General features: G+C 46.5%; 1 protein-coding gene across 2 annotated transcripts; it reads left to right on the forward strand.

Annotated features, from left to right (window-relative positions):
- The first annotated feature begins 12935 nt into the window (after positions 1 to 12935).
- On the forward strand, positions 12936 to 83450 carry LOC144118962 (uncharacterized). Of its 2 annotated transcripts, XM_077651719.1 has the most exons (6): positions 12936 to 13074; positions 48286 to 48386; positions 54531 to 54593; positions 72830 to 72904; positions 74119 to 74172; positions 83291 to 83450. In XM_077651719.1, the coding sequence occupies exons 1-6, from the start codon at positions 12951 to 12953 to the stop codon at positions 83372 to 83374; spliced, it is 501 nt and encodes a 166-aa protein (XP_077507845.1). In that variant the 5' UTR covers positions 12936 to 12950; the 3' UTR covers positions 83375 to 83450. The 2 variants fall into 2 exon arrangements, with proteins under 2 accessions (XP_077507845.1, XP_077507846.1); XM_077651720.1 differs by lacking the exon at positions 72830 to 72904.
- Positions 83451 to 144179: the final 60729 nt, after the last annotated feature.

A 144179-nucleotide genomic window follows, 5' to 3' on the forward strand; every position in this document is an offset into this window, starting at 1 on the left:
TGATTGACTTTAAGGACAAACGTGTCACATTCTCGTCCAAGCATCCCTTGGCCGGCTTTAGCTCCCGAGATCATTGCAGCAACGATTAGAGCATTGTCGAGAATGACGTCGCGGTGCCACCGCGGTGCAGTGTCCTGGTTCTCGTGCGGAACGACCTATATCACGACTACGAGGGCCTGGCGGACGGCCATATTCCACTGCTGCTTGAGCGGAGCCTTGTCGTTGCCCGGGGTCTCATCCGACTGCGTGACAGCCGTACCCACGTCCTCCTGCACCTCGTCAAAGGCACTGCTATTGCCTTCTCCCGCGACGTTGCTGAGGTCACAGGTTTGGGCACCGTGGAAGGATCTACTCCGGACAATTCTGGCCCACACCACATTCTACATTCAGTAAAAATAAATCCGGCCCTGCCTTCCGTTCAGAAGGATCTTCTGTCGGTCCTCATGGCAGACCTTGCGGACTGTTTCGTTGCATGCTCGAAGGTCGGCCGCACTCCACTCGCCAAGCACCGTATCTTCACTGATGAGACGACGCAACGAATCTGCCAGCGCCCCTATCATGTTTCCCCGATAAAGCGAGAAGCCATTCAGAATCAGGTTGCCGAAATGCTTGCGGACGATGCCATTCAGTCGTCTACCAGCCCATGGGAACCGCCTGTGGTTCTTGCAAAAAAAGACAACACTGCTGGTTATGTGTTTACCATAGAAAACTTAATAACGTGACCAAAAAGGACGTTTACCCACTGCCCAAGATAGACGACGCGCTCGACCGATTCCGGGACGCCCGATACTTCTCGTCATTAGATCTTAAAACCGGGTACAGTAAAATCGAAGTGGACGAAAGAGACTGGAAGGAGATGGCTTTCGTGACGCCCGACGGCCTCTATGAGTTTAAGATGCTCCCGTTTGGTCTTTGCTCAGCACCGGCAACGTTCCAACGCATGGCGGACCCCGTTTTCTCCGCCTTGAAGTGGCAGTCCTGCCTGGTGTACGTGGATGATGATATATTTTTGACCACGTTTGATCAAGAGTTTGAGCGGTTGTGCATTGTGCTACAAGCAATCAAATCTGCTAACTCACCATCAAAGCCTAGAAATGCAATTTTGGCCTTGAGGAACTTCGCTTTCTTGGTCACGTTGTCACCGCACAAGGTGTTCGCCCGGACCAAGACAAGACCGTTGCCGTCTGAGGTTTCCACGCACAACTGACAAAAAGGCTGTTCGCCGGTTTTTGGGTCTGTGCTCCTGTTATCGGCGTTTTGTTGAAAATTTCCCGCGAATGGCCGAACCGTTCAACTTGACGACTCGCGACGACACGCCCTTCGTGTGGGGAAGCGACTATGAGGCTGCATTTGTCGAGCTTTGCATCCGTCTACAACGTACTCCGATACTCGCCCATTTCGATAAACACGCTGCCACGGACATCCTCACTGATGCCAGCAATGTTGGCCCTAATGCAGTACTGATCCAGTGGCAAGACGGTGCCGAACGGGTCATCAGGTATGCCAGCCGAACACTTGCGCGCTCCGAGACCAATTATTCCACGACAGGGAAAGAGCGCCTTGCACTGATTTGGGCCATCAGCAAGGTCGACCGTATCTCTACAGCCGACCCTTCCGTGTGGTAAGCGGCCATCACTCCTTACGCTGGCTGGCGAGCCTCAAAAACCCCTCAGGAGACTTGGAAAGATGGAGCTTACGCCTTAAATTTACCACTTAACAGTCGTTTACAAAGTCTGGCCGTAAGCTTCAGGTTTCGGACTGTTTGTCGCCTGCGCCTATCGCAATCGGCCCCGAAGAACCGGCGATGATTTTCCTTTCCTGGTCGTTGTTAGTACTACCCAAATGGCGCAACTTCAGCGGGCGGACTCGGAGTTTGCGCCGCTCATCGATTACCTCGAAGGCGCCGACGCTCGCATTCCACGTTTTTTCCGTCGTGGGCTCCACACCTTCAGTTTACAATCTGGTGTTCTCTACAAGCGCAACTCTGCAAGCAACAAAGAAGCGTTCCTGCTTGTCATACCATTGCAGTTGCGGCCAGAGACTTTGTGTGCCTGTCATGATGATCCACCCTCTTCCGGCCATCTCGGAGTAAGTCGTAGACTCGCGCGGATTAAACAAAAATATTATTGGCAGAGGCTTTTCCCATCGGTGGCGGGCATACGGGAAAGCATGCCATGACTGCCAACGGCGGAAGTCTCGTCCGTTAAAACCAGCCGATTTCTTCACCCCGTCGATCCAACGAAGACACCTTTTCACCAAGTGAGCATGGACCTCCTTGGCCTTTTTCCGAAGTCTTCTTCTGGAAAGCTTTGGATCGTCGCTGCCACCGACTACCTGACACAGTACGCTGAGACCACGTCCCTTCTCAAAGGCACTGCTGCTGATGTGGCGCCGTTTGTCAACCACATTTTCCTGCGTAATGGATGCCCTGCCATTGTTGTTACCGACAGAGGAACTGCTTTCACTGCCCACTTAACCCAGTCTATGATAACTCTGACGCACACCAGTCATCGACGTGCTACGGCCTATCAACCACAGACAACGGGTTGGTAGAGCGACTCAACCGCACACTAGCCGACAGGCTTTCTATGTATGCTGACGTAGAGCATCGAACTTGCGACATCATTCTTCTATGCGTAACGTTTGCGTACAACACTGCCCTGCAGGAGACAAGCCGACCGACCCCCTTTCAGCTTCTCTTCGGTCGGCAAGTGACCACTCCATTGGATGCTATGTTGGCTGTTGACCCCTACTGCAACTCTGACGCTCACCACAACGCAGACACCTTCGTTCAGCGTGCTCAGGAAGCGCAGCAATTGGCACGCCTGCGAATTAACCGTCAACAGGAGACTTAATCCGCAAGGTACAACCTCTGACGCCGCTTCGTCAGTTACGCGCCTGGCGACTTGGTGTGGGTTTGGACACCTGTTCGTCGCCACGGCCTTTCTGAAAAGTTGCTGCGCAGGTACTTAGGCCCTTACGAAATAGTGCGCAACATCTGTGACGTGACTTATGCCGTTGCTCTCGCCCTAACAGCTTGCTCATCGCGCCGGTCGCACAGTACTGAAGTCGTGCACATTGTTCGCATGAAGCCTTACCACCACAGACTACCTGACTGAACAGCGGTTCACTGCAGCTGTGTTTTCGCTGATATTTTCCTCCTAGCCGCATCGTGGCGAGGCCGCAGAAGGGGCAATGATACGTGCCACTTTAGAACGCCTGCAATCGTAGAGAAAGAAGATGGTTCTCGCTCGTGCGCTCGGACCACTTAGGGACAGCCGCCGTCCCACTTTTCTTCTCCGGAGGTTCTCCTTCGAATTGTTCGTAACAATATGCTTACTTGAAACTCCTAATCTCGTAGTAAATCGTAACCTTACTATAGCAGCTTACCACAGGGTTTTGTTGTGTATACTTTAATTTATTCTGCCCTAGTCAGATTGAGGGTGTTGCATTATGGCGTGCAACACCTTTAGCATAGTCGGTATGCCCTTGTATTATTTCTTCTTTATTGCCACACAACATTGAGCACTAAAATGTGTGTCCATACTAAGTGTAAACCTCAATGTTATGATATTTAGCACTTCTGCATTAGTGCGACTCTCAGCTAAGGCGTCGTTCCCGCTCTGTGCATAAAAATACGTGTTATCGCTTTTTCTTTTGGCTCGAGGCATTATTGTCATATACGGCGTTGATGAGATACTTTCTTGAAAGTGCGTCAGGGTAAAGTCATATAGTTTGCAGGAATTGTACAAAGGATGTCATGGACAAGTTAGCTTAGTTGCAAAACTTTGTAGAGTTTAGTAGCATCGACTGTTTCCTCCATTATCTTTCAGTGTTTTCTCCCAACTCAAGCTCTTTTGCCAGAGATGGCTCTAGAGCTTCCCCACTGATTCCTCTGTTCACTAAACAACGCTAGCTGGAAGTCAGCCACTGTGCGCCTTCTTGCGAACATTGTTCGCTGCTGCAGCGAAGATGGTCATTCCGGTGGCAGCTCGTCTTCAGCTGCTTCTAAACCACTTCGGATGGGTGTTTCTTCAAAACTCTGTGGCCCGTTCTCCATTGCGCTGAAGGCCTAAAAATAATGCCCGGAAGGCCTTGCGTGACAATAGGGCGGCAGTTAATGCTGTTGCTCTCATCATGTTGTTAAAGTGCTGCATAACTAAAAAGTTTCATTTTCTGGATGTGTGAACAAATTTGGTGAAAACATCGAAGGATTTTGTTGCATTCCAGTCTTGTTATCTAAACGCGTTGTAGGGTACACCACTCAATATATACCTAGTTGATGTATTTTGACAAAGCATAAAACATGAAAAGCGCCTAAAAAACAAGCGATCCACATTTTGTTAGCTGCCTGCGCAACAGAGGGTTAGCGGCATAAATATTGCAAAGAGGTCTGATCGCCACTAGCTGCCCTGCTAGACATGCGTAAAATCGTGGATTAGTACGGATCCTAGAAAAAACTGGATCCATTCGAAGCCTGGCGAGTGGATAGCACCAGAACCAGACCTCTGCCCGGTCCTTAGTTCTTGCAACAGTGAACCTTGTGCATGGTGCGTATCCCATTCTGCGAGTAGAAAAGAGCGCCAAGACAAGTGCTTCCCGACTCTTACGCCGGCAAATTGAGACAGGCTATACGCGTGTACGTAAGAAGCGAATTTGTAGTGTGCCTCTTTTTAGCTAGCTTAGCAGTGACATAGATTGCCGCTGCTTAAAAAATGAATGGGATGGGAATTCTACCTACACTGCACCCGGCTGCGCACAAACATGCTACTTAGAAAAGGCTTCCACCAAGCATAGTGACGCCACAATCGTATCTGATTGTGTACTCCGCTCTTTATTACTGTGCACCCAGCTTGGATGATGTAGTTACTTTAGTGAACTTAGGTGGTACCAGTTACATAGGCTCACATCTCTGTAAAATGCCTACGATGCACTTGCATATAAGGAGACGATACCTTCTCACAACCTTTATATAGCGCGTGGGAAGAGGTGGAACACCAAAGCGACCTTTGAATTATTGTGAATGCAGCCGTAAAACGTAGGGAGCAGTTCTAGACGTGAATCACTTTCAACAGAATACAAAGATGAAGCACTTACCTGTACATTGTAGCCAGTTTGCGTCTGTTGCGAAAACACTTTAGAACACGGCTGGAAAGCAGCGGTACCCATTGCCTTCCAAACTCAGCATTACACAACGGTCTTAGTATTACAACGCTAGGCAGCCCTCCCACCGGTAAATTAGCATCCGACGTGTCTTTTTCAAGCACAGCTTTTTTGGTTGTCATCAAAATTTGAACGAAGGTAGCCGTTATTAAAATTAGTGCGAACCTTAGACTTCTGTGAGCGAAAAGACCCGGATGGATTTTGGAAGTGGTATTTCACGTTTGTCTACATTCAAGTTATTAATCCGAGGATAGATAAAAGCGCAGAATGCCAGCAAAGTTCAGGTATAGTATCTTAAAAATACGGGAATGGTCTTTATTCACTTGAAATATAATCAGTATTGCAGGCATTGTGCAGAATGACTGGAGAAGAGTGAATAAATGTGCTGTGAGATACTTAAAGAGACACACCGTCCTTACCAGGCACAAACGACCTCGTGTCATAAAATGAAATGATCCCTATAAGAAAAGGTTCTAGGCAGGAATAGACAATATCTGCAGCGGGTTTCACCTATTGCTTAAAGAAATTTGCTAGAATCGTGAACTTGCACGGGGTTGAAAACAAATGTGTCAGACAGAACCGTGGTAAACTGCGATTTGCTGTTATGGTCCTGCTGAACAGTTCGAGAGAAGAATTTCAAAGCATGATCCAGGATCATGCATAAAAGGTAGAGCGGTGAGCCTAAATATTGCGCAATAGATAGGGAAGCACTGAAGCTGAAGTTCAAGTACAAGCTGAAAGTTTAATAATAAATCCAAACAAAGTTACAAGCGTATACCGAGAGAGGTCCGATGGCTCAAAACCGCAGGTGGCACCCCCCATGACAATAAATTTCAATAAGCAACAAAACAGGAACAACAGATTAATTATCTAAGCAAAGAATGAATACATAGTGAAATATGAGTAACCGAAATATTTAAATAAAAACAACATATAACTGAATAATGTACAATAAAACACTCATAGATGCCGAGATACATAGGATCAATAACAAAACAGAAGAAAAATTACGCATTAAAAAAGAAAACCATTATTTGACCTTGAATAGCGAAAGCGTAGTAGTTTGTTTTATGTCGAAGTTCAAACAACTCCAAAATGATGTGAATGAAAAATGAAGGCATTGTTTCCCGTAGTTAGTTCCGGCCTTAGGAAGAAAAGTTATTACGCAGCGCAATACGTGTGACGATGTTGCTTATGATCGTACCGGGAGAAAATATGCTTAGCGGGAACTGATGACGAAGAATCTTAAAGAATAGGATACCAGTGTTGTAAAATAAAAGGCCGAGATAGGTAGAACGTTTAAATCTATGAACAAAATGCATGAGGGTGACATTTCAGGGGTATAGGTTATTATGCGCGTGGCTTGCTTTTGCAATTTTATTAGAGGCCAGAGATGAATATTATAGGCGTTACACCAAGCTGAGATATCGTAATTTAAGTGGCTGTGGATGAATGCGTAGTAAAAAGATAATAAAGATTTTATTGGAAAATAGCTTCTGGCTTTAAATACTGCGCGTAATGCATACGAAATTTTCTTGCACGTTTTATCTACGCGATGATGGAATTTTAAGAGCGGGTCAATGATAACACCTAGAAATGAAACTCGATCTTGCGACGAAATAGCAGGAGAAATGAGGTATAGCAGTGGTGTAATGGGCAATGCCTCCTGAGGGGGATGGAAGATCGGAAAACAGGCCTTAGTGACGTTCACGGATAGGTGGTTAATGTTGCAGCAGCGCTCAAGAGATCTAAGGTCATATTGCAGGGAGTGGTATGGAAGTATTCCCACTTAGGGAAGTTGTGCGCGTTAAATATGAACACGAGCGTTAACTAGCAAGAAGAATAAAGCGGGGTGAAGTGCATTCCGCGTCCATTCTTGGTTCACAAAAAAGAAGTCTACCAATATTCCTTGAGTGAAAACAGTATTGCAGCTCTATCTTACTGCTGCGAACTTTTCGAGCAGAAATGTGGAGCTATGGAAGGCAAAATGATAAATGCAGCTTTAGAAAACAGGGAACGAAAAGAGTGCATCCGGAAACGGACTCCAGTTAGTGGCATCCTAGTCGAAATCAAGAAATGAGCGTGGGCAGGAAATCTAATGTGGAGGCAGTATAAAATGTTCGTTATTGGAAACGGAGTGTATTCCGAATGAAGGCAAGCATAGCAAGGAGCGACAGAAATTAAGGTGGGCTGTGAGATTATGAGTTTTTCGGAGATAACTGCGTCGCTCCTGGTGCAGGAGAGAATTAATCGGAGAGATATGGGAAAGGCTTATGTACTTCAGTAGAAGTAATTAGGCTGATGGCATTCAGAATGTTGGCCTATTTGGCCCAAATTGCAGTCTCTGTAATATTCGAAATACAAATGTTTGAGTTCTATCTTTGCGGGCAGGAAAAATGTTGATGACGTGACAAAATTACAGTTTGAAATATTTCGATCTCCTTAAAGTTCGAAGACGCCTTGTCGCCATTCATTCCGATTGAGAAGCTTCAGAACATTTCGCAACACTCGTGACTGCAAGACAACAAAACCAACACATTAATCAGCATTTATTTAAGTTTTGAGGTCCGAGACGTGCACTATTGAAGAATCAAGAAACACATAAACACTGAGAAGGCGCTTTGTGTATCGCTACTTTCTCTCTTGTTTATTGTCGTCCTTGCTTTGTTCTGGTTTGAGTTATTGAAACGAAGTAAATTGCTGTTATTTACACCATTGTGTAACGCATTTTTTGTGAATTATTGTATATAATCCTATAAATTATAGAGAAACGCGATTTTCCAACTAGTACGAATTTTACAAGAAACTCTCGCCAGGTCAACTGCATGCCTCACATTTCTCGCCATTATGATGACAGAAAAATCTTTCTTTGACAGTCAGCTCGGACATTTTATAACTTTCCCACATTTTGCTGGAACTTTCCACGTTACTGTATTACAGTCTTCTAAACGTGAATATGAAATTTCCTCAGCCCGCAGGCGTTTTGTTTCACCACAATTGAATTTTTAATTTTCTTGTTTCATTGCATTAATTGGGGCGATTTCTACGTCAACCCTACGCGTTTGACGTCACGGGCTACAAGCGTATCGATATTCGCTCTGCGTTTGCTGAAACAACACAATTCGAGCGTGTTTATATCTTGCTTTGTCCGAGCTTGTTTACTCTTTATTATTTAAGGCAAACATAATAAAGCCGTCACTTACTGTACCCAGATACGCTAAACTATCCATGTACATCACGTTTATTACGATGTCTTAGAAGTAATAATTCGGTCTATCTTGATTCCATACATAGCCGAACGTTGTTTCGGTTCTCTACTTTTTGCTTCTTTTACGTTTTCTGTGGTAATTTTAAACACTATTCGTAGGAGATAAGAAAATGTGGTTCAAGGCATATAAACAAATTTTCAAACTCAATTTTTTCTAAACACTCACAAGTTGCAGTTTAAGTAAATCCGGAAACCCAGAGGAGCCCCCTTTGCCTTCAGGTCACGTTGACACAGCGTACGCAATGCACGTTACCTTAAGCTTTTTAGCAATCCTGGCTACGAAGAGGCTGGCTTTGAGGGAAGAAATAAGAAAATCGCCGCCACCACGAATGTATTAATGCCAACGACACGGGAAATTTCCCGCGGCTTTCTTCCTTCCCAATCTCATCCTTTTCATGCCAACGGCCTTGGCAGCATTTTCATCGCAGAGCAGTCACAGCCATGAACGACTAATTAAGACAATACACTGTGTGGCATATATACCGGATATAAAAACCTCAGGAAATATAGCAAGAGAGAAGCGCAAACTTTCCATTCTGGAATTGAGCGATTATTGCAGAGTTCAGAGGACTGAGAATATAAGGTGCGTACAAGAGAATCCGCTATAATTATTCAACGCATACTACGCTGCGCAACAGAAAAAGAAAATCTGTAGTGTTCAAAATGTGTTGAAGCAAAAAATGAAACCAGAATAGAAGGAAAGCTCACATATTTCATTATAGTTTGTCTAATCTGTACAGCTTTTGTAGCTTCTCCGATGGTCCTAATTGCGGCTATGCGTACACAGTTTCGCAAGCAGTGAGGAGTAGAGTGTAGCCAAATATTGGCATGGAGGAAGAAGTAGCCGTTCCAATATTTGCTTGAACAGTATAGGCTTCATAACTGCGAAAAATAACCAGCGTATCATTCGCCATTTCAGAGCAAGCTCCTTGTGTACCCCCGTCAACAACATTAAACCAGAGGACGCCATAACTCGGCCTCCAGTAGCATATGTGCAGGCTGCAAAATATCCACCTGAGAGCCTAATAGATTATACTGCATCAAGTAATGAAGCTTAGTAGGGCAGAACGACGCCCTCAAAACAGAGATATGTTTTGGTTCTGAGGTCGAATATATATAGCAAAGTCGGATATCTAGAACCGCTTCCAGTGTCCTACCGTCTCCCCTAAAATACTGCATAAAATCAGAAACACGTGAATGTCGTGCGCTTACTACACTTATAGAAAAATGCGGGCCTATAAGGCTATGACACAACAGCGGTTCCTATTAAACACGCAGACACTGACTCTATTAGTTCTTTCACAACCGCAAGTTTTAAGTGCAAGACAACTGAACATACACATAAAGACCAGCTTCAAACGTGTGGTGAACTCTATTTACGCAACCTGATGTTTGTACTATAAGAATAAGCAGATTTTGCTCTCCGGCAATATTTATATGCAGTAAAAAAAAGTGTCTGCGTGGCCTAGCGGCAGCGATTATGACTCGGGTTCGGTTTCCCACTCTACAAATTTTCCTTTCAGCGCAGGTCATTTACAATATATACCATTATATATTAATCACGTTTTCGTCGTTTGGCCAGTTTCTAATCTGACGATTTGTAGTGTTTTAATAATTTTTTCAAATCCGCCGCTCCAAGTCTGCCGTAACCACCTTTCCGACAGATCCGGATTCTTCGGTTACAACGATGTCCGCAACGGCTACAAAGGCTTCTCTCCAGAACGGGACCCTTATGCCCTCGCCTAACACTTTTGACGCTCTTGTCATCTCCGATCGCGCTTACATTGCAACGGTACTGGCGTCCAGTTAGGCCTAGCATTGAGCGCTGTTCTGGATCTGATCTTCAAGGCGAACCCATTTCTTCGAAAAACCCTCTTTCAGCACTCGCAATGCAGTAAAGAGAGACCTTCCGAACAATTCTTTAACTGTTACCGCGACCTGCCGCAAGTGAGCGATGGTTGATCTGTCGTTAAGAGGACGCCTATCACTTCATTAAAAGCCGTCATGTTTCACCCCATGTTATTCTGAGAGCAAATTAACCTCTGTTCTTGAAACGAACCCAAACATTTCGCACATGTGCGTCAGACAAGTTCATATCTGACAGAGGCATTTCTTCTTCTCTCTGTGCTAGCAGATCTTGTTCCTATCCGAGACGGTGTATTAACTTCGGCAATTGGCCTCAGTACTGAACCGCCACTTCGAATTCTCTTTACAGCCTCCAGCAAACCAGTTTAGGTGCTTCGCCGGTGGATAGTTCCTTGGATATCGTTCGCAATGTGGGTAACATAGTGTAATTATTCTTGACTATCCAAGTTTTGCGGGCCAGGAGTACAACGCCAACCTTCACTGAAGTTGATAACACCTGCAATATAATGAATATGACGCAATCGCCAGCTTTCTTCAAAATTTCTGGGCATACCCAGACGACGAGGCGTAGTGTATCAGAAAGAGCTGAGACGGGCTAATCGGTATGCTATTTAGCTAATAATGAATTGCTTACTTTTTAGCTTCATCTCGGTGACCTTAACTATTTACAGGCGTGTAGCCCACCGTAATATCCACAACATTTTTAGAATTTTTTGAACGCCGTAAAACGGAGCTGTTGCCGCACAAACTGCCTACATGGCAACAAAACACGTGCTCTTTCGAAGAGCTGGCAGGCAGAGCAACCCTACCCGTGCCGCTGATATAGCCCAGACTTTTGCGCCACTGTGCGAAGGATATCTGCGTTTGAAGTCTATAAAATGACCCGGTTTAGATTCACGGTGGGCTACACGCCTCTCTAAAGTTAAGGCAGCTAAGAACAATACTTCAAAATTTATCTATAAAATGTTAGTTTGCCATAATACAATATACAGGTTTTCTGACGTGGTACATCGCTCACTACGCTATGGCGAAAAAAGCGTTCTTCTACTTCTGCAGGCCTATTTTTTTAATTGCACAACGTTTTATGAAAAAACTATGATTTAACCGTACCGCCGGCTGAATCGCAATGCGCCGGTCTCTCTGCGAAGTACACGGGTCGGCGCTGTATTGACTCCTGTGGTCAAGGCGCCATAGAAATCCGGTTGCGATATCCCTAGAGTGGCATGTTCTTTGATTATGAAAGCGCAAATAAAGACAAGAACAAAAAAAACTGTACGGGACAAACGCGCTTTTGTCTCATCTAGTTCTCTTGTCCTTGTCTTTCAAAGCACTTTCAAAATATAGTATGCTATAACAATTAGCCCAGCAGAGCATTTTATTAAAAAGGTGTGCCTTCGGTCCCGCTCCAATCAAGCAGTGAGAGTTGAACCACTTGTAGGGAGTCTGCTCTGGACATCGTGCAACGCAGAGCCGACACACACGCATCCAGAGCTACCACCCTAGTTGTTCACAACACTTACGGGCGTGTAGAAACGAGCATAAGCAACGAGCGCTGTTAAATTTCGTTCAGAAAACCCACCTGTACCATATAGGTTAAGTTATCTCTCACCGAAAAACAGCGCGCTTACACGGGACACGAGAAAGGAGACACGCACACACACAGCGCTGTGTGTGTGCGTGTCTCCTTTATCGTGTCCTGTGTAAGCGCGCTGTTTTTCGGTGAGATCATATACCAACTGGCCCGGCAACTGTCCTTAATAATAAGTAATCTCACATGGCAAATTTGGGCAATAAAGACGAGCCCCCATTACAAGATTCAGGAAGCTGCATGGCGACTGCAGCACGGTAAACGACAAGCGGCTTGATGAACCAGCAGTGCGCTTCGCTCGTAGCTGAGTCGCGAAGATGTGAAAGCAGCACATCGCAACAAAATGCACTAGACAGAGCAGAAGCGTGAAAGGTGGCAACCTCTGGAACAGATATTTATACCGCAATGAAACACGCAAGTCTCGAAAGTTCAAGGCGCAGCTAGTCTTGGGTAATTGCTTGAAACATATCACGGAGCATTAATACATTGGCGGCAATAAAACGGGGAATGCATTTCTTATTGTCACCATCTCTTTGGCAAGCTGATGGAAAATCTTGCTCCAACAAACTATACTTAATTATACGCCAATAGTTAACTCCATTTTGCAGTCTTCGTGACATGTTCCGAAAGAATCATTGCACTTTTCTTCTTGTTATGATTCTGTATTTTCCTGGCGTACGCTTCAATCTGGCCGTGTGATTTATGGTAGATCATGTCATCAACAGTGTGCCGCGTGGCGGGAATTACAAGGACGCTGACCTACAGTGAGTGAACAATGAATCCCATCTTGGGCACGTTATATATCATACACGGCCTCCAACGCCGAGAATAGATGGCCGAGGAGCACGCTTCCTGGGCTACCAAGGGCTAGCCCGTGAAAGAAGAAAACAAATGTAGTAATGACCCGCCCGCGCCGTCTGGCCTGACACTCGTCGGGACAGGGCTATGTATCTCCACGGGCGCTGACAGGTGTGGACATAGGAGGTAACCTTGAATAAAAACTGTGTGTCGCTATACTTCAGTTCTGCATCCAGTACAAGCAGGCTAGCATTGCAGCCGCATGCGATGGCACACGAGCTAGCACGGACGCGCTCTGCTCTACAGTTTTGGATGGCACTGATGGTTTGCTTTCCATGTTCGATAGCAGCTGAAAATGATCAAAAAATGCGATGGTGTGGTGGGCCGCTAAGTGAGTATTATTGTATTCGCGTATTTATATTTTTTGGGTCGACAATACTGCTGAGGTCTTCCAGCAGGGATTAAGGCGCATGTTGTGGCTTTCTCTTGAGTTTTGCTCTTTGCGGCCGCGTAGCCTAGCCAAATGCACCAAAACATGTTTCGCAGCGCTTCTCGCTGTATGAGTCCTATAAATTTACAGGTAATTCTCACGTCACTTCTGATACTCCAATCGATGCGGCGCCACTGACCCTGGGTCTCTTTGCACAGCACTCCTCCGCACCGCTCGCTTAAAATAATTTCTCTTAGTGCACACAACACGAATCGGACACAGATGCAGTTGAAATATATCAACACTTTAAACACGTAGATACAAACACTGCAACGACGAGCCACTTCAATTCTGCACATACAGTCTGCTTTTAGTATTGCAACTGGTAAGGGCTTGATGGCTACAAAATAACAGTACTGCCGTGCTGCACGCGACACTTATATGTGTGCGGAGCGCTGGCTTTGTAATGATTCTACTGTTGCTTTATTGTTAGTGCCCATTGCGAAGAACGCGAATGGGAAACATGCCAGGACTTCCACTAGATGTCGTTTACAATATGGTGCAGTAAAGCCAGATTCTCAGGTTTTCAGCGTGCTCTCACTCCCTGCGAAAAGCGATGGCTAACAGACACTTGTCATCTCGGAACTAAAGTGGCAGCCAACAGTAAGAGCCAGAGCAGGCGCGTATGGTTTGTTTATTTGTTTATTATACTTTGAGAGCTGCCAAAGTTAGTTACAGTTGCCTATTCTGGCAAAGAAGTAAGAATATTGACAAAGCCTTCATCCAATCAACACAAGTACCGGCACACCCCCGCAAGCTCGGGACGTCGGTGTAAGAATGTGGCAGCGGAGGAGTCATACAGAGCACGGATCTTACCCAGATAATAATGAGCAACAGCTCACGAGAAACACGAGGGCTGAGTGCTCTCCATACGAAGTGCAACAGTACGATGCGAAACAATAGTGCCGGCAACAGGCGCAGGAAGCCTACCCCGTAGCCACTGCGCAGCGAAGTCTCAGAAACAAGGATGCCTACTACAAATGTGTACGACAAGAGCGCATCCGCATACCCACTAGGGAACAATAGGGCCGAGTGACGCTGATACAAAGTGAAGCCGCAAAATGCGAACGTGCAGCGCCTGCAACAGATGCTGAAAGGGGAATGTCACTGATGCGCATGGACAGCTAATAAACGAAGCCGCCTACAAGAATCATGAATGCCGCCCGAGAAGGGCAAGTGCGTGACCCGCCGCGGAACACTAGGCACACGCGCCGCCGATACGAAGTGATGCAGGACACTGCATATCAAGAATGCCTGCAACATTTTCAAAAAGTCGACCGTCGCCGATGAGCTGGGAAGGCTGTGGAAGAAGGCCGCCTATAAGAGAATTGTGAGTCCATCCGAAAACCACCAGAGACCACTTGGCACGTGCACCACTGTTACGAAGTTGAGGAGGACGAGCAGCAGTGCCTGCAGCAGATCTAGGAAGTCATCCGTCGCTGTTCCTAAAGAGAGGCTGAGAATCAAGAGTACGTCTGTGAACGCGCCGAGGCACTCTAGTGCCGAGCACCGCCGATACAAACTGAAGCCGCACAATACCTAGCAGCAGTGCCTGAAACCGATACAGGTGGTCGATCGCCGCCGAGGCTCAGCGAACGCTCAGAAGCAAGGCCGCCTACAAATGATGGGGATGCCACACGACGAGAGCACGTCCGCGAACCCGACGAAGTACACCAGCGCTCAGCGCCGCCGATACGATGTGGAATATAATAATGCGAAGCACCTGTGCCTGCAACATATGCAGGAAGTTGCATGTCACCGATGCGCTGGGAAAGCTGGGAAACAAGGCCGCCAACAACAGATGGGGAACTTGTGACACACGACAACAGCCCGCCCGCAAACCCGCCCAGGTGCACCAGCGCTCAGTGCCACCGATACGATGTGCAATACGAGAGTACAAAGTAGCTGCGATAGCAACATGGGCAGGAAGTTGCATGTCACCGATGCGTTTATAAAAGCTGAGAAAAAAGGTGGCCTACAACATATGGGGAATGCCACACGACAACAGCGCGTCCGCGTACCCGCCGAGGTACACCAGAGCTCAGCGCTGCCGACACGATGTGAAATATAAGAATGCATAGCACCCGTGCCTGCAACATATGCAGGAAGTTGCATGGCGTCTATGCACTGGGAAATTATAGAAACAAGGCCGCTTACAACAGATGGGAAATGCCACACGACAAGAGCGCGTCCCCGAACCCGCCGACGTACACCAGCACTAAGCGCCGCCGATACGATGTGAAATACCAGAGTACAAAGCAGCTGTGATTGCACCATGCGCAGGAAGTTGCATGTCACCGATGCGTTTATAAAAGCTGAGAAAAAAGGTGGCCTACAACATATGGGGAATGCCACACGACAACAGCGCGTCCGCGTACCCGCCGAGGTACACCAGAGCTCAGCGCTGCCGACACGATGTGAAATATAGGAATGCATAGCACCCGTGCCTGCAACATATGCAGGAAGTTGCATGTCGCCTATGCGCTGGGAAAGCATAGAAACAAGGCCGCTTACAACAGATGGGAAATGCCACACGACAAGAGCGCGTCCCCGAACCCGCCGACGTACACCAGCACTCAGCGCCGATACGATGTGATGTGAAATACCAGAGTACAAAGCAGCTGTGATTGCACCATGCGCAGGAAGTTGCATGTCGCCGATTCGTTTTTGAAAGCTGAGAAACAAGGCCGCCTACAACTGATCGGGAATGCCACACAACAGCGCGTCTGCGACCCCGCCGAGGTACACCCGCGCTCAGCGCCGCCGACACGATGTGATATATAAGAATGCGAAGCACCCGTGCCTGAAACACATGCAGGAAGTTGCATGTCGCCTATGCGCTGGGAAATCCGGGAAACAAGGCCGCCTACAACAGACAGGGAACTTGTGACAGACAACAACCCGCCCGCAAACCCGCCTAGGTGCACGAACGCTCAGTGCCGCCGATCCGATGTGAAATATAAGAATTCGAAGCACCTGTGCCTGCAACATATGCAGGAAGGTAGATGTCGCCGATGCGCTGGGAAAACTTAGAAACAAGGCCGCACACAACAGATGGTGAATGCCACACGACAAGAGCGCGTCCCTGAACCCGCCGAGGTGCACCATCGCTAATCGCAGCAGATACGATTTGAAATTTAAGAATGCGAAGCACCTGTTTCTGCAACATATGCAGGAAGTTAGAAGTCGCCGATGCGCTGGGAAAGCTGGGAAACAAGGCCGCCTACAACAGACAGGGAACTTGTGACACACGACAGCAGCGCGCCCGCAAACCCGCCGAGGTACACCAGCGCTCAGCGCCGCCGATACGATGTGAAATACCAGAGTACGAAGCAGCTGTGATTGCAACATGTGCAGAAAGTTGCATGACACAGATTCGTTTTTGAAAGCTGAGAAACAAGGCCGAATACAACAGATGGGGAATGCCACACGACAACAGCACGCCCCCGAACCCGCCGAGGTAAGCCAGCGCTGAGCTGCGCCGATGCGATGTGAAATATAAGAATACGAAGCACCTGTACCTGCAACATATTCAGGAAGGTAGTTGTCGCCGATGCGTTGGGAAAGCTTAGAAACAAGGCCGCTTACAACAGATGGGGAATGCCACACGACAATAGCGCGTCCCCGAACCCGCCGAGGTGCACCGTCGCTCAGTGCCGCAGATACAATGTCAAATAAAAGAATTTGAAGCACCTGTTCCTGCAACATATACAGAAAGTTAGAAGTCGCGGATGCGCTGGGAAAGCCGGGAAACAGGGCCGCCTACAACAATGGTTAATGCTGCACGAGAAGAGCGCGTCCTCGAACCGCCTAGGTGCACCATCGCTCAGCGCCACGGATACGATTTGAAATATAAGAATGCGAAACACCTGTGCCAGCAACATATGCGGGAAGTTGGATGTCGCCGTTTCACTGAGAAAGCAGGGAAACAAGGCCGCCTTCAACAGATTGGGAATGGCGCACGACAAGAGCGCGTCCGCGAACCCGCCGAGGTGCACCATCGCTCAGCACCACAGATAAGATTTGCATAAAAATGCGAATCACCTGTTCCTGCAACATATCCATGAAGTTTGATGTCACTGATGCGCTGGGAAAGCTGGGAAACAAGGCCGCCTACAACAGATGGGGAATGCTGCACGGCAAGAGCGCGCCCGCAAACCCGCCTAGGTGCACGAACGCTCAGTGCCGCCGATCCGATGTGAAATATAAGAATGCGAAGCACCTGTGCCTGCAACATATGCAGGAAGGTAGATGTCGCCGATGCGCTGGGAAAACTTAGAAACAAGGCCGCTTACAACAGATGGTGAATGCCACACGACAAGAGCGCGTCCCCGAACCCGCCGAGGTGCACAATCGCTAACCGCAGCAGATACGATTTGAAATATAAGAATGCGAAACACCTGTGCCAGCAACATATGCGGGAAGTTAGATGTCGCCGATGTGGTGGGAAAGCTGGGAAACAAGGCCGCCTACAACAGTTGGGGAATGCTGCACGACAAACCCGCTTCCGCGAACTCGCCGAGGTGCACCATCGATCAGCGCCACAGATACGATTTGATATATAAGAATGCGAAGCACCTGTTCCTGCAACATATCCATGAAGTTTGATGTCACTGATGCGCTGGGAAAGCTGGGAAACAAGGCCGCCTACAACAGATGGGGAATGCTGCACGGCAAGAGCGCGTCCGCGAATCCGCCGAGGTGCACCATCGCTCAGCGCCGCAGACACGAATTGAAATATAAGAATGCGAAGCACCTGTGCCAGCAACATATGCAGGAAGTTGGATGTCGCCGTTTCGCTGAGAAAGCAGGGAAACAAGGCCGCCTGCAACAGATGCTGAATGCCGCACGACAAGAGCGCGTCCGCGAACCCGCCGATGTGCACCATCACTTCGTGCCACAGATACGATTTTAAATATAAGAATGCGAAGCAACTATTCCTGCAACATATGGAGGAAGTTAGATGTCGCCAATGCGCTGTTAAAGCACGGAAACAACGCCGCCTACAACAGATGGGGAATGCTGCACGGCAAGCACGCGTCCGCGAATCCGCCGAGGTGCACCATCGCTCAGTGCCGCAGACACGAATTTTAAATATAAGAATACGAAGCACCTGTGCCAGCAACATATGCAGGAAGTTAGATGTCGCCGATGCGCTGGGAAAGCTGGGTAACAAGACCTCCTGCAACAAGAGCGTGTCCGCGAACCCGCCGAGGTGCACCATCGCTCAGCGCTGCAGATACGATTTGAAATATAAGAATGCGAAGCACCTGTTCCTCCAACATAAGCAGGAAGTTAAATGTCGCCGATGCGCTCGGAAAGCTGGGAAACAAGGCCGCCTACAACAGATAGGGAATGCTGCACAACAAGAGCGCGTCCGCGAATCCGCCGAGGTGCACCATCGCTCAGCGCCGCAGATACGATGTGAAATGTAAGAGCGCCAAGCACCTGTGCCTGCAACATATGCAGGAAGTTAGATGTCGCCGGTGCACTGGGAAAGCTGGAAAACAAGGTTGCCTACAACCGATGGGGAATACACCCAGCAACAGCGCGTCCGTGAACACGCCTAGGAGCACTGGGGCCGAGCGTTGATTATACATTGTGCTGCAGGAAAGCGATGGAACGGTACCTGAAACGGATAACGGAAATCGACCTTTCCCCGAAGAGCGGCGAGCGCTGAGGAACGAGGCCGCCTACAATAAATATGGGAGGAGCGCTCGACAACTGTGCCTTCTCAAAAATGTTCGGGAAGCTTTGTGTGCTTGTTATCCGGTAGAAACATTAGTTGTTGCAACTCTACGAAGAATGAAAATGAAACGGTGTGGGCCTTTCGACCTCACCGAGCTCAGCCCTGTTCTCTGCCACGTGAAGGCAAAGAAGACATGAACGATTTTTTACTCGAAAAATTGGTTTGGTTTATGGAGGTTTAACGTCTTAAAGCGACTCAGGCTATGAGAGACGCCGTAGTGAAGGGCTCCGGAAATTTCGACCACTTGGGGTTCCTCAACGTGCACTGACATCGCACAGTACAGCGGCCTCTAGAATTTCGCCGCCATCGAAATTCAACCGCCGCGGCAGGGATCTAACCCTGCGTCTTTCGGGCCAGCAGCCGAGCACCATAACCACTCAGCCACCGCGGCGACTCTTTACAGAAAAGGTTGAAACTCCGTTCATAACTTGGAAGCTCAATGGAATGCATTGGCTCCGGCAGATGCGTTGGTGGAAACAAGAGCAAGCAGACGGTACAGGCGGTCAGATGCCAGCTTCCTGAGGCGATCAATTTCGTTCTTCTTAATAACCCGTCAAGTCACTTGATTCGATCCTGGCATATCATCGCTCTTGTAAACACAGTCCGCGAGAAGTAATGATGCTGGCTACGCCTAAGCGGCCTAGCGGCGCTTCAACACGTCAGTGTATGGAGAGATGAGTTTGAGCTGCGGGGCGGCAGAGTTGTGGAGCAAAGGGAGAGCATGAGCGGTGGTGCGGGCTGGACTTGAAATTCGGTTTGAACTAAAAGAAAAATGACGCCTAACATTGTTGAGCAAAATTCAAATGAAACGGCCGATTAGCTTGTTTATATTTTGCCTTCTTGCTAGGAATGCCTCTGTATGAAAGTTTCAGCATAATGCTCTGTGGAACGATTTTTTTTGCAAATCTGTCATTTTTTGTAATGTTATTGCAACAATTTTTAGCGTAACCATTTTTACCAAGTGTTATATCTCTAGAAGAACAGTATAAAGTTTTTGAATTGCTTATCAATTGCTCAAAAATGTTAAAAACCTGATGATGCATCTTTGGCTAGAACCGGCAAATAAAAAAACGGCACAATTTTTATGGACAATTTCTTGACACAAGACACTTAATTATAAATCATATGTACTTTTTGTAAAAGTTCTGAGCGCATAAGGTAGTGAATAAATGTTTATAAATTTTGTACAGTGACCACGTATTGGACTGCTTTACGAAATTCAAAGAGCTGTAACATGACAGCAAATCTTATTACCGTGCTGTGTTAACAGAGATTAATATTGACAGAGAAATGAATGGCACTAAATTTTGTGTTAAAAATTTGGAGAGGATTCAGTACAAACTTTGATTATTTCTGCAATGAATGGCCTAGCTACATGACAAATATTTTACACCTCTATACCTCACTAATGGATGGTGCAACGTAGAATCTCCTTTTTCAAAGATTTTTCACTGATTGTGCAGGATCTGTGAAAAACAGTGTAATATGTTGTAATATATGTGTGCCAGGTTTGTACAGTCATTTCGAAATTTAAACTAATTCGTGTTGCTTCTTGTGTGTCTGCAAGTCATTTGAAATGTAAGGCGGCTGTCTCTGACGTGAAAGTGTTGGCAGCCATTTCAACTACAAGTAATGGAATGGCAATATTCTCTAATAAACATTTGTGTATGGTTGAATGGGTCAGCAACAAAGGTGATGAGATTTAGGTTTGGTTTTACGTGTATAGCTCCAAAAGCGACTCATGGTGTGAGGGATGCCGAAGAGGGAAGCTCCGAAAAATTTCGTCCACCGGGGCTTCTTTCACGAGCACTGACATCGAAAAGTACAGAGGCCTCCAGTATGTCGCCTCCATTGATAATGCACCCGCCGTCGGCGGGATCGAACGCGCGACTTTCGTGTACTGTGAGAGTGCACTTTAAAAAACTTCAGCGGATAATTTATCCAGAACACTCCGCTACAGCGCCGCTCATTACCTGCATTGCTTTGGGGCGCTCAACCTATCGAACGCAACCAAATGTGCCAGAATCACAACTTCTGTCCCATTCAAACGAGTACACATTTTTCATTATGGAACTGTTTCCCTCTAACATCAAGTTTCAGTGGTTAGGGCGCTCGACTACTGATCCTGAGTTCCCGGGTTCGAACCCGACCGCGGCGGCTGCGTTTTTATGGAGGAAAAACGCTAAGGCGCCCGTGTGCTGTGCGATGTCAGTGCACGTTAAAGATCCCCAGGTGGTCGAAATTATTCTGGAGCCCTCCACTACGGCACCTCTTCTTCCTTTCTTCTTCCACTCCCTCCTTTATCCCTTCCCTTACGGCGCGGTTCAGGTGTCCAACGATATATGAGACAGATACTGCGCCATTTCCTTTCCCCCAGAACCAATTATTATTATTATTATTTCCAGAAGATGAAACGTAAGGAAAGGAAGAGGCAGCGAGCCTCACGACAAATTTTTGGGCGGAAGAAAGGATCACTGCTGTTTTGCTGACCATTATCGATTCAAACTATCGCCATATTCCTATCGTCGTGCTCGATAATATATATATATATATATATATATATATATATATATATTGGTCAAAAATGACCCAATGACCGAAGCTCATTAACTAATCTGATGAGGTGTAAAACTATACTCGGGAAATTTCAGAGGGTACTTACGGCTGCTTACGTGGTTTTAATGCGAAATCATTAGTTGTCATCGTGAGTATCCGACCTAGACACTAGTTGCGCACTGAGAAATGAAATAAGGATACATTTCTGGACGGTGATTACACAAATGATGAATTCCGTAAGGTCTGAGTGAAAAAACCGGATATTCGGTTAGCATGCCTCTAGCCTCGCTAAGAGACGAAGGCTACATGGAACGAGACACACCGGCAACTTTGTACGACTAACGGTTGCCTCACAATTTGTATACGAAAATTGGTTTTTAGGAAAGAAACTGTTGCTGCAGCTGTCTCACTTCTCAGTGGGCACCTCAACTAAACCCTAAGAGAAGACGTGCAAAGTTTGAGAAGACCTACAATTAGAGTTGCGTATGTCATCGTTTCGAATCCATGTCGCAAGGCTGACTTCATTTCCTCATTGAACACTGTAGCTGATAAGTTGGAGGTTCCTCATCTAACAGGAACTGATTTGTCTTTGAACGTGGGCGGCGCGAAATTGCCCGGAATAATGGTGAGTTTCTCGAGACAGGCGATAAGAGATGCTTGCTTGAAGGAAAAGGGCAAGCTAAAGGTAGCGATATAGCTCTTTTCATTCAGGAAAACATGACTCTTTTTTATTTATTTATTTATTAATACTGCAATCCCAGGAAGAGATTTTCGCAGGGTGAGCATACAGAAAATAGGTAAGTACAAATATTAAGAAAAAAGTACAAAGGCCACAAATTAATCATAAGCAACAAAACACAACAGCAAAAATGAAAGGCTCAATGACGTAACACAACAAAAAAGTACACTAAGGTTTGGGGCATATAAATACACTACTATCAAGTCATCATTGAACATGGTCAACAGGGAAATAATTAAATGAAGAAAGAGCACCAAAACGACCACAATATTAAATTCAGTTCAAAAATGGGAACCGGGAATGCATGACAGAGGACATTATTGTGCACTGAGGCTGCCGATGAATGATGTTACAGATAGCTGTAAGACTTCGTCGTTAGTAAGTTGATTCCACTCCGTTACTGTTCGCGGAAAAAAAGAATATTTAAAGCAGTTATTACGCTGGGTGAAAGGGGTGATTGTAAGATTGTGACGTTGTCTTGTAGAATAACCTGAAGAGAAAGATATTAGTCCATCAATGTTAATTTTAAAATGACCTTTGACCAATTGGTATAAGAACTTTAGTCGAGAAACGCGATTCCTTTCGGTTATAGATATTAAAGCAGCCCTTAAGAGGTCACTTACTGATGTGCGTCCATAGCTATTGTAAACAAAACGTACTGCTTTTTTTTGTATTTTTTCAATTTTATTTACGTTTGTTTTGGTGAATGGATCCCAAATTATTGCCGCATAATTTAATATTGGAAGGACAATCGATTTATACGCTAGAAGCCGAACTCGGGGTGTGGAAAGTCTCAATGAACGCCTAAGAAAAAAAAGTTTACGGTTTGCATTATTTATAGTTTTATCAATGTGTTTAGTCCAGTCAAGGTTGTTAGTAAACCTTAGCCCTAGATATTTGTAGTGTGAGACTTTGGAAAGAATATTGTTGTCAAATGAATATTGGAACATCAGTGGACTTTTCTTGTGAGTGATTCTCATATACACGGTTTTTTGAAAATTGATAGGCATCTGCCATGCATCACACCAGGCACTAATTTTCTGAAAAGCGTCATTAAGTTTTAACTGATCTGACATATTTTTAATTGCCGAGTATAGCACACAGTCATCCGCGTATAGTTTAATATTAACTGGAATGTCTTTCACGATGTCGTTAATGTAAATGATAAACAAGAGTGGCCCAAGCACTGAGCCCTGAGGGACGCCAGAGTCAACGAAAAGATTTTGAGAGGAATGTTCCCCAAAAGAGACATATTGCTGAGGGTTATTCAAATATGCCGAAATCCAATTAATGATTTTGTTATTTCTGAGTCTGCTATTAATTTTGAAAAGCAGCTTTTTGTGAGAGACCTTATCAAATGCTTTGGCGAAATCCATAAAAATGGCATCTGTTTGGCTACCATTGTTAATAGCTTTCGCAAAATCGTGTATATTCTGAACTAATTGGGTACAAGTAGAATAACCTTTCCGGAATCCGTGTTGGAAATTTGTAATAAAATTGTGTTGTTCAAGAAAATGGGAAATTTGGGTGTGTATTATGTGTTCCAAAATTTTGCAAGCTGTCGAAGTTAATGAAATCGGTCGGTAATTATTAATGTACTGTTTGTTTCCATTTTTATGAAGTGGTTGGACTCTGGCCGTCCTCCAGTTGCTCGGAACCTGTCCTTCGTTTAGAGACCTAGAAAAAATTATAAACAAATACTTGGACACCCATTCTGCATACCTAGTTAGGAATGCATTGGGTATTTTATCAGGCCCAAGGGATTCTTTTACGTTAAGATTCAAAAGCATTTTAGTTATACCCTGTTCACTGATGATAAGGTCAGGCATCGGAGGTAGGCATGTTTCGAACACAGGTTGTATGCCATTATCATTAGTAAAAACGTGTTTGAAGTATTCGTTAAAGGCGGTTGATATTACTTTTCCGTCATGTGTTAATGTGCCATTGATTTCAAATGCATGGGAATCCCTAGATACTGGTGAGATTGTACGCGAAAATTTTTCAGGTGAGCTAGTTATAAAATTAGGCAACAAATCGCCAAAATAATTTTCTTTATCAAGTGCTACTTGTCCTCGTAGTTGACTTGACAGAGCGGAAATTTTATCCAGCAGGCCTTCAGGATGGACAACTGCTTGCCTTTTCTTTTTCAACTTTTTTAATTTTCTGCGCATTTGCATTGAAGTGCGGGAAATCGAGGGATTGCCACGTTTTGTCTTTTTAACAATGATTGGCACAAAACGGCTAATACACATCATAACCAGATCCTTGAAAGAAATCCACAGATCGTCTATATTTACAGTAGACCTCGAAAAGCTATCAAAATGAGAGGATAAGGTATCGATTAATGGTGTGTCATCAGCGCGTGAGAAGTTGGGAAAACATGACTGCTTTGGATGCCTGTCAATAGCGGCATCAGATAAGGTAAGGAACACGGCCTGGTGATCGGAGATTCCTGGGATTATTTCGCATTTTGTTTTAGTACTAATAGATCCGCTTACGAAGAAAAGGTCCAGTATAGATTTAGCGCTGTCATGTACCCTGGTGTGCTCGTCAACAAGTTGGGATAAATCAAATGCTAATGCTATGTCCAACATGGCATCACCTGTTTTGTCGTTATGGTTTTTGAGGGACATCGTGCGCCAGTCAATATTAGGCAGATTAAAGTCGCCAGCTAGAATTATCCGATCGCCAGGTTTTAAGTATGTGTTCATGTAAGTTTTCAAATCATTTAAAACCGATATGGAAGAAGAAGGGGGCCTGTACAACACACCTATAATGTACCTGATTGTACCACAATATGTTTTACTGAAAATGCACTCTACAGTAGGCACGTCAGGCATCCTTAAAACTCGTAATGATTTCTTGTATATCATACAGACGCCGCCACCTCTTCCAGTACGGTCTTTCCGGAGTACATTGTAACCAGTAGGCACGAATTCACTGTCGAAAAATGCATCATGTAACCATGTTTCGGTTAGCACAGCAATGTCTGAATTGTTAGTAAAAAGGAGCCCTTCAAGCTTGGTTACTTTATTGATTACACTTCTGCAGTGAATGTTTAAGATTTTCAAGGATGTAGGATCATGCTTTTTCTGTCAGTTATTTTTCTTATTGACCAATCTGACACGCTCTACTTTCTGGGCATCCCAAACAAACATAACAGTATCAATGCTAACTTTATCAAAGACCAGCTTTACCTTAGCGCCATTTGCTTTTTCTTCCGCTGCGCTGTCCCACAAAAGTTTACGCAAGTCATGCACGCGCTTTGAGAAGTCTTCCGAGATAGAGTACGACGATCCTTTTAGTTTGTAGGCTGCCTGTAAAATGGATGCCTTTTCCCGATAGTCAAGAAATTTTATAATAACCGGTCTAGGTTTGTCACTGGATTTACGCCCAAGCCTATGAAGTCTTTCTATACCTGTAGGTGTTATACCTATCTTCTTTATGATTATGTCGTCTTTCACTTTGTTTTCAAGTTCTTCAAGCGTCTCGTTTTCCGACTCTTCTAAACCGTAAATTATAAGATTATTGCGACGGCTTCTGTTTTCTAAGTCGTCCATTTTATTCATCAGAAAGGACAACTGGCTGTCAAAATCTGCTATTATTTTTTTTTATTTCGCTTACTTGTTTTGTCAGCGTGCCTAGCTTGGACAACTGCTGTTCAATGTTATCTATTCTGTTGTTTAGTGTAACCATTTGCTCTTTTATTTCATTCTGACCGTCGATTATTCCTTCAATAGTTCCTTGCACTCTCTTTTGGCCGTCTAGCAGTTCCGACAGCAATTGCTTCTCAGTTGGTCCCGGGTTTGTCTCAATATCGCCCGAAAGAAGTAGGTTAGTAGGCAATAAAGCAATGTGCGCCAGAATACATTTGAAACACTTTGGGCAGGGCAGCAGCAACAGAAACCGGTTGTCACTACGATAACAGTACATGGAAACGTTTTTACTAACCTGTAGAGCAAGACAAAAATGGTTGCTGAGCATGTTGCCGATACTGCTGCTGGCCTGGCCACTGAAGAAAGTCGATGTTGCTCGCTCTTTTAAAGGGGCTTGCTGAGCCATGTGATGTGACGTCACAGTTGTCGAAATGAAGCGATGCGCTGTCAGTTGCGGAACAGAAAGCAATGTAATTGCCGGGAACCTGGCACGAGCCAGATTTTCCGATGCCGGCTCACTGAACACATCCACGTCGATTGCCCTTGATGGGCAGGCGCTGGGCCACCGTTCTTTCCCGCGATGCGAAGCCTTGTTGACCAGGTCAAACGACGTGGCCACTGGGTCGCAGCCACGCGGTGGAACTGGTCCGCACAGAAGGGCCGCCAAAACCTGTCATATGATGCCTCCTTATCAGCCAGAAGAGCCTCTTTGACTTCAAGGTGATTCTTGTAGGTAAGGATGAGGTAAAGGATACATAGCACTAACGTTGTAGCACCAGCATCACCTCCGAGCCAGGAACAGCTGTGGTAGGCAAAGCACAGGATAGACAAGGCCAAGTACAGGACACTTTTCCGCCACAGGTCCACCCATCGAATTCCCCTCCATAGGCGGAGGCAATAACCTCTCTCTTCCCTTATGCAAACCTCCAGGAAAAGGTCCACAGCAAATGCTGTTTCAAATAGGGTAATGAACACAGCTGAAACCAGTACGTACGGTCCCAAGGAATCGCCATGAAACGTGATATCTGCTCCTATACCCCAGTAAACTATGGCAGAAAAGATACCCCACACTCGGGTCACAGGTGTAACGAAATCTAGTGTGCGATATAAACCTTGACTGCAAAAGAAGTAGCCAAAGTAAATAATTTTTGCTTTGCATGGCACGTAAACGGCAAGATTCTTGTGCGAAAAGAGGAAAAGGCACGTGCTGACGACATTAAGAGTGTTAATGATCTAGATTGGCCATATGTAGTTCAGCAGTTTATTTTCTTTTTCATTTCTTTTTCTTTTTGCATGTTGCTAAAAAAAGTTGTGGATAAGCACTGCTATCTCTCGACTGAATTGGACGTCATTGCGTCCCGTTTCCCACCTGCTTCTTTGAAATGAATCCACTTGAATGTGCGGTCTTTGAAGAACAAATCTCTTTGCCTGGTAGAAATCTTTTCCGATTTCTCAGTTTCCTTAATGCTATTCTCCTCACAGAAACTGGGAGCACATGTGCAAATTATGTGTTTAAACTGGCCTACTGTAAGACGTACTACCGCAATCGCACAAAACCACGCGGAGGTGTCTTTGCCATCCTACTTCATGAAACTTTTTATTGACAACTACTGGACCGTTTCTCTGTTATTACGTCCAGTTTGGAAATCCTTTCCCTGTGTTTTAACAACCCCATATTTTCTGTACGCTTATAGACCTCCGAATGGAAGCATTGCAGAGTTTTTGGAGCTTTTTATTAATTTCTTGCTTTTGTTTAAAAAAAACCACTCTTGTCGCGGGGGGTGATTTTTGTATCGATGTAAGCGCTAGAAATAAAACAACAGGTTTGTGGTTTTGGGGGTTTAACGTCGCAAAGCGACTCAGCCTAAGAGGGAAGCCGTAGTGAAGGGCTCCGGAAATTTCGAACACCCAGGGTTCTTTAACGTTCATTGACATCGCACAGTGCACGGGCCTCTAGAATTTCGCATTCATCGAAATTCAACAAAGGCGCGGGATAGAACGCGCGCCTTTCGGATCAGCAGCCGCGCGCCATAACCACTGAGCCACCGCGGCGGCTTTAATAAAACAACTAGATATTTTCATGATGTTATTGCCTCAATGTAGTGCAGTATCAGAATATACCAAACCAACCAGAATTACAACGAATTTTGAGTCCGTACTAGTCCTTTTTATTATTAATTCTTTATCATTAAATACTGAAGCTTGCATGATATCCACTTGTAACAGTGACACCTCCCAGTGTTCATCTTCGTCCACAAGTCAGATGTTGTAAAATATGATCACGAATTAGTTTACCAAAGGCTTACCTGCGCTAGTCTTAATGCGTTTCGCGAAACGATAACAAAAGTTGAGCGGAGGATAGATATAAACAATAGAGAAGATGCGAATGAGGCATATAACTTGTTTATCGTTCTCGTTAGGCCCCTGTATTTTGCGCATTTCCCCGAGAAAGAACACACGGAATACCCGGAAACCCTCTATTACACTTTAACTGTAATATGAAATCAAAACAAGAGATAAACTGTACCGAAAATATCTTGTTACTCGTTTGTCAGCAGACCTTCTTATCTTTAAACAATATCGCAATAAGCTAAATAAAAACGAATATCAGTGAGAAACGAGTATCACCATGGGATTTTGGATGTCAACTCGGGTCATTCTGATCTCATATGGACTCGTCTATCTCCCTGCTGGGAAAAAAACGATTCACAGGACTCGCTAAACAAACGGCAACTTAATGGAAAGCACCTCTCAAGCAAACAGCTTGCTGATGCATTAATAAATTCTTTACCAATATCGCTGCAGCTAGTCGCTAATCCGATGCCCTAGACCTTTGTTCATGCTAGAAACAAAAACTCAGTCTTTTGGGAACATGTAAATGCGGAAGAGGTATAGTCTATTATTACCAGTTTAGAAAACACTGCTACTTATGACATTGAAGGCTTCAAGAACCGTCCTACGAAATATGTGGCTGATATTATTGCGCCTGTTCTGGCAGACATTTTCCATACCTGCAGAGACGGCTGTCTTCCTAACAAATATGCAGGTAGCTATAGTGTGCTATATAAAAAGAGAGACAAGAATGAACGTGAAAATTATAGATCTTTTTCAATACTAGCTATCTTATCGAAAGCCTTTGACACAGTGTTTCAATCCCGCATGTTCAGAGTTTTTGTTAAACATAATTTAATTACAGAATGAAAGTTTGGTTTCACTAAAAACAGATCTAAAGATTATCTTTTCCTTCATCACAACGGATATATCTTACCGCAGCTTCAACAAAAATGCATTGCATTGGGTTTGATTGTTGACTTTTCGAATATATTATTTATCACACAGGACTCAAGAAGTTCAGATAAATGATGCGCGTTCAGACATAAAAACTTTGCACTGTCGTAAGCCTCAAGGAAGTATATTAGAAGCTCTGCTTTTTAATCTATAAGTGCGATATTATAAATATTATCCTGATTTAGATTTATTATATACGCAGATGAAACAACAATACTTTTCACTGGCACTGACCACTCTCGTGTGGTAACAGTATGTAATAGTACTAATAGACAACTGGAAATATGTTCTCTATCGAACGCCATGCGTATAAATGAGAATAAAAATAAAACTGTAATATTCAGGGCCAGAAACAAAGTGCTGCCTCCACACGACATCATGTAAAATTCCTGTAGCATACAGATAGTGGATCACATTAGATGTCTAGGTGTTGTCTTTTCATTCAGTGCGGCTTGGGAAGAGCACATCATTTGTTTGGCAAGAAAACTAGCCCAAGTAACAGGCGTGATAGGTAGATTAAGATATCTTCTTCCAAAACATATCAAGCTTCTTCTGTACAACACACTTTTTTATTCAAAACTTAATTATTGTCAACACACACGGGGAACTGCACCTTTCTCTAACTACAGCGCATTCATTTAATCTAAAATAAGTATATTCGACACATCTACAATAAATCATATGGATCTACTTGCGCAATCCTCTTCTGCAAGTCCCACATAATTAAAGTTTTAGCCTATATAATAGTCGACTAACCATTAAATTTAAATCTTAGATAACGAACAACACATCGAATGTAAGAAATCTAGCACCGTTACAACAGAAAATAAGGCATAAGTCAACTCAATCTGCGACACTATGGGTCGTGCCTGCCTCACGCCTCAGTTTTAGTAAAAAGTTATGCTATATGCTGCTTTCGATTTTAAATTATTATCAACTCAGTAATACAGATACACACCCTGCTCTTACTATTACATCCAACTGATATATGCCTCAGTGTACGATATGTATCCAACAAATTCAGTTTTTGTTAGGTTTCCTTCCTCCACTTTGTGTGTGCTCAATCCATGTGTTAATTCCGCTGCTGACCAAACGGCTGGGTTAGCGGGGCAGTCAAGTTGCCTTTGGGAAGCTTTTTTCCGCAGCCCGTTCATGTATTTATTTATAAAAGAAATAAGTATTTTATTAGATTTGAGCGTAGACTACCAATTGGCTAGTACATGTAAGCTATATCAACGAGAAATCGCATGAAACCACCTAGAACGCTGGACTTCAAACGGTTGCAAGGTATATATAGACTAAAGAACTTATAGTAGTAGTGGTATCAGGCTTCATTTAGGCACAACAATTAGGCGTCTAAATGTTGTGACCAAATTAAGCACCATACTAGTATTACTGTTATATGTCGTTTATTCTTTGTTTAGGCACCGCACTTAGCCGTTTAAGACGTCGATGGCCTGCAGCACGAGTAGGCACTTTTATTCACCTTCAGCCCCAATTCAGAAAAGCTAGGTCCAGACAGAAGAGACGGGGTGGAAAAGAAATCCAATCGCAGAACAAACGGGCAGGAGAATAAACAATGGAAAAGGTTTGTCTAAGGGGTAGGAAAGTTGGGACATGAAGGATCACGACAGACCTTGTATAGATAAAGCCGAGCAAGTGTGACAAATGTGTTGAGTTGTATCTGTCGAAGGATATAAGCCTCCTGCACACAGAGACCGATGATGATCGGGTACAGTTTACGGCAAAGCCGAATACCGTAGCATTGGCCATTAATGGTGGCGCGAAGGTACAGTCTTGATATGCCCTTCGAAGGTCTTCGCCAGAGGATCATCGGTGCCCGAATAAGAGCTTGACGGACGAGTAGGTCAGCCAGCTCATTGCAGTCAATGCCCGAATGCCCAGGGATCCATCGGGGGAAGACCAATCAAGGCTGCGGTGATGTAAGTGCGCCTCGAGTTCCGTAAAGAGATGTGCTGGGAGGGCTTGATATTGATGGCGCCAAAGGCTGCCTGGGAGTTAGTGTAGATAGTATAGTTAGGTACAAGTGTGAGTGAATGAAAATGTTGAGTGGCGTGAAATGAAGAGCACCTCGAGCGAAAGAATATCAGGGGGTGTACAAACGGGGCGCTAGTGTGTGTAGTACAGTTATGAAGAGAACAAAAGAGCACTTGGCTTCTGGAGCCACGATGTGCCAGGTAAGAGGAATTCATTTACGCAATTCAGTGAGTATTGAAGAGGGTACTGCGGTGAGAGGCAGCACCATGTTCGCGGCCAGCATGCAGGATTGGTGGCATATTGGAGAGAACAGGAAGCATACGGAGGTTAGATGCCTCGAGATGGGAGGGAAAAGGAAGAGGGGCCGAATGGCTTGGGGGAATAGCAGACTGTTTGAGAACCCAGCGCCCGTGAGTTGTGCTTCATAGCGAAACATTTGCAGATCGCGGTGAAGAGAATGGAGAGCGCCAAGGGGATGGAAGAGGCGCATGGCATTAAGTTTATCGGTAGTGATGGTCACGGGGAGGTAGAGAGCAGCCTTATATAAGCCGTGGAAAGTGGTGGCGAGTGAGTCTAGCTGGGTCTGAGTGAAGAAAACATAAGGTACGAAGTAATACTTTTGTTAAGAAGCAGCGCATGAGCCAGTCGGGATGCGTCCGCTTCCCGCAGGCCGGAAGACAGCCTGACGATGGGCGAAGTAGGTGAGTGACAGAGTGACAGCTAGAAGCAGCTTAATGGAGAGATTGCATGTTCTTGACGGAATGCAGAGGCATGTCAAGAACGCCGTACTGCGACACTTTTGTAGCTGCGAAATCGCCAAAACTCAGGAAGATAAGTGAGATGTGAGGTCGTTGATAAGCAGAATGGCTTAGAGCTGCTAGATTGGACTTGTTTGGAGCGGGAGAAAGGCCCGTCTGGTCCAGGAAAAAGGAGATGCCATTCTGGCCTTGCTAAAGGTGTCTTCCACATGACCAGGAGAGGAGCGCGAGCACTGCAGTGTGATGTCATCGGCATAAAAAGTGATGAAGGTCAGGAATGGATGGAAATTCAACAGCGAGGGGATCCATGACAATATTAAAAAAGGGTAGTTGAAAGAACGCTACCATGAGGGGCACATCGAGTGAGATGATGAGACGTAAAAGTGAGGTCTGATACCCGGAAACGTGCCTTGCGGTTGGAAAGCAAAACTTGAAAGTGGTTATACATACTGGAGCCATAGTTCAAGTGAGAGAGGTAGGAAAAGAGGTCATGATGAGAGACAGAGTTGAATGCCTTGCGGACATCCACTGCGACAAGGGCATGAATTTAAGAGCAGCCACAAGCAAAGAAATTGTGTGAAGGATGAGAAAGACTTCTTTGGTAGGCACATGGGGACGAAAGCTGTCGATGGTGTGAGGAAAAGAGTTAGAAGCCTCAAAATGCCGGCCAAGCCTAGTGATTGCGATACGCTTCATTGTCGTGGCGACACAGGAAGCAATAAAAATTGGTGGAGACTGGTAAATGCAGGCTGCATGCCGGATTTCGGAATGAGGGAGATGAGTAAGGAATCCTGGCAAGAGAGTAGAAAACCCTCCTCCAAGCGGTGTCATAGAGAAAAGCAACAACAAAGAATGTAGATGCAAGGAACCCCGGGGAAGACGACCCCGGAGCCTCTCTCGGAAGGAATGCAAACTACAAGGGGAGCACCAGCTGCGCAGAAAGAAGCAGAGAAAGGAGGAGGCGAGAGGAGGAGACTGCCGCAGCTCCCGAAGGACGACTTAAAAGTAGTTCTCCGACCGAGGGGACTCACAGTCAATGATTTGCAAACACACCAAGTGGCAAAGGCAGCAGCGGAGGCTACCGGGCACGAATGCAAGACAGGAGATTTCATCGTAAGACTACGAAATGGTTCTAACATAATAATCATCAGCACTGGCGACGAGATAGTAGCCAGGAAGATCAGAAATATCACGCAGCTAAAATTTGGCGATAAAACCTACGCAGTCAACGCCCACGTGGCGGCACCGGAGGACACGGTGAAGGGAGTCATCCACGGGGTGGACCCAGGAACTACACCGGATGAGCTCAAGGACAACCTCAGACTACGCAGGCAGGGGGTGATGATCCTGGCGGCCAGGATGCTTGGAAGCTCGAGCACGGCCGTCATCACCTTCGAATGCACTTGTCTACTAATTCAAGTGATCTACCATGGAGGAGAGATGTGGTGCTACGCATACAAACCAACGAGACAAGTCTGCTACAACTGCGGTCAGCAAGGACATCGGATGGACGTCTGTCCAAGCCCACAAACCAAGATCTGTAGGCAGTGCGGATGCCAGAACCCGGCGGAGGCACACCAGTGTACACCCAAGTGCATGCTTTGCGGCGAAGAGCACACAGCCGACTCGAAGGACTGCAAGCAGCGCCTTAAGCCAGCGAGCGAGCTACGCTGGGGAACTCAGCAGCAGCAAGGTCGGCGCAGCAGAAGCCGCAGCAGAGGAGGGAAACCGCGATGGTTCGGGGACGAAAGCAGAGACCCGGACGGAAGCAAGTCGCGGAGTCGCAGCCGCGGCAGACCCTGGAATCAAAACCAGGGGAGCGGACAAGACGAGTCCTTTCCACCACTGGACAACGGAAGCAAGCAGCAGCAGCAGCAACAACGAAGACAACCCAAGCAGCAACAACAACAGCAGCAGCAGAAGAAGAAGAACGGCGGCAACTCGCAGGTGATCTGGTGGGACGGCCCTCCCAAAGAGATGAGGCAACTAAGAATACAGCTAAGAGAGATAATTAGGGAGAAACAAGAAATCAGGGCAGGTTTTGTACCAATAACGACACCAACACAGATTGAGGAAGACTTACAACAGGATATAAGGCCGGACAGCCCAATAATGAAACTCATACAAGAGATGCGCAACGAGATACGCAACGAAATGCAGGGGATGCGTAGTGAAATGCGCAGCGAAATGCAGCAGACACAGCAGAAGGTAGCTATGCAACAGCAGAGCTTCAGGAACTACGTTAAGAGTCAAACCACGCAGAGAACAACCAACGATGCGAGGGATAGGCTCTTTAACGCGCGCAGGTTCAGCACTGAAACCTCCAGCACGAGTAGCGCTAACCAAACATGGCTGAGCGAAATGAACAATTAGAGCTATGGCAATGGAACTGCAGAGGCTACGCACGCAAGCAAGGCCTCTTGCAGCAGTGCATATATTCCAGGGGAACCACACCAGATATTATTTTACTACAGGAAACAAACAACACGACACCAAAACTCAGAGGGTACACATGTCAAGAGGGCAGCCGCATTGCCACCTTAATTAGTAACAAGGTGGTGGCCATAGAACACAAACAGATAGAGGACACAAACATAGATCACATAATCACAGAGATAATTCCCAAGAAGAAAGCGAAAGCCAAAAGCACCCTAATAGTTAACCTATATAGTCCGCCGAGGCAAACAAATGGCGACTTCCTCAGGCTCTTTACGGAGGCGAAGAGACTAGCAGGGCAGAACACCCTTCTCATAGCAGGCGATTTCAACGCCAAAAGCCTAAGATGGGGCTACCCCAAAGATGACAAGAAGGGGCGTGGCATCTGCTTAGCGGCAGAGAGCACAGGGTGCGACCTCCTAACCGACGAGAGCCAGCCAACCAGACAAGGCAACAGCGTGAGCCCAGATACGAGCCCGGACCTCACCTTCGTAAGAGGCAACAAGCAAGTAGAGTGGGAAAACCTTCTCGAGAACCTGGGTAGCGACCACTACATAGTCAGAACTTGCATGGTGGCCGAGGGGGTCAAAAGGAAGATTGTCACGGCACGAATCACGGATTGGGACGCTTTCAGGGTGCAATGCACGCAGCTGGAGGGCGAAATCGAATCCGTAGAGGAGTGGAGTCAAAAACTTCGAGAAGTCCAGGAGGGATACACGAAAGCTGTGGATAGAACAGAGAAAACACCGGAAGTAGATAAAAGGCTCATCGGGCTATGGGAGGCAAGACGAGGGCTTACCAAGCGCTGGAAAAAGCAGAAGCTAAACCGAAAGCTTAAAAGGAAAATCGCTGAGATAACTGAAAAAGCAGAGCAATATGCAATACAACTGGCAAGGCAGGGCTGGCAGCAGCTCAGTCATTCGCTGAATTGCACGCTAGGCACGGCTAGGACGTGGCAGATTCTCCGAGCCCTCATGGACCCAACCCAAAGCAAAACCGAAGGCAGCAAGTCGCTACAGAGACTGGTACATCAATATGATGGAACCGAGGAACAGCTGCTGGAGGAAGTTAGGATAAAATGCTACGGGAAGGATCAGATAGAAAGCTACAAGGAAGAGTATAAAGGCAAAGAGAATCTAAACATGGACAGGCCTATCACCAAGGAAGAGGTAATCGAGGTGGTAAGAGCGGCCACAAAGAACACGGCAACGGGAGCAGACAAAATCAGCAACTCACTAATCAGGAATCTCAGCGACAACGCCATAGACCAGCTAGTGGTGTACCTCAATAAGCTTTGGCAATCCGGCACGGTTCCGGCAGAGTAAAAGTACGCCATGGTGGTTATGATACCAAAGCCAGGCAAAAAGCTATCGATCGAAAACCTCAGACCCATTTCCTTAACATCATGTCTAGGTAAGCTCTACGAGAGGATAATCACCAAAAGGATTCAAACACATCTGGAAGGAGGAAGATTATACCCGGATAGCATGTACGGTTTTAGCGCGAACCTGTCCACCCAAGACATCCTAATACAGCTTAAGGAGGAGGTTCTAGTCACGATGCCAAAAGCAGGGGAAAACGTGGTCATGGCCCTCGATATAAAGGGGGCCTTCGACAACTTCAGCCACAACGCCATCATGGAGGGAATCAATAACACCAACTGCGGAAGAAGAGTCCATAATTATGTAAGGGCCTTCTTAAGCGATAGAACTGCGACAGTCGGGCTTGGAGACCTTAGAAGCGACCCTTTCGGCACACCATGCAAGGGCACTCCCCAGGGATCGGTCATCTCACCGATATTATTCAACGTTGCGATGATCGGGCTTGCGCGGCAAATCGAGAGGATACCAGGGATAAAACACGCGATGTATGCCGACGATGTCACGGTATGGGTCACCCAGGGCTCTCTGGGGGAGAAGGAGGACAGACTACAGGAAGCAACCGCGTGCGTGGAGAAGTACACCAGATAAAGAGGCCTCAGATGCTCAACCGAGAAATCGGAGCTGCTGAGAGTCGGAAGACATCCCACTAAAGCGGAGCTGGAAGTCTACCTGGAAGGGCAGAGGATACCAGAGAAAGACATGATAAGGGTGCTAGGTATGTGGCTGCAAAGAAGCACGAAATGCAGCCACACCATCAGTCTAATAAGTAAAGCAGCAGAGCAGGTAGGAAGAATGATCCGCAGAGTCTCGCATAGGCGCTACGGCATGAAAGAGGAAGACACGCTCAGACTCGTGAGCAGCCTGATAGTCAGCCGAGTCACCTATTCACTGCCCTACCAGATACCAATCAAAGCCAACATGGAACAGATAGATGTAATATTAAGGAAGGCATATAAGAACGCCCTGCATCTACCTAGGAACACACCGAACGAGAAACTACTCCAGCTAGGGATTAGTAACACCTTCCAAGAGCTGAGGGAGGCCCAAATCAGGGCACAGTATACGAGACTCCGAGGCACGCCAACAGGCCGGTAACTGCTGAAAATAATAGGGGTGGAAACACAAGAGCGCCTTGACAGGTACAGGGACGTCCCGGATGGAATTAGAAAAGCCATTCGGGTAGCACCCCTGCCCAGGAACATGGATCCGAACCTGCACGAAGGAAGACGGAAAGCAAGAGCGGAGTATATCGAGCGAGGCTTAGCCAATCTGGAAAACACGGTCTTCACGGACGCGGCGCTGTACCTGGTGGATAGGAAGCGCACGGCCGCGGCTGTAGTAGTCGACCACCAGGGAGAACTGATCACCTGTGCAACGGCAGAGGCTGCGGACGCAACAGAAGCCGAGGAGGCTGCCATAGCTCTAGCGGTCGCTTGAAGCTCCCAGGGAAACAAATCTCTAAACATACTTACAGACTCGAAAGAGGCATGTAGGAACTACACTAGGGGCAGGATAGGTGCCGCAGCCTTGAACATACTCAGAAAAGCGCGTGTCTCAGACACAAAACACATACACAGCCTGGTTTGGATACCCGGACATGCAGGTATTAAGGGAAATGAAAGAGCGGACGGCCATGCTCGAGCGATGAGTTTCCGAGCGGGATTACCGGACGACTTTTTCACCCGAGCCTGCGACGGGGGGTATGCAGAGCACCTGGCCCTATACAGGGGCTTAATGTATAAATATCTTCCGCCACACAAGGCACTAACAAAGGAAGAGGCTACCGGGTGGCGCAGACTGCAGACGGGTATTTTTCCAAATTTACACATACTAAACAAAATGTTTCCGACACAATACAGAGCCACATGCCCGTGGTGCGGGGCGGTACCAACGCTGTACCACATCACATGGGAGTGTGGGCGAAACATAAAATTCCACCAACAAACACACAAGTGCGGAGCAATGGGAGAGCCGGCTCGTCAGCAGCAAGCTCACGGTCCAAATGACCCTGGTGCAGCACGCTTACGAGGCAGCGCGGCTCAGCGGAGCCCTGGAATGAGGGCCCGACCTTGCGAAGACAAGATCCGGGATCGCCTGATATGAAGACGACGCGGATCCTGCTGCCGCCGAACGACGCAAATGTTCAATAAAACTTTTTCACTCACTATGTGCTCTTTTGCGTTGTCAGGAAGGTTACGTTGTGCGGAATAAGTGGTGCCGTCTTCACCGGGAGTATGATCGAGTGGCGTTAGCGAGGAGTGCCACCTCAAGCTAGCGAAGTGCGAAAAGCCCGCCGAGGTCACTTACTTCAGAGCCTGCATATGCAGGGTAAGAGGGGGAGTGCGGAGAGGGGAAGTAAAGATCCGCAAGGGTTGAGAAGACCTTGTCAGAGGACTGTGTAGCCAGAGCTTTAGCGAGGGTTGAAGCAGGGACGGGGCGGCACCGCGTTGAGCTGGAATGTCGATTTCTGATGAAGCGCCGAGTCAAGGTCGTATTATATGGCAACTCATCGAGACTCAGCAGGTGCCGCCGTCCTCATACCACGGCTGTATCATGAACACCGCTTCTTGGGCTCCTACTGCCGGATCACTTATTTTTTCACCCTTCTGAATCAGCACATACAATTCCTGATGCTCCAAGGAATCCGCCAACTTAGTTCTTATCAAGGTTTGTCATCGTTAGGTTCGCGAGGACCATCCAGGATATTGGAGTGGCGCCTTGTTGAGCATATCTTAGCGACGCCAGGTCTACTCACCGGAATCCCTGACCAATTCCTGCCCCGGCCTGCTGCTTGTGCATCACATGCACCCAACGTCTCACTACCGCTGCTCGCTCAGACGCTCTCACCGAAACTACCAACGCTGCCGCTTGCCATGTCACCGCTTTCTATACAATCGCCTCCGGCTCGTAAGGATATGAAAGACTCCTCGGGAAATCCTCTGCTTCTGCCCCTACACCCGACATCAACACTCTAATTGGTCTCTTTCCTAACCCGATCGTTGTCTTGGAAACCGTCCATGATTCCCGCAAGGCCGCCGACGCTGCTCGCTCCCGCCTGTAGATGATCTCAGTGGGTCTTCAGATTCCACCTGGTGCTCTTGCCTCTACAACCCGTCCTTCCGACCTGCTTAAGACCATTATCAAGGCAGCCAGTCCTTCAGAACGCAAATGTACTGAACTCCTCCTTCAGACCAAGGCAGTCCAGAACCTGGTCTTCCTCTAGACCGCCTCGGATCTCACTGCCAACCGTCTCCTGAGCATCACCCACATCAACTTTGGCGGTAACCTCGTCAGCGTTCGCCCCTACAATGTCAACCCTCCCCTCCCTGCCTTGGCGTCATTCATGACGTCGAGCTCCGACTCAGCATCACCGATCACCAGAAGGATCTGGAGACCTACACTGCCGACTTAATTTCCGCGCGCGTGATGTTCTGTCATCCCTCATATTGCCACAAAGTGCTAACTGCAGTCCGGAGTGCAGAAAGACTGCGAAAATTGTGTCTAAACAAAACAGTTTATTTGAGCTACCCTGAGCCCACAATGCACTCAATCACTCGGCGGCGGCGTGGCAACAAGCGTGCTCGGTGGTCATCGAATCGAATGCCCGGTGCTCTCTGCCGTTCTCAGTTTAAAGCTGATAGCGAACTTTCACTATAAAGCGTGCAAAGTTACTAGAACATTCTGGAACAACGTAGAATCAGCTCTGCCTGGATGCGATCAATCGAGATAAATGTGGTCGCGTCTTCTATCACAACAAAGCCATGAACACTGCAACGATTCGCGGCGATATTGCCTATTTTTGTCGCTCCACGTTTTGCTGTTGCCTTCGCAAACCCCGAGTTCCTGCATGCACCCGCTGCTATGAGATAGGCCACCGCGCACAATAATGCTCACGTTCCACCGCTAAGTGCCTTAAGTTCACGTCATATATCCCACCGCCTCCCGCAGTTGACGAATGCACGCAGCCCTGGTGCCTGCACAGTCAGACTAACGAACACGCTGCCTTCCCGTCTGTGCAGTTTTTGATCATTTTTGCTATATTCAGGGAGGCGCCGTTCCTTTTCCCCCACGGCGATGGAAGTGGGGGCTGCAGGGCCTCTATTGGAACCCGGTTGGTCGGCAGCAGCCGCCCAGAGGAAGCGCCTGCACAGCCAGAGTGACTGGAGCAGCCAGGGCACTGTTGTGTACACGGTGCCAAGTGAAGACTCCTCGTCCTCCGCCGACGACGGTTTCATACCTGTTGTTTGTAAGAAGGCCAACCGCAGACTGCGTAGATAAGCCGAATCGTCCTCATCGAGCACGTCAACGGTGTCCTCATCAAGAATGCCAACGATCATCACAGCGAGAAGTTCCTCGGCGCATACAGACTTGTTTGTGCCGTTGAACCCAACGGACAACTTGAACCTCCTGAACAGGCAAGCCATCTCTATTTATCTGGAGAGCCTCGTACCGGGAGGCATTAAAGATGTCAGAATAAACCCGTTCAAAAACGTCATTGCCATTGATGTGGTGGAGCAAAATGCACTATAGAGTTTAACCGCTATCACCAAACTCGGCAACATCAGCATACGCCCCTTTATTCTCCAGGACAGCGGCACTACGGCTGGCGTAATCTACAACGTCGACATCGTCATCAATGACGCAGATTTACTCATGTTGATCAAGCCGGCAACCAACGGCATTTCCATCATTAAAGTTCAGCGTTTATGAAGATCTACAGGCATCAAGCTGACCTTCAACGGTGACTGCATACCATCGTACGTGAAGGTTGGACAATTTCGTCATCCAGTTCGACCTTTTGTGCCTAAGCCCCTTCAATGCAGGAAGTACATGAGGATGGGCCACGTGAGAGGCGTCTGCATACACTCCATCGTGTGCCCGCGATGCTCCGAGTCACACAGCGGTGACGTTTGCCGCGCGACTACCTTGAAGTGCGCCAACTGTCACGACCCTCATGACTCTTCCTCGAAAGACTGCCCCAGTCTAAAGATCGAGCGGGCGGTACTGAACCAAATGGTGCGTGTCCATTCTAAGCACAAAGAAGCCGCCGCAAAGGTGCGACGACGTCGTTCCCGCCGCCGAAGGTCTTCAAATAAAGCATTCACATTTGAGAATTCCCAACGCCACTGCAGCTTGTCCGTCTCCACCAAAAACCGTACCAAATCAAGAGAGCCCGGCGCTTGTTGAGGCTGGACCTGCTGCCTCAGATGTAACTTGGCCACCACTGCCAAAGCCTCCTACACCTACTCTGTCAGGGATGTTGGCGCACTCAGGGCAGTGTGCAGCGCGTACGACTGATCCAGCCAACAGGCACGATCAAGGCCATGGGCCAGATATGCAAGTGATTGCTATGCTAACGTCAATAATGAATGTCATGCGTGCTCTGCTTTCGTTTCTACGCTCGCCAGCAGCGAATAGTGCACTTCAAGTGCTGGACGCCCGAGATCCAGTTCTTGCGGCACTACAGTAGAAGGCATCATGGCTCCTTCGGACCTATTTTTTCAAAATAAAGTCAAATAATCTTTCATTTTTCAATAGAATGCTCGTGGACTCCACTCCTGGATTTCTGATTTACTGCACTAGGTCTACGAGAATCACTTCCCCATTCTTGTGATTTGTGAACCGAAGACCCCGGCCATTGTGCGAATATCCGGTTATGAGGCATCTGCATCACCCACGCGCCACAGATCCAGCAAATTCATCGTCTACATTCGACGTGAACTTACTTATGTGCAACATTCAGTTCCTCTGAACGAAGACAATCAGTTCGTTTGCCTGACCGTGAAGAGCCGAGACCTGACGTTTACGCTACTGGCGGTGTACTTGGCGCAATCAAGTCGTTTCGACGCCAGAAGGTTGAGTGGTTTAATGGCAGCTACACCTGCTCCGTGGGTAATTATGGGTGACTTCAATGCCTCATCACACCATGTGGGGAGGCGTTCGGAGCGACGTTAGGGGAAGGCAGCTTGTATCCTCGCCTCTGACCATGACCTCCAGTGATTAATGACGGAAGCCCGACCTATATCGAGGGGTGACTTATAGCAGCTGCTTGGATTTGACTTTCGTTTCGCAGTGCCTTACCAACATCATCCGTTGGTTTTTGGATGCAGCGACCATATCCCAAGCTATCTGATTATTACCGACCATTCCACATTTTCCCCAGCCGCGTGTAGGAAGCCTATTGACTGTGACCGTTTTTAAATTACTTTTGGAGGCTCCTTGCACAGAGGGCTTCTCTAACGGTCATGAACAAAAAATTAAGAAGGCCAAGAAACACGCCACTTGCCCTTTAACCTTGTCGCTAACTACACCGATTTTGACTTCAAATTTTCAGCGATTGCGATCACAACGGCGCAGATACCGACGCACAAAGTCGCGCCTATACCTAAGAGATGTTAGGCACATACAGAAGAAGATTCAGCGCAGAATTCAGGCACTTCAAACACAACGCTGGAGCACATTTGTTAAATACTTGATCCACGGAAGCCTTTGTCACGCGTTTGGAGTGTAATTCGGGGTCTCCGCACGTAACCTCAACAGCGCTGCCGTTCAAATCTGTAGCGCTCCACCAAAGGCGCAGTGTGGTTGAGGTAGCCGAAGATTTCTGCGCAAGAATAACAGGTCCTCCGGATCCAGGCGCAAAGCTGCATTGCAACAATGTTCCACCCTCACGGGATATTCGAATGGATGTACCATTCTCCATTGAAGAACTTGATGCGGCGCTGGCTTGTTGTAAAAGGTCATCATCACTAGGGCCCGAAGATGTGACGTACTTCGCACTTGACAACCTTGGCCAAGAAGCTCAACGGGCTCTTTTGGACACCTATAACAATATAACAAGTCATGGACTGCTGAACAGTTCCTCATGACTGAAAGAGCAGTCGTCTGTTTCCACTTCTTAAACCGGGGAAATCACCACTCGACCTTTCATCATACCGTCCAACTGCGCTCGCCAGTTGCGTCGGCAAAGTCATGGAAAGAATGCTGCTCACACGCGTGAACTGGTATTTGGAGCGATATAAGATTTATCAAACCTTCATGTCTGGGTTCCGACGGGGCCGCTCTTTTATCGACAACGTGGTTGACCTTGTAACGTCGATGCAACACAGCAAAAGTTTGAAAAGATTGACCATGGCATTGTTTTTGGATATGAAGGGCGCGTACGACAACGTAACGCATCAAACCATTTTGGACGCAATGGAAGCTCCTGAGATCGTAGGCCGCACGTTCAGCTGGATACGCAGCTATTTATCGGAAAGTTCGTTTTTTGTCCTGACTGCGGACGGACCAACGTCTTTACACCGAAATTCGCGCGGAGTCCCTCAGGGTGCAGTGCTGAGCCCAGTTCTCTTGAACCTTGCTCTCATCGGCCTGGTAGACGTATTGCCACAATCTGCTCAGATCTCTGTATATGCAGAAGATATCTGTATTTCGACACCAGGGGTGACTCGTCCACAAGTCCGTGCGAGACTTAAAAAGGCGGCATCAATATTTACATCTTATCTTCGCTTGCAGAGTCAGAACACTTCGACCGAAAAGTGTTCACTTGTGCCGTCCACACGCAAAATAATGTCACGTTACACCATTGGCATCAATGGCGAAGCCATTCCATATGATAGAAGCCACAGATTTATTGGAGTTGTCATATACAGGAACCTCTCGTGGAGTCCGCATATCTACGACATGAGAAAGAGGCTAATTGCGATTTTCCACGTCCTCTCCTTCCTTGGGGGAAAGACCTGGTTCGCATCAGTGCTCTCGATGCTACAACTGTACCGTTCCTTATTTTTGGGCTACATGCGGTACAGTCTACCGATATTTAGTTCTATTAGAAAGACAAATATCAAGACTCTACAAAGTGTGCAAGCGCAAGCTCTCTGTATCTGCCTTAAGCTGCCTAAATGTGCATCAACAGCAGCAACTGTTCTTGTTGCCCGGGAACATCCTGTTACTACATGCATTGCTGTTGGCACCATGGGACCATATATTCGGCAGCTCACACGGATTCCTGTCATCACCTCGCAACACTCCAAATAAATAGGCCATGTACTGAATTCGCCAAAGTCGCTGAAACCCATCGCGCATATCTTTTGTCGGAGTTCACCCCTGCGCCAAGACCGTGCTCATCCTTATGGAGTCTTCATGAATCTCGCGTTCACCTCTATATTCCTAGCATTACGAAGAAAACTGGTGTATCACCGCCTGCTCTCAAACAACGGACAATGAGTTACCTGCATTCTTCCCAGAGTCGCCGTTTGCATGTTTACACAGATGGATCAGTTCACTCGGGCAGTTCTGCGGTGTCGGTGCTGATACCGGCCAGATCCATTTTCATGAAAGTGAAGACGACCCATCCAACATCTTTAACTGGTGCGGAACTCGCAGCCTTATGGGCTGCGGTAGAGTTCTTCAGTCAAGAACCTCCACATGACTGGACGGTTTTCACCTATTCTAAGCCAGCCCTTCAAGCCCTGCAAGCTACTCTACGCCGCGGGTCGCAGGAACAACTTGTTGCTGAGATCCGTCTACTATACCACGGCACCGTTTCCAAAGGATCATGACATCATTTTTCAATGGCTGCCAGGACACTGAGTTATTAACGGTAATCACCAGGCTGATGCGGCTGCGCGTTCTGCTAACAACGACGGACTTTCAGTGAGGATCGCAATACCAGGACCTGACGCTGCGTGTGGGCTTCGCCCTTTGGCGCTGGAGCTCACACTTTCTAGCGTGGAACACGGGAGAGTTTCGCAACCTCCGCCTCAAGGCACTGGACACTGGACTGCGCCTTCGTCTTCCACATAAATGAGCACGTCGTGAAGCAACATTGTTAGGCCGTTTATTAATCGGTGTTGTTTTCACCAACCACTATGTTTTCCGGATGGGGATGGCCGACATTCCTGCCTGTGAAAGCTGTGGTTGCAAGGAGACCATCACTCATCTTCTCTGTGAGTGCCCTGCATTTGCGAGTGCAAGACATACACAGAGCAAAAGATAATCCTTCTGTGGCCACAGCAGTCGTCTGCCCTCAAGACATACAAGGCACTCTGCCTTCTTGAGAGTGACTGGATTGAGTGACAAATTGTGACAGCGTTGTGCGTGTTTTTCTGTGTTATGCCTTTTTCTCCTTTTCTCTTCATCCTTTAAGTCCGCTAATTACTCTTCCCCAGTGCAGGTCAGCCAACCGGAACTCCTTTCTGGTTAACATCCTTGTCTTTCCCTCCTCCTCTTTATCTATCTATCTATCTATCTATCTATCTATCTATCTATCTATCTATCTATCTATCTATCTATCTATCTATCTATCTATCTATCTATCTATCTATCTATCTATCTATCTATCTATCTATCTATCTATCTATCTATCTATCTATCTATCTATCTATCTATCTATCTATCTATCTATCTATCTATCTATCTATCTATCTATCTATCTATCTATCTATCTATCTATCTATCTATCTATCTATCTATCTATCTATCTATCTATCTATCTATCTATCTATCTATCTATCTATCTATCTATCTATCTATCTATCTATCTATCTATCTATCTATCTATCTATCTATCTATCTATCTATCTATCTATCTATCTATCTATCTATCTATCTATCTATCTATCTATCTATCTATCTATCTATCTATCTATCTATCTATCTGTCTGTCTGTCTGTCTGTCTGTCTGTCTGTCTGTCTGTCTGTCTGTCTGTCTGTCTGTCTGTCTGTGTGTCTGTCTGTCTGTCTGTCTGTCTGTCTGTCTGTCTGTCTGTCTGTCTGTCTGTCTGTCTGTCTGTCTGTCTGTCTGTCTGTCTGTCTGTCTGTCTGTCTGTCTGTCTGTCTATCTATCTATCTATCTATCTATCTATCTATCTATCTATCTATCTATCTATCTATCTATCTATCTATCTATCTATCTATCTATCTATCTATCTATCTATCTATCTATCTATCTATCTATCTATCTATCTATCTATCTATCTATCTATCTATCTATCTATCTATCTATCTATCTATCTATCTATCTATCTATCTATCTATCTATCTATCTATCTATCTATCTATCTATCTATCTATCTATCTATCTATCTATCTATCTATCTATCTATCTATCTATCTATCTATCTATCTATCTATCTATCTATCTATCTATCTATCTATCAACGGCTATATCGAACGCGTCCTCACGTTGATTTCCACCTTTCAGTCTTCTGTACAAGTAGTCATAGACACCCTTCTATCACACGCCAAGAAACGCTATCGCTCCTCCAATTGCAATTCCCTACCTAAATCTCATCATGCAGAACGTTAATATTGCCACGTGCCTAGCGCCGCGCGACAGCCTTGTTTGGAAACAAGGCTGTCGCGCGGTGCTAGGCACGTGGCAATATCAATCAATAGAGCTGGCGCAGTCTCATTACTAACCGCACTCCTCTGCACTGATATATTCTCAGTCTTCCTTTCCCACCCCACTTTCTCCTCCTCCCGGAGACTGGCCCCTACCTTTCCGCGGCGGCCACGTTTCAATGCAGTTGAAAGGCAAGAGGGCCCGGCGTGCTGTCCGATGTCAATGCACGTTAATGGATCCCACGTGGTCAAATTACTCCGGACGGCCCTCCACTAGGGCCTGTACCTTTTCCTTCCTTTCTTCTTTCACTCCCTTACGGCGCTGTTCTGGTGCCCACTGAGATAAGCGATACAGTCACTGCGTCATTTCGTTTCCTCAAAACGAATTTTCATTTTTACTCGCTTTTATAGCAATGTTCTTGGCTACTAGGTGTTTTGCTCTGAACGTTCTGCCCCTCACTCTTCTACGTACATTCTGCGAGATCTATCAGTTCCACCCCTAGACATTCCCTCTTTCCTTCTAATACGGATTCTGTTCAATGTTCGCCAAGCTAACCTCAGCTTGGCAGTCTTGTCCTTCTCTAACCCTCTCACCCACACCACACATTTCACGGCCATGGGCAATTTTTTTGCCACCTCTCTCTCCCATACAGCTTTAATAACCTGCTGTGACTTTAATGCCCCCATGCTCTGTGCGCTTACCAGCGACATATATTTGACTAAAATGGCAGAGCGCAGCTTCTTCTATGCGTCCTGCGGCCGCTTGGTAACGTATTCATGTTAAAAGGATAAAGCCAATCCCAATAAGTCCTACACTTTACATGATTTTTCTGCGCACGAAAGATCACATATACCAGAAGTCCCTACCGCGCAATATGAGCGCAAACCTTTATCAGGATAGGCGGCCGGCTCCAGCGAGCTATTGCACCAAAACATGCAGCAAACGCTCCGACAGAGTTTAAGTCAACGCGGCAGAAAATAGTAATGCCGGATTTTTCACGACAGTCGCAGCCTATGAAGATGGCACTGTGGGGTGCGCCACCACTGTCCTAACTAAATCGTCTGCAGAGGCAGAAAGAGCCGCCATCGAACTTGCGCTGGTCCACTCCACCAGTTATAAAGACATGACCAAAATTTTCACGCATTTCCAGGCCGCATACTCCCAATGCCTGAAAGGCGTGGCAAAACTGGCCGCAGATCATATTCCTGACACACCGAGCTGTCTCTACCGAGCGGTTACTGTGTCGTGGATCCCTCGGCATGCCCCGATCCCCGGTAATTAACGCGTTCATGCGCTGGCCCGAGAACTCTGCTCCCGTATTCCGAATGATCAGACACGCAGCCCCGCCCAAGGGTCAACATCGGTCCTTTCTACATATCAAATGACCCCAGTCTACAAACAGCCGCAAGACATTGCCACTAACCTACATGACGTTGTCGCCCTTATCCGGGACTACAAGGCGGCAATTACAGACGGGCTGCTTTATTCCGCCCTACCGTCTATCATGCTTTCACCTCAGCTTCCTCCTTCATTGTAACTACTGTAGCGTCTCCAAATCCACACTTCTTTACTAGCTGTGGGAATGTCCTTCCCTACAAGCAGTACCCCCCGTCCCCACTCTCACAGATTGTTCCTGGGAGGCTGCTTTATGGACCGGACCGCTCAGCCCACCGGCCAGAATTGGCTGGCCGATCAGGTTTTATGCAAAGCTCAAGGCCGTAGACTCTTTTACAAATGGGGGACCACCCTAGAATATTTATTCTTCTTTCGTCTAACAGAGTTGTTTCCATCCATCCAACCTTTCTTGAATAATGAGTCCACCAGAAGTGTCCGTTCGCAGGAACTGTCCGCCTCACCTGTCATCAAAACCGAAGTAAATAAAACAAAAATAAAACATAATAAAAATAGAAATAATTCATATGAATGAAAATAAAAATACAAACTAAGAACGCAAATTAATAAATGGTACAAAAAATTAAAAATTAAAAAAATTGAGCAATATATATGCACTCAGACCGACTAATGGAGACCTCCGGCGTTTGTAGTAATGTTGCTAGTAAGGGTTTCCTCTTAAACAAACAATGAATAGCCATCCGAACATCCGATTTCGTTTTGGCCGGTTGAAATGCGAAAATGATACCCTTGAATTTGAGAAATGATTTTTTTCGTTATTTCATTTCCGTCGTTTCTTGCGGCTTTGCTCAGATCCATGGGAACATGCGAAGGCTGCCAAGGTCGCTACGGATACGTTTTACTCGTGCAAAGACGAAATAAAGACGCTCAACGTAAGGGTTGCAGCAATAAAGGTAAGTTCCACACAGTACTAGCGCACAAATTATTTGTATAAATCTCGGTGAAGGGCAACAGAAAGCGACGAGGGAAGATAGAGAGAGAAAACTTTATTTTTTACTTCAGTTCTGCTTATATCAGGGCCCAGCTGAATGACACAAGTTTTCTATATAAAGAAAAGACTGTTCTAGTTAAAAGCCACAATCTTTAGCAATAATGTGGCCTAGTGAGCTGTATCCTTTACGTTCAAAATTCTAGTTAATCAGAAAAAGCTCATTTATGGCTTCGTCATTCTTGCATTCAGAAAAATTGTCAGTTTGTAATTTTTAGGTACTGGTAGCAGTTTCAGATTGAAATGTTTACTTTTCCGGCCTAGAAACACAGCCCATCAACGAGTAAATAATTACTGGCGCACATGTTGTGCACACTGCAAATGCAAAGGCATCGGCCAGGTCGCATCGTCCCGCAGGCGGGCAGATTTTGTTTTCCGAAAGCGCTCCTTTGGGCGCTGAAATAGCACCACTATCTCGTGGTAGTTTTTATGTTTCATAGCCTTTCGTTTTGAAGCCCGAAAAATTGTCGACATAAATAACATTTTCTTGTAAAGATTTCAAACGATTATTCCTCTACACGATCTATAACTTCTGAATAGACACGTGTTTCCGGAGGATAGTATTTAAACTCTAGCTAATTATTCTTCATATATTTAACCAATATTGCAGGACGTAAAAAGAGCTACATATAAGGGTACACGACTGTCTGCAGAGGCTAATTGATTTCACACGCCTGGGGCACACAGTCAATTTTAAAGAATCTCTGAAATACCCCCTGATGATAGTAGATTAACTTCCTCAATCCCTACATTGGGTTCTCATAAACACCTGAGCCAACTATTACACTTCACCACGCAGGGGTAAACCTACAATCGTACGCGAGTTCTGGTGCGTACTTTTCGGCGACGTTTCGATGCACGCGCGCTGCTACATTTCACTCTCGTGCGTAGTTCTGTTAACACACGCCTTTTGGTTAGATTCCTACAGACGTCACAAGGCTGCCCTGGCCGCTTCCAATCAGCCGCGTCTCTTCGGCGGGTCAGGGAGCTCCGCCCCTCGGGGAGTTCCCAGGCACGTCGGCTGCGGTCGCTGGGGCATGACGTAAGATCCAGAGGAAGCGTGCCGCCCTTTCAGTTGCAAAAGATGACAAGAAAACGAAAGGCGCGAATACGCTGAGATTCAAATTTTCTGCATAGATAATTCAGCTTTTACACAACGCATTAAAAAATTTTTGCTGAAGGATACTAGTGAAGTGGCGTGCTTTAACATCTCGGGCGCACTGAACCTTTACAGAGGGCCCCTTTGAGAGCCCTCTTAATTTATTAGCGTCGGGAGAGCCATGAGGACGAAAACTGTCCGGTCGCACCCGCGTCTTTTCGGAGCCTTCGCCTGTCAACCGTGGCCGGTGGTGTTTAGGGGGATACCTCTCTCAGTGTCTGCCAATCCACGGGGAGACGCCGGACGAATAAATACTGTACAAAAATGAAAATTAGAAACAGCGAAATGACTCAGACATCAGCAAGCCTATTTAGAAAATACACTTCTGAAGTACAATCAGAGTAAGTCTGAAGCTAGCGGGAGCTCTTCATCGCGGAAAGAGCAATATAGATCTCACAAGCCCTACCGGCGACTGCGTCTGAAACAGCCACGTCCCGGTGCAGAGGCGCATCGCTTCACCATTGCGTCGGAGGTGGTATGAGCACTCGCCGCGGCATAGTAAGGTAGATGTAGAGTGGTATCGCTAATTGCATTGAAGGCCATACGTTCAATACAAGGCAGCCAATGGTGAATAGCCTGAGCCCTATTCGAGTTGTGCGGACAACTAAATTATAATGTCATTGCTAAAAAACCAAAACGTGACGTCGTAGCCACGTGATTCTTGGCGGGAGATGTAAATCCCCGAACGTCTCGAGGTTGATCGTGACCTACGAGACAAAGACGGAGAAAAAAAGATACGACGAGCACCGACTACCGGTATTATTTTTTCAAGTCCGAGCTCGTTGTAACTTCCTTCGTCTTTACCTCGTTCGTCGCGCTCATGTTCAGTATTCTGATGTACCATCAGGGCCAGCAATTTGTCTTTATGCCCGAGAGCTACAGTATAGAAAGATTTATAGATCCTTGTTTGATAGCTGCCCTTTAGCACCGGACTTCGTAAGCAATGGGATGCGACAGAACTGTGAAGATCGAGTTTAGCTCGCATAACAAAATACAGCAGATAAACGTTTTTACCAATGTCATTTCATTGATTTGCAACTATAACACACAACACTCGGAATAGTGGCACTGGACATTGCTTAACTAACTCACGATACAAGTTTAAACTTTGCACCAGCAGAAAAGGAGCTAGTGTGCAACAATATTGTTATGAAGACGAAGAAGAGTGCAGTGGCGCGGGACGGAGTGCTCGCGCTAGGTCCTTGAGCCATTAAATCATATCTTCATTCTGTCATCATGTCGTGCTTTCCTTGGCTTGCCACCACGTAACATTTGGTGTGAGGTGCTGGGTTCTCATCGTCATCCTTGTCCCCGGAGCATCGCCGCCTTCTGCTCGCCTTCGTCGTCGGCCGAGGGGACCTGGGCTCCGCCGCCCGGCTCAACCCCAGCTCGAACTGACCAGAACCAACCAGCCGCTTTCCCCAGCCCCGAACACAAGACACGACGACCAGGACCTGACGTACGATGACCCGACTACGACCCGAACCAAGACGGCACCCCCGCCCAGGCTGTGCGGCGATCCCTCAACCCTTGACCTTCGGCAGTGGGTGACCGACCGCTGGACCTGAAGCTCCGGGGGCAACCGTCCACCAGATCATCTCCTTCATCTTTGTGGCAAGCCTTTCATCTTCTTCTATCCTTCCTGATCATCCTCATCGTCACCTCACCATTCGTAATTCAAGCAATCGATCGGGACGATCGCTCTGAGGACCGGGGTCATGTTATGAAGACGAAGAAGAGTGCAGTGGCGCGGGACGGAGTGCTCGCGCTAGGCCCTTGAGCCATTAAATCATATCTTCATTCTGTCATCATGTCGTGCTTTCCTTGGCTTGCCACCACGTAACAATATCATGACTGACGTATATTGCAGGGGGCTTCCCCGGTGAAATTAAGGCTGCTTTTTGGAACACATGTCGTAAAGGCGTTTTTAGCTGGCATGGGCACTCAGTGCAAACAGCATACCATACAGCAAAAGTGACTGTGAAACCCAAACGTTGCAAAGCGATGCCAGCTAAGCAGTTCTCAGTTTCACACTTTTCTGCGTAGCAACAACTCTTCGCGTGCTGTGTGTTCTTCGTCTCCCACCAAATCGTCGTTCCGAATGCAGCAGCGTCTGAACATGACGACTCGAACTGCGACTGGTACGGCGTAAAAACGAGCACGCAGACGTAGCTGACGAGAATGTAACACAAGGAAAAAAGTAGCCAATAGATTGAAACCAATGCTGATAAACAGTGAGCAGTCGCACGCAACGATGTGACGAGATGACAAGATACGCCGGCGCTGGAGGCAGCCGCTGAATAGTTAAGGTATATGGCAAAGGAGCCGCTAATTTGAAATAACGCGTACATTCATTATGTTTTATTAACAAAGTTGTACTAAAAAAGCATATAATTTCTACTTTACAAAATGCTCATAATTAAAACATTCTTAAACGAAACATAAAATGCTTTTAAATCGTTAGAAATTGACAATATGGGAACAATTTTTTCTAAATTTTGTTTGTCCGCACACTTCATATTAGCGCTTCAGTTCCGCAGCCTCACTAATGTCGCTGGCGCTTGGTTCCGGACCGCAATGGACTCCTGCCTCGCGACTTTTGCAAAATTACCATGGCCTAACTATTTACCGAATTTTTTGTATTTGTGTAGACTAACTTCAAAGATAATAAAAATTGCAACAATCACGGGAGTTACGGCCGTACAATGAGCTTAGAATTTTAATAGGATTAGAATAGATTTGCGAGTGACATTAGAATGCTACCGCGTTTCCTCTTCATGAATTCAGTTGATCACTGTAATCTTTTTTTTTAATGGTTACATTCATCTGGGACCTTAGATGTATTTCATAGTGCTGTATCTAAACGTCTTCCGTAGTAATTATATTTAACAACCCCAATAATCCTGCTTTCAGTTGTGAAGACGTATTCGATGATCGAGGCAAATTCGAACGCTACACGCGCTTGCTTTATTAGTTATCGTTCCTGCCGTGTCGGCGCTCTGTGGCAGGGGACCCCCACAGAGTACCGCCACTTCGTCCTCGCTGCATATCCTCCTGACGCCAAAAAGTAGTCCCAGAGAGGCCTATTAATACATGCCTGCCAAGCAGTTCGACAAAGCATGGGCAGTTTATACTCTGTTGAGATGCCTGGCAGAAAAAAGCAAGCATATTACTTACACTTTTACACGCCTTCGCTGTGCATCTATATAGAGCGTATTCAAAATTAGACTTTACTGATTGTTTTTTAATGCAAAACGCCGTACTCTAACGTTGCTTTTGCCTTTGGTAATGTGCGAGGTGGACACTAGTTCGGGCAATAATTGTCTCCGTCAATTGAGTAGCTAAGTAAAATTCATTAATTAACATTTTATTGGCTGAGGTTAGCGTGCATATTTATATTGGAGTTGCATTTGAGGATTATTCCCATTTGTGCAATTTTAGTAACACGCCTGTGTCCTGTGATCCGCACGTCTAAAATTCCGTCTCAGTTCGTATGATTACGTATGCGAGACAGCGGCTCTCGACGGGAAGCACTTCCCTCATGTGACGCAGCTGTTGCCTAAGGCACTCCACCTTGCAAGGGTGTGCAGCGAGCGGCATCTCGTCTTTCTGCCGGCTGTAGAAACAATCGCGTAAAGAATTAGCTCTCCCGTCTCGCCGACCGAACAGTGATTCATCGGTTTCGATCCCCAAGAAGGAAAACACTGGCACAGCACCAAAAGTCATCCGTGTCTCTGCTCGCCTCTTGCGAGGAGGAGTGCTGTACACAACAGCTGCGTCAGACGAGGGATGCGCTTCACGCCGAGAGCCGCTGTCTCGCGTGCGTAATTAGACGAGGTGAGACGAACCTTTAGACGTGCGCAACTCCGCACACAGGCGCGTTACTAAAAGTGTACAAATTGGAATAGCCCTCAAAAACAAATAGCTCTAAGTTCTCAAAGTATATACGCATGCTTACTTCAGCACGCTTACTTAGAGGGACAATTATTACCCTAATTTACGTCCGCCTGGCAGCATCACCAAAGTGCAAACGCGGCACTAGCGTACGGCGTTTCACATTTAAAACAAAAATCAGGGAACTAATTTTGAACAAGCTGTATACTAGGCATTTCACCTAAGAGCATCCTAAGCATTCAAAGTAAGCGTGCGCTTAGGTGAAACAGTCATACTGAATAAGTTTCCTAAGTTATAAAACCGCTTTCTTCAGAATAATTCTGTCTATGCTCGTTGTCATGCGAGTACAGTTCCAACATGCTAATTAGAGGGATGGTTTATTAATGCCTCATATTTAAATTTCGCCTACAGCAGTTACCTCAGCGGTTTGTGGAGGTTTGTAGCTTAACGCAGCTGATATCAATATCAATTTCTGGACATTCCAAAGAGCGACCGAGTCGCCTCCCTAACGAAATCAATTATGGGTCAGCACACCGGCGGAAGCAAAACTGCCCGGCAGTATGGGGCACGAAGAGCGCCAGCAAACCCCCGCCTCAAAATTGCTTGCATAAAGCCGGCAACCAAAATTGCAATTTTAAACATCTAAAAATTAATATGTATATATCATCAACCGTGAGCTACAAACCTATAAAAAACTATGCGCTAGGGGCAGCAGCTTTACGGTTAATTATAAGATATAATTATCGGACAGATAATTAGCATGCGTAACATATTTTCTCATTCGTACTTCCCCTGACCAGGCTAGGCTGAGGAAAGAGCCTTTCTAAATCTAAAACCGTGTATTAAATTCCCTAGCATTTACAAGTTATGCAACGTGTACAACGGTTTGGATCTAAATAATAAAAATTAGTCCTACTCGTATCGACTCCGTTCCTTGAAAAGAGTCTATTTAAAAACATGGTTCTCAGGCAGCATTTTTCTCTTCTCTCCTTTCAGGAAGCCAACCGAGCCTGCCTAGGAATTAGGCTCTGTTACGCCTTCGTCGAAGAAAACAAAAACGTAAGGCTGCTCAAGCTCTAAAAGAGCAACAAAAAATGCACTGCCTCTCCCGTAATTTTGAGCCGATATAAGCAAGAAATCTTTACGGGCATAGGAAGGATGAAGCAGTCTTCTGCTGTGGAAAAGCGATCGCTTTCCGCAGGACGCTTCCTGCCGTTCCTTTCATGATGCTCATTTGCTCAGGTTAATAGCTCTGACAGTCACGGCATTGAAATACAGAACGAAGCAGAAGCGTACACGGCCCCGACGTGGCGTAGGACTGAAAAAGAATTTAGGAGAAGCGGCGGGTGCGGATTCTCTGCGAGAGTGTATGGACGCTTTACAGCGCCGTATCATGGGGGCTGCCATCTTTTATCACGTGATCACGCCGCCATTACACGCCTCCCGACTGCTCGGAGCGCGCCTCTCCGCGACAGCTGCTGCGTCTGGTCGTTCGGTTCCGGCAGCCACTGTTTCGGCTGAAATTGTTGTAAAGAAGTGGAAGTACGACACTATGGTTTTGCCAAAGCTTCGAAGGACATGTGAGAACCCCATTTTGATCCCCTGATCCTGCTTCATGTAGCAGAGAGCAGTTCATCTCTCCTTCTTCGAGCCAATAGATGGATAGCCTCAATGCTTGTATTTGCATCCGGTGAAAGCCTTGCTGAATGTTTTTTTTATTGTTATTATCTAAAACGGCAAGATTTAGAGCTCCGGAGTCAGCGCGGGTCGTTGCCGTATTGTGTATAATGATGCAGACATCACTCTAAACCGCTCATATGCACGTCGTACGCTTTTGTTTACAATCTGCAAACGGTGCTTAGGAAGCGTAAAATATTCTCTATTGGTTGCTTAAACACAGAAAGGCGACAAAAATAGACACACAAATGTTCACTAACGTGGTAACCATGCACCAAGAAACTTTCACGAGCTGCCGCGCAATCGTTTCAAAAAATTTCGCGAAAAAAATTTTTTTTTCTAATCACAAGAAGCTTTATTTCATATTTCAAGAAAAATTTGTACAAAATATTTGGACTGCTACCTACATGACTAATGTCCAGTCCAAAAGAAAACAAGACATTTAGGCAACCGCATAAATATGTAAAGTAAAAAAGAAAAATTAAAACCGAGAAATAAGACAGCAAAAGCATCCAGTGTCCGATCGGATGCAAAACAAGGCATTTTGGCAAAGTATAAGGAAGCTGCATTCCAGCATTTCAGCAAACTATACGCGGGGAATTCAGACAAATTGCAAACACAGAAACACAAAAGAGAAATCACATCATTGCTTGATTATGCAGAAATATAATTTCGAAGACAGTTTAAAATTTCTGGCAAGCTTTATTTCCAGTGGCACTGTATTCCAGACTTTCGTCCCAATGAACTCAATCTCTCACCGTATGTGTTGCGATGGATCGGAAGATTAAAATTACCGTTGGCAGAGTGTCTTGTGTTGTGAACAGGCAAAATGAATAAGCTCATCGGGAGTGGAGAGCTACTTGTTAACATGCAATTTACTAGAAGGGAGATTTTGTAGTCGCGTAGAGCAGAAAATTTTAGTACTCGAATTTCTTCAAACAGATTGTTGCTTTGACAATGCAATGAAGAAAATTTAAAATCCTTAGAGCTCGTTTGAGTAAGCGTAGCAGAGGTGTGAGATAAGTTGAATATGTATGCCTCCATGATTCGCTGCAATAACTCAGGTGACAATGAACAAATGAAAAGTACAAGCTGCGTAATATGTTGCGTAGAAAGTATTGTCTAGCCTTAATAAGAACGTAGCAGCGAAACGCAGCTTTATTACAAACGCTGTTCACTTGATTCTTCCAGTTAAGGTTGTTGTCAAATATAACGCCAAGCTATTTAAATGAAGGAACGGGTTCAATTACACAACCGTTCAAAGAAATCCTAATCTGATTAAAGTAAATGTTTCTTCTTCTCCTATGGAAGACGATATATTTAGTTTTTGTAATCTTTAACGTTAATCTATTCTTACTGAATCAGTTGGAAATGGCCATTAGATCTTGCTTCATGTCGGTTTGCATCGCAGAAACCGAATTTCCTGTGAATATGAGGGCCGTGTCGTCTGCATACATGAGAATCTGCGAAAGTGAGACTGAACATGGAAGATCATTTATATAAATAGAAAACAGTAGAGACCCCAGGACAGATCCTTGGAGTACTCCGCATTTAATACAGCTATATGTAGAGTCAGGGTTGTTAATTACCACTTTCTGTTGTAGACCTGATAAGTAACTCTTGAAAAATTGCAGTGTGTCATTAACAATCCCATACGGGCGCATGAGAACGCGTTCATGCTATACAAAGTTCGCAGTTATGTCAGCCTCACGTATAAAGTTGTGGTACGCTCTATGTTTGATATGCGGGCATGAAAACGTTCGAGGTCTCGTGGATGGTGAGTAATCAGCCTCAATCTGAGCGCTGGCCTGTAGAGTCATTTTTAGTGACTGTCTCGCATGGACCGCGAGGAAGTGAGAGCCACCCAACACTGCAGACGTAATGCAAATGCTTTATTCCGAATATTATCAACGAAAACTGCGCTACACGGAGAGAATTTCAACAGTAGCACTAAGACGGCATGTAATACACGGTCTGAAGGTAATCGTTGTCAGTTCGCACGGCTGTGCACTGCACAACCTATTGTAGCGGTACGTAGGAGCGTATGCCGTCCTTTTCCGTTCCCAATTCGGCTTTGGAGACTCCTACTACTAACGGCCCCACACCTTAACTTACGAGAAACCGGGTCTCGCTACACACGCAGACGCAAATGCGAAGCATGTGAAAGCACGAAGTGAGTGTTTCGGTGGCGGAACAGTTGTTCATGTGGCTATGTTGTGCACTCAACCCTCGGAAATTTTCCACGATCAAAACATTTCTTTCTATATTGTATATCTGGCGCTGGCGAACCTGTTTGTTGCTTTCACCAGTTCGGAAAGCGTGCATGGCGAACGGGCGCGAACAGGGCCAGTACGTTCATATGTAGAACCGTTCCGTGAAGCTCGCAAGAGATCGCATCCCGCACTTTTAACTTTCTGTCACAATTCTTGCAAACCTCAACACAGCACGTATTTTATCTCCCCTTCTACATATCCGTAGAAAGAACACATTCGGCAGCCAACGCGATATTTGCACTGGTGCGTCGAGCCGTACACGCCGATTACTTACGAGGTCAGTAATGGCGCCGTATTCTGAGTAAGCCTGTGGCGCCATCTGTTTTCAAACCAAAGAACTGTGCACTGTAAACGGTCTATACATATCCGCCTGCGAAAGCGGGAAGCGTCATGAGCGCACGCCACAGCACGGTGCCAGACTTGATTCCAAATGCCTGAACGCGCTTGAAATTGCTGCGCTGTTCTCAGTGCGTGAGTGTGGGACCATGGCCTCATTCTTGGGGACGGCGCGGAAGCCATACGAGGGCTTAGAATCTCGTTCGGTGCTCCGGTGATCCCGTTTTAGCTCCCGGGTGAAGGAAAATCGGGGCCCAGTTGTAGGCTCTCGGTTTTGCCTCGACGTCACTTCAAGGTCGCCTACAACGGGAGCTGGAATCATTTTATCTTTATTAAATTGCTATTGGTTTAGCATTGCTGAGCACGATATATTGAAATATGGTGTGCAAACAGGCGCTTGCACGTGGACACCACCGCCACGTGTCTGAGGTGTCTACTGACCTAAGGAACCAGGTATGCACCCTTAGTTTCCTCAGATTAAACGGACGCTACAACGTTTCGAACGCCAACGCCAATGAACCCATTAAACTTCGGCGACCTATTCCTTGAGTGCCGCGTTTCAGCCAAAACATTTTCAATGCAACCGCAACCAGTGCACATCTCTCACTCACTACCGCCACATAGCTCGAAGCGCGAATGAGGTGTGCACTGACCCAAAGAGCCAGTTGTGGATGTTTCCTTTCCTATCGTGACTATTGCGCAGGCTGAAAGTCGATAAACACGACGACATGCAATGCACAAGTGCTAGTGTGTGGCAGCTTAACACGAGGTCTGATCGACGGTGGCGATAGCATAGTGCTCTCGTGCAGTGGCCAGCGGAGCTGATCTTTTTGCGCAAAGGCGGGCTCGAAACCTAGTCACGGCAAAATTTATTTCATTTTTCAGATATCTGAGAGGCTTGAGACAAACCTCGGCTTTTTCAGGATTGCTAGTGATAATGTGTTTTGGCACAAAAATAGCTAAACTAATTAATTCCACTGATGTTGTGGTCAGAGCTACACTACTTTATTAGCGGAGTATTGAGTGGCAGAGCTGCTCTGAAAACTAAGTTATTCAGCTCCTCAGGCAGCAGGTCAACCTCGCCAGATGGCCAGCCGCATATGCACATCGGCGACCTATAGCCACTGCGTTGAACGATTCGAGCCTGAAGGCTCGGCTAAATGCTGCGCAGCGCGTACTCCGGTTCGTGCTCGGTAGTGGTAGTAGTAGAGGGTGATAGTAGGGGGTGATAGGGCAGGCCCACATGCTGTTAGATAGGACAGCGTGGCCATCCCAGAATCCACAGTTTGGAGAGTAGATGGTGGGGTAGATATGAGAGAACTGCGGAACTAAGCTTGACGTGCGCTTGAACACAATCCTCGTCTTTTCAGGGCTACTACTCGAATAGTGCTGTCGCACTAACATTCTTAAACAAATTAGTCCGACTGCATTGGTTGGATGAATGGAAACAACCTTATTAGACGAAAAAAAGAAATATTCCCGGGTGGCCCAGAATTGGGTGGCCCCATTGGTCCAGAATTCCAAGGGCTTGAGCTTCACATAAAGCCCGATCAACCAGTCATTTCAGGCCGGCAGGTTTAGCGGTCCGTAAAGCAGGCTCCCAGGAAGAATGAGCAGGAATGGGGATGAGGGTACTGCCTGTGGGGAAGGACACTCCCATAGGTAGTGGAAAAGTGTCGGTTTGGACACACCAACGGTAATACAATGGGGGGGAGGGGGAAAGGTGGGTTGAAAGCATGAGAGACTCTAGGGTGAAATAAACCAGCCCGCCTGTAATTGTGGCCATGTGGCTCTGGGTAAGGGAAACGAGATACTACGGGGTGGTGTCAGTGTCGTGCGGCTGAGTTTGTAGAATGTGCTTAATTGATGATATGTAGAAACGGCTGGTGTGGCCTCTTTCATGTGTTGGGTGCCTTATTGTCCAGGGTCCGTGAGGATACTTCTCAGGCCAACGCATGAACGCGCTCATTACCGTGGATCGAGGCATGCCCTGGTATTCGCGACAAAGTAACAGTTCGGTCAAGAGAGGAGGCTGTGGCAAGAATACGATTAGCGGAGGGCATCGCCACTCCCTTTAGGTAGTGGCGGTATGCGTCCTGGAAATCTGTGCAAATTTCGGTTATGTTTGTTCCAATGCTAGAGTGGGCCAGCGCAAGTGCGATGGCGGCACCTTCCGCCCCTGCAGATGAATTAGTTCTGATAGTGGCGGCGGCCTCCACTGTGCCATCTTCATATGCTGCGACTGCGGTGAGAAATCTTAGTTTACAATTTTCTGCCTTGTCATCATAAAGGATATCGGAGCGGTTGCTGCATGCTTTGGTGTAATAGCTCACTCGGGCCTGCCGCCTGCCCTGTTGGCGGCTACATTTCATATTGAGGGTTAGGGGTTTCTGGTATATGTGGTCCTGCATGCGTAGAGAAATCATGTAAGCTGTAGGTTTTGTTGGGGGAAGAATAGGTGGATTGAGACAGAGCTGTCGCTTTGTGCGTTGTCCTGTTGCCGTGCGACTCAAGTGGTTGCTGCGTTGACCCTCTATTAATATTGAGGGTACTAGTTGCCAGGAGACGTTTCGTGCTAACTGTCCGTAGAAGAGGCACGGTGGAGGTGACAGCCGTGTGTATTTGGATGTCTGCCTGTTGTGTTTCGCCCTTTGTGAGTATGTGGTATGGAGGCAGTATGTAATGCGGCTAATGATTAATACATTGGTCATATTGAGGGTCTCGCCTTCAGACAACCAATGATTGTGTGCTCTCACGTTCCTTTTTAGTGTAGAAAACTGTTTGGTCTCTCTTTGCAAGAGCTGAAGGGGGCCGGTTGCATCGAGTTTGTTGTTATTCAGAATGCAGAGCATCTTCACCTGAGACACAATGGGTACTGGAATCCCGTACATGTGCACCCCAGTGAGGGTCACAGGAGAGGAGTTTAATTGGTTTTGAATGCCCTCAGATGCACATTTCGCGTAACATTCAGAGCGACTCATGTTGTAACAAGTCCTTGGAGGAGACTGTATGCCTAAGAATCAGAGGCCCCTGTTGTAACAAGTCATTGAAGGAGATTGTTTATTACCTATCGAGAAAAAATTGTGTTGTGAGGAAACAAAGCACGCACTAACTATTCTAATTTCCAGTAACACCTCATATGTTTTGCAAGGGAATGTATGTAGGAGGGTATCTAAAAGGGGGAGACAGAGAGGGGGCCTGTAGAGGCGGACTTATGATTAATTTCAGTGTCGTGGGGTTTTTAGCGCGAAAGCAGTAGATTGGTGTGTGGATGCCGGAAGTATCCGTAAAATGTGTCGCCGGAAGCTGATCCCCTGTGACATCACTAGGTATGTGACGTCATCGGCCATATAACGCCATGCATAATTGCGTCTAGGTGAGAATCAAACTCGGGCCGCCGGCGTGCGAGATGACTTGAGAGAGTTACGCGGAATTGATACTAATGATTAAACCTTTATTGCCACCGATTTTGAGGCCTCCTACTACCCACCCCTGACACGCAGGCCTAGCTAGGGGACGGGGACCGGGGTCTTCACAACTAATGACTGGCGGAAATACATTTTCACCTCACGGCTTCTGCCGCCATGCGGGCAGCTCGCTGCTGGTCGGCGGGGACCTGGCTTCGCAGCAGGGCCTCCCAGGCTTCTAATATTGTCCCCAGCGCCCGGGTATCAGGGGCATTTTAATTAATGTGATCGAATGTCCCCCGCTCCGCAGGTCTTATTTTTTTCGTCTTTCCTATCGTCTGACTGCTAGCGAAATAATCAGACGATGTTTGCAAAACTTCAGACCTGTAATCGTCGACTAGCGACAGCCTCTCTATTGTCTAAGCTTGGATCCGCCGGTAGCAACAGATGTCTTCCTTACTTATGGTTCTCAACAATTTTCGCATGTTCCCAAAAGTTCGTCTATCCCTTGGCTCTCGGACGGCTCTGCGGTAACCCGGAAGTAGAGATTCCGTGCAAACGCGTGGGCCGCCTCGTTTCCGGGGAAAGATGTGTAGGCTGCGATCCAAATTAAGGTGATACTGCAATCGCTTTTGGCTACGGACAGGATTTCAGCCGTTTCTGGTAAGATCCTGCCCTTTTCGATGTTCCAGATTGAAGTTTTGTTGTCGCTAAGATTCAAACTAGCCTTGGTTTCGGAAAAATGAGCGCTATTTCTACCTCCTCGGCGCTATTCAAGTTTCCTTTCCTAATGGAGACGTCGGAGACTGGTGAACCTCGCCCGTCGAATACCCAGGCCGGGGCCACCCCAGACTGGCCACTCGCTGCATCCACGTAGGTTGCATCTAATGCGGTAAATTTACCAGCCCTTTGAGCCACGCGAGCAGACCGCGCACTAAGGCCGAGGCTCAAGAAACAAGAAGTACGACGAGACTGTTAGCATGAAATCAAACCAACTGGCCCAACAACAAGTATTCTCTTTTATCCAGCTTCTCCACACTCTTCTGCGCCTTTCATTGGGGTGTTCTGGGTTCATGTTGCGGTGGAAGGTGGACAGTAATATTCTAGCGACAATGTCGTGGTAGGGCGACCTTGTCGCAGTAAAGGGTGGTTGTTTTCTTCTTTTCTTGTCGTACGGAGAGGTTGTTCCTCCGTTCTTCTTTTTTCCAACGAAGTACTGAGCCAGTAGGAAGACAGGGACTCTTGTCGAGTACTGATTTAGGTTTTATCTACACAGACGACTATTTACAAGGAGTATGTACATGACAGCATGATGTCTGACCAGCCGCCCCGTGGACCCACTCCACGGCTACTCGAGAGCACGGTCTGCGTGCCTGGCTCCGGTCGAGACCAAAATCTCTGTGTCGCGATGGCGGCAGAGCATCGCGCGCCCCCGCGCTCTCTCCCCACGCGAAAAGAAAAAAAAAGCAAGAAGTTGAATTATTCTTAAGCCGCGAGCAGGAGGAGCCTCGTCACTACATGTGTTTTTGCTCTCTCCCTAAAGCCCCGGCCTTGGCGCCATACGCAGCTTGCAAACGCGGCAACGAACGCTCTCTCGCAACAGGGACCGCGACACCCCCCTCGGGGCAGGTAAGATGTCGCTAACCGTTCCCAGATGAGGCTAGCAAATGGGCGCGCAGCCACCGGGCATTGTCCGTACCACGCCACGCCGTGTGGCGCCGGCCCTGTCAGAAAAGGGGTGCCTTCGATAACCGCAAGCGCGCCCTCCGCGAGGTTAACGCTTTGAAGAAAGCCGCGAGGCGCACATGCTTCCCTTCCCTCTCCCCACAACAGACCTGTGGGCGATCCGCACTCGGCCACGGAGGATGCTTTCTTCCCGCAGGCCGCGACCGGGCGGAAACGCGACCTTCAACTGATAGGGGAGACCTCTCGTTTAGTTTGGTAAAAGGGAACACGGAAACGAGCTTCCAGTGAAACAGCGAACGCCGTCCAGACTAAAGACCGCGATGCTTTCGCCGCGCCGCTCGTAGAGCGGCTTTTTCAGTCGTTATTACGGCGCCGGTTAAAATGGAAAGAGGCGATTGAATGGCGCCAACCTTACAGTCGCATATGCCCCTATCGAACTTTCGGGCTTTCCGCTTCAAGACCGTCCGGCCCGTGCTCGTTTAATTCAATCTTTCCCCCTGAGGGGTGCGCATCAACACGGAGAGCTCAGCCCAATTATTATGCGCCCCCATTTTCATCAGCCTACGCGGAGGCTCAGTGTTTGTAGCGCTCGGCTGCTGGCCCGAAAGACGCGGGTTCGATCCCGGGCGCGGTGGTAGAATTTCTATGGAGGCGAAATACTAGAGGCCCGCGTGCTGTGCGATGTCAGTGCACGTTAAAGAACTCCAGGTGGTCGAACTTTCCGGACCACTTCTCTACGCTGTCTCTTATACCCTGGGTCGCTTCGGGACGTTAAACCCTCATAAAAGATACCTGATTTAATATCTGCTCGTGGTCCTTTGACCCAATATATTATCTTATTTTTGGAATATGGCGAAGTGCTAGCCGCACTCTGGCACACGTCGGCCGGTTTTGCACATCCTCCGAAATCGGCCAGAGGCCTAGGAGCCTATTAGCGCGCGGCGCCTTTTCTATCTATCTTTCCTCTCCTATCCTTTAACTCTCTTACTTTAGGCACGCGGCAGTGAGCGCGGCTCGGCTTGAGCCAGTGGGCAGGCCCGTGCACTTTCCTTTCTTTCTTCCTGCCAGCAACAGCAGGAGCAGCAACCAAACCAAACCATTTCCACCAAGCGGTCTGCAGATGTGGAGATGAGCAGGCGAAGCTCCCTCTTCAGACAACGGCTAATAAGTGCGTCGATCCTATCTTTCTCATTCACCCTCATATCGATATGAGCGTCTCATTCGCAATAACATCGACCCAATGCAGTGCCTCAGTGCCTCAGTGAGCCGGAGTGCCCGAGTTGGAACCAGACCACACCGGCCACGTTTTGATGGAGGCGAAGCGCAAAGGCACCCGTACGCTGTGGGATGTCACCGCACGTTAAAGGTCCACAGGTGGTCGAAATCATCCCGGGGCCTCCTCTACGGCATCTCTTCTTTCACTCCCACCTTCCTCCTTTCTCTTACAGTGCGCTTTGGGCGTCCACCAAGATATTTGAGACAATTACTAGGCCATTTCTATTTCTCAAAAACCAATTTTCAATTTCAATTAATAACCGGGAACGGCGTGGCGTAGCATATTCGGCTAATAATGTACGCCTGCGTCAATTTCGGGAGGCTACGTTATTTGAGGCCCCTTAGCGCGGGCGAGGGCTGATTAACATGATGTCCAGATTAAGTTGAGATCCGCAAAACCGTTGTAGAACTGTTCATCGGATCACTCCAAGCTAATCAAAGAAGGCATAGCACTATCGTGCCTGAAATCTGCTGTGAAAAATTTATGTCACGAAAGGATTGCTTACGGTATTACTGCACAAGTGTGCCGGCTACGCGTTAATGGTTACCCAGATCGTATCATCTGAAGGGCGTCAGAAAAGCTGCGTAAAAGTGTTAAGAGCTGCAACTCCAATAAAACAAAGGAGAACCGAAGACTGGCGGTAGTCCCTTAAAAGACTGGCATGTCGCACGGCCTCAAGAAGGTTGCAGGCAGGTACGACGTCGATGTTGTATTTTCTGCCCCTAGAAAACTAATTGCCAAGTGCAAACAAGTCTCGCAGGCACAACAATTAAAGAAGGTCGGTTGCCAGGTTCGACATGTGTCACTCTCCGTTAACTGCAAAGAAAACGTTGCATACCTGATACCCTTCAATTGCGGTGCCGCCTATGTTGGGCAAACAGTCGTGAATAAGAGGTTAATGGAGCACGAATGCACAAGAAAAAATGACCTTCTTTGCCGTGTTGCCGCTCATTGCGCTAGATGCAAGTGCAAACACGAAAAAAAAGAACATAAAAAAGACCAGAAAAAGATAGCCCGGCTCCTGGGACAAAGTTTTGCTGCAAAAAAAAAATTGTAAATGCAAACCGCTGTGCACGAAGACAGCAGTGCTGTTCTATCATAAAAACAAGGCGACCCGAGAAATCATGGAAGCATATCACATTCATAATCTAGGAGAAAATTGCATCAGCAATCCTTCTGTGACATTGAGTGACAAGGAAATTCAAAATCTGGACTTGCAGATGACATTGGTTGTTTACCCCCTTTTTGCCGTTTTTTTCTGTTTTTGATTGTTTACGCACACTATATATTACCACTTTTTTCGTTTTTTAATGAACTCAGTTGCTAGTCAGCGCTTGTCTTGCCTTTGTATTGCCATTGTTGCGCTGTTCACCCACCATGAACGCTCTATACTCTGACTGCGCTTGACCTCCGACGCGTTCAGCGGCTTCGGCGCACTCTTACCGCACTGGCGGAGACTTGGAGCACGTATCTATTCCGCGCCGAGTGCGCCAGCTGCCGCCGGCCTGGCCAGACCGGTTCGGCTCAGCAGCGAGGCACGCGTTATGACGTCATTTGCCTCCTTCGACCACCGCCACAGAAAATCGTAAGTTCGCGGCCAGTAAAGCTTTCCTATTGAAAGACGGGGCGTCAAAGACAAACATGTGTGCGGAATGGTTCAGGCTTTGTGATAAGATGACTCGCATATGCCATCCCCTCCCTCAAATCAGGGCTGATGGAAAAGAACAAAATAGAGAGGATCGTAAGGTAGACATATAAAACAGGCTTGTTGATCCCTCGCTGCGCCTCATCAGAAATACTTGTTAAACTGCGCGTCTACGACCCGATTACGGAACTATGCGATTCATACTTATTTGAGCAAATATGGAGTCTCGCAACCACCCCCACGGGGAGGAAGATCAGGACTTAATTATACATTATAGGTAACCTAGGACTACATTATAGATTCCCGGAAAGAATCCCGCAGGTAGAATTACCGACCGCAGTGAGAAAATTACGTATTTTAAATCAATTCCAAAAAACATGCACACTGCTTTTCATGATGACAGGAGGAGAGCAAGAGCAAGGGCCTTAAAGCCATGCCAGAAGGCTCAGAATTCACAGCATCTGTAGAGTTGGCGGAATGCGAAGGAGGCAACTACTTAGTGGTCATGGGCGTGAACTACTCAGATGAAACATTAACGGCCGGTTACGTCAAAACAAATATTTCAGGGACAGCGGAGGAGCCGCCTATCGTCATGGAAATGGCCAACAACAAAGCAGTCAACATAATGAACGCCTCTAAGGAGGCTATAAACAATTTCGAGCAACGTATGATCTCTAAGGAGGCAGAATGAATCCTAAGATATCAAGGCAAGACCGGAACCAAATAGAGGTGTAATTTGTGTGGGGGCTCGCAAACAAGGAAAACAGGGGAAAGGAGTTGGCTCACATTATAGGTCGAGGTTATGTTAGCCTCGCAGTGAGCCGGGATGAGTCACTAAATTTCACGAATTTATAGCCTTTAACGACTACACCAATCACTTTACACTGGAAAGGAGGGGCTATCCGCCCCCAGACAAAAAGCTCGACAAAATCCAAGAGGGAACATGGCGTCGGCTCGAGACGTTAGCCTTATTTAGCCCGTCGAAACTAGCACTCATGTATTCAAAACAATGCAATCCGACGTGCAAAGAATGTGGCGAGATAGCCGGATACGATAACATTCTATTCAGCTGAAAATAAGCTCCGCCACCGGACGACCTACTATCAGTCCCTTCTAATGGCCAGCTCTGACCCCTTGACGCAAATCTGGGCAACTCAGTGGGTCGCCGAGAGCCATGGGCTTGAAGCCATCTGGTAGAGTGACTACTAGTATTCAGTGCTGGCTATAAAATTTTCCGATTCAGAACAGCCTTATGCACCAGATGCAAACACGAGCCACCGGCCTTAAATTATATGAGACGCTACGGCCACCCTCCCCACGACACGCGTTAAACCATACGATCGCTAGCCGCCCGCTCCAAACCCTAAGTCCATCCTAGCTTCAACGAAGCTCCACCATGGCGCCCTGCCACCCACATAATATGTGGCAATGAAACTGCAGGGGATTCTGCCGCAAGAGAAGCAACCTCCATCAGAGCGTTCAAAACTCAGACATCCCCCGGATATCATCGCCCTTAAGGAAACTCAAGCCCAGTGAAACTACCTGGCTACAAAGCATACTCCCCGCTAGATGTCGCCGCTCCCAACAACGGCATCCTGATTCAATGCAACCTGCGGACCTTCCAACACTCCTTAGACAACGTTGGCGTATAGTGCGTCTTGCTCAAACTCATCCTCCCCTAAAAAGGGGCGACCAAAGCCCCTTTGTTCTTAATCTTTATAGCTCCGCAAAAGACAGAAGACGCGACTTCACACCGCTTTCTTCCCGTGTCAACAACCTGGCGCACTAATAACGTCTTCTCATTGAGCCGCCGTGGTGGGTTTGATCTCGGCCGTGGCGGTCGAATTTCGATGCAGGCGAAATTGTAGAGGTCTGTGTACTGTGCGATGTCAGTGCACGTTAAAGAACTCTTGGCGGTCGATATTTTCGGGGCGTCCCTCATAGCCTGAGTCGCTTGGCGACGTTAAATCGGCATAAACGGAAAACTAATCCATCATTGTAGGAGATTTCATTGTCCATCACCGCGCTTGGGGTTTCGGCACCGCGAACCGAAAGGGTAACAATCTGTAGTTACGAGCACAGGAACTGGGCTTCACTCTTTTTACTGACCCCCATTTCCACCCGCATAGGAAATAGCATGTCTGACGACACTTCATCTGGTTTTACATTCCGCAAAAACATGGTGATCGATCAGTGGCTCAACACTAGGGGTGCCCCCGGCAGCGACCATTGTCGCCTGCTGGCCACCCTCAGAAATTATAGGTGCCAACGGAAATATCGACCGACCCCAATCACGGATTGGGACAAGTTTCGTTCCCTACGTGCTCAGAGCGCCCTTACCCGGATTAATAACCTGGATGACTCGATCCCCAACCTCCAGGCAGACGTCTCTGCCTGTGCTAAGGAATCGTCTAACAGGGCTGAACAATCCAGAACAGACAGACGTCTCCTCCATCTATGGCAGGCCCGCGAAAGAATGCGAAAGCGCTGAAAAACACAACGCCACAATAAAACGACTCGGTGTCCAATAGCTCAAACAAACAGGTTGAGGCGCCCACCCTCGCATTGGCAACCTAGCAACGTTGTCAAGTTTGGGACAAGATACGTGGCCAGCTCGGACATCTTCTCCGCGCATGACACCGTCTTCGATACTTTTTAGACCCATTATTCCAACGAGACAAAACTTCCCATCGAGACAGCATTTCCCACATAGTTCGTAAAAACCCCGGCTCACAAAAAGATCTCGATGAACTTCGCGTCCATATCTGAATACAGCTTTCTCGACCCTTTTCCCCCCTACATTGGTACTGCCGGCTCTGTCCTCGATGCGGAGATGTTGGAGGCTGAGGTAATATTCGCTCTGACTCAACTCCGTCCTAACTCTGCGACTGGATCGGACGGCATTTCAAGCAAAACTCTCCGTAAGTTAGAGTCTCGTGCATCGAGACCCTCACTATCTTTATGAATGATTGCTGGAGAGAGAGTGAATTGCCCGCTGTTTGGAAACATCCACGCCTGACTTTCATACCTAAGCCCGGCAAACTACTAGCTCTCGAACAACTCCATCCCCATCGTTTTCACTTCCTGCTCTGGGGAACTGACGGAGCATCTTATTCTCAACTGTCTTCGCCATTATGTCGGAGACAATCATCTCCTACATTGCCTCATAATTGGCTTCTGGTCAAATTTGTCCACGCAAGACATTATGCTCCAGGTCTCTCCAAACTTACTGTCTCCTCTAACAGAGCGGGCACGAAAGCTAATCTAGGGCAGAATTTAGCTAAAGCATTGGACAGCGTCCCTCACCGAGCTTTTCTTGCTAATTTTTACTTACTAAATTCTGGTCAACATACCTACGAGTACATGCACACTTTGCTCCCTGGTCGTACAGCTGAACTTAGCTTTTGCTCTCTCCTCTCAGACCATATAACCCTCCGTAACAAAAGCACCCCGCAAAAATCCGTTCTCTCCCTATTTCTTGTCAATCTCGCCTTGCTCACGCTAAGTCATCGATTAGACGCGATCGCCCGGTTATCCCATACCTTATACGAAAACGGCATCACCCTCTGGGATTCAAAAGGCAACGACGCTGTAGTTGCATCCGCACTTTAACGAGGGGTGGATGTCATTGAGCACCACAGAGCCGGAGCTGACCATTCCTGCTCCCCTCAGAAGTCCGAGCTGCTACTCATCTGAGGTCGACCCAACCTCCACGGTCATCCTCCCGCTGGCGCTACTGCTAGAGGCCAACCCATGCTCAGAGTATCCACCATTATGGCAATGGTGCTTTTTATCCAGGGCAATCAGAAAAACACCGACACTCTGAATGAACTCACAGTCTGTCTCGCAGACCATTCGTCTAATTCATCCCATCGCTAACAACGGGGCAGCATTGACTGCCTTAATAGACACACATGCAAGGCGGATCTTCATCTCCCTCACAGGACTCCCACCTGTGATATACTAACATTAGGCATCTACAAGACTGTGACGGAGCTCTCGGAAGCTAATATCACTTCTCATTTCGAGCGTCTCGCCCAAAGCCCCACGGAACGCCACATACTCGACACATTTGGAATGAGCTTTGAAACGACCGTCGCTGACGAGGCCCCGCTTCTGACCGATATCCGCGGTATCCTTATCATTACCGTTGTCCATAAAAACATGCCGCCAGAGTATCATGTCGCTCGCTGCATGAGAGGGCGAAGTCCCTGCACAAAAGTATTTGACAGATTATACAGCGGTCTACGTCGACGCCACAGAATACCCTGATTGCTATGTTTTTCGCTTCCGATTATAAACTACTGTGGACAGCCGTTAGTTGCGTGCTCCATTCCTGTCAGACCGGTCGGAAGAAGCCGGGAAGGCAGACATAGCCTTGGCGATGGTATCTATCTCTGCAGAAAGCATATTCAGCGACTCTAAATCTGGGGTTCGTAATTGCGCCAACGTTTCAGCCTCCCCTGAGACCCTATCTCTCCTACACTCCAACAATTTCTAGCTCCACCCGATGTAATTGATCTGGAGCAGTTCGCACTCATCCCATCTAAGAAACGAAGCGGCCCAGGAACATTCCCGAGGATTTGTCCACCGGGATGTGGTGTCGCCCTTCCTGCGGACAGCGAGAGGTCGTATGGTTATATTCATGCAACGACCAAGCGCTGCCGCTTAGGCTTCTATATAACCTCGTAAATATTTCTCCCACCAAACCCAAAGTGGTTCCGTGGAGGCAACTCCAAACGAACACCTTCCTCAACCCCGCTATATGTGCCCGCATATAGCCAGGGGTCTGCTCACGTTTCTGTAAACTACGTACACAACATGCCATTCTACCCCACATACTCTGGGCTTTCCGTCGAGTCACCCCTGCTCAAGGTTTCCAGCTCTCAAATCCAGACCAGTGCGAGGCCGCGTTGCTCTGTTCCGACTCGGACGCGCAGATCCGGTTTGTGAGAAGAGAACTAAATGCCGCCGAGCGCCACGGGCTTATGGTCACTTGATAGGGCTATACTCCACACCTTTGTATACTTTTATCGATGGAAATAGTTTATCTCCCTCCTCCTGACCTCTAAGTTTAAAATTAAAAAATGGGTTTTAAGGAAAAGAAATGACGCACTAACCATCTCAGATATCTCGATGGAGGCCCAAACCGTGCACTAAAAGAAGAGATAAAGGAAGTTGTGCAATAAAATTTCTCACCAACGAATGAGGCTATATTTGTTAAGGGGCACTATTCAGTGAATGGTTAATATAAACATCGCATGTGTGTTGGGAACAAAACCTTCCAAGGACCAATATATACTTTCTTCGTATCAGCTCAAATGAGAAGTTCGCATTAAAGGCACCAAACCATTAGTAGTTAGTGTTTTCGTGGGCTGCCAAATGTAATTCATCTCAAGTACAGTTACGCAAGTATAACGTAAATTCTGTCAGTCTGTAGCCGATTAGTCTCCAGGAATGAAGATTTGCAGGAGACTGCATTGCATTAAATTTTCCTACACAATAGAAAGGTGCTCATGGGTGAGTTATTTGTGCAACCATAAATCGCTCATGTGCAGCAGTAGCTACACAAGGTGCTGCAGTGCACAATCTGTTTACGGGAATCGTTCACTGCATTTGTCTAACACGAATTAGAAGACTACGGGTGGTGACTATGTTATGGCTCATTTAAACGTAGGTACAATTCAGCAATTGAACCGGCCTGCCTACACAAAAATTTCGAACCTGGATTGCTTTTAGGACCAGTTCTTTGTATAGTCGTGAATGCAGCCGAACCTGAAGGCGACCTGACGCCGAACCGCAATGCTAATATGACGGTGATTGTTTAGCTGAACAATACACCGAGCTTTAGACTGAACATGATGCCGAGCCTAACCCCATATATGAAAAAATTTTTCCGAAGGCCTATATGTATGAATGTCATGCAGCCTGTCGCTCGCTGAAGAAACTAACTCGTCGAGAGGAGAGGAAAAGCCTACGCACAGACGTTAGAAGCTTTTCATGCGGCGGCAAAATTTGTGTTACCAGCTGCAGAACGTAGCAGTTGGTATGTAGCGCTGGCTCTGTCTCCGCATCGCCAGGAAGCGGAGGATCCATGCGGCGGCAAAAAATTGTGTTACCAGCTGCAGCACGTAGCAGTTGGTATGTTGCGCTGTCTCCGTCTGCGCATTGCTAGGAAGCGGAGGATCCATGCGGCGGCATAAAGTTGTGTTACCAGCTGCAGCACGTAGCAGTTGGTATGTTGCGCTGGCTCCATCTGCGCATTGCTAGGAAGCGGAGGATCCATGCGGCGGAAAAAAATTCTGTTACCAGCGGCAGCACGTAGCAGTTGGTATGTTGCGCTGGTTCCGTCTGCGCATTGCTAGGAAGCGGAGGATCCATGCGGCGGCAAAAAATTCTGTTATCAGCGGCAGCACGTAGCAGTTGGTATGTTGCGCTGGTTCCGTCTGCGCATTGCTAGGAAGCGGAGGATCCATGCGGCGGCAAAAAATTCTGTTACCAGCGGCAGCACGTATCAGTTGGTATGTTGCGCTCGTTCCGTCTGCGCATTGCTAGGAAGCGGAGGATCCATGCGGCGGCAAAAAATTCTGTTACCAGCGGCAGCCCGTAGCAGTTGGTATGTTGCGCTCGCTCCGTCTGCGCATTGCTAGGAAGCGGAGAATCCATGCGGCGGCAAGAAATTATGTTACCAGCGCAGCACGTAGCAGTTGGTATGTTGCGCTGGTTCCGTATGCGCATTGCTAGGAAGCGGAGGATCCATGCGGCGGCAAAAAATTGTTACCAGCGGCAGCACGTAGCAGTTGGTATGTTGCGCTGGCTCCGTCTGCGCATTGCTAGGAAGCGGAGAATCCATGCGGCAGCAAGAAATTATGTTACCAGCGCAGCACGTAGCAGTTGGTATGTTGCACTGGCTCTGTCTCCGCATCGCTAGGAAGCGAAGGAATGACAGATTGCTAACCTAATTCCTTTTATTCTTACACCCTAATATGCTTCAGGCAACTGGTGTTTTCAAGGATCAGATCATGGATTGTCTGGAAAAATTAATCCCCGCATGGGCAACTCTATATCCTGTAAGTAGTGATAGCGCTCTTTAAAAAAAGAAGTGTGCATTTGATGCTTTCCTTCCAGTTATCGCCTCGGCGGCATGCAGGTTTACAGGTCTGTGGTATCAATACGCTGAGTGTGATCCGATCTTATTACGGGGTAGTGGTGTCTTTTTAGGAGCAGACCTGCTATGGTGCTTTTGCTTTCACATCCCAGCATCACTAGGAAGCCAAAGGACTTTCTCCTATAACATGAGCCTAGCCATTTTCTCTAGCGTGTTTAAACTCATTGTGACACACTGCTTTATGAATATTCGACACAAAGTTACCCGCGATTGGTCGTTTAGCTGGAGGCTCTGTAAGTTTGATTACACCAGAAAGAGTAGCAGCATATTCAATATTTTGCACGATTGTTTACGCAAAACTCTACAAATAATGCCGCAACACCCGTAGCAAGGAAGAAATTATGTATATTGAGCATTGTCATGCGTAAGGTACAGGTGCGGATATAAGTAAACGGAACATCCTATTTTGTTTTAAGGGGCATCATGCCTTCGCCATTCGAAATGAAGGAACAATCTATTTCCAGGTGAAGCCGAACTAGCCATCACTACCAGTATCCACGTACCAGTGCTAGCCATTCCAATTACGCAATGGTTGAGAAATATCAGTAGTCTATATATAGCGCGCTTCATTCCGTAATAAAGCGAAAACTTCACTACGCTAGGTAAAACTGGTTTCGCTGTGTGTTGCCGGTTCACCTTCAAGTGAGCCAGAGGTGAAGTATGGCTATAGGCCTTACCATATGTGGTCCACCATGTTGTCGCACCCCTTGACCTTTGACCTTTCGAGTCGCCCGTAGAAGGCGGTAGAATAGGCCGCAGCGCTCATCGGGTGACCAACCTCTCGCGATCAGCCATTAAGTAGCACCGGCCAGAGTGGCAGGGCGGGCGCGCTGCCATCCAGTGTGTGGAACGCACTGAACGTTAAAGACGCCAAGCCGCGTCTGTTTTCCTGATACAACACTGCTTTCGCTCTCTAGCGAGGTTCCGCAGTAGTTAAACCGCAGCTAATTTTAACCGCACATTTTAACCGCAGATAATTATTCTCTTGTATACTTCCGGCTGAAAAACGTTTCCATTCTTTTTACAAAGCTGGCGGTGGCCACGGTTGTCTAAAGTGGGTTACACGTTCGATGAGTTAAGTACTTGCAGTAATTCCGTTTCGTTTTATTCATACAGAAAACTTTGGAGATGTACAACGTTGACGTAAGCAAGTACGTCCAATCTATCAAAGTAAGTAAGGTCAGATGATAGACAAGCGTTTTTTTTTTGCTTTTATTAGCGGTAGTGGTGGCTTGATTACTGTTATAATCTAAAAGAAGTAGCATTACTTTGAAGATGATGGCTATTTCTCCGTGGGTGTCCCCCATTCTAAACGTATACCTGATACTACAACGTAAGAATGAAAATTTCTCCTGACAATTTTGAATTTAGCCCTTCAACGGCAACGTCATGATTCATAGACTTTTAGTGAACATGACGGTCTTATTGTTTACATTGTCCACGCTGGGGGGCGTCTGCAGCTTGCAGGCGTTGGTAAGTGGCCACATCACGGGTTCTCGAGCATCCGCACGGACATCCCCGCAAGGGGATGATGGTGGAGTGCATCACCAATGACCCGAGCACCCGCGCTTCGCCGCGCGTGGCATCGCCGTGTCCGGGGAAAAGAGGTTTCTGCTGGTTGAGCCGATGCCGAGCTTTTGGACCTTTAAGGCCCCTCGGCGGAGGCAACACACCACTTTGGCCCATCTTCATGTAGACGGCACCTGCGGCCTGACCCGACCGACGGAAATCGGCAGTCGCCTTTCCTCTCCTACCCTCTATCTTTCACTTTCCTATCTTGTTTCTCACATCTCTCCTGTCTTCTCCTGTCTTAATTACTTTTTCCTTCTTCCTGGCGGCGAGGGATAACCTTGTGTGACCAACTGCTGTGAGTTGTGTCATATTGGGTTATAGTTTGGGTGTACAGCTGGCGTGGGCAACACTTGCAAGTTCCTGTGTCGTCCCCAATTTGGGCTGCATAGTGGTTTGCTGGCACCGTAGCCGAAAATCGCACATAATATATGGCTAACTTTCTCTTAGCAAATGATCGCCCTTATAAACGAGGGTGGACTGATGTCACTACGCAGTTTCTGCAAAAAAAAAAAGAAATCGTCCCCAGATACCACGTCGTACACAGTGATGCACCTGAAAAACAAGCCAGAATGATCTCATCTTTCATAGTTTAAAGACTCTCACGGAATCATTACGCATTGTCTATAAGGTGACGAAGCTGGCCAGTGGCGACCTACTCCTCCAGATCAGAGACAAAGCACAGCATTCTAAGCTATCAAGCATATCAACCTTTCGAGAAATACCTTTTTCTTCTTGTGCACATAGATCCCTCAACACTGTCAAACGGGTGATTTCAGATCAAGACTTCCTCACTCTAACAGAAGCAGAAATGCTAGGCGGTCTCGAGGACCAGAATGTCACTGCAGCAGAGCGCACAAAATTGAGAAAAGAAGACAAGCAAACTCCAACAAAGCACTTAGTTCTGACTTTTGCCTCCAGCCAACTTCCTGATACATTGAATAAGGTTACATGAATATAGCAGTCAGAGCATACTTCCCAAATCCTCCCAGGTGTTTCAAGTGTCAAAGGTTAGGCAATGGATCGCGGAGTTATCGTGGCCGCCAAACCTGTGCAAAATGTGCATCTAATGAACACGAATTTGATGTCTGCAGTGCAGCACCAAAGTGCGCGAACTGTGAGGGGGACCACCCCACATATTCTAGGTATTACCCATCCTGGAAGAAAGGAAAGGAAATTATTACTATCAAAACCAAAGAAAACATTTCATTCCAGGAGGCACGAGAAAGAATTACAAAAACCCAGGGAATTTTCTTGTTGACGGCAAAAAGAAATTTCGCCGGTGTGGGGCGACGGGGCGGCGCACCGCACCTGGCTTCGGCATCTGCCCAGGCCACACACAGTGAGCTGAATGCAGGGCCATCCGCACCAATGTCAGCCCTGCCAGCCTCAAAAAAAGGCCCGGCAGCCTCTAGGTAAGCCACCCGCACGACTTCTCCGAGTCGGCAGAGGCTACAAACACTACAGCCGTGGGCTCTGCGCGGCGTGCCAGAACCTCTAGCTAGGTGATGGTCGTAGCACCGAGTCCACCTCCGCCGCAGCGGCGGCGGAGCTCTCTTGACAGAAAAAAAGCGAAAATCTTATGAACTGGCCCCAAAGAAATAGGAACCTTATTTTTCAAAACACATCGACCAAAAAATTAAAATGACATTCCTAATACACTGGAATTGTAGGGAATTATTTAATAACTTAAGCGATGTAAAAAGACATCTTAGCACATTCCCACCCGTGGCCTTATTTATTCAAGAAACAAACTTAGGCCAAAGAAAACACAAATGTACAAAAGAAACAAAGTATTTCCTCGCGACCGAGAGAACGCGAGCCGGCTCTCAGGTGTCGTTGCTATCAAAGTGAGAAATGATGACACGGCTCGTGAGCCTAAACTAAAGACTAAATTTGAAGCTGTTGCGGCTACTCTGCTCACACAAAAAACACTAATATTCTTTTGTATTTATCTTGACTTCCAACTTATAGTAACAATACATGAATGAGAAGATCTTTTAAAGCAGCTACCAGATCCGTATCAGGTAGTTAGTGTTTAACATCTGCACCGGAAATAACCCCCACAAAACCACGACGCTGCAAGATCTCTTTTGCTGACTAGGAGCGTTTTAGATCAGAAGCCAGGTTATAAAAAATAGTTTTAGAAAATATTGACATCGATGAAATAAATTAGACGTTCACTGATTGTTTCTTAACTGCAGCACATTTGGCTATTCTTATGTCTTCAGGAATTATACATCGAAATCAATCAAAATGTTTGGTAGACACAAGATTGTAAAGATGCAAAAAATAAGAAAATAAGGCTTGGGGTATTTTTCGCCAGTACCCCACACAAGAGAACCTAGCAAATTTTAAAAAGAGAAGAACTAAAGCTCGGTATGTCCGTCGTAGTGCCGAGAAAGCGTCATGGCAGAGCAATGTATCATCCATAAATAGTCAAATCATATAAAAAATGCGAGGACAGGTAAGAAAATTAAAAGGCAATTTCTCAGCATAAAAATGCCGCTTCTGACACAACCTGGTACACAAACAAAAATAAGGGAATAGGCAGATATACTTGGGGAGCACTCGCAGCCGTTTCTAGCTGGTCACATTACACCCCGTCTTTTCTAAAATACAAAAACATGACCAAAAACAGACTTCCATCGTGAGGCGGTGGTAATGAACAATACAATACTTCAATTACCCTCCAGAAAATCAACAGAGTACTCATCATCAACATCAACATCAGGTTAACTACACCCACTGCAGGGCAAAGGCCTCTCCCATGTCTGTCCAATTAACCCTGTTCTTTGTCAGCTGCATCCACCCTTTGCCTGCAAACTTCTTAATCTCATCCGCCCACCTAACCTTCAGCCCCCCCCCCCCCCCTGCAACGATTACTTTCTCTTCGAATCCACTCCGTTACCCTTAGGGACCAGCGGTTATCTTGTCTTCGCATTACATGCCATGCCTAAGCCCATTTCTTTCTTTTGATTTCGACTATGATATCATTAACCCGCGTCTTTTCCCTCACCCACTCGGCCCGCTTCTGGTCTATTAACGTTACACATATAATTTTTCTTTCCATGGCTCGCTGCGTTGTCCTTAACTTCAGCTGAACTTTTTTCTTTAGCCCCCAAGTTTCTGCCCCGTAGTTGAGTACCGGTAAGACAAAGGTGTTGTACACTTTTCTCTTGAGGGAAATTGGTAAACTGCCACTCATGACCTGCGAGAACCTGTTCTATGCGCTCCATCCCATTCTTATCATTCCAGTTATCTCCCTCTAAAGATTTGGATCAGCTGTCACTACCTGCCCTAAGTAAACGTATTCCTTCACAACTTCAAGGCTCTCGATGCCAATTGCGCACTGTTGTTCTCTTGATAGACTGTTCAACATTGACTTGGTTTTCTGCATGTTAATTTTTAGACCCATCGTTCTGCTCTGCATGTCTAAATCATTGATCATGATTTGCAGTTCACCTCCTGAGTCACTCAGCAAGGCAATGCCATCGGCGAATCGCAGATTTTTGAAGTATTCTCTATTTGCTCTTATTTCCAACTGTTCCCAGTTCAGGCCTCTGAATACATCCTGTAAACAGGCGTTGAATAGCATTGGCGAGATCGTGTTTCCTTGCCTGACGCCCTTCCTTATTGGATATTTATTGCTGACTTTATGGAGGACTATAGTAGCTGTGCAGTTGCTTTATATATCTTTCAGTGTTTTGACATAAGGCTCCTCTACCCCCTGATCACGTAATGCCTGTATGACTGCTGAGGTTTCCACTGAGTCGAATGCTTTCTCGTAATCAATGAAAGCTATATAGAGAGGTTGGTTATATTCCGCGCATTCTTCTATCACCTGATTGATAGTGTGAATATGATCTATTGTTAAATATTCTTCTCGAAAGCCTGCCTGATCATTTGGTTGATTAGATCCTAAGGTTGCCCTGACTCGATTAGCGCTTACCTTAGTAAATACTTTGCAGGCAACAGATAGTAAGCTGATCGACCTGCAATTTATCAGGTCCTTGGCGTCTCCCTTCTTATGATTTAAGATGATTTGCATTCTTCCAAGCTTCTGGTACAGTCGAGGTCATAAGGCATTTTCGCTAGTTTTTCTAGCACGATGTCCCCTCCATCCTTCAACAGATCTGCTGTTACGTGATCCTCTCTAGCTGCTTTTCCCCTTTTTACTGCTCCTAAGGCTTTCTTTACTTCATCTTTCGTTACTGGCGGGATGACGCATTGCTGTGCACTACTGCCTTTCTCATTAACGCTCTGATTACATTGGCTACTGTACAGGCCTTTGTAGATCTCATCGCCTACGTGAACTGTCGTATCCATATTGCTAATGACATTGCCCTGCTTGTCTCTTAATGCATACATTCTGGTTCTTACCTATGCCTAGTTTCCTCTAATCTGTTTTAGGCTACCTCCGTTCTTTACAGCATTCTAAATTCTCTCCATATTAAACTTCCTTATGTCGGCTACCTTGCGCTTATTTATTAAATTTGATGGCTCTGTTAGTTCTATTCTGTCGGTTGGGTTAGACGCCCTCATGCTTTAGCGTTTTTTAATATCAGATCTTTCGTCCCCTGAGATAGCTTTCCGGTATCCTGTCGAGCTGTCCTACCGCATACTTCAACTGCGCACTCCGTAATGATTGATGTCAGATTATCGTTCATTGTGTGAACATCAAGATTGTCTTCCTCATTTAAAGCCGAATATCTCTTTTGCAGCGCTCTCCCAAACTCCTGTACTTTCCTTTTTACGGCTAACTCGTTAATGGTCTTCCAATTCACTACCTCCTTCCGTTCCCTCTTCAAGTCAAAGCTAATTCGAGACCTTACCATACTGTAGTCACTACAACGCACCTTTCCGAGGATGGCCACGTCCTGAATGATGCCAGGTTTATCGCATATTATTAAGTCGAGTTAATTTTTAGCCTGACCATTGGGGCCCTTCTAGGTCCACCTCCTGTTTTCTCGTTTGCGGAAGAAGGTATTCACGATCCGTAAATTATTTCTATCTTCGAATTCGACTAATAACTCTCCCCTGCTATTTATAGAACCTATCCTATAGTCATCTGCAGCGTGGTCGTCAGCCTGCTTCTTGCCCACCTTCGCATTGAAGTCGCCCATCAGTACAGTGTACTGCGATTTTACTCTATTCATTGCTGATTCTACGTCCTCATAGAAGCTTTCAACGGTCTGGTCATCATGGCTGGATGTGGGTGCGTAGGCCTGCACCACTTTCAGCTTGTACCTCCTATTCAGCCTAATTACTATAGCTGATACCCTCTCGTTAATACTGTAGAAGTCCTCTACGTTGCCAGGTATATCCTTATTAACGAGGAAACCCACACCTAGTTCTCGTCTATCCTCTAACCGCGATAGCACAGTTTGTGTCCGTAATTTAGTACTCTATACGCCTCACCTGCCCTCCTAACTTCGCTAAGCCCTATCACATCCCATTTAATTCCCGCTAGTTCCTCGAACAGCACTGCTAGGCTAGCCTCATTAGATAAAGTTCTAGCGTTAAACGTTGCCAGGTTCAGATTCCAATGGCGGCCTGTCCGGAGCCAGAGATTCTCAGCACCCTCCGCTGCGTCACAGGTCTTACCGCCGCCGTGGTCAGTTGCTCCGCAGCCGCTTGGGACTGAGGGCCGAGGGTTAAAGATTCGATCCGGCAGAAAAACAGCCACAGGACCCGACCAAACACACTATGAAATGCTGGCCCATCTTTGCCAGTCTGCCGTAGCTGCACTTCTAAGATTCTTTCAAAAAATTCGAATATCAAGCAAACTACCTCCAGCCCGGAAAAATGCTCATGTTGTACCATTTCTTAAACCCGGGAAAGAAGCAACCTCCCCCTGCAGTTATAGACCTTTAGCTATAACCAGTTGCGTCGCCAAATCGTTGGAAAGTGTCCTGAACACCACATTAACTTTGTCTTTCAATCCTGTGACCTTTTTGATATCAATCAGTGTTGTTTTAAAAAGAATGTTCCCCAACAGATAACTTAGATAGACTAGAAAATACTATCAGAGAAGCTTTTGTACACAAATAACACTACCTTGCAGTTTTTTTTTTGTTTAGAAAAATCATATAACACGACCTGGAGGTTCGATGTTCTCCATGATATTGCCGAAATTGGAATCCGAGGCAGAATATTGAATTGCTTAAAAGACTTCTTATCCTACCGTTTATTCCTTATGCGCCTAGGCTCAACCCTCGCAATGAAATTTATTCAGGAGAATGGTGTATTTCAAGGATGTATTTTAAGTACAACACTCTTCGTAGTAAAATTGAATTTTGTTAGGACAATAATCCGGAGGTCTAATATGTATTCTGTCTAGGTCGACGACCTTCAGATACGTGCACATCCTCCAACTTATCTACATGCGAAAGACAAATACAGCTTAGGCGGCAAGAACGGTTTTCAGTGCTCTCCACAGAAAACAGGCCTGAATGTTTTCACTCAAACGGGCCTACAGACAGATCCCACTCTACACATAAACAAAACTGAGTTACCTTTTAAGAATGAGCAAAAAATCCTAGGCATAACTTCTGATAAAAAACTTACTTTCCTGCCCCACATAAACGCTTTGGAAAAGAAAGCATCGCAGTATTTGAACATACTGAAAGTCCTTTTACACAAACACTGGGGTTCAGATCGGATATGCCTTGGACAGATTTATTGCTCTGTAGTACGTTCCACTTAAGACTATGGTTGCATAGTGTATGGCTCAGCAACGCCATCGTATTTGAAACGACCCGACCCTTTTCAAAACTTAGGTTTACGTATTTCAACTGGTGCTTAGAAAACGTCACCCATAAATAGTCTATGTTGAAACTAACATACCATCACTCGCTGACAGAACTATGCTCACATGCTCATAAATTCGTAAAATTCATTCCATGCCAAAACACATATGCTACCCAATAGTTACAAAGTGCCCACCTCGAACACTCTTTACCAACAAACCTCTGGCAAATCAGACCACTTCTTCTGCGCTTTGAAGATAAATGCCAAGAAATAGATGTAATTGACACATTGCCTAACATTGCCCACAAACCTGACACACTTTCGCTTTGGTACTGCCTGCCCTCTTTGTGCGACCTCACATTACCACAGTTTCAGAAAAAACAAACAACACGTGAGCATATATTACAAGAATATTTAACCCTAAGCGAAAAATACAGAGAATACAACACTTTTATACTGATGGTTTTTTGATGAGTTTATGCTGCACAAAACGTATGAAGTGCTGTGGTTCAAAATAATTTGGAAAAAAACAGTACGGCCGCCTGAGTGAGCATTCATTTTCACGGCAGTGTTACGCTGTCTCTGTGGCTGTAGAAAAAATTATAAATGAGAACGTTGAGAATAGTATCATTTACACCGATTCTCTGTGAGTACTCACTTCATTCACTTCACCATAGAAATAGAGTTACACTAATAATCGGTGACATCATTCATAACATAAGAGCCCCAACGCAGGGACAAGACAAAATTTTGCTGGGTTCCAAGCCGCATCGGAATCACAGGCAATGAGAAGGCGGATGCATGTGCTGCAAAAGCTCGGACCAATGAAATCAAGAACGTGAACATTTATACAAAGATGGCATGAAGCTGGTACAGTGTAAAATCAAATATAAATGGCAGTCCCAAATAATCACTGAAACAAATAATAGGCTACCTTTAGTAAAACCCATAACAGAAAAATGGAAGTCATGCTCACACAAAAAATGTGTCATCGAAGTTATCTTACGCTATCGCCGTATCGGACACACACACCTAACATATAGCTTTCTAATGCCAAAACAAGACAAACCTTTATTTGAGAAATGTGGAGATAAGCTCACAGTAAATCACATCCTATTCTCGTGCACAAAACTCGAACTGCTAAGGAAAAAATATTTTACTCCATTTTACAATGAACGCATTCATTTCCAGCCCAATTTACTTTTAGGCGATAATCCACTGATAAGAACTTCAGCTGTTTTAGTTTTCTGAAAGACGCAGCGATTTTAAACAAAATGTAATATCACAGTACTATAATTTCTAAAACTTATTGTCTTACCCTGTGTTTTCTCGCATATTATGATACACATCGTCCATTTTCTCAGGCCTAAGAAGGAGGCTGTAGTATACATTAAATAGTTGGGCTGCTCGGCGTCCTTGCCCGGACAAAGACTTTCACTGAGGACACCCAATCCTTGAAATAAATTTTACCTCGTGTTTGGCACATGATTGCCTGAGTTGCTTATGTGCCATAAAACCCAAGACAATACAATAATTGTTTCCATTGAATGACATATTAGGCATATTTCTCTCTTTATGTATTTCTGGTGCGAATCTGCCACCGCTTGGGAATAAAAGAAAACGAAGCTGCTCGTGCCGTCTATGTAGACACGGTTCCCGCCACTATTTCTCGTGGCTGAAACAACTCCAAGAATGAGAAAGCTCTGCGATACTCTGCCGCCTTCTTCTTCTCCGTTGCCCACACGTTAGTTGCCTCGAATCTGCTTAACTTAGGATCCTCGACTCCCCATTATATTCTCAACAACTCTCGCCACTCCCGCTGTCAGATATGTGTCGCCTATTTTGACAATAGTCAAAGATATTACATATGCATTCAACAAAAGTTCGCACCTACACACGCATACAATTCCTGGATAAGGTGGGCAGCTTTTTTGCAGTTTTTAAGACGTTTCTCTTGAATTTCCAGCGCTGTGTGCGGCCATTTGTTCCCAAAGATGTGCGCTATGCTCTGAAGACCCTTGTTTACGCCAAAGACTTTGCATCAGGTTGAAGTTGGTGCTGCTCGTGCAGTGTCATTGCATAATAAGGAAACAGAAAAGGTTTCAATAAATCCTTCCACAACATTCGCCGAAAACACGTTGTTCTCCTTTCTTACCATACATCAGCGGTATAAAACTCAATATGAACCATGCCAATACTGAAACTGCGGCTTCCTGCATCGAATGCTGTGTCTTTGAGAAACATACACCACAGGGATTGTTCCGGCGAAGTGGAGTGCATTGCCGTAAGTAGGAAAGGCAATCAACATATCACACAGGTAAACGTGGATCATGGACTTATTGTTGACTTGGGGCCCAGCAATTGGCCTCTCAAACAAGGAGCTGGCCTATTTGCACATGCAAAGGTACTAATGTTGTCTCGGAGAGCACGTAAATATGTGAAGTGGTCACAATAAAACTTTTTGGAAGGTCGGCGCTCGTTTTAGCCTCCGACCATTGTCCTGTATTGAGTGCTGCTTTTATTTTTCAGAAGCATGTACCCATATGCCCATTTCTAAGCAATAATCTGAGCCAAGATTGCACGGCACAAGTTTTCGCTAGCTGAAAACTAGAAGTCATGGAGTCAAGGAGCCATGTGTCTTGTTTTCCTTAGACGACATAATGTCAGCTTAACATATGATTGATGGTTAAGTCCCCTGAGACTATCTCTAATGTGAGTGCTTAACTGATTATACTGTGTAAGGTAAGAAGAAATGCTCATTTGTTTTTTTTTTCTGTCACAAAATTTTGCACTTAGCTAGAAGCTGCAAGTTTTTGTTTCGTTTGTTACGCCCTGATTTGCAATGAAATAGGTGAAAATGACAAGGGTTTGTGGGTATGCGGTATTTGTGAACATATTCTGGCATAATAAACGACACAGCTTGTTCAATAAATGTGTCAGAACAAAACTGCCGCGCTGCTCCCATTCTGCGAGCGATGCCTTGCTGCCGAACGGCATGGCTTGGCTCGTGACGGAGCGAGGAAGACGACGATTCTGGTCCTATGCGCGCTGCTGGCCTACTTGGCCATTCGGTTAAAAAAGCCCCTTCTCAGTCGCGCTACGTTTCTCGGCGACATTTTGGTGTAGGTGCAAGCGGTGGCTGGACCACTCGCCCAGTTTCGTCACGGACGGCATCGGCTACACCTGCAACACTGGCAGGTAGAGCATCTAAGCGCAGGTTGCGCAGTTCTTCGCGGACCACATTCCGCACAAACTCCAAATGTGCCTCGTCCCCGGCGACAGGAAGTGACGCACAGTAGTTAGTGGTCGCAACCTTCCTTGACGACCGTACAGTGCACTGCCTTCCGCGCAAAAAACGTTCCATTCGCGTGGCTTCCTTAGGGAAATCAGAGATGGTTATTGGAGGGTCGCTTATGAGACCAGCGAAGCGCTGCTGCTTCACACCACGCATGAGGTGGCACACCTTCGTAGCCTCGAGCACGGCAGGTTCAGCCCGATTGAAGAGACCTGCCTTATCTTCAATAAAGATGGTGATGCTTTCGTTCAACTGGTGTGAACTAGAGCGAATTGCGATTTCGGTGTTTTATTTTCATGCGTTTGTGCTGAAGGTGGCGAGCAACTCACGACGGAACGCTTCCCAATTGGAAAAGAATACCTCATGGCTCTCAAACCATGTCTCTGTCGAGTATTGGGACGAAAAATACACTCTTCTTAGATGTCGGTTGTCGTGCCAGTGGCTAAAAGTGGCCACATGGGTCAAAGCTGGCCGATCAGTCCTCGACATACTCGAACCGGTTGCCGTGGAAGGGTGGCGGTCAGCGAGGTCTCGGGACTACAACCGGCGGGACAGTGCCGGAAGGCTGACCTGTCTGACTGCCAGTAGTGGACGTCTTGGTATGCACCGGCGTCGTCAGTGGCTGTCGCCGACAAACGTAGTGCGACTCAATAATCTTATTGATTCTTTCCGCGACTGTTTTGCGTCAACCTCCAATGTTCGCCAGACGCCAATGACTAAGCACCGCATTATCGTCGATAGTGAACAAAGGCCGCTATGGCAGCCACTTTATCGGGTTTCGTCAAAAGGAAGTGATACCATCCGCCGCCAAATTGCCCAAATGCTCCACGACGACATCATACAACAATCCACGAGCCCCTGAACCTCACCTAATGTTCTCTTCGGAAAGAAATATGGCAGCCTACGGTTCCGCGTAGATTACAGACGTCTCAATAACGTTGCCAAAAGGATGTCTATTCGCTGCCGCGCATTGATGATTTCATAAACCGCCTCCGCCACGCCACCTACTTTTTGTCACTAGACTTCCGTAGCGGTTATTAGCAAATCGAGGTCGAGGAACGTAACCGAGAAATGACCGTCTTCGTTATTCCTAACGGACTGTCGAATTTAAGGTGCTTCCTTTCGGATTGTGTGCAGCCCCTGCAACGTTTAAACGCGTGATGGACGCCGTGCTCTCTGACCTGAAGTGGCACTCTTGTCTAGCGTACCTCGACGACGTCGTGATATTCTCTCACACGTTCGAGGTGCACCTTAACCGTTTACGCGCTGTTTTCAAAGCAATTCGTTCCACGGGCCTATATCTCAAGCCTCAAGAGTGCCACTTTGCATTTAGGGAGCTCAAGTTTCTTAGTCACATTGTGAGCGCTCATGGCGTTAGCCCCGACCCAGAAAAGACGGCCGCCGTTGCTGCAATTTCCTATCCGACTGATAAGCGAATCTTGCGACGTTTTCTGTTGTTCTGCGCCTATTATCGAAGTTTCGTTCAGAACTTCTCCAAGCACGCAGAGCTGCTTACTGCCCTGACAAAGAAACTCCAAACCCTTCTTCTGGGGCCAGGATCAGGAAAAGCCTTCACAGAACTTAAGGTCACCTCCAATCTACGCTTATCCTTGGCCACTTCGACGAGAAAGCCGACGCGGAACTGAACAAAGATGCCAGCAATGTTGGCCTCTTTGCGGCTCTTGTGCAGTGGAAAGACGGCGTAGAACGCGTATTCGCATCCGCCAGTCGCACTTTGTCTCGTTCCGAAGTGAATTACTGCACCAAGGCAAGGAGTCGCTCAGTATTGTGTGGGCAGTCACGAAATTTCTCCCGTACCTGTACGGCCGCCCGTTTCGAATCGTCGGCTATCATCACTCCTAGCGTTGGCATGCGAACCTGAAAGATCCATCGGGGCGGCTTGCGCGGTATAGCCTTCTGTTGCAAGTGTTCGACTTCACCATCGTGTATAAGTCAGGTCAGGAACATAACGACGCTGACTTTCGCTCCCAAACTCCTCTTCCATGCCCACCGGAAGTGTAAGACGACGATTCTGCTCTTCTCGACGCTGTGAACACTACCGGCCTTGCCCACCACCAGCGGGCCGACTCGGAACAGCTGCCTCTAATCGGATACCTCGAAGGAACCGCTCCGCCTACGCCCCGCCTCTTGTCGCGCGGACTTTCGTCATTTTGCTTAAGAGATGGAGTCCTATACATTAAAACCTACGGCCCGACAGAAATTGCGTATCTCCTCGTTGTCCTAACCGCGCTTCATCAGGTAGTTCTCACTGCATGCCACAATGTCCTTCTTCTGGCCACCTCAGTTTTTCCAGAACATTGGGACGACTCCGCCACAAGTACTACTGGCCTCGGCTTGCTGAGGTTGTCCAACGCTACGTTAGAACCTTTCGTGAGTGTCAACGACGGAAGATACCGCCGGCAAAACTGGCCGGCTTTCTGAAGCTAATTGATCCACCGCCAATCCCATTTCAGAACCTCGGCATGGAGAAACGGGGCCAATTCCGAGTTTCCTCCATGAGTAACCGGTATATTGATGTTGCCACAGACCACCTCCGCCGCTACTCTAAAACCATTGCTGTTCTCCGTGGTACCTCGGCTGAAATTACAGTTTCTTGTTCACCACAGTGTGCTTCTCCGCGGCGCTCCTGTGATTGCATTAAGGGGCCAGACAACCGCGTTTACGCCGGCTCTTACAAATGAGGTCCTGCGTCTCATTGGCACCAGTCATAGAAAAACGACTGCTTACCAACCTCAAATGAATGGACTGACTGAGAGGCTCAACGAGACCGTTGCATATATGATGTCTATGTATATCGACGCAAACCATCGCAACTGGGACGCTATATACCCTTACATCACGTTTTTGTACAACGCCACCTTCAGCAAACTACACGCTTCACTTCGATCCTTTTGGCATATGGCCGCTGCGCCCGGACCATGCTAGACGTAATGCTGCTCCCGGTTTGTGCCCCCTCGTCGGTCACGGGCGCTGACCAATTCGATCGTGACGCAGAAGCCGCTCGCCAGCTTGATAAACAAAGGAGTAGACACCAGCAGTACACTGACGCCCGACGTTACAACCTCCGCCACAGGGAGGTGATTTACAAACCCGGCGTGCACATCTGGGTATTGAGCCCAATACGTTATTGCGGGTGCTCAAAAAAGCTTCTGCGCCGCTACTTCGGCCCCTACAGGGTGCTACGTCAACTCATCGAGGTCAACTATGAAGTGTTACCGCATGGAGTTGTCCGCTCTTCTCGACCGCCGAAATGTGAAGTCGTCCACGTGTCGGGCATGAAACCTTATTACGCCTGTTAGCCCCTGACGGTTTTTGCATTCAGTGCCGACGCCACACGCGCCTTCGCACTTTCGGTGCCTCCATATTGGTTTTCCCTCTTGCCGGAGGCATCGAGGTGATGCCGCTCGAAAGTACGGGGCAATGCCACACTGCTTACATTCTGCGAGCGCAGCCATGCGACCGAGCGGCATCACTTGGCTCATGACGGAGCGAGGAAGACCACGCTTCCGCTCCAGTGCGCGCTGCTGGCCTACTTGTCCGCCCGATTAAAAAGCCCCTTTCGAGTCCCGCTACGTTTGTCGCAACAATATAAAAGTTTTACAGGGGTTCTCACCAACATAACAGAGTCACATGATGCAAGCCAGGTATCCTACGGGTGCATTCAGTAACACCCTTCAGGCTTGCTTTTGAATCAGCCTCAATCAAGAAGGGTGTGCACGGGAAATGTCACCTGGAAAGACGAGGCCTGTACATTTTTTTTGTCTGCACGACCGATGTCAGTGCGGTAGTCTGTGGCTCCCCTGCGGCTTGAGCTTGGGCGCGACTTGCAAAGAAATATTTTCACGGATGTTCACCGAGTCTCAGAAACTAATAGTGACAACAACCGATTATTTCGTTTTGCCATGCTAAAAAAAGCTAATCATTGCTTTCACGGGTGCATCTCGAGACTCACAATAAATTAAAATGCCTCACTGTTAATTTGCCCGCGAAATCCGGAACAAGAACGCACTTGCTGCTTCTTTAGACGTCAATGGCTATCGGATCTCTTACAGTTATCTTCTTATCAATCAATCAATCAATTTCATTTCCTTAAAGACCCCTCTTTAGGGGAATTACATAAGGGGTGGGTACAACGTTTTATGTGACAGGATATAATCACGCGTTATGATGATGACAAATAAATGTAGGCTCTACGCGCGAAGTTCACGGGACAGGTTTTTGCTGCATTGTCAGCGGGAAGGCCATTCCAGTCCGCGGCGGTGCGACAAAAAAAAATGAAGCTGCGAAGGTGCCGGTGCGTGCACGTGGACGGCTGATCTGTAGTTGACGGAGAGTGTGGTGAGATACACGGGACAACACAAAGCGACCTAATCTGAATAATGAATGTGATGCAACAACTCTGTTCCTAAGAGCCGAATTATCCCGAAGAACACAGACTAGACATTCTCGATGGTGAAAGGGTGCAGCGGGCCACGAAGAAACAAGGCACAACACAGGATGCACAACGAACAGATCTGCAACTGACAGTACACAACAAAAACGAGTTAAATGAACGCGAGGATCTGCCTAGCAGAGACGAAAAATCATCTAACACAAGCCACGGAAAGCAGACCTCCAATTAAAAACACGCAGGACAATCTCCCAACATCAACAAGCCAAACGTGAGTGAAAGTAAAACCATTTTCTTTATAATAAATAGAAGTACATGGCGCTCAAACTCAAATATGCTGAAGAAATGAATGTGAGAACTTCATCCTTATTGCAGAAGAGTAAAAAATCCCCTTTTGCACCCAAGCGTACGCAAAGAGTGTCCACGCGGAAGGCTCTGTAGCTTTTACAGATCTTTATTTCACTAATACAAACACTTTTCACACTAAACAGCTGCAACAATAATTTGTCCTTTTCGTGCATGGAACCATGCACCTATTTCACTGTTTGCGGCTGCTGTGTTGTTTTAAAGTTAATTCATAACCGCCCGTCGAATCAGCCGCTCTTAAGAACTGTACCTTGACAAAATTAGGTTTTAATAAAAGTTGAATTCCTGCAACATGGGAGCATCAATTCTAATCATTCTGTCAAATTCAGGAGCTACACGAGCAGTTTCCAACATTCGAGACTGCGCGAGAAATCTACCACGTCCTAAATAAACATATTAGAATGTTAGGTTTGGGTTACAGAGGCTTAATGTCCCAAAGTGATTCAGGCTATGAAGGATGCCGTAATGAAGGGGTCGGGAAATTTGGACCACTTTGAGTTCTTTTACTTTCACTGACATCGCATAGTACACGCGCCTCTAGAATTTCGCCTCCATCGAAATGCAACCGCCACTGCTTGGATCGAACAAGCGTCTTTCGGGTCAGCTGCTGAGAGCCATTTTTTCATAGAATATAGTAAATAAACGCCCGGCCTATAGAGAAACGACGTTCTTCATCTAGTCTAAACTAAAAAAAAAGTTCAGCCAAGAGAACCGTTCGCTTCACATTTTTCGCCAATACGACGCTGCATAAAGCCACCATCATGCACGCTACGGGTTTAACATATGTTCATTATATTTGTTCTGCTCGCTCGCTGTCCGGAGCCCCGACGCACCTCGCGTCTCTTCCCGCCGCTTCAGCGAACGACGGTACAGAAACATGGCTTTTTTCGATTTCTTGAGCGAGGGATGAAAATGTGTCTGCTTAAACGCTATGGTTACCGTGAGCGCTCGTCGTGCTAACAATAACAAAAAGCCCACGCAGAAATAAACACACTGCATTTGATGTCGCCAGGATGAAGTGCTTGTTTATAAAATTAATTCGTGGCTGTACGGCGCCACAGGTTCAGGCCCTACTTCTGTATCTTTGCTGTAGCCCTCCCGAAATTCTTTGGTAAGGTACCCGCCGATTTTAGAACGATGCAGATTCGGAAACTGGATAATGCAGCATCATTTGGCGTATCTTAGATGGCGACAAAACTTCTGTAAACCTTCAATACTGCAAAAGCAGCAATAAACATTTGCCCGCCACTGGAATGCCGATTTCCCCAGCGTCCATGAACGGCCCCTGTGTTTGTAAACATAATGGTGGACCATAGGTAACTTCGTTGTGGTTCCTTCGCTACATGTTCAGAAAGAAAAACTGATGTTTTTATTTGATTTTCTGATTCTTTTTTCCTTGCGTACGCTTCATTCTGACTGTGTAATTTAAGATAAATCATTTCATGGACAGGGTGCCACGTGCGAGGGATTAAAAAGCACGCTCACTTCCGGTGAGTGAACAATGAATCCCAACTTGGGCGCAGTATATATCACACAGAGCCGCCATCAACGAGAACTGATGGCCGACGAGTACGCCGTCTGGCCTAACAAGTGTTAGCCCGTTAAAGAAGAATCAAATTCAGTAATGACCCGCCCGCGCCGTCTGGCTTGACACTCGTCGGGACAGGGCTATGCATCTCCGCGGGCACTGATAGGTGTGGACATAGCAGGCTACCTTGAGTAAGAACTGTGTGTCGCCTTACTTTCGTTCTGCGCTCCAGTAGAAGCAGGCTACTGATGCGGCCGCGCGAGATGGCGTGCCAGCTAGCACGGACGCGCCCTGCTCAACAGTTTTGGATGGCAGTGATGGTTGGTTTTTCATGTTCGATACCCACAGAAAATGGTCAAGAAATGCGATATTGTGGTGGGGCAATGATTGGCCATTATTTTAATCGCGCTTTTTATTTAGAACAAGCAACTCCAACTCCTGAGGATCTTCCAGTAGGGAGTAGGGCGTATGTTGTGGCTGTCTTTTGAATTTTACTCCTTTCTAAATGTATCCAAAAGGTCATATTTAAACGTCGCTTTCTGCAGCTTTATTCATAACTGCCCCTTTACTCACTGTGAGTATGTGTTCCATAAGGACCTGTCTACTCAGCTTGCTCTCTTCGATCAAAAATAAGTAATCCTAAGGAACATTGAGCAACACCTGCTAATCAGTAAGGTATGTTGCTGGGCTAGTTGGTTTAGCATTCTTTGAAGCTTTTAAAAAAAATCTGCCTTGGCAGGCGCCAACTTCCAACTGTTTATTGCAGAAGCAATTCCACATAGATTTATAGCCTCAGGATACTCCCACTTTTTTCACCCCACGTGCCTTATCACAGCCGTAACTTATAGCCTCGCGTTATAAGTTTCGCTCAGAAATCGTACTCCGCCGCATACAAATTGACAGAAGTATCACTCACACACAAAGCTGCCTTTGTTTTATGTGAAAGGCTTCCAATAAAAGCCTCGCCTCTTTATTCTTGCTCCTGCCCAGAATCCTTGCCTTTTCCAGTCGAGGTTCAAAATTGGAAGGTGTTAACATGGCTGACCAAATTGTCATATTTATCTTTCTTATTTCCTACCTTCTTCCAGTGTTCCCCAAGGCGTTACTTGATACACCTCCCTGTTTGCCCTATATAGGACATTCCACTCGTACATCACTAATTCCATACAGCGGGCGAAGGTACGCTGATGTTTTATACTGCACCCAGGGCGCTCAGCGCCACAAATCTGGGGTATAAGTTTGATAAAATTGTTTGGGGTTGAAAGCACTAACGTCATCTTGTGTCTGTTAGCCACCTTCTTCAAATTGTGTGACACTTTGTGCACATAAGGCGTAACTTCACGTTTTACCGCAGGGCCGCTTTCTTCGTTAGTCTTTAGACTTCTGCAGCGTTTTGTTTTTTGGAGGAGGGTTTCAGCGACAGTAGTCAACGACACCGAGGGGAAGTCAGCAGCCAAAAAGCGGCCAATCTTATTTTTTAAGCTATCGTGCATTTGATGTGGACATGACTTTGAAAACGAGGACTCTGTGCATGAAGAGACAATTACGCGCTTCCCAATTTTCGAATGCGCCGTATTGAAGGGCATCAGTTCTTTGCTAGTACAGAGAAAGTAATTTCAGCCTAAATGGTCATCCCGGGAAGCTAACCTTAGGTCTTAAATTTCCAGTTTTTTCAACCTTGGGACTTCATGCTTAAGAACTAGGCCGCGGTCTTTGAGGTTAAAAACACTTCAAATCCTGGACACATTAGCTTCAAAAAATTTGTCAGAACCGGTGGATAAAAGGATAAGACAAGCGTCAACGTATCTAAAAAATTTAAAAACACGTCCTCCTAAATACATCTGTGCAAATTCCTTGTCCAAAGCAGCTAAAAAATCTCACATAAGATAGGGGTGACACAGGAACCAATACATATACCTTTTCTCTGTCAGTAGGGTTGCTGATTAAAAACGATAAAAGGGACCTTAAGATAGTGCTCCAATATATTCAAGAAATTTTCCACAGACATACCGGCAGCATCCCGGAAGGCCATTTCACCTGTACCTTCAACACACGATATAACAGACGCCAGCATGTCAGCATGCGTTACGGAATAAAACAAATCCTCTATGTCTGCCGAGAATGCTGATCGAATTTCTCGAAGCGTTTTAAAACAATGAACAACCCGAAAAAGGGCTTCTGCAATAAACCGTTGGGAGTTGGCGCCTGTCCGTTGTCTCCGCGTTTGTTTTGTTTTGTCTGTGCGAATTTATTTGCGCTAAGGAGGATTTTTTTAAGCTTCAAAAAACGTCTGCTAATACTCGCAGAACTAACAAATTTCATGAAACCTTTCGAGCGCATTAATCATGAACATCTACTCAAGAAATGAACCAACTATGGTATCCGCAACGTTGGCCATGAAATATTTTAGACGTATCTAAGCTCTAGAGCTCAATTTACACCTCTCTGTTTTCTCTTCTGAAGTTAAAAACACAAGAGCAGTAGAGCCACAGTGTCGCATACTTGCGCCCCTCCACTTGAATATTTATATTAGTGACATTATTGATATATGATCACGATACCAAAAACATATACTATGCTTATAATACCACACTCCTGTTTTCTTCTCAACGTGCCTCGAACTTGATCAGAACCGCTAATAATGTAATAGAGAAGGTACATGCGTTGTGCATAAAAAAACGGTGTCATAATAAACGCAACTAAATCAAAAGCCGTAGCATTCCAAGACAAAAACAAAAACGCCTCACTGTCTGCAGACGTCACATTTAATATGGCAAACATCAAACTTGTCAATTCTGTCAAAAGCTTAAGAATCATTTTTGACCATGATATGTTATGGAACAGCCAAACACTATCACCTCTCAGTAAACTGTATGCAGGTTGTTGGGCTACAGTTTTTCTTGGGTATTTTTCACATATTGTAAAATTATTCATCTCTAAATCTTTTTATGAGTCATATAACTATTTCTGCCTCTTATGGGGTACCATATCTGCCTCAAATACAGATCGGCAACATCTCCTTCCGAAAAAAGTTTCTACGCACGAATTGTAAAGTGCCATAGGATTTCCCAAGTGAACCTTTGTTCCAAGGAATCCTCATGGAAAGCGGCAGCGCAAAGCAACAAAGACAAAAGAGAGACACGAGAACACAGAGCAAGCGCTGTCCTGCTAATCTTACATATGTTGTCCTGTGTGGTCTTGTCTCTCATTCGTCCTTGTCGCTTCGTGCTGCAGTTTTCTATGACGATTCACCAACTAGCCAGCACCAAGAAATTAATCTTTGTTTCTAGAGATGAGCATACTAGAATTGTTTAATTTCTCCGATTACAATTTATATATGCAGATATTAAGGAGTGCAAATCGAATAAATTTATTGTCAGTTCAACGGCTAATCTTGAACAAACTATACTTCATTAGCAAACGCGCTGTCCAGAACACTGGTATGTTGCGCACCGTGGTATAACTGTGGTAAGCAAACGGTTGCTTATATTCTAGCTGCCGTGCTTAGCACACTGATCTCAGAGAATATCGATGTTTCACGTTTTTCGTTATCCAAAATTTTGCCGCTAATGTTTATTACACGCCTACTGTGCTGGCTAGCGATTATAAGGGATACTGCGTGATTAGTTCCTATAATCCTTGTGACACGTACATGTTTTGTGATTGGTATGAGTGTATTAATATGTAGAAACTGACGAATTTGTGATATAGTGTAACCTACGTGGATTGTTTCACTAGCTGTTTGCTTGCTGTCTGGTTCTTTTTTTTTCTTGCGTATGCATTGCTATCATTGTTTGCTATGCACATTCATTCAGCACTCCTGCTTCTGCCAATAAGCGCATTTCCGGACTTGACTAGCTGATTCTGCAGCTTTTCTCTCAAACCCGTAAGCTCGAAAATCTATAAGGCTAGCTGAAAAAAAGCACTTTAGTTACTTACTAATTTCTTTACGATAGTGTACACAGTACAAAATATAGCACCGCAAGAGATTACCACTGATGACTACACTCTTTTTACCCCTTTATTTTTTCTTCTTTCAATAAAAAAACGGTGCGCTGAGCACATAACACATTACCAACGTTAATAGACCCATCCACCCTTCAAAGGGGCCCGTCAGCAAGGACGTATCAGCTCCAAGTGCAAGGGTGCGTAATGGTGCACGGGTGCTATTTGACTGTTTGAACAACTTAGCCGTACTTCAAGCAAGCGTGATTTTGAACGAAAGTGAGCTATTTGAGCTTTCTATTGCGCGACATCTGCGGGATTGATGGGTGCAGATATAACTACGATTTTAACCCCCATATGTGACAATAAACTGAATTCTTTTAGCTGAAGTACAATTTCCCACTGACTTCAAATAGGGTTTCGTTGAATTGGCATTTGTGAAGTTGGAGAAAGGATGCGTGTCGTGTGCTTAGTAAATATGGCGCGCAGGAGCCGCGTCTTTAGAACTAAACTCTGCCACCGCAGTTCATTTGCATGACTCCTTTCAGGGAGCTTATACCATTTTATGTTCTTTTGCAAAAAGCACGTAGCACATGCTAGCACCGTGTCACTGTGTCAGCGGGTTTTCCGGAGAGTTGCTCTTGTTTTATTTTGCTTGATTATAACTACAAATTGAGACCATGAAAATCCTTTATACACTACAATTGTGACTCTACAGCTAACACGTTCAGACGCCTCGTTAAAACAGATCTGGGTATAATAATTATATTTTGGGATGCCGCAACTCTGGTCTAGTGCGATGTTAGGTCGTGGGCAGCTTTTCGTCGGGAATGTTTAGCACCCATGCAAGAGCGTAGCTAAAAAACATTTTCCCGTGTCTTTTAAAGCAATCAAATGCAATGCAACTCTACAGAAGTCGGAAAAACTATAAAGCTCTAACGATCGCACCTTTACTGTACGGGTGTGACAGGCATATTTTGCACTTTTCTGGGAGGGTGCATGGCGGCGAGTTATAGTCACAAAAATGCACCCTTAAAGGTGCACTAGAGAGGAATGTGAATTCGTCTTTTTATTCAAGAAACCTAAAAAACGAAACAAAAGTGAATGCGAATGCGAATATGCCAGCAAGGTTGTACTCGACGCTAAATGAATACAAGATGGACGGTGTCTGCTCGAAAGGGCACTATGTTAGGTGTATTGCCCATCCCACAAATGTGGTACAGCGAATTCCTTCAGCTGAGGGAACTGTTACATCAGCCAGACTGAACACTATCTTAATGACATGCTCGCGGAGCCCCGCGCAAGTATATCGGCCATCACTGCTTTAGAACTTCTAGCAAATCACTGCAACCAGCGCAAGGTGTCCATTAGAATATTTCCGAATACAAAGGCAATAACGAAAGCAGTCAGTTCCGTTAACTGGCAAAGAGTAGCGTTTTTAGACCGACAGGTGCAATATGGCAAGCTTTAAAATTTGCCTCACTTAATCCCTGCTTCGGTTAATGGGGGTGCTGTTTACTATTCGTTTTTCCCGTTCTGTTGTTAACTTAATCTTTCAGCCTGTTTGTAATTATTTGCATTATTTTTTATCTGAACTGATCGCTTGCGCATAAGTCAAACAAGTTGTATTTATATACCCGCCTTTTTGGTGTAAGATTGGAGTTCATGTCTAGGGTCTGTTGCGACTGTTTCTTGTTTGTTGTCTCCATGAACACTAGAAAAATAATTTCCTGATAAACTTCCGTACACGGTGGCCACATTTGAATTTGAATTTGAATTTATTTCAAAGAATCATGTTTACGTACAAGTTTGGGGTGTATGAGAGTAAAAGCCACTCAAGACCAGTTTGACAAAGCTCTCATATCCTTTCTATACTCGGCAGTGCAGGACTAAAAAAAACAGATTACACTATAATGATATGATGCGTTATGTTGACAAATGGGAGCTAGCGTGTGACAGTCTTCTGCAATTTCAGAAGTTAATTTATACAAGTACACATTGTGGTTCTGCACACCAAAGTACAGTAATTAAATAAGGCTCGAATAAATCATGATATACTGGGATCTTTGTTTAAGTTGGTGATGGGCGCCGAAATTTCCTTGATACTCCTTCAACACGAGCTATCTTAGTGGCTATTAGGTCCACATGAATGTTCCTCAACATGAATTCGTTAAAATAAGCACCTAGTGTTTTTACAGCACTCACTATTGCTACTGTGTTACTACCAAGGGCGAAGGTGAGGTCAGTTACAAGATACACATTTTTAACTCTGAATATGACGGATTTAGATTTTTCTGTGTTAATGAGCAACGTATTTCTTCATTACCATGCATGCAGTTTCGCCAGTACATCGTTTCCTCTACGTAATAACTATTCTTCATTCATTCCTGAAACAAACGTACTTAAGTCATCGGCGAAAATGATGTATTTGACATCATTACCTATTTGCACCAAATCATTCATGTAAATTTTGAACAGCAGGGGCCCCAGTATGCTTCCCTGATTGACATCATGACCAACCGGCCTAAATTTCTAGCGATAGCTGCCCAAGTGAATAGATTGAGTGCGGTCAGTCAAGTAGCTGAAAAATAGGTTAAGCGGCACGCCACGAACGCCATATATACAGAGTTTCTGTATTAGAGTTAAATGGTGCATCCTGTCGAAGGCTTTTTAATATACTACAAATATACCGAGGGTCAGTAGTTTGGGTTCAGTCTTATTTAATATTATTTCTTTGTGTTTAAGTAGTCCTATTTCAGTAGATAAATTCTCTCTACAGCCGATTTGCTTAGTTGATGAAATATTATGCTTCTGAAAAAATCTGTTCAGACAGATGAAACGTATCTTCTGTAGCCCTTTGGAGAGGATTGAAAGGATCGACACTCGTATGTAATTACTGAGACATTTTTAGGACCGCTTTTATGTATGACAATTACTTTTCTTTTTTATCGCTGATGGAATGTCTCCGGAGTTCAGTGATAGGTTAAACATATAAGTTAAGATCGGGGATATGACATCAAGTACATGCAAAACAGGTTGTTGTTTTAAGCCATATACGTCTTCACTTTTCTCTTTTTCATGTTGTTAAATACTGATAACACCTCTTCATTGCTTGAAGGAAAGAGGCTCATAGAGCCGCGTACATAATTATTTATGTACTGAAGCGCTCTAGTGTCATATGCACTGTCAACTAATGTAGTAAAATACTCATTAAACTTGTCTGCTAACCAAGTGCCGCTGTACTGAATTCTATCAATTTCAAGAGTTTCGGGTGTTTTACTCGGAGTTATGTTATGTAGGCGATTAAGCTTTGTCCACACTTGACTTTGATCAGTTTTAGCATTGAACATGAAGATGTGGTAACAATCGTTCACATTCTTCAAAGCCGCAGTCACTTTGTTGCGGTGTGTTTTGAAAACTGAAAAATCACCAGAATCCCGACTTTGTAAAAACCGTTGAAATTATTTTTTTGGAGATCATACGTGTGATGGTCGAAGCTATCCAGGCTTGCAAGCATTTTTGGGAGGTTTAACAGGTATATAGGAAATCTTATCACGATATATGGAAGTGAATATTTCGAAAAAGGAGTTAAAAGCCCACTCTATGTCTGTTTGCTGGAATACGCGATTCCACTTTGTATTCATGACGGCAACCTTAAATGAGTCAAGTGTCTCGGCGGTGATGAGTTGAGTCATCAAGGAGGTAGTTTTTTTGTGATATGTACTTAGCCCAGGAATTTTACACACAAAACATGGTAAGGTAGTCACTCATAGCATATTTTAGGGCACCACCGGATGAGACTTGAGATTCAATGATAGATATCAAAAGATCTAGATCTGTTGCAGACGTAGGTGTGATACGGGTGGCTGTATATATCACATTAGTCAGTAGATACGATTCAAAAAGGACAAACAATTCTTGAGTTCTATTGGATGCCTCCTGGATATCAATATTAAAATCACCACGAAGTAGTACATGTCTAAACCTCATGGTACACTTTTCGAATTAAAATAAAAGTAGTACATGATAAATGTTTTCACTTGCGAAATGAAAAATTTGTTCCAAGTATTTCACAAATGTCTCAACACATCCCTGCGGCGGCCGATAAACCACAATAAGGAATAATATGTTATTTAGCCAAAACCGCAGAAACAAAAACACGACTTCAATCGCCAACCGCAATAAAAAACACAATTTCAATCGCCAAGAAATGCGAAAAAGCAGAGTTGCTTTGTAATGTCAGTGCGAGAGCCCTAAATCACAGAAATTAATCCAAAGCCCTTCCCTACGGCTCTCCATACAACATCATCCCGATAAGTAGCCATCATCCTCGAAAGTAGCCGCTTAAAGGTCTTGGGTTGAAAATCGCGCAAAGGAAGGGGCGAGAAATAAAATGTGCTCGTAATAGTACTACTATGCAACTAAAATCGCAAACAAGCAGGCAAAGCAATATTTTACACTTTTTTGGAACCGGGTGTATTGAAAGCACTAGCTACGTCCATGCAATTCATCTGTTCTTATGTCTATAAAGAGTTAAAACAGTTTTAAGAGCACAATTGAGTCACAATGGTATGCCCACACACAACAAAATCAGCTATATATGATTAGGTTAGTTTAATATTTGTGTCAAGCGGGAAAAACTTTTCCAGAGCTGTTGCTGGGTATTAATTTATTAAAGTGAGCTCATACCATCTGCTTCAATTCGCAGTTGTCGGCTTCATGGAACGTTGGACTAATAAAGATCATATATGCATGAAACTATACCTTGCATAACATTGTTAACTATGACAAAAATTAATAGAAGTTATCCATCCACATTCCAGAGTGAGCAAAAATCACTACACTCCTGCTCCTTCCAAGGAGCACAGAAACGCAGTAACAGTGCTCTTGATTTTGGTTGGCTACAGCTGAACCTCTTTTTGTCTTCTCTATCGTTTCTGAAACGTTACAGACCTGCTTTAGATTGACTGCCCTCTGACTTTCATTACAATGCAAACAAAACGCGTTCATCTTTCCCTCCAATGTTGAAGAAACCCACCCACCCAGAAAACATCTGATTAAGGCTCGTATTTTTGTCTTCTTTATGTTTACTATATGACTTTTCTTAGGCGCTCTTTGCTGCTCCCGTAAAACGTGTAGCCCAATTACATTTTAGGACTTTTTTAGCAACAGCGGGATGACGCTAACACATCGTCACAAGCGCACCTCTGCCCTTATGCAGTTGCATTTCCTCGGAAGTTGCGTGGATAGAGAGGCATAAACGCGGACACCAGCAACGCCGATAAGAGAAGCTTTGACAACTTTTGCAGTACTGCCTAATTGCAGTACTGCAATTAGCTCAGTTCGTGCCTGGTGACGTCACTGCCACCAGCGCCATGCCGGAAATGCTGTGGAAATGGACCGGTCTTCAGCAAATCCTCTTCGCAGCAGCACGGCTACGCTGGCATCTCGCTGTAACGCACCTCTTAACATTTGGAGGTCGGTCTTCTTCATAAACTTCATTCCTTATTAGGCTCTTGCAATCCACACTTCTTCCAAATAGTTTAGTCGTGTTGACATCAGCGAAAATAGCTCACAGTGCTTATTATGTGAATCGGACATTGATAATTATCCCTGTCCGAGATGCAATGAATGCAAATACGTGTATCATACCAGAAAATGCTCAGGTTTCCCAGAATGTCATTTACTGCCAATGAGGGCAACAACGAAATACGATGGCTATGTCAAGCATGCTGCACGGGTGAATCCCGCAGCGGGTCAAATCAAGAGTCCAAGTGAGAGTCTTTCGAAAGTGCTATGCATTAAAAATCTGTTAATGAAGTCTCTGATAATTCCCTCATTCACAACAAATCGGAGCTACTTCCGATCCTTGCCCACCAAAAAAACAGCAGAAAGACATGAATCGGCTGTACAGCTTATGTCGGTGAAATATGCAAAGATCTTGGCAAAGTTCACAGGTAATGAAGCTGAGAATAAAGTATTTAAAAAAAACATGCAGGCTCTTAAATTTAAGCAGCAGTCTGAACCGCCCAGTGGCAAGGAACAGTGAACAATAAGGATTTAAGAATCCGCAAATAGAACCTAGAGGCCCATGGAATTATTCCAGCAGATTATCAAAGGCTGGCATAAAAGGTAAATCATGCGGTTAAAACAATAAACATCTTTGTATGAGTAATGACGACATCCTTGCCATTCACCGCATACCAGATATACCTGGACAGACAGCTGACATTATCGTTGTGTTTTTTAAACAAACGAGAGATTAGTGGATTCAGATGAGACATGACCTAAGGAGTAGCTCATGTTCAGTCTCTAATTAAAAAAAATCCCACCAAGCTGTCAAAGACTCTACATTTAGGGCAAAAATGGCCTAAAGGAAACAAGTGTCAGTTATTCTAGCATAGAAAAAGTCGAATATCTGCCTCAAGAGATAATAGGCGACCGCTTGGCGCCTCAGTCTTTGAGTGACTTTGAAAACATCGGCGTTGGTGATCCTTACGTTGCCTTTTTATGGACCCAGAGAAGTACTTGCCCTCAAATAGTAATAAAGTTTTTATTTAAACTGAATTTGAAACTTTCAAAATATTTCATGCTTATATACAGTCGGCTTAGCGTTCACTTTTTTTAAATGAAATTATTACGTTATGGCAGTTGATGCGCACTCTTTAAGAGATCGAGATTTTTGCAAACACTAGTGCGATGACTGTAATCGGAGCACTTAGTGATATGTTCGCGAGATACGCCCCATCGTTTCAACTGTGCACCGAAAACTGGCCACAGTTTCTGAGGCACGATTGCGCAGTCTTTGCAAGGAAATACGACTTCGCTCACATCACAAGAAGCTGTCGCTATCCCCAGTCCTACTGACTGGCGGATCTAGGGTGTCCCGGTAGTCAAGGATATTATAAAGAAAAGTGAATAATAACTGCAGGACTTACGGCTAGGTCTGCCAGAAGAACTGTACGCTTCTGCAGGACGGCTGGTCACCTGAAGAACTCTTTTAAAACAGGTTTCTTAGAGCTGATCTTTGAGATTTGGACCCTGCGAAGAAACGTTGTCAAGAACCACTATTAGAAAATTTGAATAAAGCATCTTCCACCGTTGACTAAAGAATCAGTCGTGTGCATGAAGACAAAAAGCAATCGAAAAAAGATTATCTTAGATTTGCATAGATCGGCTGAATGCAAATTAGTGCGCTAGCAGTTCGGCTTCCACTTCGGTTAAAATCTTTAGTTCCAGTGTTTACGGAGGGCAGTTGTTCGATAGCAGTAATGAGTTAATGTACATTTGTCATTCTCTACACTCATTGATCTCTGGGAGTCCTCCTACAAATCCTGGCACAGTGGTTCAGCGGTCAAGCGATGAGCACTGCCTCTCTGTGGTTGCTGCTGCCATCGATGGCACATGGGTTGCTTGGATTAGAGTGCGACCCCAAATGCTCTTCCAGAGCTGCTTTTCACGATTAGTTGAGCTACAAACAGCGACTAAAGGCAGGGAACAAATTTCGATTTATGGGGAGTAACGTCCTCAAGCAACTCTGGCTACGAGAGACGCCTTTGTGAAAGGCTCCGAAAATTTCGACCATCTTGGGCTCTTTAACATGCACTGACATCGCACAGTGCATAGGCCCATGAATTTCGCCTTCATCGCACTTCGATCGCCGCGGCCAGAATGAAACCAGCGCCTTTCGAGTCAGCAGCCGACCGCCATAACCGCTGAGCCACCGCGGCGGCTGGCCACTATAAAGTGCCAGCGCTCTAACAAGGAACACTCGTTGCCAATACTGTTTCCAGGTCGTAAAAGGTGCAACCCGAACATGGTCTGGTGTCTAGGTCCATCAGATGGAATTTTCTGCATACCTGCGAGAAGTGAGCAGCCAACTCGAGTTAGGACGACTCTGATTTGACCGGGAGGAGCCAGGCGTCCCTTTATTATCTACATCAACCAGCTCGCTTCTTGTCGCAGTACCGCCCATTACTCACTCCTCTCAGCAACAGTGTGCCACCGAGAGCGCGGTGCCCGCAAATATAGTACGCCTCATTCTGGTAACCTCTCCTGGGTAAATACCGTACCATGAAGCCCAAATAGTGCAGTGAAGACACCGCAGCGACTTCATTGCCATGCGGCTTGTAATCAAGAAAATGCATGCTTTTTTATTTCATTACCCCTCAGGCGATGTATCGGGCATCCTCTGCCTGTCTATCGCTACAGCGCATTGACCGCCTCATCGTGTTGCGGCATTACTGCTACAATCTGTGCTCTTGGCACAGCTATTTCGCCGCCACTGGCATCTATGAAAAGGAGTGCTAATAAACCCTGCTCGTTCCTGTTGTCGTCTCTGTCTTAAGCTTGACGGACATCTCGATAAAATTTACCTTGTGGAGGAGCCTCATGATGGGTCTCCGCGGAGAACCGCCTCTTTCAACTGAGCCTCTGTTCAGAGAGCATGCGCTTGAGAGTGGGGGTTTGGGGATGCGCACGATCCTCCTCCTGAATGTTTACCGGTTCTTCATACATGTAAATGTCGCCCGCAAATTTCATGCGTTGATGGAATGAGGCGTATGAGGTCATGGGAATGCTGCTTCGGGAATCCTACCCGCAACGCAAGAATTTTGAAAGGTCTCTGAGAGTGATTTGCTCAAGATAAAAAAAAATATTCTGCCCAGGACCGGCTGCTTCAATGCAGCGTTCAGCGGAGCTGACGAGCCCGCGCTGCCACGGGATCGAATCCCGCTCGAGGCCTTAAGCACCGTAAGTCAATTTCTGCTATCTCAAAGGCTGGTCACCGAGAGACGGCCACTCGCGCAAAGGTTTACATTGGCAAAAACATTGTACGGGTACTGCATTGTTACTGTATGGTGTACGCATCACAGGAAAATATTAAATAGTAGCAGCTCACTGCAGCGCCTATACAGCTGGGGTCCACAAGCGCTCCTCCACTATGAATATTTTATCTACTGTGTGGCACTGTAGCCAACGCTCTTACAGACACTTCGCGGCATATTTCGAACCATTCTCCTTCTTACTTCTAATTTCTTTCCGGATACTTCATATTGGCAACTCAATTTCTGCTCCATCTTGACACCAACATTGTGTTGCGTGGCCTATAATAGCACCCTGACCTCCAATCTGGGAACTATAAAACCCATCTAGGGGCATCATAAGTCATGCAGCAGCCGCGGCGGCGAGTATTAATGAACTATGACCTATCTTTCTAGGCTAACGATCGTTAAAGTTGGTGTTAAAAGGTAAAACAAAAATACTAATGACGTCCCCGCCCCACCTGGCCTCACATGTGCCTACGAAGGGCCCTCCAATTTCGCGGACACCGGCGGGTGCACACATATCAGGTTGCATTGATCAAAAAAGGTCCGTCGCTTGGCTGCAGACAATATATCTCCTAGGCTTTTCGAGAGCTGATAATTATTTTGCCTCTCCGGTGAAGTGTCTATAGGCAGGCTACCAAAGCGGCCTCAGGCGAAGATGTACGAGCTAATGAGCATGCCCGACCAGAGACGGTTGTGGACAGCAGTAATGATTTGCGTTTCGTTTTCAATAACTGCTCACAAAGTCAAGAAATAACATGGTGTGGTGGGCATCTAAGTGAGTATTATTGTAACTGTGTTTTTTAATAATGCACTATTGAGGGACTTGCACCAGGAGAATAAGGCGTATATTCCAGCTGTCTCTTGTATTTTACTGTTTATTGTACTATTGCGTGATGAAGCCGGAAAAAGGTAATATCGAACGCATCTATCTCAATAGCTCAATGAGTCGCATAAAATCAAAGGTACTTCTAGAATCGGGTCTCCAACTTTGATATATATCGCACCACCAGCCCGATGTATCGATTCCACGCCGCTCCTTTGCACCGCTTTATACTCCACGCAACGCAATTTTCAGATGATCGAGGTTTAAATGATGACAACGAGCTGAAATGCGTTGAAACAAATTGGCAACCGACGGGTTGTTTCGACTCTCTACATAAAATTTATTCCCTGGTATCTCAACTTGCTGGGTTTGGTGGTTAGAGGAGCGCAGTATTACTGAGGTGTACGGCAAATTTATGGGAGCGTCCGGGGCCAGCTTTGTATTGCACCTGATCGCTATGTGCATGCATGTCAGTGCGAATTGAGAAGAGGAGGGGTAAAACGCAGGCGAAATGATTTATTGTACCCCGGTTATAATAGTGCACCGTCAAATGTGATTATGGGCCTTTCAGTGTGCGGCAACGAATCGGGAAAAGCGATGGAGATGCGACATTTCTGGCTCCACTTCTGATGATGGTGTTCTTTGGAGCTTTTTCGCACGGTACTTTCGCCAACAGAAGGTCTGTTCACGACGCGTTCTCGACCACGATCCTAGGCTAACGATCCTTCGAGTTCAGCTCTGCGTCCACTGTAACGTTGTTGCTCTGAGCTCCTGCAGAGTGTATTGTCTTCAAAAAGTCCGCAAAGTCGCGACCATATTGGTGGACAAAAGGCAAGTCGCGACGGTCGAAGAGAGCATACGCTTCTCGGAAAGCATCCATGGCAGCAAATATGACATCCTGGGCCAGATTGCGCTGCGGTACGCACTGCCGAACTTGACAGCGGCTGTCGGGGTCCAGCGGCACTATGCCTGTGTCCTCTAGGGCATTATGCGCTGAAGTCGCCAGCAGCTTAGAGTGATGAGACGAGCCTTCACCATGAGAGAAGGCTGTGAGGGGTGACCGCTGAAGGCTGTAAGGACTCTCATGAAGTCGTTGATGCCGCTGAGAAATCCTATCGTTGGACGGAACACAGTCTCGTGTTCTCCCGTTTCGTCCACGAAGAAACCCTTTCCCTTTGCTTCCTCGGAGAGTCGAGGGCTCCGCACCAACAGGTACTTGTTGGAATAGATGAGCGCCGGACATTTTGATAGAGAGTGCAAATTCTTCGTACATTTCAAGCACGGTGATGATGTCCACAACGGTACCGGGCCTGCGGGAGTAACTGTGCCATCGCTGCCCGTCCTGTGAATTCCTTGACTGGTTTCTCGTAGCCGCCGTAGCCAAGGCGCGATGCCTTTTCCCACCTTTCCGCCTTGTAATGCTGCTGCTGTTGCGAGGTAGGTAGGTATAGGTAGGCCTCAGCCTCAGTCGGCATGCGTGATGTGGCTGCGAAGCCTTCGTCCTCGTTTTCTGCAGCGCGCGCCACGGGGTGTGGCTCTGAGGTCGAGGCATGAAAATGACGTAAATGCCCTAATGTTAAAGCTCCTGCTCGAAATTAAGAGGATATGAAGGGCAAAATCGACCAAAAAGTTTATTTTTCAATTTTAATCCCAAAATATGACAGCATTCTTAGAAAATGTTTCGCCCCAGTGTCAACCTCAGATGCGCACGAGAACTCATTTAAAAATGGCACCGAAAACGCCCCCTCCCGGGGCCTCGCCTACGCGCTCAAATTTTCTTGCAACGTGTTTTCGTGTTTCGATCCATCTTATCCACCAAACCCTAAGCGGCAGCAAGGATTAAGAGGCAGCGCACACGCGTATGGTTTATTAGTTTGCTTATTTTTGATGATGATAGATTTTTATGGCAAGGGCATCTATGGCTAAGGAGCTCCGTAGCTCAGTGTATTTTTCTTCTGCTCAAGGTGGGATCAAAGAACCATTTCCCAAGCATTTCACCCTAAAGAAGCCAAGCATCAGACCAGTCCAGGGGAAAGCTTGTACACACTGTATCACCATTGGGTAGCCGGTGGCTCCGGAAATAGAACCTCGCACCTGCCGAATGCGAGGCGGATGTTCAGATCATTAGGCCACCGCTGTGATTTAGTTTGTATATTATTTCTATCGCGACAGCCTTAAACCTCCCGCTGCGTCTAGAATCCGGCCACTTTGTTGTCTTTATCTGTTTTTTCGTTGTGAGCGAAATATCTCCGGAACAACAACCTAGTTGCGAAAGCAAAGACATGTGAATTTGAGGCATCATCACAAGCTGCCCACCAGATTTTAAGCAAACTGACCACCATAGCAGGTTACAGCTAAATTAATGATTGGTCGCGAGAAGCTACCACGGGGAGAAACGCATCGGTGGGCTGATACAAGCCGCACCGATTGCAAAACCTCCGTTCACAAGGCCATCGCTTAACAATCGTACCACTCCGCCAGGAATGGTATGAGGACTCCAAGCGGTCGATGAATATATATGCGAGAGTAACCCATCCCCATATATTGGCGTTAAACCAGCAACGTTTATTCTTCTATTATATATATATATATATATATATATATATATATATATATATATATATATATATATATATATATATATATATATATATATATATATATATATATATAGTTACGAGAATAAACGTCCAGGGCACGGCGTGAGCCGTCCAAGTGCCCTGGGCGGTAGAAGAGGAGGCGCGATGTGCGCGTGGAGGAGCTAGCGCGCGCAGAGACGAAGAGTAAGATTGGAGCCCACTGAGCGGTGTTCTTAGAGCTCTCTCCGACAAGGCGGGGTTTTATTTGGGCGGGGCCGTCGTCCCGTTTCATTTTGGTGACAGCAGTAGGATGGCGGCCACCAGCGCTCGGAAACAGGCTACGGCAGCAGCCGAGGACGTCGGGCGCCCTCATGCAGACGCAGCACAACACGGCGGACGCCACCGCTGATCTCGGACATTCCGACGACCTGTCCCTTCCCCCGGCGCTGCAGGCCGGGTTTGAGCGCTTCCATTGGCGAGTGGAGCGGCTGTTCGAGCGGCTGGAGAAGTTGGAACGAGAGGCTGCCGTCTGTGGCAATGAGGCAGCGCCGGACGAACCGGATAGGACGATAGGCGGTTAAGGGCCAAGGACCGAGCTGGCTGCAGGTTGCGACAAGCACGGACGTGAGCGGAAGAGGACGGTGCGTCGACCGGGAGGTGGAGGCGAATTGGATGCATGTTACTGTTCCCCTGCCGCGCCCAGTTGTCCCGCAAGCGCCTGAAGTGTCGATGCAGCCAGCTTGAAGGTCGGTGTGGACTCAGTTGTCCCGCACCATGTGATGCTTGCCGCCTCGCTCACCGGAGTAAACCTAGCCGGTGTGAGACGTTCTTCGGCAACTCCAGGCGCCTTCACCCAGCTCACAATCTTTGAAGTCAACGAACAGTTTGACCGCTTCCTTTCTCCAGGCCAACATTGCGTCTCTCCAGGTAAACCTGAATTAAATGCCAATACACCGTCTCCATCCTACGTAGAATGGCGCGATCACTAGTGCTGAAATCTGTCCATCAAGACCGTAGACATGACAGCGACCTCGTCTGCCAAGGGAAATCTAGAAGAGGGCAAGCCTAGAGATGCACCTCCAGAAGCGAACACGGAGCATTGGGAGCAGATAGGATAGGCGCAGGCCAACAGCGCCGATGAAGCCGAAAAGCTGGCTATGCTTGGGGTGAGCGGCTTAATGGAACCACTTTCTGAAGGTGAGCAGGAGCCCTCACCGTTCGCGTATGTTGAAGAACCAGCTCCGCCATCTATCTGGACAGTTTTGGTATCAAACGGCACTTCAACACATACACCACGGGATGACGCCTACCGCAAATCAAGCTACGTTCCAGAGAAGAACCTGAATCAAGAATGCCTTGTGGCTCTTCTGGAAGAGCTGGATGCCTTTTTCAAGGAATGCAGCCCCATCAAGGGAGCGCCGCAAGATGTACAGGAACAGCAGGAAGCACCTCCTAGCTGTGGGTCACCGTCGATTACTTCATCGGATGCCATCTCGAGGGGCACCATCATCGCTGAGTCTGCGAGCCCACATGCTTCATCGCAAGAGTCCTCGTCCCCGCCCAGAGGCGACGGATTTCCTGATATTTCAGAACCCTGCTCACCCCTAGCCAAAGACCTGCAGGTGCCAGACAATACGTCTCTCGCGAGCGGTATGATCCTAATCAACTTCGCCGAAGACACGACCACGCTGAAAGAACACCTGTACGGCTTCGTGGTCGACTACAAAGCGAAGCAGGAGATCGATGCCCCAAGTACTCCTAGGACGGCGTTCTGCCTAGACGGTGCCGGCGTTGACGGCACCAAGAGGTCGACTGCTTCAGCGCCGCAGCCTTCCGACATTTTTCGCCCCGACTCGCTGCTCGCTTACACCCAGTAAACATAAATACCCACGAGAGCAGCAGATTGGACAGCCGTCGCCGTAGCTCAGTTGGTAAGAACACCGGACGCGATATTCGGAGGTCGTGGGTTCGGATCCCACCGGCGGCATGGTTGTTTTTTCTACTGCTTTCTAAGTAATTTTCTTTAAGCGATTTATTAATCTAAGTATTATTATCCCACTGATAAGCATAACACATAAAAAAATTAACGTTCCCCTATGCACCTTGGTTTCGGTGACTGTTGGCTCCCTTCATAAATTTGTGAAACAGGCCCCACATTTCATTTAACTTCTCTGCTAATAGCTTAACAAGGGTCTCGGTTCTGGCAGTATTGATGCCATAGGTAGCATAAGAGGGCTCTCGCACAGTTTCCGCCCTCGCCGTTAGATGACGTTCTACGTCCCGCTCGCGGTATTACAGGACGTGCTACGTCCGCCGCTATGGTCGAGGGTGGCGCTGGTGAACAATCTCAAAGGCTCGCTTACACCCAGTAAACATACATACCCACGAGAGCAGCAGATTGGACAGCCGTCGCCGTAGCTCAGTTGGTAAGAGCACCGAACGCGATATTCGGAAATCATGGGTTCGGTTCCCACCGGCGGCATGGTTGTTTTTTCTGCTGCTTTATAAGTAATTTTCTTTAGGCGATTTATTAATGTAAATATTATTATCCCACTGATAAGCATAACACTTAAAAAAATTAATTAACGTTCCCCTATGCACCTTGGTTTCGGTGTCTGTTGGCTCCCTTCATAAATTTGTCAAACGGGCCCCTCATTTCATTTAACAACTCTGGTAATAGCTTAACGAGGGTCTCGGTTCTGGCAGTCTTGATGCCATAGGTAGCATAAGAGGGCTCTCGCACAGTTTCCGCCCTCGCCGTTAGATGACGTCCTACGTCACGCTCGCGGTATTACAGGACGTGCTACGTCTGCCGCTATGGTCGAGGGTGGCGCTCGTGAACAATCTCAAAGGCTCGCTTACACCCAGTAAACATAATTACCCACGAGAGCAGCAGATTGGACAGCCGTCGCCGTAGCTCAGTTGGTAAGAGCATCGGACGCGATATTCGGAGGTCGTGGGTTCGGATCCCACCGGCGGCATGGTTGTTTTTTCTGCTGCTTTATAAGTAATTTTCTTTAGGCGATTTATTAATGTAAATATTATTATCCCACTGATAAGCATAACACCTAAAAAAATTAATTAACGTTCCCCTATGCACCTTGGTTTCGGTGTCTGTTGGCTCCCTTCATAAATTTGTCAAACGGGCCCCTCATTTCATTTAACAACTCTGCTAATAGCTTAACGAGGGTCTCGGTTCTGGCAGTCTTGATGTCATAGGTAGCATAAGAGGGCTCTCGCACAGTTTCCGCCCTCGCCGTTAGATGACGTTCTACGTCACGCTCGCGGTATTACAGGACGTGCTACGTCCGCCGCTATGGTTGAGGGTGGCGCTGGTGAACACTCTCAAGGCTCGCTTACACCCAGTAAACATAAATACCCACGAGAGCAGCCGATTGGACAGCCGTCGCCGTAGCTCAGTTGGTAAGAGCACCGGACGCGATATTCGGAGGTCATGGGTTCGGATCCCACCGGCGGCATGGTTGTTTTTTCTGCTGCTTTATAAGTAACTTTCTTTGAGCGATTGATTAATCTAAGTATTATTATACCACTGATAAGCATAACACATAAAAAGAATTAATTAACGTTCCCCTATGCACCTTGGTTTCGGTGACTGTTGGCTCCCTTCATAAATATGTCAAACGGGCCCCTCAAGTCATTTAACTTGTCTATATATATATATATATATATATATATATATATATATATATATATATATATATATATATATATATATATATATATATATATATATATATATATATATATATATATATATATATATATATATATATATCATTGCCGGGAAATCTCTGCAGTGCTTCTTCATTCTCCAAAGCTGCCTCCACGCCACTTTATCGTTTTCTTTGCGATGCAAGACGCGTCCAGATTTATCTCGATTGAATGCATCCAGGCAGAGCTGATTCTACGTTGTTCCAGAATGTTCCATAGTAGGATACAACTTAAAAACACTGCAGTTGTTAACACTGGGACACGATCCACGGTGTACTGTATTTTTCCGCTATCCAGTCTGAAAAGTAAACGAAATCAGCTTTTTAAAGTTTTACATTATTAAACAAGCCAGGTATAAAAATTCTTGAGCTTATAACTTTTTGTCGTGATTAGCTTGTTGTCTAGGTGACAAGAAAAGTTTTAACAATGGAATACGTTTTTTTCAAGGAGGAATTCTGTGTGTTGGTCCTAAATGTGGGCGGAGATTTACTGCAGACTTTAGTTGTATCCGACTACAGTAATTTTGCACGCTTTATCTCGAAAGTTTGCTATCAGCTTTAAATTGAGCACGGCTGAAATCGGCGGACTTTTTTTCGACGACCGCCATGCACGCTTGTTGCTATGCCGCCGCTGTGTAATTCAGTTCATAGTGGGCGCAAGCCAGCCCAAATAAAGAATTTGGTATAGACACCATTTTCGCAGCGTTCCTGTTCTCCGGACTGCATTGTTGCAATATATATATATATATATATATATATATATATATATATATATATATATATATATATATATATATATTGTCCAAAATGTTCTGAGACTGAGACCATTAAAAAATGCGTTTAACATTGAAATCATTTGTGCAGAAGTGATTTCAATGTTAAACTCATCTTTGTATATCTATCTATCTATCTATCTATCTATCTATCTATCTATCTATCTATCTATCTATCTATCTATCTATCTATCTATCTATATATATATATATATATATATATATATATATATATATATATATATATATATATATATATATATATATATATATATATATATATATATATATATATATTATTCACACATTTATTCATGAACGTTTCGACCGCGGTGCGGTCTTCTTCAGGACTGTGGTGGTATCGCGTCAGATGGAAGTTTTAAGTTTGTGAGCTGCAGAGAGAGAGAAAGGATTGTAACAAGCAAGTAGAAACAACAGTTGAAAAAATTAAACAAAAGACACAAATAAAAATGGCGGTGCAGAGAGCAGGCAGGGACAAGATTGGGGAGGAAGCAAAAAATAGAAAGAAAAAAAAGGTGGTGGGAATAGTAAGGAAGGACTGCCAAAAAAGGAGAGGGCGAAACGCGAGAGAGGGAGAAGACGGTGCGGGGGACATGGGCAGCGTTGCAACCAGAGGCGTACGAAAGCAAAAAGTGCATACAAAACACACAAACAAAATGCACAAACACGAAGATTGGCGCCGCTGCAGATGCGTGGCCAAAGAGGCGCCGCTGCGCAAATGACACTGTCAGCGACGAACAGGCCAAGCCAAGCGCCTTTTGGGGGGTCTAACTAATTTCCCATGAGGCGAAGGCTGGAACGTTAAGGAAGGAGTTGTCTACGTTGTAAGGAGCACATGTGTAAGAACTTACACTGGTGGTCTGTTTTTTACTCAACAGTGCATCCCTCTCCCTGGGCAGACCGTTTAACCGACTTCGTCGGAAATACTTGTTTGTAGTGGAGGAGGGCCGGGCTGTGTACAATGATTTTAAGTTGTCGGAAAAAAGTAAGGAAAAAACGTCAACGCTTATCAATACTGTACGATGCAGGATAGTGATGTAAGGAGGGTTATGATTTCCTGGGATATATACTAGGACTTATAAAGGGTATATCAAACTGAGCCAGATATACACTTGGAGTTATGAAGGGTATATCATAGTTAGCCAATTAACAAGAAGTGTAGTATTAATTTGTTTGGGGGTCGTCAATAAAGGAAAGGGTAGCAGGCTTTTCGGTAACACCTTTATGAATAGTATTAAACTTGTGGATAAAATAGGATTCACGTTGTTCACGTTCTCGCCTGTTTTTGAAGCTCCTTTGAATAATTGTTACTTTTAGTTTGTAAAATGGGTGTCCTTCTGAGTTTAAATGCTTGGATAGGGGAAGATTTGGGACAGACTTGGTATGTGCGCGGTGATTGTATAATCTAATGCGGAACGCAGTGTTTGTCTCTGCTATGTATTGCTGGTTACACCCGGTGTATTCAAGAAGGTAAATAATGTTTGATGAGTCGCAAAGTTGCCGTTGACTGAATGCTGGAAACCTAACGTCGTTCTCGTTGCGGAACAGGTGTTCCGCTACGAGTACGAGTGTATATATATATATATATATATATATATATATATATATATATATATATATATATATATATATATATATATATATATATATATATATATATATATATATATATATATATATATATATATATATATATATATATTAGGAAGCCAACTGCCAGAACCGAGACCCCCGTTAGGCTATTAGCAGACAAGGTAAAGGAAATGAGGGGCTCGTTTGACAAACATAGTAAGAAAGACAACAGTCACGGAAACATAGAGGCATAGGGGAATGTTATTAGTTTTTTTTTAATTTGTAGTGCAGTTTTGTTGCCAGAGGTAGCATAAGAAGGCTCTCGCACAGTTTCCGCCGTCGCCGTTAGATGACGTTCTACATCACACTCACGGTATAACAGGACGTGCTGCGTCCACCGCTATGGTCGAGGGTGGCGCTGGTGACCTCTCAAGGTTCGCTTACACGCATTAAACATTAATACCCACGAAAGCAGCAGATTGGACAGCCGTCGCCGTAGCTCAGTTGGTAAGAGCACCGGATGCGATATTCGGAGGTCGTGGGTTCGGATCCCACCGGCGGCATGGTTGTTTTTTCTGCTGCTTTATAAGTAATTTTCATTAAACCGATTGATTGGCACTACAAATAAAAAAAGTTTAAAAACATTCTCATATGCCCCTTGGTTTCCGTGACTGTTGGCTTCCTTAATATGTTTGTCAAACGAGCCCCTCATTATCTTTACCTTGTCTGCTAATAGCTTAACAGTTGTCTCGGCTCTGGCAGTCTTCTTGCCATAGGTAGCATAAGAGACTCTCGCACAGTTTCCGCCCTCGCCTTTAGATGACGTTCTACGTCACACTCGCGGTATAACAGCACGTGCTACGTCCACCGCTATGGTCGAGGGTGGCGCTGGTGAACACACTCAAGGTTCACTTACACGCAGTAAACATAAATACCCACGAAAGCAGCAGATTCGACCGCCGTGCCGCAGCTCAGTTGGTAAGAGCACCGAACGCGATATTCGGAGGTCGTGGGTTCGGATCCCACCGGTGACATGGTTGTTTTTTCTGCTGCTTTATAAGTAATTTTCATTAAACCGATTTATTGGCACTACAAATAAAAAAAAGATTAAAAACATTCCCCTATGCCCCTTGGTTTCTGTGACGGTTGGCTTCCTTATATATATATATATATATATATATATATATATATATATATATATATATATATATATATATATATATATATATATATATATATATATATATAAGAAGGGAACCAACAGTCACCGAAACCATTGTGCATAGGGGAGTGTTTAATTTTTTGTAATGTGTAGTGCTGATCAGTGGGATAATATTACTTACATTACTCTGTCGTTTAAAGAAAATTACTTATAAAGCAGCATAAAAAACAACCATGCACCTGGTGGAACCCGAACCCACGACCTCCGAATACGGGGCAGCAGTAGCCGTAGCTCAGTTAATAGAACCCCAGACGCGGTATTCGGATGTCGTGTGTTCGGAACCCACCGCAGGCATGGTTGCTTTTTCTGCTGCTTTAAAATCATTTTCTTTAAGGGTTAGATTAATCTAATTATTGTTATCCCACTGTTGACGACTACACATATAAAAAAATTAAACATTTCCCTATCCGCCTTGGTTTCGGTGACTGTTGGATCCATTCATAAGTTTGTCAAACGAGCCCCTCATTTCCTTTACCTTTTCTGCTAATAGCTTAACGAGGGTCTTGGTTCTGGCAGTCTTGATGCCATAGGTAGCATAAGAGGGCTCTCGCAGTTTCCGCCCTCGCCGATAGTTGACGTTCCACGTCACACTCGCGGTAATATAGGGCTTTCTACGCCCGCCGCTATGAACGAGGGTGGTGCGGGTGAACACTCTAAAGATTCGCTTACACCTAATAACCACAAATACCCACGAGAGCAGCAGACTGGACAGCCGTCGCCATTGCTCAATTGGCAGAGCATTGGACGAGGTACTCGGAGGTCGTAGTTTCGGATCCCACCGGCAGCATGGTTGTTTTTCCAGCTGTTTTATAAGTAATTTTCTTTTAGCGATAGATTAATCTAAATATTATTATCCCACTTCTCAGCACTACACATTAAAAAAATTAAACATTGCCTTATGCACCTTGTTTTCAGCGACTGTTGGCTCCCTTCATAAGTTGTCAAACGCGCCCCTCCTATTCTTTACCTTCTCTGCTATATGAAATGGATTTAATATTTTCTACTCAATCGCTCCCAATTTGTTTTTGCTAACGGTTTCAACTTCATTTTTTCCGAGGTGTCTTCCGGGGTTCCACAAGGTTCAGTTCTTGGACCCCTACTGTTTTTAATTTACACTAATGATCTTCCCTCTCTTGTTAACTCTCAAATTCACCTATTCGCTGATGATTGCGTCATTTTTAGAGAATTAATCAACGCTAACGACGTTACATTACTTCAGTCAGACCTCAACACAATAGGGAACTTGTGCATAGATTGGTTGATGCAGCTAAATATTAACAAATGCAAAGTCATGCGTGTATCTAGAAAAACTTCCGCCCCGCCTCACTACTACATTGATAACATCTCATTGAAATCAGTCTCGTCATATAAATACCTAGGCGTTCACATTTCTTGAAATCTTTCTTGGTTTCTTCATACCGAGAACATAATTAAAAATGCTAATCGCATGCTAGTCTACTTACGTCGTAACTTTTTTAATGTCCCTTCGAATTGGAAACTATTGCTTTATAAAACACTAATACGATCTAAACTTGAGTATGCAACACCTGTATGAGACCCTGCCCACGGAAACTTAATTATTGATATTGAGATGGTTCAAAATAACTCTGTACGTTTCATCCTTGCTAACTACAACCACACAGCGAGTATAGCTTCTATGAAATCTAATCTCCGCCTCTCTACACTGACATCACGTAGAAAAGTGTTTCGTCTCGCCCTGTTCGACAAGCTGTTTCATCATCCTGCTTTACGTGATCACCTCATCCCCCAGCCAATTTATGTATCCCGCCGTATTGATCATAATCTCAAAGTCGGAATTGTGTCATGCAATGCGAAATGCTTCTCGCAGGCATTCCTGCCGGGAACCGGACGTGGCTGGAACCACCTTCCTGCAGACGTTTATGGCATTGTAAATGATGAGCAGTTCCGCGTAGCAATAGCTAACATTGTATATTCATATGCTTTTTAAATATTCTTGAAACCAACTGTATTTTTTCACTGTTTTTGTATATTTACCACTCCCCCTCTGTAATGCCACTGGCCCTGAGGGGTAATGTAATATATATATATATATATATATATATATATATATATATATATATATATATATATATATATATATGGCACTGCGGCACTTCATTTCTATAAAGAAACAATTTTTTTAAGGTGCTGCCAAGCACCGAAATGCCGTGTTTTGCCGCACTTACCCCTATATGAACATTACACATGAGATAAATAGCTTGTTCACTACAAAATATAGTTTTAAAGCGCAGTATATATATATATATATATATATATATATATATATATATATATATATATATATATATATATATATATATATATATATAGAGAGAGAGAGAGAGAGAGAGAGAGAGAGAGAGAGAGAGCTGCCACTTGCGCTGTTAGTGCATGTTTACTTATGCCTGTTTTTTTCAACTGCATAGATTTTTTCTCCTACCCTGCTAAAACTCTGACGCCAGGATTGCAGCATCAATAAATAAATAAGCTATTGCTTCATACCCTTTAGGCGAAGCCGATGTGTCCATTCCAATTTTCCTTTCAGCTCCAAGAGAAGATAGTTGGGCATGGTCTAACTCTTTAACATGATGCTATTATGTTACCTGACACAGGACTCAGCAAGACAAAAGCGCAAAAAGGAACAACCAGCAACAGAGGTACCGAAGGCTTTCGTTTCAGTAGCCGCCTTTCTATTTATAGATCGGAATAGCAATGGGCACACGTACGCGTGCAGTGCCAATGAAAATGATTGTCAATCTCGCTATTGCAGAGCCAAATTATTTGTTTCAGGGCCGTCCTCTTGCCGCGATTTTTCTGCTTCGTTTGTGGTGGCGTGAATGTAGTGGAGGAATACTTTTACACTAGCCTGTCCACAAATGCGCCCTCTCAGTTGTGCGCTAATTTAAATAATTCTTTACATCATTCTGGTAGTTACCAGAATGATTTTTACACTGATCGCCAATTCCTTTTCGAGCCCTCAGCGCACAAATTAGAAGGCATGTCGTTCAATGGAACGTTCAGTATCCTTTCGTTTCGCAAGAGTGTCTCACGCTCACAAAAAACGCGGGAACGCTGAAGCGGTTCATACCGCCGACAACATCATTATTTGCACACATCAATAAGTGAGCAGAGTATATTTTGTGCACCTCTAATGTCGTGCAGGCGCAGCTCGTGAATTGAATTAGCTGTTGGGGAAAGGAAATGGCGCAGTATCTGTCTGACATTTCGACGGACACCAGAATTGTGACGTAGCGAAGGAAGGAAGGTGGGACATAGAGACGAAAGGAAGAACGAGGTGCCGTAGTGGAGGGCTCTGGAATAATTTGGACCAACCGGGGATCTTTAGCGTCCACTGACATCGCACAGCACACAGGCGCATTTGCGTTTCTCCTTCATCGAAACGTGCGCATGCGATAAAGGAGAGCAGCTCTGCCACGCGGCAAGCCGCGTGTAATCAGGGACGTGCAGAGGCAGCCGAAGTGCAGAAAAGTGATGCACCACTAGTCGAAGAACGATAAGAGCGGGCGCCTTGGGAAGGTAGGTCTAGCGCTCTTAGCAGGGACTCCAACGTGAGCTGATAGCGACTGGAAACAAACCGCAAATCCTTTAAAACTGCGCTTCCTGACGCAGCCCAGATGCCATTCAGATGAAAAATTTATCAACGCGACCAGCTCTTTACTTGCCCTTTATTGCAGACTAGGAGTCAGATAGAGTCAGGAATTTCTATGGTATATTAAAACACAGACGTTTAAACAGCATTCCAATGGCCATTGATTCAGCCGAAGTGGAGGGCACTAAACTTTGCTGGCGCCAACCCCAAGATATTTCAGGTCAGGCACTAAAAATGCGGCTGAGCTTGTCTCTTCATGCCTGCTCAGAGCTGTCAGCGTAAATTTGTAGGTGGCGTTTATAGACGCTATTCAGATGTTCAGGAACAAAGGATCTTACATCAGCCATAGGTTGCGATCGTTTTGTTGGTGAGCCCGGTATGTCGAGGCGGCCATGAATGTCACATAAAACCACGGCTGGTTCTGCTGGCACCTCTATACTGTAGTGGAGGGCTGCGGTTACTTTCGACCGCCTGGGGTTCTTTAACGTGTACTGACATCGCACTGTACACGTTCCTCTAGCATTTCGCTTCCATCGAAATGAGTCCGCCGCTGGCGGAATCAAACTAGCGTCTTTCGATTTAGCAGCCGAGCACCACAACCACTTAGCCACTGCGTTTAATAAAGATAAAAACTGGCACCAGTAGCAGTCGTTGGATGAGAGTGCTAGCGCACTTTCGTAGCCAGAAGCTTTGTCGGAAACAGTTGCGACCCATCTATTTCGGGATGTAGGCAAGAAAACGATGCAAGAATGTCGAATCCGACTTCGTAGATTGGTACGGGCGGGATGCCAGCTGGTTGAAGAAGGCCCGCTCCGAGATGTGTAGGGCTCAACGGCTCTGGCACTGGTCGCAGAAATCAACAACGCTGCATACAAGGCGATAAAGGTGGGGCCGCAAGGGTCGATGAAGCACACAGTCGTTAGTACAGGAGATACCCAATCGGAGGAACATAACGCTATTAGCTATTAACTGGTGATGTTCCAGTCTGGCAGTTCTCGTTTTTCAGAGGAGTTTCAGCCTCAAATTGGGTGTAAAAAGAAAAAAGAATCATCATAGAATTTTAGAGAATATCATACATTCACAGAGAACTTAGGCGAATGTTTTGGGCCAAATTTACGACAGTGCTAAAATCCTGTCATTGCGGCTGCGCTGCCCATTCCCAAATTGCGGCAGTTGCTACCACTGCTATTGTTCACAGCATTCCTGCGCTCGCTATTTTTAGAGAGGCCGGAAAATATTCCGCAATTGTGCCCACGGGCGATTGCTCTGAGCCCAACCATGCCTTCCCTCGTAGATAACGCGTTCGCGTTGTTTCAAAGTTATTACATTATCGACGCACAGCAGCGGTTTCCTGGTGAATTTTGCATCCATCACGCATTCGAGAGGTGCTCGTCTCGGTTTCCAGTGCCACTGGGCAGTAACAGGTTTTTATTGGGTGCATGCTCTGCCCTGGTATGCTGCCCGGCTTCTCGGATGTGAAATGCTTGCAGAATAGCTCTTTGACCTCTCCTTGTTTAGAGAATGATGCCTCGCACCAATCGCGTGTGGGCCGCAGTTTCTAATGCACCATAAAAATTCATCACCATCACGAACATCATCATACAATATATAACTGCTACTATTTTAAAATATCCCTGAGGCTGGAGACGTGTATGTTGTTTGTCGAACGTTGGTACAGCGAAAATACGATATAATAAAGTAAGGAAAATAAAGAGTATCCAAACTCCTATGGGAAAAAATACCGAAAATGGGGAACCTTAGATCTAATGGAAGGAATATGGAGTTTAAACATGAAAGATCCCTACTTTGGTCACCATATATGTGATCACTACAAAGTGCAACGGCCTTCCTGCCATGCATTTGATGCTGGAACCCATTCGCGTGTAAGACAAAGGCTACAATTTTATTATTTCGTATATATCTGTTAATTTACGGTGTCCAGAAAAAAGCCTGTATCATTACGCAGTCAAAGGCTAACATTTTATGATTTTGTTATTTTTCAATTTTCGCTGTCAAGAAAAACAAAAAGCTCTGTAGCGTTCCGCAGTGGTTAGGCGGCTCAATTACTGAGCCGGAGTGCCAGGGTTCGGAAAGTCCGAAAACGACTTTTAAATTTACGGTGTGAACCCCTTATTCTATTTCTTAGAAAACTTGATAAAAGGTGTCACCACTGCCAAACGTAATGTTTTTACCCGTGTTTTTTTATCGGATGCTTCCTTCTTGTGGGCTGTGCATGCTAACGTTACTAGACAAATAGAACCGCCGCAGTCACCGACAACCTGTTTCGAGCATTTATTTAGATCGAAATTTCAAACTTTTTGCGGCCTCTTGGGCGTAACGTTTTCGAATCGTTTTAGAGAAAACAGAGCCCTGAGGAGCAAAGGTGATGGTGAAACAGAACGCCTCGGGAAGAGATAATCAGGTTGGAAGGACAACTACTGAATTGAGAATATGAGCCTAGCCAGGCTCGGGTTCAGCAAGACCCGTAGTTTGCTCACCAGAGATCACTTCTCAGAATTTTAAGCTCTCTTGATGGAGTCTTCTCATGAATGCATACCAAAAGTGTAATCTTGAAACAGCACGTAAGCAATGTCTTCCAAACACATGCTCCACTTTCGTGCTTGTGAAGGCAAGGAAGAAAATTACGCGCTTTAAGGTAAAGTAAATGTTAGTTTTAACATTTATTTTCGCACTTGACCATTCCTAATTTGGCGCAGACCAATGGGAAAATGCGAAGGCTACAGGAGTCGTGATGGAGGCTTTTTACGCCTGTAAGGAGGAGATAAAGAAGCTCAATATACGGCCAGCAATGATAAAGGTAAGTTTCATGCAATATTGCTGACAATGCATTAGGCACATATATTAAGCGCAACTGAGATTGAGGAGTACAGTAGAAGAAAAAACCGTTTTTCGTTCGCCACAATTGTGGCACACATCTAGTTCGACTTGTATTGAAACTCTTATCTCCTGAAATTGACATTCAAATCACCACTATGCCTTTCAGTGAGGAAGACATATTGTCACGAAACTTGTAGTGTTTGTTTTCTCATTCTTCAAAGCTGCCGCCACGCCGCTTCACCACTTTGTTTATGTATGCAAGACGCGAGCAGATTGATCTTCATTGATCACATCCAGGCGTAGCTGATTCTACGTTGTACTGGAATGTTCTAGTAACTGTGCACGCTTTATCTCCGAAGTTCGCTATAAGCTTGAAATTGAGCACGGCCGAGAGCGGCGGGCATGCTGTTGGACGACCTCCGAACACGCTTGTCGCTACGCCGCCGCCGAGTGATTCAGTTCATTGTGGGTGCTAGTGAGCTCATATAAAGAGCCTGTGTAGACGTCATTTTAGCTCTTTCTGATCTCAGGAATTCAGTCAAGACCACGTGACAAGTCTGCTGCAAGTTTGAAGGAAAAGCAGAAGATACATCCGCATCGTTTAGGAGTTAGTTACTGCAGCGTCAACACCCCGTGGCTTGTCACGCTCACTAAATACTGCCCTTCACTTTTGCGACAAATCGTTCTGAAATAATAATGTCCCACGTATGCGGGACACTTGCATGCCAACCAGTTCTATAGAGCTGTGGGTACTTCTGCTTCGCGGGAAAGAGACAGCATATGTTTTTTTTTTTCAAAAGCACTAGAAGCCCCATCGGGAAGAAAATGTGGAAGTGACATCAGCTCCGCCCAAGGAACGAAAACGTTCTACTGCAAGCACATTGGCAGCGCATAATCAAGTGAGGTGTCCTCATGATTCCTATTTGCAATTGACAACCATGGCTTTTATATAACGCGTAAATGTAAACTCCAAGTATTAATCACACTAGTATGACATACATTCTTTTCAAACCGAATCCACTTTATGGACCTAGATCTCAATAAGCGTTTTTTTCATTTGTACTCTTTTTCACGAAATCGATCGAGTCTGCGTCGGAGTCAGGCTCTGCTACGCTTTTCTCGAAGAAATGTAAAACTTAAGGCCTTTCAACTTTAGATCCGACAAGAAGACATTTATGAATCGAAATTGGCTGGCGGTCCAGCTTTACTAAGCCCGAAATATTGCTCGAGAGGACAGTTCTTGAATGTGGACACTACATTCACATCTCTGAAAGCGATACTGACGTGTCCACTGACCAAGAGAGCCACATATGCGCGCCTTCAACTATTTTATTGTCAGTGCCAATTTACCCAATGTTTGCCGGCGGCCTATGTTCTAGTGGCACTTTTCTGCAGCAGTGCTGTCAACAGCAACGCGTGTTGAATTAGCGCCGTGCTCTTGCCACAACACTGTAAACGGCAATGAATGCAGCTCACGTCTCTCTGTCACTACCGCCAAATAGATCAAAGCGCGAATATTAAATTGATATTAGTATTAATTGATGAAAAAGTTGTAAAAGTACAATGCACAGGGCGAGAGTGCGTTGCAGTTTAATACGAGGCGTGATCCGTTGAGGCGAAAGGACAGTGCTCTTATGCAGTAGCCACCGAACCTAATCTGTTCCCGCCGCCGCGGGTTCGTATGCCGGTTGCGGCAATATTTATTAGTTTATTTGTTTATATAGTTTGCAAAAGGTCACCTGTAAAGAGAGAGAGAAACCATTTAATGAATTTAGCCAGCGTTTAAAAATTCCAGACATGCTTCGGAGTGCAGAAGGGAATTTGGAACATTAAGGCGGAAATAGAGCGGTGCGAAACAGGTACAATAAAAGAAATGAACAGTAGAGACAATAAAATGCGTCCAATCATTGCTTACACACTCAACAATTCTGAACAAAAGCATTTTTGAGCTGATAACCAGGCTTGAAAGCAATTCTTTTATAAATTACAAGATTTCGCTACAAAAATTATTATATCTGCAGATAAGCCGATGGCAGTCTTGCATTTTATTTTCTTTTGATATTTTTGCTCTCGTCAAAAACGTTCGCCATTGGTTTTCTATAGCAGTACTAAAAGTTCGATGTGTTCGACGGAAACGCTTAAAAGGAAAGCATTTGCTGCATATCAGAATAACAAACCATTACCTTCAATATTTTTACAACGGTACCTTAAAATTTTGCAATTTTCAAAATTTTTTTACGAGAATGTAAGAATTGCTAAGGCGCATCCGAGATCAACGATGCAACATACCAAAAGTTCAAGTGCATAGACCGACAAACCGGCTCACTAAGTTCACTGCTTGAAGAATGCACGAAGGTAACATGCAAGGAAGAATTAAAGCATGTCAAGATGTCCAGTGCCATTTACATATGCAAACAAAAAGTTCGTTGTATGTCTGTTGTCTAAGGAAGGCTAAGGAACCTAAAACGCTGGCATTGTTAGAGGCACCTGGTCGAGCTACATTATGCACTGTTCCTAGTACGCATGCTAGTCAGCATACGCTGAACATTCAAGCAGATCTGTTCCACAGATTCGATCGAGCCGCAGTTTACACAAAGGGGACTGACCATTTGACCGAAACTGTAACGCATGCCGTTTGTAAACGCAGCGTTCAGGCGAAGTCACTGATAAATTGTTTCCAGGTGGAAGCTTTCTGGGTGGCAGTTTTGATCAAAGATGTCGGTTGACTAAATAAAGAAATTCGTAATGACGTGTCAGGAAGCTCGAGAGCCAATACGTTGTAACGGAAGGAAATATTTTCGCCATTTGGGATGAATTATGTTTCGTGAATGTATCTCTGATGTTGGTGACATTCACGCGTTGCTTTTTCATCTGCTTCTTCATTGGCCGGAATGCCACTTATGGTCAAGCTTCACCTCGTGAAGTGCTCCTTTCGCACTAAGTATCGCTTTGAAGAAAGCGTTAAGGGACCCAAAAAGGGCTTCTCAATAAAGGTGCAATACATCTGGGATGTTAAAAGACGACAGTTCATAATTATCCCCCGGCAAGAATTATTTTAATGCGTTTTGTGGAAGCTGAGTTATATGCAGACAAAATTTTAACATCCGCGCCGTCGCGCCTTACCCTCTCCTCTCGGACGCCAAAACGGCGGCGCTGATCCGCCGGGCACACTCACTCGGACGCCCCCTACTTTCGCCGGCTTTGAGCACGCGGAGTGGCCGTGGTCGCGGTAACGCGTGACGTCTGAAAGATTTTGGCGATGGGAACCAATTATACCCCCGGCTGCTAACGTCATTTGCAAAACGTGACCTCGTCTGCCCGGTTTTCGCGCAACAGCCCGGCACCGCGCGTCGCCGCGAGGTGCGAAAGCGGGAATATTTAAAAATTTATTGCAAATTTCCCGCACACTCTTGAGGTCTCGTACGCGGCATAAACGCTCGGTGGCGCGTGCTCTACATAGTGCAAATATTTTAAAGCCAAGCTCAAACACCCGTTTTTGTGGCCCTTTAAATAGGCGCGCTTTCTGACTAGTTCTGTGAAGCCCATTGTGTAAGAAATTGTTTAATACTCGGCGAGGAGTAATGGTTATTGAGGAGGTGAAAGGCGCAATACTTATCCGTCTTATCGCTGGACGCCTCAAATGCGCTGCGTAGGATAGGATGGAAGTTGAGCGAGAGAATGGAGAGATGCCGTAGTGAAGGGCAATGTTTCTAGTACGTGGCATTCCTTGGACTGCGCTGACAACACACAGAACACAAGCCCCTTTGGCATTTCGTGCCAACATAGAGCGAAGGACATCCGGTAGGAAAGGAGAACTAGCACTGCGAGCGTTTGTCCGGATTCCGGCCATTGCATCGCACGCCAAGTATGACGGCGTCGGGCCGGGGCGCATACTGCCACCGTCTTGAACCTTTGTCTTTTGCATTAGCGTTTTGGCCACTGCCCTCAGAAGTTCTTTTGGAAAACCGGCCGCCTCCAAACGTTTATACTGGTTATCGAAGCTAGTCTTCATGCTGTGGTGGCAACTCTTTTGCAGTGCATTACGGAAGCAGTTAGTAGCAATCCCCCTCTTGACAATCTTGGAATGAGCTGACGAGTACGGTAATAAGGACTTTTTTAGTTCTAGGCATGAAGCACCAGCAAACACGGCCATCGTCACGAAATGTTAAATGAAGTTCTAAAAATATAATAGAGTGGTTAGCGGGTAGTTCATATGTAAACCTGAGGGCACTCGAGCAAGCTTAAAAGCTGCCAAATCTGGTTTACAACCACATGCAATGAGTCACTGGGTGAAAGATTCAAAAGAATCAGGAAATCATCAACATATCTAAAAATTCTTCTGTTGCTTTTTTGACAAACATGTGTGCAGAAGGCGTGAGAACCTTTTTGAGAATGGTGGCGAGCTGGCTGGCTTGAATCGAATAATCAGCACCAGTATCTAATAACGCTTGAACGGGGCGACCATCCACTATCAAAGGTATGTCTAAGGAAAGCCGCTCGCGAGTTCGAGTCTCCGGAGGGGATGATCAGGCACAGGCGGCGTTGCCTGCAGATTTTGCCACCGGGAATACGTCGGCGTGGTGTGCTTTCTAATGGCGTCAGTGCGTTCGAGGGATCGGAGAGCGCAGGCGTCGTAATCGTCGAGGTGCCGTCCTGTATCAGCGCCGATGTGTCGAACCGAACGGGAACTTCGGACCTCGGAACCATCGAGGCATCGGCATGTCGTGTCTGCGTCGATGGCGTTCCCCCGCACAACGATGTCCAGTAGGTAGACCCCTAAGGTCACTGGCTGCAGTTTTCCCGCCGTGGTCTGGGTGACCGGCCTTGCGCCGCCCGGGAAAAACTCGCGGCAGATGGTGAAAGCCGACCCATGGGCGATGGATATCCAGCCTGCTGGGGACGAGACTCAAGCCAACGTAGGTCTTCAAGGAAATCCGCGACGACCCGGGATGGTTCGCCATAGCTGGGTCGAGGAGAATCGGAGGGAAACCCTTCGAGGGCGAGACGGCGGCAGGGGCAGTGCCGATACAGGTGACCTGGTTCGCCGCAGTGAAAGAACAGGAGGCGTCGGTCGGATGTGCGCAACACGTTGGCTTGGCTCGCGGACGGTCGGGGAGCTTCTACGTACTGCAGCATGGGTACAGGTGGCCCCGGCACTTCAGCATTAGCCGGTACGAAAGACGCCGAAGCTGGAGCAGGGCACCGCCGGGCTTCGGCATAGGTGAGATGGCGATCAGGCGAGACAGGAGGAGGTGATGGACGGGCCTCATCGGCAGGAAAGGATGGGCGGAACGCTTGCTGCACCTCCTCGCGGACAAAGGTCGCTATGGAGCTTGGAGCTGTGGGATGTGCCCCCTACAGCTGGCGGAGTTCGTCGTGCAAAATGGAACGTATGAGATCGTGTAGCAGGGTGGCGCGTCGGTGCCGTGGAATGGTAACGCGCTGGAAACGGAGGCGGCGGACACGGGTCGATCATATGTGGCCGCTCTTTGCTGAAGAACCCTCTCAGTTGTGGAAGACTCAGTGAGAAACTCAGCGACAGTCTTCCGAAAGCTGCGGACAAGGCCAGCAAAAAGTTGCTTCTTTGCGCCACGCAGGAGATGGCGTAGCTTTTTGTCCTCGGACATTGCAGCGTCCGCGCTCCTGAAGGGGCGCGTCATGTCCTCTACACAAGCTGCAAAGTTTTCATTTGGCAGATCAACGCGATCTTGCAGAGCGCGCTCTGCCCGCTCGCGACGATCTGAGCTGCCGTATGTTTATAGGAAGTGACGCCGGAACTCACTTCAAGAAGACAACTGGTCTTCCCGGTTTCCAAACCAGGCCCGAGCGCCGTCGTCTAGATTGAAGTAGACGTTACGGAGCTGGGTGGCGTCATCCCATTGGTTGAACGCAGCAACTCGCTCATAGTGCTCCAACCAATCATCCACGTCTTCAAAGATGTCGCCGTGGATATACTTCGGGATTCGGGGGTTCTGAGGCGTGAAGTAGGGTGTGGGCGCCCCATGCATTAGGGTGGTCGCGCCAGGCATTCAGGCGGCGCCAAGTTGTTCTTAGGACATACCCGATGAAACAGGCTTGGGTGCTAAGCCTGTAATCCGGTGGCGACCACTATGAACGGGCCTCTTGACGGGTATAGCACTGGAGTGACGGCTTACCTTTGGGGTACGGGAGATGAGGTCGATGCCACCTCCACCAGATGTGACACGGTGCTCGTGACAACACAGGGACCCGGCAACAGAGGGGGCTCAGCAGCACGTTCTTCGTTGAGAGAGGCGGTGAACTTCAACCTCCTTCAATCCGCGCTCCACCATCCTCAACGGCTTTTTGTCTCAGCGCCAACGCATTTGGCAGGTACTCTAAGATACTTAATAGCAGGTTACCACTATTCCTCATTAGAAAAAGTACTTACGAGCTGCATATTACCAGCAGTCATAATCTATAGGACACAAAAGTGGGGTCTAAGGAAATGGTTGCAGCTTTATTTAGGACATCAGAGCGGGCTTCGGAAATAAACATGACAGCTGTAACACTACAAGAAAGTAAGGGAGCAGATTAGGTCAGGGGACAAACACGACTCAGTGATTTTTCTGGCCTAAATCAAGAAGCAATAACCATGAGCACGTCAAGAAATGCGATGGCACGATAACCGATATTCATTATGGGTAACGGAGTGCACGCCAGGAGTAGCTAACCATAGCAGAAAGCTCCACAGTTAGGCAGGCGAATGGGGTAAGGAAGCCTGTGGAAACAAGGTCGCCAGAGATGGCATCCGACCCGTTTAAATGGGCATTCATGTGAGATGCGCTTGTGCGGTAGCGGGCGTAGTCAGGCTGCTGCTAATGAGTGTAGTGGTATAGACAGGTTCAAGTGTTTTCTTTCCTCTGTAACTCCGAGGACGGAAATGCAAGCATGACCGAAGGTATGGACTGGCAAATCACAGTAGTGGAACTCAATTTTCCTGTGAATAAATCTAATTCATTATTAAACAACCTCGGAATGACAAAAGAGTTTCCGACTAGGGCGAAGAAATGGGAATTGTCATGGAATATGTGCACATAGGGCAGGCAGCAACTGCTGACCCAGACGACGAGAGTGGAACGGTTAGTAGAATATGAGGATGTTGAATGCATTTGGTGGTATGCTCATGGCATGTATAGCAAGTTACCAATATCCCTCACGAAGAAAATATACGACGACTGTATCTTGCAAGTATATTCATCAGTGGGGCGTAAATCTAAAAGCGTCTTATACACAAGATATTTAACTAGGACCGCGTGTTAGGTGCCTTTGTGGGGTTAACGACAGTGCAGAGAGCTATCGTGATTTTATATAAACTGATGGGTGTTAAATTTAGAGGTAGAATGAGCTAAATCGGTCAAGGAGTAAAGGCAGTTGATTATTTTCTGGTTCACTCAAGACGAAACGCGCATCGGCAGGTCACGCAATGTCAAGGCACAATAACCAGGGATCCATTAAGGTAACAGAATGAATGCCAAGACAGGCAAGTGTTGCAGCGGTGCAGAAAGTCGGGTGCGTGGACGAGATAAGGAAGCTTGCGGGGATGGCCGCAGCAGTCACATGACAAGGTAATTTGAAGAGACTCAGGAGATGCCTTTGGGCTGCAATGGGTGTATTTAAGCTGGTGATGAAAATGCTGGAACGCATGCTTCTTTATGCATATTCGAAATCTCGAGGGTGACAGCTGGCTCGCATCAAACCAAGAACTAGACGGATCCCCGCCTCCATGAATGTAAGAACGGTGGCAGTATGCATCCCGGCCCGACGCCGTCATACTTGGAGTTGAACGAACGCTCGCCGTGCTTATTCTCCTTTCCTACAGGATGTCCTTCGCTCTGTGTTGGCAAGAAAAGCCAAAGGGGCTTGTATTCTGTGTGTTGTGAGCGCACTCCAAAGAATGCCACGTAGTTGAAACATTGCCCTTCACTACGGGCATCTCTCTATTCTCTCGCCAAACTTCCATCATATCCTACGCAGCTCGAGGCTTCCAGCGAAAAGATGGACATGTAGGGCGCCTTTCACTTTCTCAATAACCCTTACTTCTCGCCGAGTATTAAACAATTTCTAACACAATGGGCTTCACAGAACTAGTCAGAAAGCGCGCCTATTTAAAGGGCCACAAAAACGGGTGTTTGAGCTTGGCTTTAAAATATTTGCACTATGTAGAGCACGCGCCACCGAGCGTTTATGCCGCGTACGAGACCTCAAGAGTGTGCGGGAAATTTGCAATAAATTTTTAAATATTCCCGCTTTCGCACCTCGCGGCGACGCGCGGTGCCGGGCTGTTGCGCGAAAACCGGGCAGACGAGGTCACGTTTTGCAAATGACGTTAGCAGCCGGGGGTATAATTGGTTCCCAGCCCAGGGAGCATTTGTGGACAGGCTAATTTAAAGGTATTCCTCCACTACATTCACGCCACAACAAATGCGGTACAATCGCGGCTGGAGGACGGCCCTGCAACGAATAATCTGGCTTTCGAGTGGCGCAGATTGCCAATCTCTGTCGCTGCCACTGCACGTGTGCCCATTGCTAACCCGCTCTATAAATAGAAATGCCGCTACTGAAACGAAGGGCTTCGGTACCGTTGTTGCTGGTTGTTCCTTTTTGCTCTTTTGCCTTGCTACGTCCCGTGTCAGGTAACATCATAGCATCATTTTAAAGAGTTAGACCGCTCCAAATTATCCTCTCGTGGAGCTGAAAGCAAAATTAGAGTGGACACATCGGCTTCGCCTAAAGGGTATGAAGCAATAGCATGAGGACTTCTCGCATGCGTTTGGAATTTTTTACGAAGTCGTCGTCTTGGGAACATATTCTTTTAAATCGATGTGCCTGAGAGTATGGGATGCTTGTTTTAGAGTAACGAGGATGGCAGCTTTGGAAGTGTAGGTCGTGTTGGCGGTCTGTCGGTTTTTTTTATACACCGGTGGTAAGTGAGCCATCGTTTACCGAAATCTGAACATATAGAAAGTTAATTGTGGTGTTGGAGTACGTGTAAGTGAAAGATATGCTGGGGTGGACCAGGTTGAAATTTTTAATAAAACGTATGAGTTTTTGCTCTGTGTCAGGCCTATTAAAAAGATGTCATCCAAGTAGCGTTTGTATAGGTTGGGCTTAATGGGGCAATCTTTCAGAAATTTGGATTCAATACTATGCATGAAGTTATTGGCTTAGGTGGTGCCATCCTTGTACCCATGGCTTTGCCGTTAATTTTCAAATAGTGTTCATTGTTAAATTCGAAGCTGTTATATTCGAGTACGATTTTCGCAAGATTCTCTAAAACACGTGGGGTAGGGGATTCCTCATTTCTGTTTTGTTCATACGCTTCGATCAGAGATTTGATGCCATCGGAATGAGGAATGTTTGTGTAGAGACAGACTACATCTAGTGTTGTCAGGAACGCTCCTTTTGGGAGTTTGGACCTGCTATCGCGCGAAGGAAATGGTTTGTGTCACGTATGTAGGATGCGTGTGTTGTTGGAATATGTCTAATAAGTGTGTGAATGCAACTCAAAATTGGTTCTGTAGTCGTGCCGATGCCTGATACTATAGGGCGGCCAGGATTATTCTTCTTGTGGATTTTCGGTAACATGTAAAATCGGCCTGGACACTGGTGTGGTGCGGAGAGGGCTTTAGATAACCGTATGAATATGTCCCCATTCTTTGCAAGTTGATCCAGAGTCTCCGCTACAAAATGTTAGTATTGCGGAGTTGGGTCTGCTTCAAGACATTGATAGAAACTGATGTTAGAGAGTTGTCTCAAGCATTCTTCGATGTATTTTTCGCTGTCTATGACAACTATACCACCTCCCTTATCCGCTGGTTTTATGATAATATCTGTCATGCTGAGAGCCTTCAACGCATCCCGTTTGTTTTTAGACAAGTTCTGCCCCCCTGTAGTATGGTTCTTGAAGGCGTAAATAATACCCCTCTGGACGCCGTTAATGTACATGTCCAAGTGTTTGTCCCTTCTTATATCAGGAGTCCTGTGGTGGTTAGTAACTACGAATTCTCTGCTATCCACGGTAACCCATGCCTCATCAAAAAAGTATTCCCGGAGTCGCAACATTGGTGCAAAGTTGTCCTAAATTTTTAACACAGTGAATTCGTTGTATTTACCGGTGGTAGGGCAAAATGTAAGGCCTCGAGAGAGAGGACGGATCTTTCCTCTGTCGTTAAGGCCCTGGTTGATAGGCTTATAATATTATGCTGGAAAGCAAAGTCCGCGCTTGGAACCGCAGGATTATTATCAGTAGATGCTGTCATTACAGATCGTCCTACGCGTCTTTTTTGGACTGTTGATGTTTGTGTCGTTCTATTGGATTTGTTGTTGGAGCTTATTTAATAGTGGGGTTAATATTTGTAGCTGCCTCTGTTCTTGATTCTTTTTCGCTTGTTATTGAATTTGACCACGCAAGCTGTGGAACCCCGCCTCGAGTGAAATATTTGCGTATGGTCTCGCGTACCTCAGCCGCTCTCTTTTCCTCAAGGAACATAAGCTCTGTGGCCTCCGGCGCGGTAAAGGTAATTTGTTGATGAGCACGACTCTCTGCAATTCTCAGAGCCACCAACGCCTTCTCAAAGTGGGTAATTGTAACTACAAGGAAATTAAGAGGCAGATTGTAGTATACGATTCCAATTATCCTTCTCTTCTTCACACAAGTCACCCATTGATGGTGTCAGTGTATATATATATATATATATATATATATATATATATATATATATATATATATATATATATTGTCAGGACTCGGTAGAACCCCGAGGAGAGCTGAAGGTAAAACGGTTTACTGGTTAATCAAAAAAAGTCCCTGCGCACTTCAGCTTCGTCTTCTTCTTGCCTCGCGCTCGTAGACCAAGTATTCATCTTCGGCCTCTTCTTGCATGCGGCATTTGCCCCCCTCCTCAGGGAGCATCGTCTCGATGGTAACAAAAGGAAGTAGGAGGTCAAGATCGGTCCGAGTAGTACGGCTTCATACGTACAACATGGACGACGTCGATTTGCTGCTGGCGTCGCTTGGATGTCGATAACCCGTCCGGCACCACCTCATACGTGACGACGGTTAAACGTCGCAGCACGACATAGGGCCCGAAGTACTGCCGTAATAATTTTTCGGAGATTCCACGACGGCGAATAGGCGTCCAGACCCACACTTTGTCGCCAGGTTCATACATGACATGTCTGTGGCGAAGATTGTAGCGTCGTGCGTCAGCCTCCTGCTGAGTTCTGATGCGCACACGCGCTAGTTAGCGAGCTTCCTCTGCGCGCTGTGCGAATTCCTCGGCGTCCTGATCGACATCGTCGCCGTCGGCATTCGGGAGCAGCATGGCATCTAGCATAGTTGTCGCTGGTCGGCCATGAAGAAGGCTGAAAGGCGTCATGCGAGTGGTGTCTTGTTGTGCCGTATTGTAGGCGAACGTGACGTAGGGAAGAATTTCGTCCCAATTTTTGTGGTCTACGTCCACGTACATACAGAGCATGTCTGCGATTGTCTTATTGAGGCGTTCCGTCCATCCATTGGTTTGGGGGTGATAGGCCGTCGCTTTACGATGACTGGTACCGCTGAGGCGGAGAACGGTTTCCAAAAGCTCGGCCGTCAAGGCAGTTTCTCGGTCAGTTATAATGAGTGCCGGAGCGCCATGCCTGAGGACAGTGTTCTCAACGAATAACCGAGCTGCTTCGGCGGCGGTGCCCCTGGGCAGAGCCTTTGTATCCGCGTAGCGAGTTAGATAATCGGTGGCGACATTTATCCATTTATTCTCGGCAGTAGACGTCAGAAATGGTCCCAGGAGATCCATGCCAATTTACTTGAAAGGTGTCTTTGGCACTTGAAGAGGGTGGAGTAGACCGGCTGGCTTTTCAGGGGGTGATTTACGACGTTGGCAGTCTACGCACGTCCGTATATAGTGCTTCACTGTCGCCAGTAGTTTCGGCCAGTAGTATCCGCGCTGTACTCTAGCCAACGTGCGGGTGCAGCCTAGGTGGCCCGCGGTTGGCTCGTCGTGACACGCTTGCAAGACTTCCGTGCGAAGAGCTGTTGGGACGACGAGTAGATGACTGTTCCCCCCAGAACGGTAGTTGTTGTAAATTACGTCGTCGAGAAGAAAGAATGGCGAGAGGCTGCGGGCGAAAATCTTAGGCACATCCGTAGTTCGCTTCTCCAAGAAACCAATAAGAGGGAGCAATTCCTGGTCCTCTCTCTGCTGTTGGGCAAGAGTTGCGTCATCTATGACTCCTAAAACAGCAGTGTCTTCATCGGTCATTGTGGAGGGTCCGACTGGTGCTCGCGAAAGGCAGTCAGCATCCGCATGCTTCTTTCCGGATTTGTAAATAACCGTCATGTCGAACTCTTGTAACCGAAGGCTCCAACGCGCGAGTCCCCCTGAAGGGTCCTTTAAGTTCGTCAGCCAACAGAGAGAGTGATGGTCGCTAACGACTTGAAAGGGGCGAGCGTACAAGTAAGGGCGGAATTTCATAACCGCCCATACAACTGCAAGGAATTCTTTTTCTGTTGCAGAACAGTTCGCTTCAGCTTTAGACCGAGTCCTGCTGGCATAAGCAATCACTTTTTCCACACCATCCTGGCGATGCACCAATACAGCACCTAAACTCACATTGCTTGCATCGGTATGAAGCAAGGTAGGGGCGTCGTCATCAAAGTGCGCCAGGAAAGGTGGCGTCTGTAGGCGTCTCCGGAGTTCATTAAAAGCTTGGTGGTCTTCTTCACCCTAGCGAAAGGCAGCGTTGTCCTGTGTCAGTGAAGTTAATGGCCAGGCAATTCGTGAGAAGCTAGCAATAAATCGACGGTAATAGGCGCAAAGCCCCAGGAAGCGCATAAGCGTCGTTTTGCCCGTATGTGTTAGGAACCTGGCGACTGCGGAGAGCTTATCGGGATCAGGCCGGACACCCTCTTGGCTAACAACGCGTCCTATGAATTGCAGCTCCTCGTAACCAAAGTGGCACTTCTCGGGCTTTAGTGTGAGGCCCGCAGATCGTATGGCCTGATAAACAGCTACCAAACGGCGTAGATGCTCCTCGAAGGTTGCCGTAAACACGATCACGTTGTCAAGATACACCAGGCATCTTTGCCACTTGAGTCCTGAGAGCACAGTGTCCATCACCCTCTGAAATGTTGCTGGTGCCGAGCATAAACCGAATGGAAGAACCTTAAACTCATACAATCCGTCAGGAGTGATGAATGCTGTCTTCTCCCGATCCCTCTCATCTAGTTCAATTTGCCAATATCCACTTTTCAAATTCATTGAATAGAAGTAACGTACATTTCTTAGCCGATCAAGGGAATCATCGATTCGAGGGAGGGGGTACACGTCTTTTTTGGTTACTTGATTGAGCTTGCGGTAGTCAATGCAAAATCGTAAGCTGGCGTCCTTTTTTTAAACAGGTACCACGGCGGAAGCCCAGGGACTCTGTGACGGCTGGATAACGTCGTCTCCAAGCATTTCGACCACCTGACGCTGAATAGCCTCGCGCTCTGTCGGAGCCACACGGTAAAAAATTTGTCAAATCGGGCGAATCGCGTCATCCGTGATAATGCGATGTTTGGTCAAAGGTGTTTGGCCAACCTGCGATTCTGAAGCTAAACAGTCTCGAAAGTGATCTATGAGATTCAGAAGACGTTCCCGTTCTGAAGACGACAGATTTGGGCTCACGTCGACTATGGGTGCGGGCGCCTTGCTCACTGATCCTTCCAGTTGCAGCACGAAATAGTTTTGGTCACTTGGGACGCTATCGAAGAAGGCCACAGTTGTGCCTTTCGGAATTTGCCGACGCTCGTCGCTGAAGTTTGTCAGCAGCACTTCGGCATGCCCATTGGCCAAACTGACTAGTCCTCGAGCTATAGAAACACCTCGGCTGAGTACCAGGGTGACGGCCCGTTCGGCGACGCCATCGCCGGTATGCGCCATGTCGCACTTCACTTCAACAAGAGAGCACGATCGCGGAGATAATGTCACCCCCTCTTTGTCAACTCGTAAGGGCATCAGTGGTACTTGCGCATAACCAAGGTCTCCATGATTTTTGATGAAGGCAACGACGTTTTTCCGAAAGCTGATCAAAGCCTCATGAAGGCGCAGAAAATCCATGCCCAAGATGAGGTCTTTGCAACAGTCTGAGAGGATAACGAAGCTGCCAACGAACACTGAGTTTCCAATTCCTATGCGGGCAGTGCACTTCCATGTCGGTGCCAGTAGCTGACCCCCAGCACTTCTTATTACTGGCCCAGTTTATTCGGTTTTTACTTTGCGCAGCTTGTCAGACAGTTTTTGACTAATGATTGAAAAATCCGCCCCGGTATCCACCAGCGCGCGTACCTCCAGCCCATCAATGCAAACGGCGAGGTCAGCGCTAACAACGTCGTCTGGGTTGCTCGTCTCTCTCGGCATTTACGGCGGAAGTGCGGTAAGGTCGGCGCTGTCAGTTTCGTCGTCGGGGCTGCTTATCTGGTTGGCATGTTCGGCGCTAATGTAGGCGGCATTTTCGGTGGTAGTGCGGCAGCGTCAATGTGAACAGAGGCGTCACAGTCATGGGTTGCGGTCGGCAGTTGCGGCGGTAGTGAGGGCTTTGAAACTTTTCCACTGGTTGCAACCTCCCCTCACGAGATTGCGGCGGTTAGTTTCCCCGGCGAGGAATCGGGGTCCGCCGTCCGCTAACGTCAGCATCGCTACGACGCGTCGGTGAAGAATAACGCCGTGGAGATGGAGAGCGGCGGCGGAAGCCCGGTGAGTCGGCTTCCCTGTTGAGCGGCGGGTCCTCGAGTTGGGCACGGCCAGCGTCGAAATGGCGTCGAGCAGAACCAGGCGCAAAGGCCTGCCCCTCTTGGCGGTAACGGCAGTACCGATACACATGGCCAGGTTGTCCGCAGAAGAAGCAGAGTGGTCGGCTGTCATAAGAGCACCACAGGTCAGTGCGGCGCGGCTGAAGGCGGCCGGGACGTGCCCACTGAGGCTCCTGGAAGAACCGCGTCTGCTGACGGCTCGCTGAGCTCGTTGGGGCGTGGTCGGGCTGCGGACGACGACGGACCTCCGCATAGCTCGCGGGTTGCGGCTCCTGCTCATAGTAAGGCGCCATGTTGACGGCCGTCTTGCTGTTGGGTTGGGGCACGTGGTGTGGTTCGCGAACGGCTGCCGCGCTGTCAACTGGGTGAGACTCGTGGTATGGTGTAGACGGTGACAGAGCATGCCGGAGCTCTTTCCTAACGGCTGCTGCGACTGCCTCTTGTGACTGAACGCTCGTAACAGTAATTCGCGGCAGCTCCTCAAGGACAATTTCTCGAATGAGGTCTCGAAGAGTGTTCCCATCGGTTGCAGTGAGTGCCGCCGCAGTCGGTGAAACACCAGTGAAGAATCGGTCGTACTGGTGGCACCGTTCTTGGAGGGCTCGCTCTATATCTGTAGCGTCCTTGACGAACTCACTGACGGTTTGAGGTGGGTTGCGCACCAAGACGGCAAACACCTGCTCATTGACGCCATGCATGAGATGTCGTAGCTTACTTTGCTCAGTCATATCGGGGTCTGCACGGCGAAAAAGTCGAGCCATGTCTTCCGCAAACATAGCTACGTTTTCATTTGGCTTCTGGACGCGCACTTCAAGCAAGCGCAGCAATTCTCTCGTCGATCAGTAGTGGCAAAAGTATTCACCAGCTGGCGGCGGGAGTCATTCCATGTGGACAAGCTGGCCTCGTGGTTTTCATACCAAGTTCTAGCAGTATGCTAAAGTGCAACATAAACATTCCAAAGCTCCTGGTCCGCGCTGCACTGGTTGAACTTGACCACTCGTTCAAACTGGTCGAGCCAGTCTTCCACATCTTCAAACGCGTTCCAGCGGAAGCACTTCGGTACCTTGGTGTTGTGAAGAGTCACCGACGTAGGGGTGGGAGGTGCCATGGCTTGGAAGACCCGGCGAACTTTGACGTTTTAAGAGTCGCCCGGTAGATGGTTGTACTTCTGGGAAAGGCCTAGACGTCGGCGGCTTGCGCGATGGACAGGCGTGTCGATGTCCGGGACTCGCTGTGGACTGCCGGAAGGAGTCCTGTGCATACCCAGCACCTCCACCAGTGTCAGCACTCGGTAGAACACCGAGGAGAGCTGAAGGTAAACCGGTTTACTGGTTAACCAGAGAAAGTCCCTGCGCACTTCAGCTTCTTCTTCTTCTTGCCTCGCGCTCGTAGACGAAGTCTTCATCTTTGGCGTCTTCTTGCATGCGGCAATATATATATATATATATATATATATATATATATATATATATATATATATATATATATATATATATATATATATATATATATATATATTGAAACGGGACGACAGTCCCGCCCAAAGAAAATAACACATGGTCGGAGAGAGCTCTAGGAAAACCGCCCGGCGGACTCCAATCTTTATCTTCGTATGTGCGCACGCTCGCTCCTCCGCGTCCTCTCCGCGCCTCTTCTTCCGCCCAGGGCACTTGGTCGGCTTACGCCGCGCCTTGGGCGTTTATTCCCGTAACAACTTTCCACGGGGGAAGGGGGGAAGGAAGAAAGGAAAGAAATAAGGTCTAGTGCGATGTAGTGCGACTGTCCAGGTTGTTCGAGTCCAGGGAGGCCAGCCGGAAAGTGCGGCATCCTCAAGTGAACTCATCCCACGGCAAAGGCCGCAGACTACAGTGCAGCGAGTCGGAGCGAAATATGTCGAAAAGTTGCAGCACTGAAGCAGTCCACCTAGTCGGAGAGGACCTGGCATGCTTTTTGAACACGTTCTTGGCGCCGTCAACGCAGGTACCCTCTGGGCAGAACGCCGTCCCAGCAGTGCTTGAGGCATCCATCTCCTGCTTCGCTTTGTAGTCGACCACCAATCAGTGCATGTGTTCTTTGAGCGTGGTCTTGTCCTCGGCGAAGTTGATGAGGATCTCAACGCTCGCGAGAGACGTATTGTCTGGCACCTGCAGGTCTTTGGCTAGGGGCGAGCAGGGTTCTGAAATATCAGGAAAGCCGTCGCCTCTGGACGGTTACAAGGACTCTTGCGATGAATCATGTGGGCTCGCAGACTCAGCGCTGGTGCCCCTCGAGATGGCGTCCGATAGAGTAGTCGATGGTGACCCACAGCTAGTAGGAGCTCCCTGCTGTTCCTGTACATCTTGCGGCGCTCCCTAGATGGGGATGCATTCCTCGAAAAAGGCATCGAGCTCTTCCAGACGAGCCACAGGGCATTCTAGATTCAGGTTCTTCTCAGCAAAACAGCTTGATTTGCGGTAGGCTTCATCCCGTGGTGAAGGTGTTGAAGTGCCGTTTGATACCAAACCGTTAAGATAGATGGCGGAGCTTCTTGTAGGTGCTTCTTCCACATACGAGAATGGTAAGGACTCCTGCTCGCCTTCAGACAGTGGTTCCATTAAGCCGTTCACACCAAGCTTAGCCAGCTGTTCGGCTTCGACGGCGCTGTTGCTCTGCGCCAATTCTATCTGCTCCCGATGCTCCGTGTTCGCTTCTAGAAGCGCATCTCTAGGCTTGCCTTCTTCTAGATTTACCGTAGCAGACGAGGTCGCTTGCATGTCTACAGTCTGGAGGGACGCATTTCGGAACTTGTGATCGCGCCATTCTTCGGATGGAGACGGCATTTGGGCATTTGATTCAGGTTTGCCTGGAGAGACGCAATGTGGGCCCGGAGAAAGGAAGCGGTCAAACTGTTCGTTGACTTCAAAGTTTGTGACCTGGGTGAAGGCGCCTGCAGTCGCCGAAGAAGGTCCTGCTCCGGCTAGGCTCACTCCGGTGAGCGAGGCGGCAAGCATGACATAGTGCGGGACAACTGACCCCAACCCGACCTTCAATCAGGCTGCATCGGCACTTCGGGCGCTTGCAGGACAACTGGGCAGAAGAAAAATACTTTGTACTACGGAGCTCTTTGGCCATTGATGACCTTGCCATAAAAATTCATCATCATCAAAAATAAGCTAACTAATAAACCGTACGCGTGTGCGCTGCCTCCTAATCCTTTCTGCCGCTTCGGTATTGGTTGATGAGCTGCATGAAAACACGAAACCGCGTCGCAAGAAAATTTCAGCGCGTAGGCGAGGCCGTAGGAGGGGACATGTTCGGCGCCATTTTAAAATGACTTCTGGTGCGCATCTGAGGTTGACACTTGTTCAAAACATTTTTCAATAATGCTGATATATTTCGGCAATAAAATTGAAAAATGCAATTTTTTTCGAGTTTGCCCTCCATCCCTTCTTAATTTCTGCTTGAACTTTAACATTACGAAATTTACGCCATTTTCGTGCCTCTACCACAGAGCCACACCACGTGGCACGCGCTGCAAAAGACGAAGGCTACGCAGCCGCGTCATGCGTGCCGGCTGAGACTGAGGCCTACCTATACCTACCTACCTCGCAACAGCATCAGCAGCAGCATGCCAAGGAGGAACGGTGGCAAAAAGCATCGCGCCTTGGCTTCGGCGGGTACGAGAAACCAGTCCTGGAATTCACAGGACGGGCAGCGATGGCACTGTGACTTCTCGAGGCCCGGTCCCGTTGTGGACATCATCGTGCCTGAAATATTCGAAGAATTTGCTCTCTCTTTCAAAACTCCAGCGCTCATCTAATCCAACACGTACCAGTTGGCGCGGAGCCCTTGGCTCTCCGAGGCCACAAGGACAAAGCGTTTCTTCGCGGACGAAACGGGAGAGCACGCGACTGTATTCCGTCCAACGATATGGTTTCTCAGCGGTATCAACGACTTCATGAGAGACATTACAGCCTTCAGCGGTCGCCCGCAACGGCCTTCTCTCATGGTGAAGGCTCGTCTCATCCCTCTAAGCTGCTGGCGCATTCGGCGCATAATGCCCAAGAGGACGCAAGCACAGTTCCGCTGGAACCCCGACAGCCGCTGTAAAGTTCGCGAGTGCGTACCGCAGCGACAATCTGGCCCAGGATGTCATTTTTGCTGCCATGGATGCTTCCCGAGAAGCGTGTGCTCTCGTCGACCGTCGCGACTTGCCTGATCTCCATCAATACAGTCGCGACTTTGCGGACGTTTGAAGACAATACACTCTGCAAGAAATCAGAGCAACAACGCCGCATTGGCTGCAGAGCTGAACTCGAGGGATCGTTAGCCTAAGATCGGGGTCGAAAACGCGCTTGGACAAACCTTCGGTGGGCGAAAGTACCTTGCAATGAAGCTCCAAAGAACACCATCACCAGCACTGCAGCCAGAAATGTCGGATAGCCATCGCTTTTCCCGGTTCGTTGCTGCACACTGAAAAGCCCAAAATCACATTTGACGGTGCCCTATTATTGGCGAGGTACAATAAATCTGTTCGCTTGCGTTTTAACCCTCCTCTTCTCAAGGCGCACTGAAATGCAAGCACATAGCGATCAGATGCTAAGCAAAGCTGGCCCTGGACGCTGACGTAAATCTCCAGTACACCTCAGTAACACTGCGTTCCTCCAACCACCAAGCCCTAGCAAGTTGAGATACCAGGGAGTAAATTGTATGTAGAGATTCGAAACAACCCGCCGGTTCCCAATTTGTTTCAACGCATTTCAGCTCGTTGCCATCATTTCAACCTCGATCGTCTGAAAATTGCGTTGCGTGGAGTAAAAGTTAGGCACTGCGAAGAAGAGGCGTGGAATCGACACATTGGTCCGGTGGTGCGATATTAATGGAAGTTTGAGAAGCGATTTGAGGAGTTCCTATGATTTATTACGACTCATCGAGCTATTGAGCTGGATGCATTCGATATTACCTTTTTTCGGTTTTTATCACGCCATAGTACAATAAACAGTAAACTACAAGTGACAGCTAGAATATGCGCTTTATTCTCCGGGTGGAAGACCTTCGCTAGTGCATTGTTCAAAAACACAGTTAGAATAATGCTCACTTAGATGCCCAACACACCATGTAAAATCCTGCCCTTTGTGAGCGGTTATTGAAAATGAAACACAAATCATTACTGCCGTCCAAAACCATCTCTGGGGGCGCGTGCCCGTTAGCTCGCACATAATCTCATGAGGCCGCATTGGTAGCGTGCCTATATACGCTTCAGCGGAGAGCCAAAATATTTATCAGCTCTCCTGAGACCTCGGAGATATTGTCTGCAGCCTAGCGACGGACCTTTTTTGATCAAGGCAACTTGCTATGTGCGCACCCGTCGGTGTCCGCGAAGATGGAGTGCTCTATGTAAGCACATGTGAGGCCAGGCGGTGCGGGGAGGTCATTATTATTTTTTTTATCTTTTAACACCCACCTTAACGATCGTTCGCCCAGACGTCTAGGTCGTGGCCCATTAATACTCGTCGCCGCGGCTGCTGTATGAAGTATGATGGCCTCTAGATTGGGTTCATAGTTCACTGATAGGAGGTCAGGTGCTTGTATGGGCTACGCGACATGGTGTTGCTGTCAAGATGCCGCAGAAATTGAGCTGCCAATATGAAGCGTACAAAAATCAATCAGAAGTACAAAGCAGAATGGCTCGGAATTTGTCACCTACAGTTCTTGAAAGTGGACGCCACATTTACATCTCTGAAAGCGATACTGAAGTTTCCACTGGCCGAGGGAACCACATATGAGCGCCTTCAACTATTCTATCGTCAATGCGAATTTGCCTAATGTTTGCCGGCGGCCTATGCTCTAATGGCACGTTTCTGCAGCAGTGCTGTCAACTCCAACGCGTTTTGGTTCAGTTCTGAGTTTCTGCCACAACACTATCCACAGCAATGCATGCAGCGCACGTCTCTCTGTCCTACCACCGCATAGCTCGAAGCGAAAATATTAGATTGATATTAGAATTAGTTGCTGAAAAAGATGTACGAGTACAATGCACAGGGCGAGAGTGCGTTGCAGTTTAACACGAGGCGTGATCTGTTGCGGCGATAGCATAGTGCTCTTATGCATTAGACGCCGAAGCTGATCTGTTCCCGCCGCTGCGGGTTCGTATGCCGGTTGCGGCAATATTTATTTGATTTATTTGTTTATATGGTTTGCCCAAGGTCGCCCGTAGAGGGAGAAACGATTTAATGAATTCAGCCAGCGTTTAAAAATCACAGACATGCTTCTGCGTGCAGAACGGAATTTGGAACATTAAGACGGAAAGAGAGCGGTGCGGAAAAGGTATCATAAAAAAATAAACAGGAGAGACGAAGATATGCGTCCAATTAGTCCTGGCACACTCAACAATTCAGGACAAAAGCATTTTTGAGCTTAAAACAGGGCGTAAACACCATTTTTTATAAAAGCAAGATTTCACTATAACAATTAATATATCTGCAGATAACCCGACGGCAGTCTTGCATTTTATTTTCTTTTAACCTTTTTGCTATCGTCAAAAGCGTTCGCCATTGGTTTTCTATGGCAGTTCTAAATGTTAGATGTCGTCGACGCAAACGCTTGAAAAGAAAGGTTTTGCTGCATATCAGAAGAAAAGACCATTACTTCAATATTCTACAAGAGTACCTTGCAATTTTGCACTTTTCAAAAATTTTGTCTGGGAATGTAGGACTTGATGAGGCGCATCGGTAAGCAACGATGCAACATAACAAAAGTTCAAGTGCATAGTCCGACAAACCGGCTCACTAAGTTCACTGCTTGAAGAATGCACGAAGGTAACATGCAAGGAGGAATTAAAGCTTGTCAAGATGTCCAGTGCCATTTACATATGCAAACAAAAAGTTCAATGTATGTCTGTTGTCTAAGAAAGGCTAAGGAACCTAAAACGCTGTGCATTGTTAGAGGCACCAGGGCGAGCTACTTTATGCAGTGCTCCTAGTACGCACGCAAGTCAGCATACGCAGGGCACTCAAGCAGATATGCTCCACAGATTCGATCGAGCCACAGTTGTAACAAAGCGGACTGTTCACTTGACCGAAACTGTACCACATGTCGCTTGTAAATGCAGCGTTCAGGCGAAGTCGATAAATTGTTTCCAAATGGTGAGGCATTCTGGGTGGCAGACTTGATCTCAGATGTCGGTTGACTGAATAAATAAATTCGTAATGATGTGTCAGGAAGCTCAAGAGCCAATACTTTTTATAGGAAGGAAATATTTTAGACATTTGGGACGAATTATGTCTCGTGAATAACGTCCGAATGTATCTCTAATGTTGGTGGCCTTCAAAGGTTTCATCTTCATCTGCTTCTTCATTGGCCAGAATGCCACTTATGTCCAAGATTCGCCTCGTGAAGTGCTGCTTTCGCACTAAATGTCCCTGTGACGAAAGCTTAAAGGGACCCAGAAAGGGGATCTCAATGGAGCTGCGATATGTCTGGGATGTTAAAAGACGACGGTTCGTAATTATCCCAAGCAAGAAATATTTTAATATGTTTTGTGGAAGCTCAGTTATATGGAGAAAAAATTTGAACTTCCACGTCTTCGCGCCTTTCTCTCTCCTCTCGGAACGCCAAAACCGCGGCGTCATCTGCCGGCCCCACTTACTCGGCCCCTCCCCTACTTCTGACGGCTGCGGAGCGCGCGGAGCGGCCGTGGCCGCGGTAGCGCGTGACGTCTGAATGAATTTTTCTCTGCGAGCCAATGATAACCCCCGCCTGCTGACGTCACTTGTAGAACGTGACGTCGTCTGCCAGACTTATTTTCCCGCTCATTTTCGAGGTCTCGTACGCGGCATGAACACTCGGTGGCCCGTACTCTACATAGTGCAAAAATATTAAAGCCAAGCTCAAACACCCGTTTCTGTGGCGCTTAAAATAGGCGCGCTTTCTAGCTTTGGTCCAGTGAAGCCCATCGTGTAAGATATTACTTACTACTCGGCCAGAAATAATGGTTATTGAGGAAGTGAAAGGCGCCCTACATGTCCATCTTTTCGCTGGAAGCCTCAATTGAGCTGCGTAGGATATGATGGAAGTTTGGCGAGAGAATGGAGAGATGCCCGTAGTGAAGGGCAATGTTTCAACTACGTGGCATTCTTTGGAGTGCGCTCACAACACACAGAATACAAGCCCCTTTGGCATTTCGTGCCAACACAGAGCGAAGGGCATCCTGTAGGAAAGGCGAATAAGCACGGCGAGCGTTCGTTCAACTCCAAGTATGACGGCGTCGGGCCGGGATGCATACTGCCACCGTTCTTACATTCATGGAGCCGGAGATCCGTCTAGTTCTTTGTTTGATGCGAGCCAGCTGTCATCCTCGAGATTACGAAAATGCATAAAGAAGCATGCGTTCCAGCATTTTCATCATCACCAGCTTAAATACACCATTTGCAGCCCAAAGGCATCTCCTGAGTCCCTTCAAATTACCTTGTCATGTGACTGCTGCGGCCATCCCCGCGAGC

Source organism: Amblyomma americanum, chromosome 2 (assembly GCF_052857255.1).
Source record: "Amblyomma americanum isolate KBUSLIRL-KWMA chromosome 2, ASM5285725v1, whole genome shotgun sequence".
NCBI classification, from domain to species: domain Eukaryota; kingdom Metazoa; phylum Arthropoda; class Arachnida; order Ixodida; family Ixodidae; genus Amblyomma; species Amblyomma americanum.

Bases quoted from the DNA above. Each gene is read 5' to 3' on its own strand.
- LOC144118962 (XM_077651719.1), top strand. From the start codon at position 12,951: ATGGCACACGAGCTAGCACGGACGCGCTCTGCTCTACAGTTTTGGATG. The intron at 13,075-48,285 runs GTGAGTATTATT...GGCTTTGCTCAG, and splicing joins ATGGTGTGGTGGGCCGCTAA to ATCCATGGGAACATGCGAAG. The intron at 54,594-72,829 runs GTAAGGCTGCTC...AATATGCTTCAG, and splicing joins TCGTCGAAGAAAACAAAAAC to GCAACTGGTGTTTTCAAGGA.